Source organism: Ostrea edulis, chromosome 7 (genome assembly GCF_947568905.1).
Source record: "Ostrea edulis chromosome 7, xbOstEdul1.1, whole genome shotgun sequence".
NCBI lineage: Eukaryota > Metazoa > Mollusca > Bivalvia > Ostreida > Ostreidae > Ostrea > Ostrea edulis.
Window position 1 is genome coordinate 84,391,735 of NC_079170.1, and position 119,298 is coordinate 84,511,032.

At 35.2% G+C, this 119,298-nt stretch overlaps 4 protein-coding genes and 1 long non-coding RNA gene across 7 annotated transcripts; 1 reads left to right on the top strand and 4 right to left on the bottom strand.

The window, feature by feature from the left end:
* Positions 1-30,047: 30,047 nt before the first annotated feature.
* On the bottom strand, positions 30,048-37,976 carry LOC125656180 (uncharacterized). The gene is made up of 3 exons (XR_008796410.1): positions 35,389-37,976; positions 34,791-35,184; positions 30,048-32,485 (listed from the first exon to the last, which is right to left on the bottom strand). It is a non-coding gene; the product is annotated as an uncharacterized LOC125656180 (long non-coding RNA).
* A 6,678-nt stretch (positions 37,977-44,654) lies between these two features.
* On the top strand, positions 44,655-58,359 carry LOC125656206 (golgin subfamily A member 6-like protein 7). Of its 2 annotated transcripts, none has more exons than XM_048886803.2 (4): positions 44,655-44,842; positions 50,890-50,963; positions 51,078-51,153; positions 56,795-58,359. In XM_048886803.2, exons 2-4 carry the CDS (start codon positions 50,894-50,896, stop codon positions 57,396-57,398), a joined length of 750 nt encoding a protein of 249 aa, XP_048742760.1. In that variant the 5' UTR covers positions 44,655-44,842; positions 50,890-50,893; the 3' UTR covers positions 57,399-58,359. The 2 variants fall into 2 exon arrangements, with proteins under 2 accessions (XP_048742760.1, XP_048742761.1); XM_048886804.2 differs by having other exon boundaries at positions 56,813-58,359.
* Positions 58,360-58,365: 6 nt separating this feature from the next.
* Positions 58,366-61,210, bottom strand: LOC125656207 (cystatin-A-like). Its single transcript, XM_048886805.2, has 3 exons — positions 61,125-61,210; positions 59,517-59,636; positions 58,366-58,702 (listed from the first exon to the last, which is right to left on the bottom strand). Exons 1-3 carry the CDS (start codon positions 61,134-61,136, stop codon positions 58,583-58,585), a joined length of 252 nt encoding a protein of 83 aa, XP_048742762.1. The 5' UTR covers positions 61,137-61,210; the 3' UTR covers positions 58,366-58,582.
* Positions 61,211-76,786: 15,576 nt separating this feature from the next.
* LOC125654880 (steroid 17-alpha-hydroxylase/17,20 lyase-like) lies at positions 76,787-91,385 on the bottom strand. Of its 2 annotated transcripts, none has more exons than XM_048884983.2 (11): positions 91,283-91,385; positions 86,938-87,110; positions 85,044-85,121; positions 81,534-81,632; positions 81,331-81,424; positions 80,842-80,997; positions 80,336-80,547; positions 80,046-80,174; positions 78,110-78,214; positions 77,875-78,006; positions 76,787-77,550 (listed from the first exon to the last, which is right to left on the bottom strand). In XM_048884983.2, the coding sequence occupies exons 2-11, from the start codon at positions 87,074-87,076 to the stop codon at positions 77,192-77,194; spliced, it is 1,503 nt and encodes a 500-aa protein (XP_048740940.2). In that variant the 5' UTR covers positions 87,077-87,110; positions 91,283-91,385; the 3' UTR covers positions 76,787-77,191. The 2 variants fall into 2 exon arrangements, with proteins under 2 accessions (XP_048740940.2, XP_048740941.2); XM_048884984.2 differs by lacking the exon at positions 91,283-91,385 and adding an exon at positions 90,638-90,770.
* Positions 91,386-98,646: 7,261 nt separating this feature from the next.
* Positions 98,647-107,205, bottom strand: LOC130047519 (steroid 17-alpha-hydroxylase/17,20 lyase-like). Its single transcript, XM_056142792.1, has 10 exons — positions 107,033-107,205; positions 106,011-106,088; positions 103,731-103,829; positions 103,523-103,616; positions 103,010-103,165; positions 102,235-102,404; positions 101,922-102,050; positions 99,912-100,016; positions 99,671-99,802; positions 98,647-99,389 (listed from the first exon to the last, which is right to left on the bottom strand). Exons 1-10 carry the CDS (start codon positions 107,169-107,171, stop codon positions 99,031-99,033), a joined length of 1,461 nt encoding a protein of 486 aa, XP_055998767.1. The 5' UTR covers positions 107,172-107,205; the 3' UTR covers positions 98,647-99,030.
* Positions 107,206-119,298: the final 12,093 nt, after the last annotated feature.

The following is a 119,298-nucleotide window of genomic DNA, read 5'->3' on the forward strand; positions in this document are numbered from 1 at the left end:
GTTTCATTGATTGCAAACAACGTTAAAAATGTACCCATGAACTCACTTTCAAGAAAATTAAATATTCAGATTTAAACTCAAAAATGTTTTAAAACAAATATTAAACTCATCTTTATGAGTGCGCTGTTAGGTTTTGAATGTATATAACATTTGTTATAACTGTACTCTTTGTTATACCCGCATTTTATGGAAAGAAAGTTCTGGTACATTGCTTTTGTCCCGGTCCGTCCGTCCGTGCCGGTTGTTGTCACTAAAATTGTGTTCACATCTATAGCGCTATGAAAATGATGATTTAGGAGCTACATGTATAATGTAATATCCTGTAGATGAGCAATAAGGTTTCGAAAATTTCATATTAGACCCGGGGTGAAATAGGGACCAACATCTACGTCAGTTAACATAAAGCTTGTCACTTGAACTCTTGAACTACGTTGGCAGGAATAGTAGTAGTCAGATAGTACTCTGCTTCTCCATCGTCAACTTCCCATATTTATGTAGTAATATTCCATTATCACCTGAATATGGTGTATATATATCTCAACTGATTCGATATGCAAGAGCTTGTTCTGGGTATAGTCAGTTTTTAAATCGAGGTAAGCTACTGACAAACAAGTTGATGGTACAGGGATTTCAACAGTCTCAATTGAAGTCAGCATTTCGCAAATTCTATGGTCGTTATAACGATCTAGTTCGTCAATACAACCTCGCATTGGGTCAAATGCTGTCTGACGTGTTTCATACCGATTGTTAAGCCGTTCTTGGCACACTGATTTTGACTGCGGATAACTCCGTTTACCTGATCAGGATATGGGTCTCACGGCGGGTGTGACCGGTCAACAGGGGATGCTTACTCCTCCTAGGCACCTGATCCCACCTCTGGTGTGTCTAGGGGTCCGTGTTTGCCCAACTATCTATTTTGTACTGCTTGTAGGAGTTATGAGATTGATCACTGTTCGTTATCTTCACCTTGCATGTATAATTTTATGTGACACTTAAAAACAACAACCAGGGTTCCCTGCCTTTTCGAAAATAATTGTAGATTTGCAATAAATTTTCAGAAATTTGATTTTCACCCTAGAGGCAACATGGGGGTCGAAAATGATGTTTTCCTATAAAAATCTGGTGGTTCCTTTGCTACGTACGGAAATGCGATGGAGAGTGTATTTAAAGGTCATATGACAGCATCTAGTTTAAAACGCTTTCTACACATTTTATTCATTTACATATATATCTGCATACTGTCAATGTAGTTATGTTTCACATTCTATTTCCAGAACATGTAAGGGACTGTGGAACACTGTGTGCGTTCAAGAAGTCAATTAAAACACTTTTTTTTCATCACGTTTTCCAGGAATAGTTTCCATCATTTCAGTCATTCGTGTTTGCTGTTTCAGTGCATTAAGATTATCTTATCTGTTTTGACTGTGTGTCTTAGTTTTCGAGTACCATTTTGTGATGTTTTATATAAAAAAATCTATGTTTTAATGTATAGTAACTGAGACATTATATGCTGTGTGTGCGTGTGTGTATTTCATTATTATTATTATTATTATTGTAATACGCCCTGAAACTGATGTTGTTTTCTTATTTAGCATATTTATGATATCTTGTGTTTTCATGTTTTATAATTATGTACAATCAGGATAGGTACAGCTACAGACTGTTTACATGTGATAACGCCTTTTATATCATTGCTTTTTAATGTTTCATTATTTTTCTATGTATTATGTGTATACCATTCCGTTGTAAGGTATATATGTATTGTAAAGCACCTTTTAGCGTACATACATGTAGTGTATGAAAAGAGTGCTATATAAATATGGTATTATCATTTATTATTGTACCCCATATCATGTTTTATTTAAGAAATAAGATATGATTTTTGAATGTTATTGGGATATGACATAAAGTTGGTCACGTGGTCAAATCCTATAACCTCGGGAGGGTGTTATAGTAGATTTGATCACGTACCAAATCATGTCATATCCCAATAACACTCCAAAATTATATTTTATTTCTTATATCTATATTTTCCATGTAGCAGATGACCGAAATAACGATCGTGACTTAACATACCCGCGTTCACAATGCAAACATCCGACATTTGTTTACGACACTGGACTCAGTGGTGTTTACGACACTGGACTCAGTGGTGTATTGCCTCGCTTTTATGTTCATGTTTCATTTCATGATGCCCCTACAAATACACAAAATTTCTTTAGTAGTGACCGGTATTTGTCTTTTGCTACATTGTCTTATGCTATGGTCAGTTTTGTTTCGTTGTTGATGTCGTCGATTATACCACTCATCACATTTAGAATAGTCTAAACGTAATGATACAATTAGAAACTGTGTTAAAAAGAAACCTACAGTTCAGCAGGAAATCAGTTTGACAGAAACAAATACCCACAATCCACGCAAACAAGATTGTACGCTCTGACTATACTGTCCAATTTTTACCAATAGTACATTTAATAATTATGTAATACACAAGTTAATGGAAATAGCTATCTCGATCAGGTAAACGGAGTAATCTGTAATTAAAATTAGAACAAACTAACATAATATTGGATGGTCGGGATATCTTACTTTCACGGTGACAGATGACGGTGATGCTCACAATTCAAATAATGCAAAATAAACACAATTTAACTCATTTAATGTTTTTAAAGTGCTTTTACACCCATTATTAAGGCTGTAAATTCATTCTAGATGTACATTCTCCTCAAACCCTCGAAGTCAAAACGCAGTGTTCAAAGCGTGGTGATTGTCCACTTTAACGAAATATATTGAAAAAGAATCCAAAGATATTGATTACCGATTTTATTGTTTTATTCAGGGGATATGAAAACATATTTCCAATAGTTGTAAAATATCAGAATTATTAAAACGATGCGCTTAAAGAAATTAAACAGCTGCATAATAGATAATGTTTCAGGATGTGAATGTCTATAAATGTGACATGTAATCCCAACGTTCGTATGGTTTTCAGACGATTTAAAGATATGTTTCAAATAGCTCCAAAACGACAATTTTAAATGCCTCCCAATCCCAATGCCCCATTTCTTAAGATCAAAAACCCATGCATTGTAAATCAACTTGAATTACCAACTGCTATTTTTGTACACTTATTTTTGGTTTAAGAAACAAATTCTCTTCCTGGTTTCGGATAACCTAATACATGAGACTTAGAAACCAAGTAAATTTTTTCACGGTAGATTATTCATATTTCAAATATCGATGATAGGGGAGAGTCTTTAAACCTTTATAGGTCCATAGAGTCGTCTCTCGTAATTATCTTTAATGAATTATAATTTCTTTTTATTTGGGAAGGAGAGTATTTTTGTGTGTATTCCTTTAACACAGGTACACAATACTATACACTGCTATTAGTTTCATTTATTGTGAACGACGTTAAACCTCTGCTAAGGAACCCACTTTTAATCCATATTACGGAATCAAAGCTACAGGTTGAAGTTCAATACGGTTTCAATACATATATTATACTCATGTTTATGACTGCATTTTCAGGTTTTGAATGTATGTGACATTTAAAAAAAAACAACTCTTTGTTATGCCCACATTTTCTAACGAAAGATAAGGTATATTACTGTTATACCGATCGTACCGTATATCCCGGTTGTTGTCACAAAAACTATGTCAAGATTTATAGGGTTATGCAATTGATATATTAGGAGCTAAAATGTAATCTAATGTAGATGAGCAATAAGGTTTCGGAATCATATTAGAAAGGAGTGTGAAATAAGGACAAAAAATTAAGTCATTTACGATAACGTTTTGAAATATTATCAATGTAATGATACATTTCCAAACTGTTTTGAAATATACAGTTTAGCAGGAACTCAATTCTACAGAAAGGAAAAATACCCACAATGTCCGCAAGCTCTAAGGAATGTACTCTACGTCTTTGTTGTCTACTTTTTACCAATATTACATTTCATAAATACATAATACATAAATTCATAAAGACCCGATCAACAAGGACTACGAAAATATTGTCAATGGGGAACTCCAGCATATTTCTACTGTCAACTTCAGAGTACTTGTGCGTGGAATCAGAGTGGTGTTTAACAAAGTAATTTTTTGAATGACTGATCACTAGATAGGGATATTTCCGTTTTCCATTTTTGTTGAAAAACCAACTGTCTATAATATCAAAAAGTTGTAGTCTTTCATTTATTGTGAGGAATGATCGTGTAAAGTGTTGAAAGGTCATAAGATTTGATGTTGTTGATTTGAGAAAAGCTTTGCGAGTTCAAGTGCACTGAACGTTCTTTAGACCTTTTTAGAATCCACATTTGATTAACACCACTTCTGGTATATGTAGTGGCACAGCATGTTTCTTTAGTAATGGACAGTCTTATGCTACATTAACTATGATCATATTTGTTTCATTGTTGAAGCTGTCGAATTATGCCACTTGTGTTGAAGTATTGTAATTATAATGATACATTTGCCCAACTATGTATTTTGTATTGCTTATAGGAGTTATGAGATTGATCACTGTTCGTTATCTTCACCTTGCATTTAGAAAATGGTTTACAAAGAAGGTAAAATCTTGTACATAAAAAATACCCACAATCCACGCAAGCTCTAATAACTTACACTCCGTTTATGCTGTCCAATTTCTACCAATAGTGTATTTCATAAATACATAATAAATAAGTTAAAGAAAATAGCTATCTCGATAAGGTAAACGGAATAATTTATAATTAAATTCAGAACGCCTTAACATAATCTTGGCGGGATGGGACATTGTACATACACGATGACGGATGAACAGTGATTCTTACAATTCAAATAATGCAACAATAAACACGGAATAACTCATTTACTGTGTTTTAAGTGCTTGTACACCCATCATTGACATTGAAAATGCATTCTAGATGAACACTCTGATTAGACCCTCGAAGTCAAAACGCAATGTTTAAAGTGTGGTGATTGTCCACGTGAACAAACAATAACAAAGATGCAAATAATAAAACAATAATGAATTCATCTTTCCATTGTTTTATTCAGAGGATATGCAAATATATTTCAAATAGTTGCAAAATTTTAGAAATGTTATAATGATGTACAATATTGTACTTAAAGTAATAAAACAGCTGCACATAAAAAAAATGTTTGTCTGTCCGAATAAATCGTGAATATCTATAAATGTGACATGTAATTCCAACGTTCGTTTGTATTTCAGAAGATTTAAATATGTGTGTCAAATAGCTTTAAATGACAGTTTTAAATGCCTCCCTATCACAATGCCACATGTCGGAAGACCAAACACGAATACGTTTTAAATCAACTTGAATTACCAACTGATATTTATTTGCATAGTTATTAATCTTGTTAGAAAAATTGTCTTCCTGGTTTCAAATAACCTAGAGCATGACAATTAGAAACCAAGGAAATTTCTTCACGAACGAATATTCATTTCAAACATAAATGATAGGGGAGGGGCTTTAAAACTTGATAAATCTATGAAGTCTTTTCTCCTAGTTCTCTCCATAAATGATGATTTCTTTTTATTTGGGAATCTTTTTGTGTGGATCCCTGCAATACATGTATACAATGATATACACTGCTATTAGTTTCATTTATTGTGAACGACGTTAAACCTCTGCTAAGGAACGTACTTTTAATCCATATTATGGAAATGAAAGATACAGTTTGGACTTGAAAAATGTTTCAATACATATATTATACCCCTGTTCATGACTGCATTTTCAGGTTTTGAATGTATGTGACATTTTTTAAAAAGTTACTCTTTGTTATGCCCGCATTTTCTAACGAAAGATAATGTATATTGCTGTTATACCGATCGTACCGTATATCCCGGTTGTTGTCACAAAAACTATGTCAAGATTTATAGGGTTATGCAATTGATATAATAGGAGCTAAAATATAATCTAATGTAGATGAGCAGTAAGGTTTCGGAATTTTCATATTAGAAAGGAGTGTGAAATAAGGACAAAAAATGACGTCAGTTATGATAAAGCTTATGACTTGAACTCCGTCTACATTTTGAGGAATGGTCACATAATATTATTTGTGTCGAAAAACAATGTCACCTATATGCACAATAAGACCGCAGCCTTTTCGTATTAATCGCAGGAGTCAAATAGGGACCGAGGAATGAAGTTTTCTATCACAAACACTGCTACTTGAATTCCATGCATATTTCCCGTGACATTTCTTTAAAATCAATCCTGATTCTCGGTAACTCTCTTTGAATTGATATAATAGCCAAATAGTCTTTTTGAAAATGATTGTTGGTGTCCTGTAGATGTGCAATAAGGTTTAAGAATTGTCATTTTCATCAAGCGGCAAAATTGGCTTAAAATGACGCTTTCTTTGGACAGAACAACCCAAGTTTAGAACTTCTCTAACATTTTACACAGCAGCCAAATCATCTTTTTGAAGATGATTAGTAGTGTAGGGTTGATGTGTAGAAAGGTTTCGTTATTTTCATTTTTACCCTGCGGGGCAAAGGGTGTCTGAAAGGACGTTTTCCTATAAAAACCTGGTTCCCATTACTCGTCTTACATTTTACGAATTAGTCAAATCATATTGTGTTACCTTTGTTAATAATTTGTTGAAAGGTCTTAAGAGAGCATCTGGTTGACTTGTTGTGGAATGTTATAAATGTAATGATACATTTAGAAAATATATTGAAAAGAAAGGTACAGTTTAGCAGGAAAGCAATTCTTCAGAAAGGAAACAAAATACCCACAATCTGCACAAGCTCCGAGGAATGTACTCTACGTCTATGCTGTCCACTTTTTACCAATATTACATTTCATAAATACATAATACATAATTTAATGAAATTAGCTGTATCGATAAGGTAAATGGAGTAATCTTTAGTTAATGTTAGAACAACCTAACATAATCTCGGAAGGTCGGAATGTTATACATACACGCTAAAACAGATTAACAGTGATTCTTAAATATCAAATAGCACAAATAAACACGAGGTAACTCGTTTACTGAGTTTTAAGTGCTTGTACACTTATCATTGACACTGAAAATTCATTTCATGTACATTCTCCTTAGACCCCAGAAGTCAAAACACAATTGTTCAAAGCGTGGTGATTTTCCAGGAGAACAATGAAGGTAATAGCACCTGTGTTGCTGAACTTTTTTCAATTTACTTGAATACTGATTAGTGAGGTTAAACTCTAGCCGTTATAATATCAATATTTCACTCATTTCGTTGTTTTATTCAGAGAATGTCAAAACATATCTGAAATATTTGCAAAATTTTAGAACTATGAAAATGCTGTCCATAAAGAAATCAAACAGTGTGATATAGAAAATGCATCAAGGCGTTTGTCTTTGTCGGAATGATAAGTGAATGTCTATAAATTTGACATGCAATTCAAAAGCTCGTATGCTTTTCAGGAGATTTAAAGATATGTTTCAAATAGCTAGAAAATGATATTCATTGTAAATTAAATTGAATTATCAACTAACTTTTATTGTGAAAGGATTAATGGTTTTAAAAACCAAAACTCTTCTTGATTTCGAATAACCTAAAGAATGAAATTGAGAAACCAAGTAAAATTCTTCACGTCAGAATATTCATATTTCAAACATTGATACTTGGTAGGGGTCGTTAACATATATATACATACAAAGATTTGTATCTCCTTTTTCTCTCCATGAATTATATTATTTCTTATTTGGTAGAGTGTCTTTTTATGTATAATTGTTTAATGCCTGATTTTAATAATATTCACTGCTATTAGTTTCATTAATTATGAACGACCTTAACGCTGTACTCAGGAATTCACATTCATACTAGGAAATCAAACATTCAATTTGAAACTCAAAACTGTTTTGAATCAAATATCAAACTCATTTTTATGATTGCATTTCAGTTTTTGAATGTATCTGGTATTTGTTTTAATTTCATTCTTTGTTATACCGACACTTTCTAAAGAAACTTCGGATACATTGTTGTTATTCCGGTCCGTCAGTCGGTGCCGGCTGTTGTCACTAAAACTGTTTCAACATTTTCAGTGCTATGCAAATGATATTCATTCTAGGGGGTAAAAGATAATGTAATGTGAAATAAGTTTTCGGAATTTTTATATTCGTCCCGAAATAGGGACCGAAAAATTATGTCATTTATGATAAAGGTTGTCACTTGAACTTCGCCTACATTTACAGGAATAGTCACATGGTATTCTTTGAGGTAAAAATAAATGTGATCTAGATGCAGAATAAGGCTTCGGGATTTTCGTATTAATCACGGGAGTCAAATAAGGACCGACGAATGACGTTTCCTACAATAAAGCTTGTAACCCGAATTCCTTGTATAATTTCACGTGACACTTAAAAAAGAATACTGGTTCCCAGAACCTATTTTAGAATTGATGCAGTAACCAAATGGTCAGTTTGCAAATAATTGATAGTGTCTTATAGATGTGGAATAAATTTTCATTTTCACCTTGGTGCAACCTATAAAAACCTGCTTCCTAAAATTTATCTTACATTTTAACCAAATTATATGGTGGATCCTTTGCTAGTTATACATATACGACAGGAAGTATATTTAAAGGTCATATAACATCTCGTTTAAAACACTTGTTTTACTCATTTTGATCCTTAACATACGTGTATATCAATTTATTTGTGTAGTGACAATGTAGTAATGTTTCTCATTCTATTCTAGCTATGTCATATCTTGTTTGCATTTTACTAGGTGGATATTTATGTCTGCCATTCTATGCTCCTTAGCGCCTTGGAGCAAAGTGTTAGCTTTGACGTTATACTTATCTCTGTATTGTATTATAATTCAAACTAAAGATAACATCATTGTATTGCAATTTCTGTAAAAACAATCATCATTGTAGTTCGTGGAAAGGAAGAAGTATAATGTCAGGAGAGTGTTGATATTGCTTTCTTATTCCATAATCAGAACATCACAAAACCAGGGCATACACAATGGAAACATTACAATGAACTAAATTGTGTTATGCATCAATTTAAAACTCATATTTCATTTCATGAAAGGTGAAGAAACGATCAGTGATCAATCTCAAACTAAAATAAGCAATACAAAATAGGGAATTGTGCAAACACAGACCCCTGGATATAACAGAGGTGAGATCAGATGTCTAGGGGGAGTAAGCATCCCCTGTCGATCGGTCAAAACCACCGTTAGCCCTATATCTTGATCAAGTAAACGGAGTTATCAACAGTAAAAATTAGTGTGCCAAGAACGACTTAACAATCGGTATCAAATACGTCAGACAGCATTTGACCCAGTGATAGGTTGTCTTGGCAAACTAGATTGTTACAACGACAATAGAATTTGCGAAATGCTGACTATAAACGAAACGTTTGAAAACCATCAACTCGTTTGTCAGTGGCTTGCCTCGATTTAAAAACTGATCATACGCAGAACAAGCTCTTGCATATCGAATCAATTAAGAGGCGCTAAACAGCATAAAATCAATTGAGAGATATAAACACCATATGCAGGTGATAATGGAATATTGGTACATACATATGGGAAGTTGACGACAGAGAAGCTGAAAATGATCCGTTTATCATAACATTCATTCGTTAGTTTGCCATTGATATATATTCTTAATAAAGTATCTAAACATTAAGCAGACGTGGATGATTCTGTTGTGTCTTTTATTCGAGTTCACAGGGATATATCGAATCGACATATGAATGAAAATTAGCATTGTTAATAGATAAAGCGTCTTCGATATATTTAAATGTCGAATTGAAGGCCACAGTAAGATATTTGTTTCTTCTCATGTCGATGTTTTTGAAGAATTCTGCTTCATAGGAATATAAAAGCAGGTCAGCTAACAAAGTAGCAAGATTCTTGCCCATAGGAATTCCAACAGACTGTTGGAAGACCTGATCACCAAGAACTAAGAAGATACTGTCAATGAGGAACTCCTGCATATGTTTAATGTCAACTTCAGAGTGCGTGGACTCAGAGTAGTGTTTAGGAACATAATTTGTTGGATGTCTAATCTCTAGATATGAAGATTTCCGTTTTCTATTTTTGATGAAGAAGTAACTGTCTATAATATCAAAAAGTTGTAGTCTTCGTGGGGAATGGTCATGTAAAGTGTGGAAACATTACATGTTTTGATGTTGTTGGTTTGAGAAAAGCTTTGCAATTTCAAGTTTACTAAAAGTTCTTAAATTTTGTTTTAGAATCCACACTTGATTTACACCATTAATGGAATATGTAGTGGCACAGAACGTTTGAAGTTTCTCCTTCAGAGTTGTTAACATTTTCAAGTAGAGAAAAGATAGAAGTTTTAAAGATGAAAACCCTAGAAATACATCACGTCTCTTTAGCTGAACAGTATTTGTCTTATGCTACATTAACTATGATCATATTTGTTTCATTGTTGAAACTTTCGAATTATGCCATTTGTGTTGAAGTATTGTAGATATAATGATACATCCAGAAACTGGTTTAAAAAAAATAAAGTTTAGCAGGTAAAACAAGAAATACCCATACTCCACTCAAACTTATTGGATCGGCACAAAAATTATCAAAGTATCGAAAATTAAATTTAGTGATAAATAACCATGTCATAGAATGTGTTCAGGAGTCAAAATTACTTGGTATTATTATTGATGAAACTTTGTCCTGGAAAAGTCATATAGAATCACTTATGAACAAGATTTCCAAGAGAATTGGCATTTTAAGAAGAATAAGATATTTTATGTCAAACGATGCGCTGCTGAAGATTTTTAATAGTATGATTTTTCCACATTTTACATATTGTTGTACTATATGGAGCAATCCAAGAAATGCTGAAAATGTGAATAAGCTTTTTATATTGCAAAAACGAGCTGCAAGGGTAATTCTTAACATCAGAAATTTTGAAACACCATCTAATGTCATGTTTACAGAACTTAACTGGTTGCCTCTATCAGATTACTTTGTCTATAGAAAAGTCATTCTAGTGTATAAAGTTTTACATGGTTTAATGCCAGATCATTTAAATGTTTTTAAATATGTATCAGAAGTCAGTCAGAGGCAAACTAGAAATTCTTATTCAAATATATTGTATATACCCAGGGCAAAAACAGAATATTATAGAAGATCTTTCAGCATTTCAGGGAGCACAGTGTGGAATGCCTTGAGTCAAAATATAAGAAACTCAACGAGTGTTGCGTGTTTTAAGAGAAATTATCTTAGAGATTATCACCATACTTTTTAAGTTTCATTTTGTATTCTATTTATCTTACATTCATAATTATTTCTTAAGTTTATATGTATTCTATTTCTTTTAATCTGTGTTTATTTTACTAATATCTGTCTGTATGTATGTTATATGCAGGACCATATTGAAAACTAGCGTTATCGCTAAATATGTAATCCTGGATAAATAAAGGCTTTATTATTATTATTATTATACTCCAATGAATTACGCTCCGTCTATCGTTTCCAATATTTTTTTACAATAGCACATTTCATAAATGCATAATAGATAAGTTTAAAAAAAATATACATATATCGATAAGGTAAACAGAGGATTCTGAAATTGAAGTCAGAACGACTTAACATAATTTTGGAGGGTCGGGATATTTTACATACACGGTGACAGATGAACAGTGATTGTTACAATTCAAATAATGCAAAATAAACACGGAATGACTCATTTACTGTGTTTTTTAAAAGTGCTTATACACCCATCATTGACACTGAAAATTCATTCCAAAGATGTACAATCTCCTTATACCCTCGAAGTCAAAACTCAATGTTTAAAGCGTGATGATTGTCCACGTGAACAAAAAAAATATCAATTTACCTATTTTATTCTTTTATTCGGAGAATATGAAAATCTGCTTCAAATAGTTGCAAAATTTTAGAGATATTAAAACTACACACTATCAAACAGCTGCATAATAAAAATATTTCTGTAAGTTTGTCAATGTCCAAATAAAACAGTGAATATTTATAAATGTGACACGTAATTCCAACGTTCGTGTGTTTTTCAGACGATATAAAGATATGTTTCAAATAGTTTTTAAAATGATAGTTTTAAATGCCTTCCTATAACAATACCGAATTCCAGAAGGCCAAACAACGTATCCATTGCATTTCTGCATGAATTACCAACTGCTATGTTTTGTATAATCATTCAAGGGGTCAGAAAATTTTCCTTCCTGGTTTCGAATAACCTAGAGCATGGCAATTAGAAACCAAGTAATTTTTTATTCACGGTAGAATAGTCTCATTTCAAACATCTATGATAGGGGAGGGGATTTAAAACTTGATAGGTCGTCTCTCTTATTTCTGTCCATGAATTATGATTTATCTTTATTTTAGAGTCTTTTTGTGTATATCCCTGTGATACATTTATTCAATAACAAACACTGCTATTAGTTTCATTGATTTTGGACGACGTTAAAACGGTGCCCAGGAACTCACTTTTAATCAATATTAAGGAAATCAAAGATACAGTATGAAGCTCAAAACTGTTTCAAATCATATATCATACTCCTTTATTTGACTGCGCGTTTAGGGGTTTCAAGAGTCTATGTAACAATTTTTAAAAAGTTACTCTTTGTTATACCCGCACTTTCTAGCAGTAATTATCGCCGCGGTGTGCAAGAGGTTAGAGTGTTCGCCCCGTATGCGTTATCAAGCAACATAACTTAATTACTATTAGATTGAAAATATGGATGTATATTTAATTGCTGTTGTAAAATTTAGAAATTCATTTCAAAATTAAGGATTATCTCCCTCATGCATAGCTCTTATCCTTGGACTAATTTGGCTCCACTTTTTTGGCACGCTGTTTTGGCTATATTTAGCTCTAAAACTTCATAGTTAAACATTCAAACTTTCAAACATTTCGGTTGAGCATCACTGAAGAGACATTATTTGTCGAAATGCGCATCTGGTGCATCAAAATTGGTACCGTATAAGTTTTACACTATATACTAGCGGAAAAAGTCTGTATGCTTAAAAGTTGAATAAAAACATAAATAGTACCCTGTGATTGCTCTTTATTCTTATAGGCATATTTTGATATACTAAACTAAATTTAATATATATTGCGTTCGATTCGCCTTGATGATCACATCATGCTATCTGGAGTTTTGAGCCTAAGCGACTCGTGGTTAGCAATCGATTATATTTTATTGTATTCATCGGCAGTATTCAATGTATTGAAACCAATAGAAAGAAAACAATTGTTTTAGGAATATAATTTTGATTGAGATATGTCACGCATGATTGAAAATAATCGTTTGCGTGCTATTGGGATGCTGGAAGCTGGGAAATCTTAAAGCAATGTGACAAGGCAGTTTGGAATTAGCATTAAAACCTATGACTTAACACTCTAAATGTTTTAAAGGGACGATATTAACATAATGGAATTGTTTGGGAGCATCCACGATCAAGACGACTGTATGTGATGTCACATCGGCAAGATAATTATACGGATATCACATTTGCGTAATCGATTAACGTTGCAATCGGTTCCTTTGACTGAAAGAAACTTCCCCGAGCATCGACATATACGTTCTCGTACCGTAAGGTACGCATTATGAGAAACCAACATCTGACCAGGACGACCTATTATGCGTCTTGTTCTGCTTTTGAGTAACAGTGTTATGAGGTAATCGTGGTGTAGGAAGCATCGTCGTTTTAATCACAGAGATTGGGCTGAAGTTCTGTTTACGGACGAGCGAGTCGAGATTTCATCTCGATAACAGTGACGGTTGTTTTCGGGTTTACTGTCGCGCTGGAAAACATTACATTGACGCTTGCGTTATTCAGCGCCGCCAATATGGCAGAGAGAACGTTATGGTATAGGGTGGAATTATAACACATGGAAATACCCGTTTGGTGATAATGGAGGGCATTGTCACCGGTGTACGCTACCGTAACGAGACTGTACGTCAGCACGTCATTCCATTCATTCACAACAACCAGCGGAACGTCATTATTTAGCAAGACAACGTACGGCCGTACACCACACGTGTTGGTAGTAATTATCTACAGTAGAAAACGTGAATATGCGATGTCACTGGATTTATCGCTTATAGAATACGTTTGGGATGAAGTGAAACGATGTCTACGTCAAGAGCCAAACGTTCCGCTGCTACGTTATTCGCTTTGCGTTGTTCTTAAATTTACAGAACATTCCTCGGACATTTTTGCATAGCCTGATTAGTTCAAAGCGTCGTAGGTATGAAGAATGCATCGGCAAATGGTAGTCATGCATGCTATTAAACGTTTTGCAACCCCAACTTTCAGTGTCTGTTCGTATCGATCATAACGGACATAATCTGTTATTTGATGTTTGACTTGAAATGCGATGCATTATTAGAATTGATAATGATATAACTGCTGTCAAATGCTCCCTGACGTGTTTCATACCGATTGTTAGACCGTTCTTGGTACACTGATTTTGACTACTGTCACTTTTCGTTATGTTCACCTTTCACTACTGATAACTCCCTTTACCTGATTAAGATAAAAGACTCTGTAAATCGAGGCAAGCTACTGACAAACAAGTTGATGGTACAGTAAAGTCAGCATTTCCCAAATTCTATGGTCATTATAAGGATCTAGTTCGTCAATACAACCTATCATTGGGTCAAATGCTGTCTGACGTGTTTTATACCGATTGTTAGACCGTTCTTGGCACACTGCTTTTGATTACGGATAACTCCGTTTACCTGATCAAGATATAGGGCCCACGGCGGGTGTGACCGGTCGACAGGGGATGCTTATTCCTCCTTGGCTCCTGATTCCACCTCTGATATATCCAGAGGTTCGTGTTTGCCCAAATCTACTGTTATTGCTGATAGGAATTGTGAGATTGATGAATGTTTGTTATCTTCACCTTTCTTCACGGCGTTTTATTTATTGAAAAGGTTTGTACATGATATTTGGAGTAATGTAAACATTTTTGAGAAGTGTATTTGTTATTTCTATATTGAAGGAGAATTTGGAAATTAAAAAGAAAATCTGAGGCCATAGTGCTTTTTAATGAGCTTCAATGTTCTAAACATAACCTTTTTGCACTTAAAATTGACTCAAGATTTATTGAATTAAAATTTATTTGTTATAGGTGTCAACACAACATACACAACGTAGATCAATCATTACATAAAATAGATACATAATAATGTTTTCTAAGAATACATATCAAAAAGTTTAATACTAGTAATGGAAATGAATAATGACCTTTTTGCATTTAATATACGAAAAAAAATCATGATATTAAACTTAACAGTTTGAAAAGACATACCAGGAGGTGAAGATTACGATCAGTGATCAATCTCATAATGCCAATAAGCAATATAAAATAGATAGTCGGGTAAACTCTTGCGTATCTAATGAGTTCAGATATACATGTATAAACACCATATGCAGGTGGTAATGAATCATTGCTATATAATTATGGGAAGTTGACAATGGAGAAACTGAAATCATCCCGTTTGTCATACAGTTGTTAGATTGCCGTCAATATCTACTTTTAACAAGATATCTAAGTATAGAACAGAAGTGGATGATTATGTTGTGTCTCTTATTTCAAGCTCACAGTGATATATCGAATCGACATATGAATGAAAATTAACGTCGTCGATATATATAAATCGCCACAGCAAGATATTTTTTCTTCTCACATAGTAGTTAAATAAATTCTGCTTCATATGAATAATGAATAGGTAAGCTAAAAGAAGTACACAATTCGTGCCCTTGGGAATTCCAACAGACTGTTGGAAGACCTGATCACCAAGGCCATGAATATATTGTCAATGAGGAACTCTTGCATATTTTGTATTTCAACTTTAGAGTACTTGTGCGTGGAATCAGAGTGGTGTTTAACAAAGTAAGTTTTTGGATGACTGATCACTAGATATGAATATTTCGATTTTCCATTTTTCTTGACGCAGCAACTATTAATTATGTCAAAAAGTCTAGTCTTTAATTTATCGCGAGGAATGGTCGTGTAAAGTTTTGAAAAGTCATACTTTTTGATGTTGTTGATTTGAGAAGTTTTGCGATTTCAAGTTTACTAAAATTTCATTAGAATTGTTTAGAATCCACATTTGATTAACACCACTTCTGGCATATGTAGTCGCACAGTAAGTTTGAAGTTTCTCCTTCACAGTTGTTAATGTTTTTGTGAGGAGCAAAGATAGGGGCTTGGTAGAGCAGTTACTGGATCAAGTAATACATCTTTGTAAAAGTTTTATGTAATTTATGAATCCATAATGGGTACGTTAACATCTCAATTTCTATACTTTGACATGATTTTGAAGTCCTTGTCTTGAAATTTACAATGTGATTGAAAGAATTGGGGGGGGGGGTTACAGTTCAAATTAATTTAAATTGATAGCGAAAATACTAAACTTTATACAATATTTCGAGAAATTCATTTAACGTTTTTTTTTAAGAATTGGTGTTCTGTTGGAAAAATATATCACCAAGTCAATAAATTACAGCATCTGAAATAGTTTCAAGTCTCGACTACTTGTATGATAAAGTATAAAATTCAAATCCAGGTAAAGTAATATAAAAATAAAAGATAAATTGTATGAAACAGAAACTGTAAACTCATGAGGATTCAGAACGTTTGTATTAAACAATCTTTCCAAATATAGTCCCTACCAAATCCTTTATAAATTTGAATTGACACAAAATGTTTCCATTGGATAGGGCTCAGTAATAGATTTGTAATATTTTTGCTCCGTTGAGACCAGAATTGAACTAATATAGAAGTTATATCATCCTACGCAGTTGTGATCAAAAAGTCAGGAGCTAACTTCCTTAGCAATGATAATTTTCATTCATATATCGATTCGATATATCCGAGCTCACGGCGGGTGTGACCGGTCAACAGGGGATGCTTACTCCTCCTAGGCACCTGATCCCACCTCTGGTGTGTCCAGGGGTCCGTGTTTGCCCAACTATTTTGTATTGCTTGTAGGAGTTATGAGATTGATCACTGTTCGTTATCTTCACCTTGCATCCGTGTGAACTCGAAATAAAAAAAAAACACCGCAGAGGCATCCACTTCTGCTTCATACTTGGATATTTTATTGCAAATAGGTATTAACCCTAAACTAACAACTCAAATTTCTGACAGACGGGGTAATTTCAGCTTCTCCTTCGTCAACTACACCTATTCATGTACCAATATTCCATTATCATCTGCATATGGTTTGTATATATCTTAAATGATTCGATATGCTAGAGCTTACTCTGCGGATGTTCATTTAAAAAAATCGAAACAGGCTACAAACAGACAAGTTGATGACACAGGGGTTTCAACAATTTCGTTTACAGTCAGCATTTTGCAAATTATGTGATGGTTAAAACGATTCAGTTTGTCTATACAATATAATTTGGTCAAATGCTGTCTGACGTGTTTCATACTGATTTTTCGGCCGTTCTTGGCACACTGATTTTGACAACGGAGAACTCTGTTTACCTGATCTTGATATAAGGCTCATAGCTGGTTAGACCGGTCGATAGGGGTTGCTTAATCCTCTTAGGAACCAGGACCCTTATTCATAAAATGTCTTACGACTAAGCTGAGAAAAATAATTTTATCTGATAATCAAATAGCAATCACAATGTCATTAGTAAAACCATGGATGTACTTTACACATTAGTTATAAAGTCCACAAGAAATGAAATATAAGGAAATTACATTGTTAATAAAGTTTGATCTTAGTTATAAAATATTTTGTGAATAGGTGCCCAGATCCCACCTCTGCCGTGTCCAAGGGTCCTCGTTACCCAACACTCTATTTTGTATTGCTTATTGGAGTTATGCGATTTGTCACTGTTCGTTATCGTCACCTTTCATATATTATACAACATGCTGTTGTGCAAATGAATCTATAAATAGAAATACTAGACTGCACAATTTCGTTTTTTCTGCTAGGATATAAAGAAAACCTGACAAATAAACCTATTTTCTATTTTAAGGTTCGTAAAACTGTATGTATTGATCGGCCTTAATTCCCCTTTCTTCCAATTTAGAATATGCATAATTTTGATTAAATTAAACTTTTATTTAGCCAAGGGAGTTTTCTCTTTCCCGAAATGTCTATGTATGTATAAACAGTACCGTGAGTGTCCGAAATGCAGAATTTGAAATCGAGGCAAAACCGTACGTTCCCATCTTGGTCCAGAGTGTTCCATTCTCGATGAGAACCGTTAGTTCCCTATCTCAAAGCGTTCCGTTCTCTATAAGAATTGTTCTGTTCTCCTTGAGAACTGTTCACGTCAAATCGTTATGTGTTCCTTTCCCAAACAACGCTACAAGGTTTTTAGTACTTCTTCCCAAGCGGCATAGGTTGATGGATTGATTGTTAGGTGTTTAATGTCGTAGGGTAACATTTCAACCATTTACGGTGGTTAACTGAATAAAATATGAAGAGTTTGGAGCATTATACGAATTCATTAGAATGTATATATATTATACATAACATTAGTGTCTTTGTAACATTTTGTATCATTCTTTACCTCTTTTCAGTACTTTGATATATCCACTCACAAACATAGTAAAATTGTTTTTGTTTGAAGTTCTATTTAAAACATTTAAATCTTTTGAAGGGGTCTCAAATGACTTAACACAACATGAATTCAGAAAAAAACTAATTTGTAATGCTCTTTCGTATACATAGAAATACACTTTACACTGTTTTTTTTAAATTTTAATCAAACCGGACAAGTCATTGCTTTATGAGTTCGTTGAATCTAACCATCATCGTTGTTCGTGGAAGGGAAGAATCCTGATTCTAGTCAGGTGCTTATTTAGCTTCCTTGTTGTTCGAAACTGGAAATGTGGGTCAGACATTAATACAACACCTGTCATGTGAACGTTACACCGAATTCCTCTGTGTAGTATAACACCCGTCATGTAAACGTAATACCGAATTCTCCTATGTAATATAGCATCGTTATGTGAACGTTATACCGAATTATTCTGTATAATATAACACCAGTCACCTGAACTTTACACCGAATTTTTCTGTATAATACATCACCAGTCATGGAATCGTTGCACCGAATTGCTCTGTAACATCTTTTAATTACGTTTATTTGATTTCATGGGGTATCTGGTAATGCATTGTTTGTCTAGTACTAAATCATTCTTGAACATTTTCAATGCAATTGTTCATATTGATCTCTGACCATACAAAGTTTTGCAATTTTCATGAGGTTTACGATTTACTAAGAACGTTACTTAACCAGAAAAGGATATTTTTATTTAGTCTATAAAATACACAGTAAATTTCCTCAACCATGCAAACTCCTTTCACCTTTAAGTGCATATGTGATATACACCCCCTTAAGTCCAATGGTGTCTGATGTGCTTTATTTGAATTGTGGAAACAACTGTTTCTTTTACTAAATGATTTTGATGACAGATTACTCCGTTTACATAATCAAGTTGTATGTCTCATGGCGTATTTGACCGGTCAGCAGGGAGCGCTTACACCTCTTAGTCACCTGATTCCACCTTTGATGCTTGTATGTTTCTGTGTTTCCCACAATTCTATTTTTTGTAGTATCTATAAGATTAATCACTTTCCGTTATCACTCCTCCTTCATTGATCAATGTTTCATGTATGCAAGGTGAAGATAACGAACAGTGATCAATCTCATAACTCCTACAAGTATGTATCCTGTCCCATTTGCACTACGTAACATTCACTATACCAAAATAAAACTAGTATACAGCTGTGAAATTGTTTGATATTGATTAAATTCTACAAACAAGCTTACTAAAGTACCAAGTACTGAATCACCATAAGGAATAATTATGTTATTTCAAACAGAAATGTAACAATTTCCCCCTTTCCCGTGCATTTTAAAATTCAGTCTTACAAAGACAATATCGTTACAAGGTTTATCATTTGAAAACAATACACATTCTTCATGAAACATATATAATTCTTTCATTGCTTCCTGTTTACTAAACACAGAATAATAGGTGGTGTGCAATTTTGTTTAATGTGTATAATACTAATAATATTTCTAATATTTCTCTTGCACTTATTATCGAGTTCTTCCTGTGCCCATTTGCCCATTGTTTGATATAATATCCAACAGGATTCATTATAGATATGTTGGTTATATATTATTTACCGTTTGTTTGTTTGGAATTATATTGATATGACCGGCTATGTTTTGTTTTGGGGGGTGCGGGTTTGAATTGGTACATTTGTATATTGAAGTAAATGCAAGTTAGAATGCCCTTGAAATGAGTGACTGCTTGTATATTGTTTAACGTCCCTCTCCATCATTTTTCACTCATGTGGATAAGTTACCATTGCCGATGAAGGCTATCTCACACGCAAAAGCAGTGAAAAGGCTAGATTTATGAACATAATTAGTCTTTTGAACAAAAGATGCAGTTATTTTTGTGACGATAAAAGTTAAATCCTTTGATCCGCTCACTAAGCTTGGAACATCGAAAAAAAAGAAGACTTTATACCATTTGGTTTAAATAGAAACTGTGTTGTTTTCCCTAACGATTAAGAATACTAAGATATAGGCATGACATCTTTTTTTTCAATATATAGACGTATCATACAGCCTTTGACCAAAGAATACAATGTTAAAAACGTTTTGCTTACTCGGATAGCTATCGTTTCTTTTAGTGTTTTCTCACAACGCATATCAAATCTTTAAAAAGTATGGTGTTTACATTCTGGTCGGACCTGGAGATTACGCTTTACTGTGTTTTACGGGAACTACTATCCTCGCCTGTTGGAGCCCCCTGTCAGCCATTGGAATCGAACTGTCCGTTCTGTTTGTTTGTACTGCTGGAGCCCCCTGTCAGCCATTGGAATCGAACTGTCCGTTCTGTTTGTTTGTACTGCTGGAGCCCCCTGTCAGCCATTGGAATCGAACTGTCCGTTCTGTTTGTTTGTACTGTTGGAGCCCCCTGTCAGCCATTGGAATCGAACTGTCCGTTCTGTTTGTTTGTACTGTTGGAGCCCCCTGTCAGCCATTGGAATCGAACTGTCCGTTCTGTTTGTTTGTACTGCTGGAGCCCCCTGTTAGCCATTGGAATCGAACTGTCCGTTCTGTTTGTTTGTACTGTCAGATATGTGTTTACTTTCATCACACAACAGCACATTAATTACATTCTGTCAGAGTAAAATGAAGAACCTATTGTGTATATGGTATACAGCTCACTGCTGGGTATACGGTTTGTTTGAGGTTATGTATGAAGCCACGAAGGTCGTACGATTCCAACTAGGACAGATTATGACAACAGCATTTACTGTATAATGGAATATTATGAAAGTCAATTTGACACACAGTTTGAAGGAGTTTCGAACTGGGTATGTCTGAAATATCTAATCATTTTTGGTAGGTGATACCATCTTTTCATGCTTAATAAGTTTCAAATATTATCTGCATTTGCGTTTGTTTCCAAAAAGGTATACCGCCTATTGAATTCCAATATAATATAATGCATTCATTTGAATATTTGATGTTGATGAAAAAGTAAAGACAACAAACAATGGTGAATTTGATAAATCAGATAAAGTATACAACTTGAGAGCAAGAAAACACGCACCCCCTGAAAGACCAAAGGTGTAGGAACAATCCCCTATTCACTGGTCACATCCGCCGTGAGCAATAAATATAAAACAGTACGTCATACATTTAGCTTCCGAGAGGATGTATAATGCTGCCATCTCTTTTCAATCTTTGTCAAAGATCCGATGTTGGGACATATACAAACAACTATGATTTAGATGCTGAACTCAGGACAATGATTAAACATATTTATAGGAAATTTGTTCCAATACATTAACAATCAAAAGTGGTTGTACTACAGAGGAATCCAGGCAATAGAATTGTGGATTACTGATTGATTTAATTGGAATAACGATATCATACCGTTGCTCCTATAAAAATACAAATTACAGAGTGGAACAATCAAACACGGACCCATGAACATGCCAGATAAACTGTATGTGTATGCCTAGGAGAAATAAGCATCTCCTGTCGACCATTCACATCTGCTATGAGTTGCATACCTCAATCGAGTAGTCTTTAATTAAAATCAGTGCCATAGATGGGTATAAAAGTAAGCTATTTTCCCTCTATCGGGAGAGTTTATGTACCCGTGCAACAGATGAAAATTCCTGAGAACATCTATTCGTGATTTAGGTGATAAAGAAGAAAAGGGGCTAAGATGTCCAATACTTCTGCAAATATATAAACCCAAACAAATCACTCACGACATGCATTGGAGTGTAGCCTGGATTTCTTGTACACAGCAACGTTGATATAAACTTTCTGTATTGTGTTATCAAGTCTATAAAGGTAATTAGTGCCATGTTGAGTATATGCCACACTTATTCAGCATTGCACAACATTATTTTCAATCAAAGCAATGAAACCCTTGTACATATGTATATGGTAAATTTTATTTTTTTCCCTAAAGAGGGATAAGTGCGTTTTACCGACGATATCTCTCTGTAGGGGAAGTATTTCCAACCTGTCCCGCACTGTATTAAACCTTAACAGGAGTAAATTCAACCACTATATAAGGAAATTGTAACTGAGTAACAAATCAACAGACATACATTAGCATCAACACGGATTCTAAAATACAGCACAGAAAATCAGTTAATGTAGGATGGAAGGTATTGTATCCTTCTCATCATTACAGGAACTTATCAATAGTCGTATGTTTATACACTGTTCATGGTGATATACCCGTCCAAAGCGAGATAATACGATGTCATTCATAAGTATATATGAACATTGGTCACCGCCTTCTTTTGGTAAATGTGAGATAGTTATATGTAGTGTGGTTATTTGTATAACTGAATATTTGGTGATTGTTGAATGTTGTAAGTGAAAGTGGTATTCTCGTGGACTGGTTTCCAGCAAACAAAATGCAGCTAACCCGGAAAAAATTTAAGCACTCTCTCTAGATAGAAAGACACACGATAAAACAAAACTTGAAGTAGATAATAAAAATCTTGCCTGTGAGGAGGAATGTAAAACTTTGGTCCCTTGTGACCCCTACCTACAGAATATACCCCCGGAAATCATGATTTGAAGTTCAATGACAATGGCTCTGCTATTTTTAAGGGAGTTTTAATTTTTTTTATACATATTACTTCAATTCCCTATTGTGGCCACCTTACCCCCGGGGACCACAATTTGAACAAATTTGAATCTGTCTTTCCTAGAGATGCTTGCTTATTAATGCAAAGTGAAGATAACGAACAGTGATCAATCTCATAACTCCTACAAGCAATACAAAATAGATAGTTGGGCAAACACGAACCACTGGACACACCAGAGGTGGGATCAGTTGCCTAGGAGCAGTAAGCATCCACTGTTGACCGGTCACACCCGCCGTGAGCCCCATATCCTGATCAGGTAAACGGAGTTATCCACAGTCAAATCAGTCTGCCAAGAACGGCTTAACAATCGGTATGAAACGCGTCAGACAGCATTTGACCCAATGCGAGGTTGTATTGACGAACTAGATCGTTATAACGACCATAGAATTTGCGAAATGCTGACTTCAATCGAGACTGTTGAAATCCCTGTACCATCAACTTGTTTGTCAGTATCTTACCTCGATTTAAAAACTGACTATACCCAGAACAAGCTCTTGCATATCGAATCAGTTGAGATATATAAACACCATATGCAGGTGATAATGGAATATTGCTACATAAATGTGGGAAGTTGACGATGGAGAAGCTGAAATCATCCCGTTTGTCATACAGTTGAGTTGTCAATTTGCCGTTAATGTCTACTTTCAATAAAATATCTAAGTATGAAGCAGAAGTGGACGACTCTGTGGTGTCCTTTATTTCGAGCTCACAGGGATATATCAAATCGACATATGAATGAAAGCTATCATTGTTAATAGACAAAACGTCATCAATATATCTAAAAGTCGAATTGAAGGTCACAGCGAGAGATTTTTTCTTCTCACGTAGAAGTTGTTGAATAAATTCTGCTTCATATGAATATAAAAACAGGTCAGCTAACAAAGGAGCACACTTCGTGCCCATGGGAATTCCAACAGACTGTTGGAAGACCTGATCACCAAAGACCACGAAGATATTGTCAATGAGGAACTCTAGCATATTTTTTATTTCAACTTCAGAGTACTTGTGCGTGGAATCAGAGTGGTGTTTAACAAAGTAAGTTTTTGAATGACTGATCACTAGATATGAATATTTCCGTTTTCCGTTTTTTGTTGAAGAAGCAACTGTCTATGATGTCAAAAAGTCTAGTCTTTAATTGATCGTGAGGAACTGTCGTGTATAGTGTTGAAAAGTCATAGGTTTTAATGCTATTGATTTGGGAAAAATTCTGTGATTTCAAGTTTACTAAAAGTTCTTTAGAATTTTTGAGAATCCACATTTGATTAACACCACTTCTGGCATATGTAGTCGCACAGTAAGTTTGAAGTTTCTCCTTCACAGCTGTTAACATTTTCGTGAGCAGCAAAGATAGGGACTTGATAGAGCACTTACTAGATCCAGCAATGCATCTTTGTTTGTAAGGGTTTTTATGTAGTTTAGGAATCCAGTATAGGTACGGTAACTCATATTCATTCGACCCATTGACTGGAATATTAAATGTGTCTAAAACTGAATCATGGTTTTGAAGAATTTCGTCTTTTGAAAGGGCAGTTGGAGTATAAGTATGATTACCAAAAGTGGAATTAATGCCAGGTTCGTTTAAAATACAGTTGTAATAATGAGCCTTACAAACAAAGACAATGTTGTTACTAGCTTTGTCAGCTGGAACCAAAACATATTTCTCATGTAACCTATCTAATTCTTTTATCACTTCTGGTTTACTAAACACAGAAGGATAGATGGTACGTACTTTTGTTTTCATGTGTCTAATGCGGGATTTTAATATCCCTCTTATGCTTTTAACCCATTCTGACAGTGTATCAAGTTCTTCTTTTTCATATTTAGCCCATCGTCTGGCATAATCTTCGACATAACTCATAATAGAGATGAAGTTCTGTCGCCAGTTAAAAGACCGAGGTTCTCTGTATTTAGGACCTTTAAGAATAATTGATTTGAGGTCCTCATTTTCAACTATATCAACATCACCAGTAATGACATGTCCAGCTGGACTGTAGTTGAAAGAAGATGAAGAACAAGAACATGTTGGTGGATTACGTATGAGATGGTCTATATCTAAGCACTGAAAAGTTTGTTTATAATTGAAAAGTTTGGATGCGATAGTAGAAGTATAGCTGTAGGAAATACAGGGTGTAGACTTGAACTTGAAATAAGTAGGAATACACGACTGAACCCTTTTATGACGAAGAATGTTGCTTATGTTGACGGCATCTATTCCTTTGTTTGTAAATTTGAGCTTAAGGAACTGACGGCATGATTTGGAAGGAATATCATCCATGGTCCGTGCTGGTTTATAGAGCCTGTGGTAGGCAACATCCATAATCATAGAGTTCAGTCTATATTCGGGTGTTGAAAAATCCAAGTATAGACTAGCCATAGCTTCTTCAAATAACTTATGTAAAACCCTCAATGGAATAGAGTAAAGTTTTGTACGAATATGATGTGGACACAATTGTCTGTTGACGTGAGGCAAAAGTGAATCAAACGTGACATCATTTATACTTGGTCTTTTATATGAACGATGTCCGTGACTGCGTTTTCGTCTTTGGGTATTGGGAAAGAGTCCCATCACATTAACGTTATTTCCTTGTGGACTAGTCAAATTTCCCACATCATATACATTATCATTGCATCCATATGAAATGCAGTGCCTAGGGTCCTGATCCAGTGATCTTCTCGTTGTCTACGAAAGGGGGTGCTTAATGTAGGATTGTTTGTGTGATGGTAAATTTTTTCTAAAATCCTTACCCTCATGGACAAGATGGAGTGGTCCGGTGCATTAAAATGCTTGTAAAGAAGTTGGTTACCACCATTATTAATTTGAAATCTGTGTCCCGATATTCTTTTATTAAGTGAACCCTTGGTTTCTCCCACATAAATTAAGCCACACAGGTTACACTCAATGGCGTAGGCAACGTTAGAAGATTTACAAGTCAGATTATCAAACGTTTTGGTACAGAAACTACGTCCAGTTAAATTACTACTAAATGAATTTTTAGTGATCAGTATATCACAAGTTTCGCAATTTTTTGCAGAACATTTTGAGGTTGAACACATGAGGTCTGAAAAGGAATTATCAAATCTATCTCTTAAAGGAACATAACAGTCTTTAATTTGGGTATAAGAATTTTGGTTTCTGTACCAAAGCTGACAATCTGACGATTGTACATACGACAAATCTTTGATATCTCGAAGGATAATCCGAGGGACACCAACCGATCTGTAGGAGCCTGTGTCCCTTATAGACTCCACAGAGTGACACCTTTTTATACTGGGCGACGTGTCAGCCAGTATTGTTTCGTTATTGTGTATATTCATGAAGGAACATATATCGAGCGACAAGTATCCTCGGGGACAGACTGTCCACCAGCAGAGATACAAACTCGATGGTTAAATGCAAAGTGAAGATAACGAACAGTGATCAATCTCATAACTCCTACAAGCAATACAAAATAGATAGTTGGGCAAACACGGACCCCTGGACACACCAGAGGTGGGATCAGGTGCTTAGGAGGAGTAAGCATCCCCTGTTGGCTCATCAAGACACCCAGGAGATTATTCGTATATTATACCCATGTAAATCTTTGATCCCCCTATTGTGCCCCGTCCTATCCCCGGGGGTCATTATTCAAATAAACTTGAATATACACTATATAAAAATACTTTCATGTAATTTTGGCCCATTTGCTCTTGATAATATCAATAAATGCCCTTTCCCTATTTTTGCCTTCTCTTGATTATCTCCCAGTTGGAGGGGTTATTCCCCTTCATTTGAACAAACGTGAATCCCCTTTACCTAAGAATGCGTTCTGAAAGTTTTGGTTGAAATTGGCCCAGTGGTTGTAGAGAAGTCGATGGAAATTCAAAGTTTACACATGACTCACAAAACAGATCACAGTAGGTCACGTGAGTGACTCAGTTGACCTAAAGGATATTACCTCCTCACTCATACCACCAACTGATATTGTGTACTAGCATGAATGAAAGAGTGACATAAAATACGTAAAACAGATAGCTACGGATATTTAATTGAAAATAAAACCAAAACCGCACTGTGATCCCTTTCTCCTATATGACCTTGAAAACTATACAATTATCAAGATTAACACTAGTCTGGGTAATTATACTTTATTACTATAAAATAGCATTGCATACATGTACCCGTGCGGGAAAAGCTACACTGGCTTTGTGCTTTGCTACCCCACCCTCAACCACCAAACACAGGCGGAAAAATTACTTTGACACATTTTCTGGAGAGGGGCGGGGCATTATGCTACAGTACCGGAGTTCCATTGGTTATAATTATAATCATTGACTTAGACAATAAATGTCACAATGAATGCTTTGAAGTTCTAATATTAAATCATATATTTTCTTCAGTATATTTTCAGAAAGCTCCGAATATTTCCAGAATATGTGTATGTTAAACACTCTCTTATTGTACACAAACAAATGGACACTTAACGACAGAGATGTGTAGTAGGAACATTTGTATTTGGAATTGCTTTTGATAAATACAACTGTAACTTAAATCCAACATTTCCTGAATTTATAAGTAGCAATATCATGAATGTTGGAAGAATCCATTCATTTCTTGCACAAACATGTCATTCAGCCTTTGTAAAGGGCTCCATACCAATTGTAAGACGGTTCTTTGCACACAAATACTGACTACGTATTACTCCATTTACCAGTTCAAAATATAGGGCTCATGGCGGATGTGAACGGCCGATAGGGGATTCTTACCCCTACAAGGCACCCGATCCCTTCTCTGGTATATATTCAGGTGATTCGTGTTTGCCCCACTCTTAATTCGTTATTCTTTTTGGGAGTTATCATATTGATTACTGTTTATTACTTTCACCCTTTTATTCTACCGATTTTAGCCATTTCTATACAACCAATTTCTTGATTCATGCTATGTTTGATGCATTGAAGCTGCACTTCTAGTTGTGAAGTTATTTGTATATGCCCATATGCAGTATTGTTTTCATCAATAGACAGGTTGATATTAAATGGAAAAAAAAAAGAATTGCATATATTTTCTTCCACTAGATGGTTTTCCCTTTTTCGTTGGAATGGCTGTATATTTTCTGCTGATTGTTAATGTATTGGTTTGTCATTGGAATCTGAGTCTCTTGAGCTCATGACATCTCGCGATATTAAGCATGGTGGGGGAAGATATAAAATTTTGCACGTTGTACATGAAAGGTGAAGATAACGAACAGCGATCAATCTAGATACTTCAATTGAATGATTTCTATTCTTTTTCATGTTTAATGATATTTAATGAAGAATATTTTATTAGACTTAATTTTGAGCAAAATTTGTAATCTTGTTAGTGTATACAACATTACATAAAAATACACAGAACTTAATATAGGTTATTCATAAAATCACATAACATTATTACGATGATCCTATGAAATTTTAGACCTCTCCCAAAACGCAAGAATCAAAATAAAAATCCGAAATAGTTTCATCATTGTAGTTAAGTAACTCGCATACATACTCACCCACACACGAGCGCTCACTTACTAGTATCTTCTCTCACAATAATTTGCAGAGGGATAACAAGTCTAGGGAAGGTATAACAAGTCTAGCAAAGAGATAACAAATCTAGCAAAGGGATAACAAGTCTAGCAAAGGGATAACAAATCTAGCTTCTATGCAAATGTTGGTTCTATTGACACAGTCTTAGGACTGAACATGACAAAAGCTCTGTCTTAAAATTATCAATTGCGACTTGATGATTTAAGATCAAATAAATTCAAAGTTATATTCGCCCCCATTACTTTCAGTGCAGAAAATAAATATACAAGTATTTGAAGGACGAGCTGAATTCCTGATAGGAGTTTTTAGATTATGAGTTATGAGATTTATCACTGTTTGTTATCCCCACCTTTCATTCATATTTAGTGATATAGTGATCAGACATATAGAAAAATAATTTGTTGAACTCCGCTCTGATTCCATCATAAGTAACCTAAAGTTGAAATAGAATATATGTTGGAGTTCCTCATTGATAATATCTTCGTGGTCGTTGGTGATCAGGTGTTCTAGCAGTCTGTTGGAAATCCTGCAGGCCCGAATGTTTGTTAACTGACCTGTTTTTATAGTCTGATGAAGCAGAATTTATTCCAAATTTGTACATAAGGAGAACAATTACCTATGAATAGACATTTAGATAGAACCACAACGTTTTATTTATCAATAATAATCATTTTCATTTATATGTCGATTCGGTATATTTCTTTGAACTCGAAATAAAACATACCAAAGGGTCCTCCATATCTTTGTACTTAGATATTTCGTAGCTAACAGATACCAACAGCAAACCAACGATTCAACTTTATGTCAAACTGGGTGATTTCAGCTTCTCCACCGTAAAATTCCATTATTTATGTACCAATATTCTATTTTACCTGTATATGGTATTTATATCCCTCAACTGATTCGATGTGCAATGGTTTGTTCTGGGTATGATAAGTTCTTAAAAGGAGATAGGTTACTGACAAACTGATGTGACAGGGGTTTCAGCAATCTCGTTTAAAGTCAGCATTCGCACATTCTGTGGTCGTTATAATGATTTAGCATGCCAGTGCAACCTATCAATGGAACAGTTGCTGTCCGACGTATTTCAAACAGATTGTTAGGCCGTTCTTGGTACACTGAATATGACAACGGATTACTCTGTTTACCTAATCACGAAATAGGGCTCACAGTGGGTGTGGCAGGTCGATAGGGGATGTTTATTCCTCTTAGGTACCCTATACCACTTGTTATATCATGGGTCCACCGACATAAATTTCTATTTTTTATTCCTTACAGGAGTTGTGAAATTGATTACTGTTCGTTATCTTCACATTTCTTTGATAGAAAAATTAAAGAAAGTCTTTGAAATTATAAATATATTTATTCGCTATGGCCATTTTGGCCTCAACCTGGCACAACAATCCCAGCCCGGAATTCGGGTAATGACAATTACAATTTACAAAAAGATCTATCTGTTCTCTCTTCAATTATTCCTTTAATTTCAATTTCAAGCTTGTTTAGTATCAATAGTAAAAATGATGTTATCTAAAGTTACACATAAACATTACAGGTACATGTATATGCCAAGTTTAATAAAAATGATAAATATACACGATCTCATTACGAGGCAACGAGTAGGTCGTCCGTCCGATTTCTGACGAGATGAGATCTTGACTGGGATAATTCAATTAGTGAAGAACTACAACGCATGAAAAGAATAAACACCTAAATTCTTGAAAATAGAGCGATACACATGTAAGATATGATTGATCAATTATAAAGAACGTCCAGTTTTGTTTTATTTACTCCCGGTATCTTTGAAGTCCATAAAACGACTAAAAATTTCACTTTAATCGTTCAGGAACCACTACTAAAACTTTCGAAGAAAATACTGAATTTTCGGACAACTTCTGGTTTCGAACACCAAACTTTAGTGGAAATGGTAAGACTTATCACACTCTATTATATAATGTTTTGATCATTAGAATTGAAAAAAAAAACAAACATTTTAAGCTACTTCTGGTGGACGACAGAAGTGGCGACAGCAATATTGAAACACGTATGACACTTCTACAAATCACCATTTAACATTCCTGAAAGTTTCAAGACTCAATCGTCGACAATTTACGAGAAAACTCCCGGAGAAATATCTTCAAAAAGACGGAAATCGTACATATCTCACGAACGGAAGTGATTTTTGAAAATAAAAGAAGTTGACGGTACTCTAATGATGGATAGAGTCAATAATATATGTGAAAATCATATCAAATAATTGATTTATAAGCGAGATATATGAGGATAAAGAAAGAACAATTTTTCGAAGTTTTTCTCAATAACCTGGAAGTTCCTGTTTTAACTTCCGGTAAGTATGACATTTTCTGAAACTACAAAACAGACATTGTTTTTCTCTGCCAATTTCGTTTCAAGTGCATGGTTTGAAATTTGATGTTTTTTCTGTTCACTTCCGGTGACGACCGGAAATGACAGCGGAAAAATGATATGATTATGTCACATCTACAAGTCGAGAACCAAATACGTGTTTACTCATTTTTCCAGATTCTAAAGTTGTGGAAATACCTTGTTTGTTACGTCAATCCAGGCATATTTGAATTGTAAACTTTGAGTGAAACGAAAGCCGGTATTTACACGTTTTGGGTTACTTTTTATGATGTTTAATTTTTTTGATACAAGTATAATTAAAATATATATTATATACAAATTGAATGAATATAACTTGTATTATGATGTTTATGTGTGTGTGTGGAAGAGAGAGAGAATGAAGTACAGTCACTTATTCAAATGATGAGTTCCAGTTCCTCCAGAACGTATCGACATTTTTATAAATTATATATTTTTGGTTCTCATAAAAAAGGTTTAATGTGGGCTACCGCGTATCTTGCAGTTCGGTATTTTTAGAACACCTCATTGTATAAATGTAATATTTAACCCCGTGAAGACGATTATTCTGGACTGCTTTATTTTTGCCAAAAAATCCAAAAATTGAACTACGTTTTGTTATGGGTATATGGAGATTTATTTTATTCTGAACGTAACGCTCAAACTCTGATGAGAATTCCTGTACACAGTCACACTCCCATAAAATGTTCATCATTGTCTCTTCTTCTGTATTACAAAAGTTACAATATTTAGATTTTTTAAAACTTTTAAATAAAAACGAGTATATTGTCAATATCCTATTTATAATCATAAAATTGGAACCACTGTAATTTAAGTTGCTTGCAATTTTAAAAGTTTTATCAGATCATTATTAATCAGCATTTACAGATGTTTTAAGAATCAAAACACAGAGGTTTGCGAAGTGACGTGGATGTAGGGTAGCCCTGTTGACATCTCGAAATAGAATAAATCAAACGGATATTTCGTTGATTGTTTATCAATGACAATTTGTCTTTCCTTCAGAAAGGGGATTATGTTATCACAAGACTCCTCTAACAATCCGGGCATACCCAGTGGATTTTGACGTGACACACTCCATACGCATTAGAATTTTTTCCTTGGATGTCGTCGTTGAATGCCATGTACAAAGTGTTGTAGCGATCGTCAGGGTCCTGTCCATTGAGAGCAAAGCCGCATCTGTGGCATTCTTCCACATCAAATCCCTGGTCATTTTGGATCCTGAAGTAATTGTTGGCGACAAACACCGTGAGTTGTTAAACGTCGGGTGCCAGAAGGGTGTTCATCCACTCCGTTGTCTCTGTTTTGCAATGATCTGATTTCGAGCTCACTATATTGGGATAATATCCCAATATATAAGCATTATATTTTGGGCGTTCTGTACCTAAATGACACAAGTGAAACATTGAAGGCAAATATAAGATATCAAATGCAGGTACATATAATCATGTGAGAGCGTGTTCTCTTCCATACCCACAGCTTTTTTGACAAAGTTTATTTGTAGTAATTTCCATATGTAAAAATATATTCAGTGACTGCCTCTCCCAACCCCATTGATCAATGCATGGTCTATGGTCGTTATAACGATCTAGTTCGTCAATACAACCTCGCATTGGGTCAAATGCTGTCTGACGTGTTTCATACCGATTGTTAAGCCGTTCTTGGCACACTGATTTTGACTGCAGATAACTCCGTTTACCTGATCAGGATATGGGGCTCACGGCGGGTGTGACCGGTCAACAGGGGATGCTTACTCCTCCTAGGCACCTGATCTCACCTCTGGTGTGTCCAGGGGTCCGTGTTTGCCCAACTATCTATTTTGTATTGCTTGTAGGAGTTATGAGATTGATCACTGTTCGTTATCTTCACCTTGCATGAACGAAAATAGAGAATGCAAAGAATGTAAGCTTGATTTTCTGAAAATGGATTCAAAATTGATTCCTTGTAATGAGGTAGATTTACCACCTTCCCCATCGTTGATTTAGTATTATGAAGCTTTGTGAAAACAACGTGTTTTGTATGTGCCTGATGAGAATTTTAGACAAGATGTTTCCTCTTCCCACCCACCCACCCTCTTCACGATACTACGTGCCTGCAATATGTATTGAAAAGTAATAGCAAAACAAATATATATGAGAGTACATAGTTCAGATTTTGAACAGGGCCGCATAATTTGCAATTATTATGTAAGCACCTATTCAATACATATTTTATTGAATCAAATATATCACATATCTGTTATTTAAAGATCATATGAAATTATTTCTAACGGAGGTATCTTACATTATAAACATAAATATTGGTATGAAGGAAAGTTAAAGTGAGTAGAATAATTTCTGAAAGATGAAATAACGATCAACGATTAAATTGATCAATCTCATAATTTCTATAAGCAATACAAAATATAACATTGAGAAAACCAGGACCTATGGACATGTGAAAGGTGGGATAAGGTGTCTAGGAGGAGTAAACAATGATCTGTAGCTCGATCAAACCCACCGTAGGTAAAAGGGATAATCCGTATTCAAAATGAGTATGCCAAGAACAACCTAACAATCGGTATGAAGCACGTCAGACAGAACACGACCCAATGCTAGACTGCATTGGCAAACTAGATCGTTATAACGACCATAGAAATTGCATAATGCGGATTTTAAATGAGAGTTTTGAAATCCTTGTAACATGGACTTTGCTGTCAGTAGCCCTCCTCGATTTTAATTGTGGTTAGAATACCAAGTTTGACAAAATTGGAGGTAATACTATGTATGGTACAAGTGTCAATGAAAGGTCAAAAAGTACTGTAAACGTATTATATTTGGCGTATACGATATTTGGCGGAAATCGTTTTTTCAACAAGTTAGCGTAGATTTGATTTAGCGCATTCCTGAATTACTTTAAACATCTAGATTTACGGATGGCATTTAGCGATGTACTTGATTTAACGGAAGCTGTGTTCCGCCAAAGGCGCTAAATAGAATACAGAGCCAAATGTAATACATTTACAGTATTATTACTGATTTTCAACACATTGATTGTTGCGGATATTTAAAGCTCACTATTATTATTACATGTATTACACAGGATTATTGTAATCATAAAAAAAACGTACGATCTATCAATGAATGTAAGCTTTGATCAGAGCTACAGAGGGTTATGTTTTATTTCCATGACCGCAGTTTTATGCCCCATCTTAGAGTTTGAGACAAAAAATTACAGTTTACGTACATTTCGTAAACTGACAATACCTGAAGGCTGCCTGTTTTAGCCTAAATTTCTACGCTGAGGTTAGTTTTACATCTCCATATAAGTGAAAAATTCTCGAGCGGGACGTTTCACATGATACAATGGTATATCCAGGGTTCTGTGTTTATCCAACTCTCTGTTTTGTATTGCTTATAAGAGTTATGAGATTGATCACTGTTCAGTATATTCGCCTTTCATACAATCAATCGATCAATCAACCAAGCTTGTTTTAAACTTAATATTGTTTAAAGAGATTAATGTATATCAATTAAATGTAATGATTGATTGATGTCACTCATACTCTATTAGATTGGGATGTAAAGAAGTCAAGTTAAACACACTGAAGGAATCTTAAAAGCACATTGATTATATGATCATAATAAATCAATGTAAAAATCAAAAATATACTTCCAAAATAAATAATTTATATTTCAACCTGTAGTTACCCAAATCATCATTGCCTAGGCTATCTCCCACGTGGAACATGCATCCACTCCGTTGTTTCCCCAGAAACATGTCGACTCGCAGCATGCGCTGTCCACACGTGGGGGACGAAATACACTGGTCCTGTTTCCAAAAAGACATAGAGTTGGAAAAGTTGTCGAAGTCCATCGTAAGATGGGCCGGTGTGCCACACTCCATGTTCGTTGATGGCGAAGATCCGAATGTGGGCTGAATTGTACCCAGTATGTTCCCTTTGAAAACTCCCTCGGTAAGATCAATGGACATGTTGTTACGTATTGGGCAACATACATCCTCTGTTAATATTTGGCCGAGAAAATCTAACACAAACGCCAAGATCAGCGATGGAATATGCATCTTAAATGTTCCCCTTGAAGTCTGAAACAGAGAGGACAGTGGGGAACAATACCATACAGAGATGGACAGATACAGAGGTAGTCAGTATTCAATGGATTTGATATTATACATGTATGTAGGAAGGTCGATATATTATTTTATGATGATATGATTTTGTGATTATAAAAGAAAAATGAAAGGATTATCTAAATATCCTAAAACGCATTCTACTATCATCACACTCACCTTAAAAGATTATATGTTTTACTTTGTATTACTCCTTTGTGTTCTTTACAATGATGTCCTGGATTATATACTTTTAGTATATAGATAGTTTAATCACTGGGTATGATTTAACAGGATGCCCCCACAACGTTTACACTTAGAATAGAAGATATAATTTTTATTTTATTTTTTATATCGGACCCACGTCAATACGTCTTGCGTGACATAGCATAACTTACGTGCAGTCGAATTCATCATTTTTGGACACGGGGTCCATTCAAGGTAACCTAACAAAAGAAAAAAGCCATTTTTCTAAATCAGATACGGACATATATGTTTTTTTTTTCCTTTTGTTATCCAGAATTTATTATCCCATATGCTCTCTCACCCCTAAATAAACATATTTTTGAGCGATTGAAAACCCTTTTCAAATATTTTCCTTACATTCAACCTTTTTGTTATAGAAATATGGAAATTTGTTTTGTTCAAACTCTCATAACTATTCCTGCACAGAGTCCCACTTTTGAGGTGAACTGTTGGCTCTTCTCCCCTATTATAAAAGTACAGTATATATATCGTGTTTTTCAGATTTGTTAAATAAAAAGGGTTTGTTCCCAAGATACTATTTAGAATGATAAGTTGGAAGCACTGTAAATTGGGATTTTTGCGATTTTAAAAGTTTTATCAGATGATTATTAATCTGTATTTACAGGTTTTCTAGAATTAAAACACAAAGGTCTGCGAAGAGAAGTGGATGTAGGCTATGACTGTTGACATTCCTCGAGAGAATGAATTAAACAGACATTTCGCTGATTGTCTATCATTGACAATTTGTCTTTGATTTGTAGAGGGGATTATGACATCACACTTTTTTCCATGGCTGTTCGGTTAATTGTTCCTTACCCAAAGAATTAGACAGGAAATTTAAGATAAAAACAAATAATGGACACATTGAAAATGTTTAAAAAAATGTAACAAGTTCTAATTGTAACGGGGACCGTTACGATATATTCCCCTATTTAAAAGTGTTGTTGTTGACCTTCTGCGCAACTAATGTTATTACATTCTCAGTTGTTTTAGTATGAACCTACTTTCTTGAAAACATTCCATTTTTCTCATTCCAAAAGGTATAGATCAATACCTGATTTAAAAAGTTAATAATTACAATGCACGTGCATGTTCGCGCATTCAAATTTAATTTAGTATCTATTTTTCACAAAATTCATTAAGCATACCTATTACAAAGCTACATCAAAAATCATTTTACTGTAGCCTTTTATTATATAGGCGTGAGCATTTCTGTACCAAACAATGAACTAAAGCAATACACGTGCATCCACACGCTCCTGAGTATGACGGTACACTGTTGTTGAGGTTATTCAACAGACCTTTGTATAGTATACTTACAGTATAAAGTTCATAATGTTCCCATCAAAAAAAGGAAGTTATAGTGATTTTAAAATCGCTCAATCAGAATTCAGCACACGTGCATGCGCGTGCTGAGCCGTATTTGTAACCACAACAATTTGTAAGGAGTACCAAGAGAAAATTAAAACCTCAACATCAAATGTATTTGATGAAAAACAAAAACGTTATCGTAAAAATTCAATGCACGTGCATGGACATCACTGCATGTGCACATAAAATGAGTATACGTCTGCATATCTACAAATGATATACTACCATCGTATAAAGGTTTCATATCTATTCCTTCTGTATTATGATTTCGAATATTTGTACCCTAAATACAATTTACATCCATGCGCATGCATGCATGTGCAGACAAAATGACTATCGTTCTGCACATTTACAAATGCTATGCAATCATTTTAGAAAGTTTCATATCGATCGCTTTTGTAGAACACTCCCGGACAAAAAGTACCAGACAAAAGGCACGATTTCGGTGTGTGCAATTAGTAGGTCTTCCGACCAATTTCTGATGAGATAAGATAAGATCTTGACTGAATAATTCGATTGACAAAGAAGAACTACAAATTGAAGGAATAAACAACCCTATTGAGATGCGATTTATTAATTTTATACAACGTCTGGTACTTTTTAATCACTTCCGGTACCTAGCAAGTCCTTAAAAAACTTAAGATAATTCCCCACACTACATCTTAATATTTGAAAACCCTACAGATTTCTATCCAAATTTGCATGCATTTTGTCGAGGATATGCATTGACAAAATTCCCGAAGAATATGTTTTGCGGCCTTTCCCAGAGTACAACCACTTCTAGATTGATTGATTGATTGATGTTTTCCGCCACACTCAACAATTTTTCAGTTATATGGTGCCGCCCAGTTTTTATTGGTGGAAGAGAAAACCCAGATACAATGTAGTTCGGAAGAGACCAACGACCTTCCAAAAGTAAACTGGAAAACTTTCTCACTTACCGGCGGGAGCGGGAGTCGAACCCGCGCCGACAGAGGTGAGAGGCCGTGTGATTGTGACCGCGATGCTCTAACCACTAGGCCACGGAGGCCCCTCAACCGCTTCTATAAATAGAACACACCACTTTAAAACAAGCAGTGTTAATATAGATACATTTTGAGGGACTGTCTTTATCTAAACGATAAAAATATGTTTCTTTCATATGAATTGAAGAAAATTTATTGCATTTGACTGAATCATCTACTGAACATAGCCTACCATATCTGGAATATTGTGTTTTCAAAAACCTACATATTTTTAAAACATTTCAGTATGCTTTACCTTTACCTTTACACTCCAACAATCATTTGACATTAGGAGTACATAGGGTATCGGATAATTTGAGAGCCCAATGACCCCCTCTATGTTAAAAACCTTGAAAAAACGCATATTCGAAAATGGTGTCTAAAATTCTTATCTCTGCAAATATGTTTCAGTCATCATTTACATAACTAAGTTACCATTTCAGGAAATATTACAGGGTGGTGTTTGAGAAAGAGTTTAAAATATCAAAGCTTCAAATAACTAAGATTGCCGTAAGCTTTAGCGATGGGGCTTGAAGTTAGAAAAATGCTAACTTTACTATGGCGCTTACTAAATCAATAACCTACGTCACTAAAACTGACATGACGTCACAACAGATGAAAAAATAAAATCATGTCGTCAGATCTAATTGGAACAAAGTGATGTGGATTAAAATGATGTTTACATTTTTAACGCTCATACAGCGAATGCTAACCTATGCTCAAGTTACAAATTTTGGGAAATTCGAATATTTTAAAACATCGGAATTCTGCATTCCTTGCCCCCTTGGTAATTTTTAGTTCCTGGTAGTTTTTAACAATATGATACAGCCATACGATGTGAGTGTTAACGACATGTAAAGTACTGTGTACATTCCGAGATGTTTTAATCAAAACATCAGTGAAGGTCATGTCTGGCCAGAAAAGTGTTTTAGATAAAAGAAAATTACATTACAACACCCATGATCCATACTGTACGTACAATAATACAAACGTACGACACTTAGGCCTAGAGATAGGGCCTAAATATATGACAAATCTGTCAGCGTATGATATAAATTGAACACCCTGAAATCATTAGACACAACAGAGATATGCACATACATATACAGGCATATGCACATTTATTATGGATTCGGAGGGCGTCGAAAGCGATTTTTATGTAAATAAATATAACGATTTTGCAAGGGGGGGTTACAATGTCAAATAGATTATGCATGTAGGCCTGCATGTATTTTATTTAGATCATGACAACATCGACCGTATTCTCTCATGTTTAAATAAATTATTAGGGAAACGTAAAAATATCTGACTGTCAGTACATGTAGCACAAATAAAATTGCCTTTTGCTGTATAGGAGATTCGATTTTTCTACCCGTCATTATGATCAGAAAGCACACAAAAGAAATGGTCTGGAATAGATACATTGAATCTTGACAACACGATCTAACATCATAATCTGTAATATTTGCAGAAATATCACGGGAATTACTAAACGACTGTGTGTCATAATGTGTATGGAGAGTTTACGACTTCGCGATGTATATAACTTTTAGCATTTTCTCTCCCTAGGGTTGTTTTGTATAGATAAGGCTTGTTTGTATTATTGCGATTCGTATATTGTTGTATTTTAATTCTAAATTTTTGTTGTTTGCTTTCAAACAATCAGTCCTAATACGGTCTAAAAATTTCACCAAAATGTCATCGGGTTTGTTGAATGTGTGATAACGTTCATGACTCGTGAATAACGTTTTTAACATTATTTGACGTGGTATCATAAAGTACATTAAAATCCACAATTAGTTTGCAGGAGTCGTCCCTGAAAGTTTCGGTGAAAATGCTCAACTTTGGACGACTTCTAATTTGGAAGAACTAACTTTCAATGGAAATGGAATGGCTTAATACGTTCTGTTAGGTTCTATTACGAACATTTACGAATGAAAAAATACATACCTTAAAACCACATCCGGGTGAACGACGGTAATGACAGCAACAACATTACAAACATTTAAAGGAAGTGAACACGAAAAAAAAGTTGCATAATAAACTTAAAAGACCTCCTGAAACTGAATAGTGTGGCCTAAATCTAATTTGCTTGTTTCTATTACGAGATTTGATCAATTAAACACCAAAGGTAAACGTTGATGGAGGTCATCCATTATTTCCCAGTATGCACCTGTGCTCTGACGTAGATGCGACACATTACTGTTGACTTGGTGACTGTTATATATGTTTATGTATTCATATTAGAATTGATGGATAAGGTTTTGGAGCAAATATAATTAAAATCAAATCTAATTACAATGTATTAAGAAAAAGAAGAAAACACTCCCTCAAAATATTTCCAGCTCCTTCAACTTCTGAACTTATTCAGAAGCACAGTATATTTCAAGATTCCAATTGAATTAATTTTATTAGATTTTTAAATATTTGGGCATAATTAAGGTACATGACTGTGCCATAAAAGTACTGCAATATGGGCATGTAAGTTATATATTTTATGATTTACAATTATATTTTTTATTTACATTAAACAAATGCTTATTTGGAATTTGTATCAGAGTCTGAGGTTTTCAGAAATCCTTTATAATTGCAGTACTCGTTAGGATATGCTCCCTTAATTTATGTCACAACAAAAGAGGGTAAAAGTACTCTGGTTTCCCCCAAAGAGGCTGACCTCGTCAGACCTAGTTGAATAACTGTCTGTGGACCATAAATCTTGATAACATGTCTACAACAGAATTGTTACTTTATTCTATCAAGTGTGTGTCTAATTGGAAATGTTTACACACAAATGCCATGTTGTGTTTAGATTTGAATACATCTGAATACAGAAGGTATTTTTCTTTTTCATGTTTTCCTTACTTGTTTAACATCCTTCGAGACCCTTCGTCTCTGAATACATAAATCCTTGGCTAAATGTAAGCTGTATCAATTATAACAGGACTTCGATACACCGTTTTGAAATATGAGTGTAGAGAACTGCACTTTATGTGTATATCTGGTGTGTCCAGGGGACCGTGTTTACCTAACTATCTACTTTGTATTGCTTATTCCCCGAGGATCTCTACAGCCCAGTAGCTAAGTACTTCGTTACTAGCTTGAAAATACGGATGTATATTTAATTGCTATTATAAAATTTAGAAATTCATTTCAAAATTAAGGATTATCTCCCTCATGCATAGCTCTTATCCTTGGACGAATTTGGCTCCTCCTTTTTTGGCACGCTGTTTTTTGGCTATATTTAGCTCTAAAGCTTCATAGTTATTTCGGATTTCAAACATTTCGGTTGAGCATCACTGAAAAGACATTATTTGTCGAATTGTATCGCTTTGTCATTCCATTATACAGAATGCGACACACTTCACCCGTGCCAAACAAGGTGTCTTCAAATCAAGGAAGATATCAGAGTCGAAAAAAATTCCTGCTTGTCTCGTCAGGGGTTTTGCCGTTTATAGAAATCCGGAATCTAACCATGCACGTATATATACACTGAACATCTGGTTGAATATATTGCGTGCACAATTAAAAATTTATCGATGATCATATATACAAGCTTGGATATTTAAATAAAGGAATAATGATCGGAAATATACATCTGTGTGAAAATACGGGTATTACATTTGCAATCCATAATAAACAGTTGATTACACAAAGACACATATAAATGGAAATATATAAATGAAAATATAGTTTTATTGTCTCTTTGGGAACCACATAATTATTACGGTATTTGCATGTCCATATTCATTGATTGAACAGGAGAGAGAGAGAGAGAGAGAGAGAGAGAGAGAGAGAGAGAGAGAGAGCGTCCTACTTTGATGTACAACAATATATAATTTCACAGAAGGAAAGAAAATTGATCACTGATATAAACGTGAGCTTACAACTACAAGCATTAAAAAATTCCAGCTATTTCAAAATTTGTGAAATATAGGAGTTGATGCTTATTATTGTATTCATTACAGATTAAAAAAAAAATAGTTTGAACTGTGCATGGAGAAAATACTGACTTTGCATTATAGAATAACGGAAAAATGTAAATTGTCAAAAATAAAATGGGGAGAGCAGAACAGCCTCCCTGCCAACCCCCCCCCCCCCCCCCCTACCATCATGATGTATTTTGAAGGCTGAAATTTCTTTCTTTTAAAGTATCTTACAAGATGAGGGCGGAGAATTATTGTAATAATACATATAATATGAGTACAATTGTATATTAATGGCTGCAGTGGGTAGTCTGGTGCTTTTGTACACGTAACTATGTAAATACATCAGTCACTCTGAATAGACCATAGCACAGTAGTAGTCGTACTATATCTATCAGATTCATATTCACATTGTTCATATTCATGAGGAAATGGCTATCATTTCAATTAGTAAAGATACCGACGGCAAAAACACAATGAAAATGAAAATTTTGATTGATGTAAGAACCTGTCATTGTGTCGGGCAGATATTAACCAAAACTTAAATGTGCTTATGTTTCCTTCCGCACGTATTATTTTTGTGTATGTAGTTTCTATAAGATCTAAAACCATGCTTCAAGCCACTTCATTTGATAATCTCTATGAGAGAGAGAAAAAAGAGAGAGATATAGAAAGAGAGATAGAGCAATATTATGTTTGATACCTTACTGATAACTTAGGTTTATTACATGTAATATCGATATGAAGATCATTTTACTATTTAAAAGTAAATCACAATTCATATATATATATATATATATATATATATATATATATATATATATATATATATATATATATATAATTGTAACAAGAAAGATAACTCTTTTAAAGAAAATGATCAATTCGCAACTTGTTACACCAGGGATATAGAACCATTGGGGAGGGGTGTGCCCCCAGCGTTTTTTTTTTATAGTCTTCATTTCCCATCATAAAACATGCATGCTTGAATAAGATGAACTGGCTGATCCCCAAACCACCAACGCTAAAATGTACCTCTTGAATTGATAAATGTTGTGTAAGTACACGTGGTAATCCTCTTCACCCCCACGCGATTTTAAATGTTGTGTAAGTACACGTGGTAATCCTCTTCACCTCCACGCGATTTTCAGTGTTTTCTCTCTGTTTTTTTATGATTGGTAAAATTTTAAGACAATTTTAAATTAATATCTCTGACCCCCCCCACCCCCCCTAAAAACTATGCTACATGTATAGCATACATACCTCTCTTTATTACAATAATCTTAATGATGAAAAAAAAATAATTCAAAAAATCAGAAAGGAAAACGTGGGAAAACGTTAGCTGATTGATAATCAACTTGCACGTGATTGCGGTGTGCAGTTCTCCCATTAAGTAATGTTTTCAACATTCTCAGTTCTATTTCGTTCAGTTATACATCACCAACCATGAAACTAATTACCAATATTTGAGATAATTTATACCCACTCACCCAATTATCCATCTCAGAACCGTCATTCTGACAGTACCGATGAAAATTAAAAAAAAAAAAAAAAAAAAAAAAAATGAAAACCTAGCTTACTTTTATAAGGAGTAAATCCTGCCAAGCGCTAGAATAACAACTTTTATAATTTTTGATTGCTATTTCTTTAACACTAGGTCCTCTGTGTTCTTGTTGATATTATACAGTAAATTTTGTTATTGACTATTATTTCCTATATGTCATTACAACATTCCACGGTCAAAGAGAGAAAAAAAAAAATGGTGTGGTTTCATCAAAGTTCGTTTTACCTCCCCATAGTTCCTACGATGACCTCAGTTTTAGTATTATTGTATGCCTTTTCCTACGTATTTTAATATTGTTCTTTGTTTAAGTTTGTTTTTATTGTTTTATATTTAAAAGCGCTTTAGGGTAATTGGCTTTAATAGATAAAGTGATATATAGATGTACAATGATAATGGTGGTACCAATTCATGTGGATTCGATGAAGTTGATCCACGAAAATAGATATTCATCAAAGCGTATTGCCACCATTACGATATATACATGTACTAAGATATCATTTGAGACTCTGTCTTTCACTACAACCACGACAACTGTTCAAATCCCTCAGATATTGATAAAAACCACAATATTAGTCTATCAAAACAAATTGAAACGCTTTGTCTCCCAGCCTTCAGGGAGAAATGATGAAAAGAAACGATAAATTTTCACATAAATACAAGTATAAAGATTTCGATCACACGATACACAATTTTTATATTTTGAAGGCATAATTTTAACAGGTATCCCATGCGTAAAATCAAAGTACATTTACAGAAACCCAGAGATCTTAATTTACATACAACTCTTTCCTTCAAGAACCCCCCCCCCCTCAAGAGAGAGAGAGAGAGAGAGAGAGAGAGAGAGAGAGAGAGAGAGAGAGAGAGAGAGAGAGAGAGAGAGAGAGAACAAAAACAAACATATTTTGTAAATTGAAATACCTGCGAAAAATTATTTTGTTCAATACCAAATAATTCAATAGTCATATCACAATGACAGTTCGGATGAAATATACACGGCCAATATTCCCCTCCCCCAATAAAATCCTAATGACAGTTCGGGTGAAATATACACGGCCAATATTCCCCTCCCCCAATAAAATCCTAATGACAGTTCGGGTGAAATATACACGGCCAATATTCCCCTCCCCCAATAAAATCCTAATGACAGTTCGGGTGAAATATACACGGCCAATATTCCCCTCCCCCAATAAAATCCCCAACAACCCCTCTTACAATCTTCTTTATTCTCTTTCAATGGCACTACACGTAACGATTAAGGTACCTCAAGTCCCAACACTCCCCTCTGGAGTGAAATCTAAGTTGAGCGATAAATGACTACATTATCAAAATCCAAATAGCAGGTGATCATTGGCGCCGAGATTAACACGAGGAAAACAAGCGAGCGAGTAAATACTCCCTATTGTGCGCCTTCGATCGTTTTTGGTTCTGACTGATAAAAAACAGAGTGGTTTAACATTTCTTCGATGAATTCCAAATCAAACACAAAAATCGAAAGTCCCTTCCTTACAAGGCAGGATTAATATGAGGTAAGTGAAATGATGAAGTCAGGAAACTTATTTTGCATTTTAGCTAATGATTCAAAATCATAAATTTGACAAGAAAAAATAACTGTGTTCAATTAAAACTTTATTGTGGGTTTACTCTGTGGTACATGTATGCTTTCGAAATTTAATTTGGAACAACAAGTTTTTTTCTCATAAATGTATCATGAACATTGATCAGAAGTTGATAAGAATTTAACAAATAAAAATTACTTCTTTTTAAATATACTTTTATTTCATGTGTATGACTGGACACCAATGACTTTCCCCTGACAGCATAATATGTATTAGGAACACTCCGTTCGTATTTTAGTAAGAACTGAACATGTCGTGGATATCGAGTCATACAGTAGTTGGTACACGGATTTCATCTAATGTTCATTATACCGATTCCTCATAGTTAAAGCTGACATGAATTCTTGAATATAGTTACTTGTAGAATTCTCGCTATCCGCCATATTTCTCTGCTTATTCGCCATTCTGTAGTAGTTACCCCATATGATATCGTTGGTTATATGCAGATACCCGATGGGTGTGGTCATAATGACACGAGGGAGTGTAGTTCCCGAGTGTCATTATGACCACGCCCATCGGGTGTCTGCACATAATCAACAATATTATATGGGGTAAGTGACTTGTACCATAGTTTACTATTATTCATTATATTTTATTATAGCTTTCGGAAGCGCGGTCGCCTGTTTACAATATAATGCCAATTGTTATGTCTTTACATTACACTTTGTACACCATATATTTCTATCATAATGACTTTCTATCACCGAAAAATGTATGTTCATTAATTGTTTTTAAAAGGCCGTTTTTAAAGTGCATATAAATGTTTGGACTGTTGTTTTTGATATTTTTATTTAACATTTACGCATTCTTCGACTTTTAGTACCGATATTGGCTTTAAAGAATTGAAATTTAAAAATTGAAATAAAATTATAAGAACCCATATTCGTGCATTTTTCTGTTTAAAAAATTAGCAATATATTCAACTGATGATGGTGGTTACTCTTTAAAAAATCCAATTTGATATCCTTCATTCTAATACATATTTTGACTAAATTGGCTGGAAAAACATTTACATGTATATACAATAGATTTAAAAAATGGTGAAACATAAGGGAGAAAAAAAAGAAAAGAATTGTAAGATGCGAAACCATAAAAGAAACACAAGTCTGATTCACTCTGTCCGCTAAATAAGTTTATCTCTCAAACGAGTTCTTATCACGTGACTGGGTCTTTTATAAAACTCTTTATAAATGATACCCGCATTTCTACGTTCACGTGTTTCTCGACTTGAGAAGAATATGGAAATAGAAAGTCTTTGTGACGAGACCATTGAGGATATTATCTTGTATCAAGGTTTAAGTGAGATTCAGTACGAATATCTATAATGTATTTGGAGAACTCAGTCTGAGTCAATTATCTGTGTTTGATATGTGCAATTTTGATCTGGAGGAACTTCATACAGTAGCAACCACCACCCATTTTTTAAAAATTACCCAAATCAATAAAATTCAGGTGTAATTACCAATTTTGAGTATGCTGATTTCAAATCTGGATTCCTTTTACTCCAATTTCTTATAGAAAATGAGATATAGTGTCTCAAACACCCCTACCGTCAGGTTGCCAAAAACGGAAAATGTTTCATTTCGCATCAAAAAGTGACCCAACTTTATTTCTTGAAACACCATTACCCAAAACAATAAAAAGCAGGTGTAATTACCAATTTTGAGTATGCTGAATCCAATTCTGGATTCCTTTTACTCCACTTCCTTACAGAAAATGAGGTATAGGGCCTTAAACACCCCTACCGTCAGGTTGTCAAAAATTGAAAATGTTCCATTTCACATTAAAAAGTGACCTGAAAGTTATTTCTTGAAATAAGGCATACAACAGAAAAGGAAAACAATTAATACTAAATTGTTCCATGAACATTCTTAGTTGTTTTGGAATATATCCCACCTCTGGACTTCACAGATACAGGAAAGGAAGAGGAATACGGAGCGGATCAACGATCTTAAATTTAATCAGATTGGGCTATAGCCTAATGAACTGATGAACAGGAGCAAAAGTACAATTAATAGGAAAACTGATTTATTAAACAACAGCAACTCTTTTCCGAGAACTTCTGGTAGAGCTGTCGGGGGGGGGGGGGGGGGGGCTGAGTTGCATCATTATCAGAATTTACCGAAACAGTGGACTCTCTGGCCAGTCTGGGGGCTGAGCTAGTTGCATCAGAACTGACAGAAGCAGAACTATCTGGCCAGTCGGGGGGCTGAGTGGTATCAGAATGTATTATTTATTTATTTTTATTTTTTCAAAATTCAGAAATTTAAAAACTGCATGATCAGATTTTTTTGTAACACTAATAATTAATGACCCTTTATTGCGATGACTCTACAAGTACAAACCATGATATTAAAAAAAAAAATGAAATGAAATGATAGATAAATAAATAAATAAAATATTTTTAAGTTACTTTATTTATCTGTAAGTAAGTCACTTATTAAGTGTAACTTGTGGCAGTGCAACTTGCAAGTGAAAATTGCATCATCTGTAGCTTATGACCCCTTTTGCCTTACCTTGTAATTAATATTGTTGAAAATTTGGCAAATACCATTTTTAAACCCCCAGTCCATACCCCACTTTTCTTTAAACGTTAAAAATCCAGCTAATTCAGTGAGGAAGAAATGTCACTACCATATTTCGAATTTCCTCTAGACTATATCAAATTAAATACCGCACTGCTATCAGTCACAGATTGACACTGGTAGGGGAATGGGGACCTGGTCTGCGAGTATGATGGAAAAGATTCTGATGAAAATAAAGATTCACTCATCATTCAGAAATGTATAAACATTGTATTAATGTATAACACCGGTACGTTGTGAGTACGTTAATAATGGGAGTTATCTTTCCTTGGATATCTAAATCAATCAAATACTATATGAACACGGGCAATTATCGTCCATGTTTGACCTCAGTATAATTTATTCATGCATAAAATGTATTAATATGTCACTCTTTGTTGCGTATTTCACCGTTAAGTAAATGTTTACATATACTCGCTCTGCTTAATCGCTTCAATCTCAAAGGGATTTTCTGGAATATGCCTAATCACGTGAGATACGCTAAATATAGCTATTTTAGATCCGAACGATCAACTTCGCATCATTCGTAGGCTCTAGGTTTATCCATACTAGCCCGTAAAAAATAGGGTGGAACCTCGTCCCACTTTTCCTGTAGAAATAAAAATGGAACATGACGCGCCACCTAGCGAGCGTGGTTGTTGCTACATACAGTGGACAGTGGTGTTGTGTTTTTTTGTTGTTGTCGAGAATGTGGGCGGGGTTTGAAGAAAAGTGTGGGTTATGTACAGATAACCCACACTTTTAACAAAAGAAAACACGTCAAGCTATGATACAAATTATATATCAGGGTTTGGATATTATATACATTAGGGGAATACGTTTGGCTACGCCTCACTTCGCATCAGTGTTTCCGATTTACCTGCGCGGATAGCCTCGAAAGGTAACGCGTACATCTCCGATAGTAATGTATAGGGCATTAAAAAGAAATGGAATAACTTTTGGGAGTGTCATGCAGTGCCTAAAATCATAATCAAAATACCATACATTATTAAAGCATTCAAAGAGGTTTGGATAAATTAATATAGAATGAAAAGTTTTTCTTTACATGCACGTACATGAGTATGTCAAGTTTATACAACAAACGCTGAAAAAATATTTTATCTGTCATTTATTCCGGGTAGCGTAGTATTAAACGCACTTTTCACAGCTGCGATCCAAGTTCGATGCCCGTGATCGACAGTGGATGTATGTGAGAGGGTATAGAGGTCGCACGGTCGGACGTTTGGGTTTCCTCCGCGGGTACTGCAGTTTCCTTTTCTAAAATGACCCCCTCGCGCCAAAATCCGTGCAAGTCGATATACTAGCTAGTATGTAATGTTTATTGTTGATTACGTATGTCCGAATGAATACAAAGTTTCACAGTCAAGAATATGCCACTTAAATACTACAGTTCTGTAAATGCTAACTTATGCTCGTCATGAGAACGTATTGAATGCAGACGACTATTTACATGTACCTGGCTCTGCTCGTAATATCTGTAAAGGACCACAGATATACGTGTACATTAGTCGAAAATACTTTTTTTAAAGTAGTAATAAAATTCCCTTTATTTTCATGATCTACTGTATGAAAGAAAATGATAAAATTCATTTGTGTTCAAACATGTTGTCACTTCGTTTTACAGACCGCGATACATGCACACTTAGCCTGTGCCTATCTGTTGTCTTCAGTTAGGGGGGGGGGGTGTCAGAGTATAACACTTAGCCTGTGCCGATCTGTTGTCTTCAGTTAGGGGGGGGGGGGGGTGTCAGAGTATAACACTTACCCTGTGTTGTGTATTAATCCGAATACCGTATGGTTTACTGGTAAGAATATTGCAGATTTGTAAAATAGGGAAATAATTTATGTATATAAACTGCACATGCATATTTACATGTAATATACATATAACCACGAGTGTATGAGATTGATACATTGTACATGAGAGAGAGAGAGAGAGAGAGAGAGAGAGAGAGAGAGAGAGAGAGAGAGAGAGAGAGGGGGGGAAAAAGAAATTTTAAACAATGCTTTTATTGGCTGATATTATGCTATTTTTTCTCAGTTACTTTACAATAGATACTTTTTTGGTCTCTTATTTATGAGTAAGAGGTCTTCTCTGAACATGGCTACTGCGATGTATACGTAGAATATGGAAAATAATTCAAAATAATGGTCTCCCAGGATAAATAAACTAGTCCAGCTTACCTAATTCACACTCTATAAAAAAAGTCATTTCATAAGAAGGGCATGTAACAATGCAAATGTACTAACGAAGCAGAATGCAATATACCCAATTATCATATTTTGCGTTACTACATTTTGCGTTGATCTCAACACAAAATGTGATAACGCAAAATTTGATAAACGTAATTCATTTCTACCTATTTATCATTTTGAAAGTGAATACTATGTACGCCTTAAGGTTCCAACGATATATAAGATAGACACCAAATGCAATGATATTGCGCTCATATATTAAGACAATGGTATCATTCATTAACTCAGTAAAAGAGAACAGTAACTCAAAATTGCTTTCATTGATTGATAACGCATATTTATTTGAATCATCAATAACATGCAATAATTCTGAACGAAAGATATCATGGACTAATGATATCTTCCATCACTTGAGTTTATGTTAATTTGGTGCTCAATAGATCTTACATGTACAGGATATGTCTATGACATTTTGCATTATTACATGTACATATATCGCGGACTATCTCCCCTGACTGGAGACATCCTGGTTCGTACGAATGAAGTGTGTCGCAGTCTGTAAAATGGACAGTTCCGTCGAGATATGAATAAAGTTGATTATTTTGGTTCGTGGATTTATCAGAATAAAGGCAGTATAACATTTTCGGTAAGTGCATATCTCCGGTCCCGGATACGTAGCTGTCCGCATTCGATGCGTTTTCTTGGCGAGTATGTCATTTGCATTACATATGCATTTGTATTTTGCACGAATTGAATGTGAATAACATGTTTTATGCTTATTTCATTCTATCAGTATGTAATTGGCAAATGATCTCCGCGTTTATTTCATGATACATTGTTGTACTGACATGAAAATAAGGTTGGTTTTTTTTTTTTTTGCATTTTCGTCTATATTATCTGAACTTTCATACTGATTTACTAATATACGATATCTATGTTGTAATTTTGAGCAATGCAAACGGTATTAAGACGTAGTTTCATTTGTTTCTTGTTCCCTATACATCACTACCGAATATGTGCATTGGAAAATTACTCAAGTGGGAAAATCACATTTGGGTTATACAGCTGTGTATGAGTAGAGTAAAATGGCCTATCAGCAAGATATATGGCGGACAGGATTCGAAATGTGCACATATGATTTCAGAATTCACGACTAAGTACATGTTTCTGTTGAAGCTGAATGGCGTCCTATAAATACCATGGATACCGCGACAATGACGCCCCCAGTGTCTCTAGGAATGGGACGCCACGTGAGTAATTTTACGAAGCGAATAAAAATTCCTTTGAAAAATAATCACTTTTACATCATGGTTATCGTTCTTTAAAGCAGGAATAGAGTCCTACGTTATTTTGTTCTTCTACAGATCGAGTGTCCCACGCCATCCACGACTTGTCTCAGGAGGAGGGGCAGGAATTCCAGGAGTTCAGGAGAAGCATGGGGTACGTAATCTGCAGTCTCTATATACCTCCTGTAATATTAACTTGCGTATGTAATCTACAATCTCTATATACCTCCTGTAACATCAACTTACGTATGTAATCTACAGTGTCTATATAACTCCTGTAACATCAACTTACGTATGTAATCTACAGTGTCTGTATAACTCCTGTAACATCAACTTACGTATGTAATCTACAGTGTCTGTATAACTCCTGTAACATCAACTTACGTGTGTAATCTACAGTCTCTGTATAACTCCTGTAACATCAACTTACGTATGTAATCTACAGTTTCTATATACCTCCTGTAGCATCAACTTACGTATGTAATCTAGAGTCTCTATATACCTCCTGTAACATCAACTTACGTATGTAATCTACAGGGTCTATATAACTCCTGTAACATCAACTTACATATATAATCTACAGCGTCTATATACCTCCTGTAACATCAACTTACGTACGTAATCTACAGTCTCTATATACCTCCTGTAACATCAACTTACGTATGTAATCTACAGTCTCTGTATAACTCCTGTAGCATTGAATTACGTATGTAATCTACAGTGTCTGTTTAACTCCTGTAACATCAACTTACGTATGTAATCTAGAGTCTCTATATACCTCCTGTAACATCAACTTACGTATGTAATCTACAGATTCTATATACCTCCTGTAACATCAACTTACGTATGTAACATACAGTCTCTATATAACTCCTGTAACATCAACTTACGTACGTAATCTACAGTGTCTGTATAACTCCTGTAACATCAACTTACGTATGTAATCTACAGTGTCTATATAACTCCTGTAACATCAACTTACGTACGTAATCTACAGTCTCTATATAACTCCTGTAACATCAACTTACGTACGTAATCTACAGTCTCTATGTAAATCCGGTAGCATCAACTTACATATATAATCTACAGCGTCTATATACCTCCTGTAACATCAACTTACGTATGTAACATACAGTCTCTATATAACTCCTGTAACATCAACTTACGTACGTAATCTATAGTCTCTGTATAACTCCTGTAACATCAACTTACTTACGTAATCTACAGTCTCTGTATAACTCCTGTAACATCAACTTACGTATTTAATCTACAGTCTCTGTATAACTCCTGTAACATCAACTTACGTATGTAATCTAAAGTCCCTATATACCTCCTGTAACATCAACTTACGTACGTAATCTACAGTCTCTGTATAACTCCTGTAACATCAACTTACGTATGTAATCTACAGTGTCTATATAACTCCTGTACCATCAACTTACGTATGTAATCTACAGTCTCTGTATAACTCCTGTACCATCAACTTACGTATTTAATCTACAGTCACTATATACCTCCTGTAACATCAACTTACGTATTTAATCTATAGTCTCTGTATAACTCCTGTAACATCAACTTACGTATGTAATCTACAGTGTCTATATACCTCCTGTAACATCAACTTACGTATTTAATCTATAGTCTCTGTATAACTCCTGTAACATCAACTTACGTACGTAATCTAAAGTCCCTATATACCTCCTGTAACATCAACTTACGTACGTAATCTACAGTCTCTGTATAACTCCTGTAACATCAACTTACGTATGTAATCTACAGTGTCTATATAACTCCTGTACCATCAACGTACGTATGTAATCTACAGTCTCTGTATAACTCCTGTAACATCAAGTTACTTATGTAATCTACAGTCTATATATACCTCCTGTAACATCAAGCTATGTATGTAATCTACAGTGTCTATATAACTCCTGTACCATTAACTTACGTACGTAATCTACAGTATCTATATAACTCCTGTACCATCAACTTACGTACGTAATCTACAGTCTCTGTATACCTCCTGTAACATCAACTTACGTATTTAATCTACAGTGTCTATATAACTCCTGTAACATCAACTTACGTATTTAATCTACAGTGTCTATATAACTCCTGTTACATCAACGTACGTATGTAATCTACAGTCTCTGTATACCTCCTGTAACATCAACTTACGTATGTAATCTACAGTCACTATATACCTCCTGTAACATCAACTTACGTACGTAATCTACAGTCTCTGTATAACTCCTGTAACATCAACTTACGTATGTAATCTACAGTGTCTATATAACTCCTGTAACATCAACTTACGTATGAAATCTATAGTGTCTATATAACTCCTGTAACATCAACTTACTTACGTAATCTAAATCTCCCTATATACCTCCTGTACCATCAACTTACGTAAGTAATCTACAGTCTCTGTATAACTCATGTAACATCAACTTACGTACGTAATCTACAGTGTCTGTATACCTCCTGTAACATGAACTTACGTATTTAATCTACAGTCTCTGTATAACTCCTGTAACATCAACTTACGTACGTAATCTAAAGTCCCTATATACCTCCTGTAACATCAACTTACGTACGTAATCTACAGTGTCTGTATACCTCCTGTAACATCAACTTACGTATTTAATCTACAGTCTCTGTATAACTCCTGTAACATGAACTTACGTATTTAATCTACAGTCTCTGTATAACTCCTGTAACATCAACTTACGTATGTAATCTACAGTCTCTGTATAACTCCTGTAACATCAACTTACGTATGTAATCTACAGTCTCTGTATAACTCCTGTACCATCAACTTACGTATTTAATCTACAGTGTCTATATACCTCCGGTAACATCAACTTACGTATGTAATCTACAGTCTCTGTATAACTCCTGTAACATCAACTTACGTATGTAATCTACAGTGTCTATATAACTCCTGTAACATCAACTTACGTATGAAATCTATAGTGTCTATATAACTCCTGTAACATCAACTTACTTACGTAATCTAAATCTCCCTATATACCTCCTGTACCATCAACTTACGTAAGTAATCTACAGTCTCTGTATAACTCATGTAACATCAACTTACGTACGTAATCTACAGTGTCTGTATACCTCCTGTAACATGAACTTACGTATTTAATCTACAGTCTCTGTATAACTCCTGTAACATCAACTTACGTACGTAATCTAAAGTCTCTGTATAACTCCTGTAACATCAACTTACGTATGTAATCTACAGTCTCTGTATAACTCCTGTACCATCAACCTACGTATTTAATCTACAGTGTCTATATACCTCCTGTAACATCAACTTACGTATGTAATCTACAGTCTCTGTATAACTCCTGTGACATCAAGTTAGGTATGTAATCTACAGTCTATATATACCTCCTGTAACATCAAGCTATGTATGTAATCTACAGTGTCTATATAACTCCTGTAACATTAACTTACGTATGTAATCTACAGTCTCTGTATACCTCCTGTAACATCAACTTACGTATGTAATCTACAGTCTCTATATACCTCCTGTAACATCAACTTACGTACGTAATCTACAGTCTCTGTATAACTCCTGTAACATCAACTTACGTATGTAATCTACAGTGTCTATATAACTCCTGTAACATCAACTTACGTATGAAATCTATAGTGTCTATATAACTCCTGTAACATCAACTTACGTACGTAATCTACAGTCTCTATATACCTCCTGTAACATCAACTTATTTGTCAGTAGCTTGTTTTGGTTGAAGAATTGATAATATTCAGAACATGTTTCCTTGTATCGAATAAGTTAAATTGTGATGTAAAATCTGCTATGTATCGTCGAGAGAACTTGGAAATACAGCGGTTAGGACGCTCGCTTTGCCCTGGTATAGCGTCAAACCTTCAACGTTTATCCTAGACAGTGACTGCGAAATTAGATGTATAGATCTCTGGAATATGCCATAAAATGGAGGTCCCTTCTCACGTTATTGCATTGACACGATAAAGAGCCATCAATGCTAGGGCCCTGAGCACCAATCATGGGTCTAAATTTGTAAAGCAGAGGATATTTCTACATGTATATGAGCAAACAATTCTCAAATGATGCAAACAAACGAACACACAAACAAACAAACATACTAATTGATTGTTGTATAGTGTTTAACGTCCTTCCCGAGGGAGGGCTGCAAAACTGAGGTCTATGCTCGGTGCTTACAGCCATTGAGCAGGGAGGGATCTTTATCGTGCCACACTTGCTGTGACACGGGGCCTCGGTTTTTAAAGTCTCTTCCGAAGGATCGCCCCATTTAGTCAAGCAAGGGATACCGAGGATCTATTCTAACCCGGATTCCTACGGGATACAAACATATTGAGTAGGAGCAAAAATCAAAGACACATTCTCTCATCATTTAATGCAATGGCGAAGATAGTTTTGCGTTTCGTCGTTGATAAATCGTTCAGTCATCAGACTATTGTTTTATCTAAGATGTCCAATAAATGTTTATGGTGCAGTGGTTTCAACAGTCTCGTTTAAAGTCAGCATTTCGCAAATTCTATGGTCATTCTAACGATCTAGTTTGCCAGTACAACCTATTAATGGGTCAAATGCTAGCTGTCTGACGTGTTTCATACCAATATTTCGGCCGTTCTTGTCACACTGATTTTGACTGTGGATTGCATCATTTGTGTGATCGGTATATAACTCCCAAGGTTGGTGTGACTGGTCGACAGGGGATGCTTACTTTTACTAGACACCTTATCCCACCTCTGGTGTGTCCAGACGTCCGTGTTTGCCCAACTCTCTATTTTGTATTACTTACAAGAGTTTTAACATTGATCACTGTTCGTTATCTTCACCTCTCATAAAGATGAAAAAGAGTATCAAAAGAACTTTCTGATAGACTGGTGTTGAGAAACTAGCACAAATTGAACGTTATATCCACCCCCACGTGCCTTCAAGTCGAGTATAACATCTCATTTTTTTCCAACAGCAGGCAAAAATAAATTGAATTTTTCTCTTTTGATACGATTCTTTTATTGATACAACTTATTATGATATTTTGATCGTTCAATAAAAATTTATGTCTCTATTACCTTTCGACCTGGTCTTGCACACTAGCTGTAAACAATGAGGACCAGGTATCGCTTGGTAAGTTTTCGTTGCCGGTTTCAATATTTTCAGCTAGTAATTCATATTATCAACAAAACCCGCCTCGATAGTCACATTTGACTAAGTATTTCACTGTAGTTTTAAGAAAAGATGACCGATCAGGTTTCGTTTCGTAACTCTGGAAGCCGGTTTTCATGTTATGAAATTATCTATTCATGTAATAAAACAGTTACTGAAGACGTTTCGGTCAATAAGATGCTCTAGCTGCTCTAAAAGTACAATGTTCACCTCGCCGTCCACCCGAGGTCGATACATTCCGACCTACACAGGCAGCTAAAGCATAGTACTGACGAAGAAAATGTCAATAAATGTTCCGTTTTAGGTTGACTAATTCATAAGGAAGTGTATACACGGTGAAGATAACGAACAGTGATCAATCTCATGACTCCTATAAGCAATACAAAATTGATAGTTGGGCAAACATGGACCCCTGGACACACCAGAAATGGGATCAGGTGCCTAGGAGGAGTAAGCATCCCCTGTTGTATATTGATGTGAGGAGGAGTAAGCATCCCCTGTTGTATATTGATGTGAGGAGGAGTAAGCATCCCCTGTATCTAACTAATTGTTGTTTGTAACTTTGCATCTGTATTCAGCCTTATTGAGGTTTGATATGTTCCAGTTCTGGTTTTACTGACAGGATCGTCGGGAGCTTCACAAAGCAGATGGTAAAGCTAGCTGTTGAACAACTGAAACCAGAGTTTGAAAGGATGGCCCTAGAGGCTGCTGGCAAGGCGCTCGAAAACAAGATGGTTACCATCAAAGAGATGCAGAATGAGCTAAACCGTAAAGAGCAAGAGCTGAAGAGGCTACAACTGGAGAAGAAACTTCTGCAGGCTAAGTTTGAAAAGGAGAAAATTAATCGTGATTTGGCTGCAATTGTCGATAACAAGGAAAAGGAAATTAGGAAACTAGAGGCCGATATTGGAGGTTTGCGAGGTAGGCTAAGGAAGAAAGCTGAGGAATTGAAAAAAGAGAAAGACCGCGCAACGGAAGAGGAATCAAGGCGCGTAGAGATAGAAACCAAATTCCAGACGGAAATTGAAAAGCTGAAAAAAGAACTGGACCGAGTAAAAGGTCAACTGGGACAAATACGGTCCGCCAAAAATGTCGGGGACGAGGAAACCCGGAAGCTGCGCGATCGGGAGCGCGAATTGTTGCAGGAACTGGAGGATATAAAGAAACAACAGTCTCTGCGTTTTCTCCGGAAAAAAATGGGAAATTAACAAATTTTGTTTTGTAAAATGGACTAAAGAATCTAAGTTTGTTTTACCTGTGAGTAAATCACGCGGACCAATGTTGGAATTCCGTGAAATGTTATGTTTTCGGAAGTCGGCTTGTTATGACGATGCTAAACACCTACATTCCCTTTCCGGCTAAATAGACATTGCAACTAAAACGGTGTGTTGTATTGTTAGCGTGTAATGACTTTGCTTATACCATTGTCAAATCTATCTATATTGTATGTCCACTTGTCAACATATACAGCATATTATCAGGTACATTGTAAATACTACGACCAAAAGGAAATGTATGATTACTCCTTCCCAACAGAAATGCGGAGAGATAAATAATTCAGAAATAGATTTTAAAAATCCACGCACGTTATTGTAGAATAATAATATGGCAAGGTGATTAAGATAAATTTAATCATAACAGTAAGGATTAGAAGATCATAAAACATTTCATTCTACAATAAATTCACCATATACATGTATATAATTTCAATCTAATTAACATACTCAGTAATAAAGCTTTCTGATTGGTTTATAAGCTAGCTGCTCAAAGGTTTACACTTTGATAAACTTTGCTTACATCTGTCTCTGGTGGGATCTACGACTAAACACCAACAAAACAACAACCAGAGTCGTCAAATTAAGCAAACGTCAACTAATGTGACGATAATGGAAGTTAGTTCAGAATTTTACTTTCAATTTAATTAAAATTACAAAATCGCACAAGTTTTGCCTATTTGGAATTTTTGATCTTACCAACAAGCATCATGCTATTTTAATACAGATCTTCAGATAATGTCCAATGTAGCTATTTTTCCCTCTATTTCGGTCAAATATCAAGTTCATGCCATGTGTTTACTGTTTATATGACGTAAATGTTGTTTATTACATAAATTATATATTATAATATGCTTATGTTAATGTTTGCTTATTAAATTTCACAAACGTTTCAGCAATTTTTGTTGGTTTTTTTCCCCAGAGGATATGTTCCAACACAATTTTTCTAAAGTGTTATGTTTAAAAATAAAGACGCCCCAGATTGAAAAAAAAATCTGTAGTATTCTAATAGCACTTTCAGGATTGTTGTTTCACTTGATGCCATTTTGAAAGTACATGCACAAAAGTTGCTGAAATTGTTCACGTTGTAAACTTTATTCGGAAACAATTTCAAACATTCAAAACGCCGCTATGGGATCCGCCAATGTTTTACCGATCTGTACATCCATCACCTTGGCAACGTGATTGCGGTTTCTGTGGATTTTGACATGAATGTATCTGTCTGAACCAGCACTAACCTAAACAACAGAAAAATAGTTCACTGAAAATACTTAAAACAACAAAGAAAACAACAATGTTAACAACATTGCAATCAGCAACAACAACAGCAATAAAAGCAACATCGGTAGCATAAAAACAACATCATGAACAAAAACAATAACCCTGATAAAAACTTCCAGTAACATCAAGCAATATCAGAGACACCACGAATTCATGTAAAACACCAATAACGTAAACAACAACAACAACAACATTATCGATAAAACATCAACAACAATAACAGTAGCGTCAATAACAATAGCTCATTATAACAACAATAACCGTAAACATGAATTAAACAACACCATTAACATAATCAACAAAAGTGTTAACAACTATAACAATTACAAAAACAACAGCATCCAACGATAACAACATTAGAACAAAAATATTTACAAAACAGCAACAAGATAAGAAGAACAGAAAACACGGACAACAACATAACAGCAACAACAACAATGGTAATAATGTTAATAACAAAAAAACAACAAAAAACAAAAGTAGCACTAACAACAACAGTAACACCAACAACACGAGTAACATCAGCAACAACAAAAACAGTGATATTTTGCAATAACAACAATAACATCACCACCAACAGCAGCAGTAACATCGTCAACAACCACGATAACAATTACGCTAACAACAGTGACAACGATATACAATTATAGACTGTTTAGCAGTTGTCACCCTGCGCGTGAGGAAAACATCACGAATTGTCTTCCTCCACGTGACCAGCCCTCGACCAATGAAATTGACCGTATTATTCTGAATGATAATAACATCTGTTACCTTTATATAGTAGTTTATTCCAGAGACCGCCTGCTCACGGAATGAGATAGCCTCGAACTGAGATAGTGGTTTTCCTTTTACGTATCCGTTTGGGAGTTTTCTTATGATGTCACCTCGAAGCTAAAGTTATGAAAAATGGTGATAGTAAGATCCGATTAACAATAATCGACAAAAATACTATTTTATCGCAGGATAATTTTGAAGTTCTGACCGGTCATTGTGGTATAGTTTAAGATCGAGTGTCCCAGCTCCGCTTATATATTGACTGCTTCAAATCCAAGATGTTGAATTTAAAATTAAGGAAGAATGTTACACCAGAGAAATTTGATGTAGACGAACAGAAGAGTACATGTATAACAATATATTGAAATTGATAAGTTTCAAATGTACTTTATTTTGTAAAAAAAAAAATCACTTTTAGCAGAAAGTAATCTGAATTTTTTTTTAAAAAAACCCTGCTAAACTCGAACTCGTGACCTATATTTCAGCAGATAGTATGCTAACCTACTAAGCTACTCAGCTAGTTATTTGAATTCAAAAGGAATAGACTAATATTGCTGATATTGCTTTTTTTCATTCGTGTTTGAAAAGGAAGTCAGCCATTATGACGATGTGGAGTACCTCCTTAAGACTCGCGGATCCTTCCCATGATACTGGTTCCCTGTCACGGTAAGCATTGACACGATAAAGAACCCTCACTGTTACGACCCTGAACGCTGAGCATATGTTTAAATTTGTGATACTTCATCTATATCTAAATATGAATGACAAATTCTCAAAGGGACGTAAAACAAACACTATAATGTGGGATGCAGCTGACGTATGTGATTGGTTTCTAGGCTAGTCTGATCATCGAAACGTCTAAGCCTGATGTATTTCTGTAGATAGTAGCATATATGTACCTAACGTTACATGGTTTAACGTACACAGCATGTCCAAACGAAATCCAAACACTTTCCCAACGGTACTGGCAATGTCTACGTCACGGCTATAGGGAAGGTACCGCAATAAAAAAAAAACACCTTCTCGATCAATACATTAACCAAATAGTGTTCCCCTTACGAAGCAATGGTTTTATGCTACAGAAGACATTTGTCTCATTGCAAAGAAATGGACATAACTAATTAAATGACTCAAATTGAATGAATAATGTCAAAGTTCCCAAAATATAACAGGTTTTAATCGACCGATTGAGAGCAGAATAAGTAATTTCTCTAATAATCATTGAGTGGATTGAAAGAAAACACCAATTGAAAGTAGGTATTTTCAAAGTTGATTTCATGTATTTTCATTTAAACCAAAGTCCATATTTGCGTTGAAAGAGGAATAATGTATTTCAAGCATTGTCCGTGTCTTAGAACACGCTAGAAAATATTTTGTCTTACGGAAATTGCAGTTAAAGACAATGATTCTGAACTACATAATTCGAAACATCACATGATATCCCGATTAAGACACTAATCCGACAGAAACATGCAACATCACACTATTTCCAAAATCGTACATGAGAGGAATCCTTAATGTGTCCCTAATGCAGAAATAAAGATTATGGTTATTTGATTAATAATTTATTTATTACTAGAGAATGAAAACGTGATTTTGTCTTACCACATTCACCATGCTTTTCACCGGTTTTGTGGCGGGCCGAATCTTTCCTAGCAAAGCACCGTGTACGCCATTGTGACTACAGACAAACATGCAAACTAGGAACGCCAGAGCGGAACCGGTGTGTACCTTCATAACGCCAAATGAAACGTACCCCCAAACCCAGCAACGGTAACACGTGTCCAGTAATCTCTTGAACACGAAATAACTGCATACATTCTTCAAATTTAGATACGTGAGAGATGCTAGCAAATAATCTAATTTATAATCCTCTCAAATATCTGAAATGCTCTTGAAAAAGCGGGGGATGGTTTTGCTTCCTCTTTGATCATTGTTTGCGGAGAAAACCCCGTAGAAATGTTGTTAGTTTTACAGCCACGTGATGAAACACCTGAGAACCTTCTGATTGGTTGGTTTTGATTTTCAGATTTCCGAACTTTTCTGTTGTATATTTCATTTCGACAGATCATCGAGAACACTTGTATACGCCGTACAGCTATTGTACGAAAACGAGTTGACATCAGGTGAAGTAATTTATACGTTTATGAAAACACAAAATGCGATGTGAGTTTATAATTGGAACGTACACATACATGTATGTAGGTCAAAATACATGTACTGGCTTTTCTCTCGCAAACTCTCGTTCCTTAATTTAAAAAAAGAAATGACCCCCCCCCCCCCAATTAGATTTTGGATCGCAGTTCGCAGTTCACTATCCGCAATTCAATAGTGAACTGCATTCCAGAACGCAGTTCGCAATTCAAATTTCTATATGCATAAAACAACACCACACTGGAATTATAAGGATGGGGTGTCAGTTACCAACCCCAAACACTGTGAAGAAATGGTGATGGTAATCTCTCTAGTTACGGAGATCCGCCCCTCCAATTTTTATGCATAACGTATTACACTTATTGAATAAACATCGGGTTCGGAATCATCGAAGACCCCTACCCAGGGGACTGCAATTTTTATGGTAGGGTGTTAGTGGTCCTCTCCCACCACTGTGAAGAAATGGTGATGTTACTCTATTTAGTTATGGAGATCCGCTCCTCAGACATTTTTAAATAACGCATTGCACTTAGTGAATAAACATCGGGTTCGGAATCATCGAAGACCCCTACCCCGGGGACTGAAATTTTTGTAGTAGGGTATTAGTGGTCCTCTCCCACCACTGTGAAGAAATGGTGATGTTACTCTCTCTAGTTACGGAGATCCGCCCATCCAATTTTTATGCATAATGCATTACACTTAGTGAATAAACATCGGGTTTGGAATCATCGAAGACCCCTACCCCGGGGACTGAAATTTTTGTAGTAGAGTATTAGTGGTCCTCTCCCACCACTGTGAAGAAATGGCGAGGTTACTCTCTCTAGTTACGGAGATCCGCCCCTCCAATGTTTATGCATAATGCATTACACTTAGTGAATAAACATCGGGTTCTGAATCATCGAAGACCCCTACCCCAGGGACTGAAAATTTTGTAGTAGGGTATTAGTGGTCCTCTCCCACCACTGTGAAGAAATGGTGATGTTACTCTCTCTAGTTAGGGAGATGCGCCCCTCCAATGTTTATGCATAATGCATAACACTTAGTGAATAGACATCGGGTTTGGAATCATCGAAGACCCCTACCCCGGGGACTGAAATTTTGGCGGTAGGGTATTAGTTGTCCTCTCCCATGACTGTGAAGAAATTGTGATGTTATTCTCTCTAGTTAAGGAGATCCGCCCCTCCAATGTTTATGCACAATGCATTACACTTAGTGAATAAACATCGGGTTCGGAATCATCGAAGACCCCTACCCCGGGGACTGAAATTTTTGTAGTAGGGTATTAGTGGTCCTCTCCCACCACTGTGAAGAAATGGTGATGTTACTCTCTCTAGTTACGGAGATCCGCCCCTCTAGGTTTTATGCATAACGCATTACACCTAGTTAATAAACATCGGGTTTGGAATCATTGAAGACCCCTACCCCGTGTATTGAAATTATGGTGGTAAGGTATTAGTGGTCGTCTTCCACCACTGTGAAGAAATGGTTGTGTTAATCTCTCTAGTTACGGAGATCCGCCCCTCCAATGTTTATGCATAATGCATTGCACTTAGTGAATGATCATCGGGTTCGGAATCATCGAAGACCTCTACCCCGGGGATTGAAATTTTTGTAGTAGGGTATTAGTGGTCCTCTCCCACCACTGTGAAGAAATGGTGATGTTACTCTCTCTAGTTACGGAGATACGCCACTCCAAGTTTTATGCATAACGCATTACACTTAGTGAATAAACATCGGGTTCGGAATCATCGAAGACCCCTACCCCGGGAACTGAAATTTTTGTGGTAGGGTATTAGTGGTCCTCTCCAACCACTCTACCACTGTGAAGAAATGGTGATGTTACTCTCTTTATTTATTGAGATCCGCTCTTCCAACTTTCTTTTATAACGTATTGCACTTAGCGAATAAACATTGGGTTCGGAATCATCGAAGATCCCCTAACCCAGGGACTAAAATTTAAGTATGGTGTTTTATTTTTAACTAGTAGATATATTGAACAGCGTAAAAACAAATATACAATTCTAGAAAACCATGATGTCTTATAGTAGTACTGTGGACATTGTAACATCAATTCTTTGTTATATTGCATTTCTGTTTCCATTTGACCCCGTATTAAGTTTGATCGATCCTCTTCTGATATCATAGGTTTTTGCAAAATCTTTATCTATTTAAATTTTGCACATGATTGAAATATATCTTTCAGAGGAACTTTATTCACTGAATAAAATAAAAAAAATTGGTAAACTTTTGATACTGAAAAAGTTTTAAATTTCCATAGATAATCAATTATCTATAATTTTAAAAATGTTGTCAAGGGCAATAACTCCTATGCTGGAATTTCCTCTACTGCATGTCTATGACACAATGCTTTCCCTAATATCCACAATTAATTTTTATTAGAGGGCGAAACCCTCTCATGGCCCGAAGGGCCGTGAGAGCGGAGCCCTCCTTATAGGTAACACGTATATACATGTTTAAAAGGAAAATATATGAAAATAATGAAAAATTAAACCATACATATTGAACTTGAAAAGTTTGGTAGCAATGGCGTCAATTCGAATATTAGTAGGTGGACATGTATTCCTCCATTTTGAATCTCGTCTACCCTGGTTCAAACGTTATGTTTGTAAATTTGCTAAATAGCGACGCTGAATATGACGTCACAATGTACTGTTTACATCAATTGCGTTATATTTCCAGCGTTCAATATATAGGCGGATCAAATATCCAAAATTAGGATGCTTTGATGAAGCTCTGTCCTCGTGCTAACTTTGAGTTGATTTTTGTCTTGTTTAGGATATAGATACTAATGCCAATACTTTTTGCTTCGCCCTCAAGCACGGTCACGCCGTAAGACATATTATATCTATGAATCAGATTTCTTAAACTGTTGACATTTAAAATTTGTCATTTCAACAAGTTTTTATTATTTTTCATCATTCTGTTCAACGAAAATGTGCAATTTTTTATGTTGATATATACTTCTGTTTTTGTATGTCTGACATCTTTAAAAGGGTGGCAACATACACATTTTCTTTGGTTATTGATTAGATTAAACTATATTGAGTGGAAATTAATACAGTTTTTCCACTTTTAACCATTAATATTAATAAGTCACATGAGGATCGACCCACCTTAAGCTGTACCCCTTACTCTATAAGGAATGAGAGTACCAAACCCCCGTATGCGTAACCCGGACGCAGTTTACCCCAAGATTGAGCGGAGGTATAAATGTCTAGGTGTTGCGTGATTGGCTAATATCAAGAGTGAAATTATTTGGAATTGAAAGAAATATTATAGAGGTTCAAATTAATTGTCAGGATGAAAAATTACCGCACAAAAACGAGAAATGACTGAGGAAATTACCATGGTAGGGGTGTGCTTAAAATGAAGTGTGTAATTTACTGCAGATTGCTATGTGTTGTAAAAAAGTACAAATATGGCCTATAAAAGGCACGGGACCCTATATATTTTTTGTCATTTTTTATCAACACTTGGAATGAACTTTGAAATGTTTGCGGTCATTTGTTTAAAATCGATATAGTTAATTAGTGAGAGGGCCAAAGGTTAACATTGAGGTCTATGGGAAATGAATTGGTACTCTTTTCCCATAAGTGTTGATGAGAAGAAAAAAAACTCACTTTCTGAGAAGGAAGACAAGAAACACATGCATGTATGGATCGATATTCTTGTACATGTACATGGGTTATGGGTAAGATTAAGAAGGTGTATTTTACTCTATTTCAGTTCATACCCCGAAATGAGCAGTGCGATAAATTTGTTCGTACGGACATCAAAAGTGAAAGGAAGTGGGGATTAATTGGGGTTTTGGTAAAACGCGGAACAGAAAATGGAATGGAATGGAAACGGAAATATTGTTTTGTAAAATCATTGAACATTTTAATTGGGGTTTTGGTAAAACGCGGAACAGAAAATGGAATGGAAACGGAAATATTGTTTTGTAAAATCATTGAACATTTTATGGTTATATCTTGACTAGTTACGGGGATATAATGAACATGATACATTATGATAATTTATAACACTTGAAACCCAATGATGCACATAATTTGAAGTCGATGCTGAACAATTTATTGACCAAGATTTACCATTCAAAACATTTTCATTAAAATGACTGTCAAGGAACCATTGCTATCATAACTTTAAATAAAAAGAAAAACAGCGTCAACTTTCTTAGTTGCAAAATTGTTTACAGATTTAACAAAAAACTACTAATCATATATATTGTAACACAGCAAAAATTTTCACCCCAATAGATAGTAATTATCAATATCCATGCAGTCAATAGAAAAAAACCCATATGATACACTGTATATCATATCAGCCCGAGTGACCCCATATCAGCCCGTAGGTCAAAGGCCCGAGGGTTGATATGGGGCTCGAGAGTTTATACATGCATGTCATATGAAATGGATTTTGGCACATAGTATTATATTTATCATATACTGTACTTTTTCATGCTTACAGATAAGATAAGATAAGTTTTATTCCAATTTTGGACCCAGAGGGCATAACAGCAAGACAATTTATAAAGAAGGAAATTTCAAAAAAAAGAAAGAAAGTTTACAACATTACATGTAGCTACAGGTTACATGGACTGCAAACTACATGTGGATGTAGCATGTTGGGGAAACGAGTACATACATATATGAATTGCTAAACATGTGTATACACAAGTAAATGGACAATATCAGTATTATACAAACATATGGATAATAAACTATAATGATTTTTGCTGTTTTAAAGCATCACTTCTTTTTCTGAAAGTTTGAACTAATATTCACTCAATTTAACAATTACTGGTTTGTCTTCATTAATAATCAACCAAGTAAATTTGTCCTTATTTGTTAAATAGATAAACTTTTTGTTGAGCTTGTATATACCATTAAAAAACATATTTTTCTCTTCAACATGGAATGGAGGAAATGAAATTCATGTTTTACACAATTAAGGTTACATAATTAACATATTCTTTTGTTTCTTTCTAAAAAAATCTTCTGGCCAGAATTGGTTTTTATAAATTCAAATCTTCCTCTTTCAATTCGAAGGTTATGTGCACTAATTTGAAATCTACATAGAGTTTTTCTTAATTCTAGTGATTCTAAAAATATATAACTTTCCATAGTAAAGTTTTTTTTATACGAAAAATATGTTGTGAGTTTTCCTGATTTCTGACTCTCTTCTTTTTTGACCAGTAAAGTAGAAATTGTTTCGGTACCTGATTCTTCGTTTGTTTTTTGAAAAATGAGAATTTGAGGTTTTTACAATTGGGTACCAAGATGCCCATTCCCCCCCCCCCCCCCCCGAAAATAACTAACTGCTTATGTTTTGCAGATGTACGATACAATATATGATTAAAAACAATAACCCATTTATCATATACCGTACATTATCATGCTTAGATATTGATTTGATCCAGCGTAGGGCTGATCAGTTCAAATCAGTCTTGACGCTCGACGTCGTCGTTTGAGCGCAAATACCCGCATCGATATTCGAAATATCGCATGACAGTGATTGATCAAATGTCAACAGACGTAAGTCTTTCTGCTTTGTTGTTTTTCTAACATTCAGTATAATAAAACAAATATTGCATGTAGTTGATGGTAACATTGAAAATTTTCACCCCTCGAGAAACCATTATCAACCGCGGCTACGCCTAGGTTGACAATGGTTTTCTGAGGGTGAAAACGCCCCCAACCCCCTAAAAATTTCCAAGTTTAGGTTATAAATCAGTGCGTACTATAAAAAAGAGGGAAAATGAATAACTGTATAGAGATTCCGAGCTGATTAAATTTTTTCAGTAGAAATACTAGTATGCGTTTCTTGAGAATTGTTTATACATACCTTGGTTTAATTTTTTGCAGTCACTCCTTATCTCCCTCCCCGAAGTCATGCATTGATTTTTTATTGTCTATTATAATTATTTTAATCTACTTTCTTATTTAAAAAACGAGAAACATCTGTTGAGGCAAGAGGTGCAACATGTGATGGAATGGTGCAAGGGCGGGTCCAGAGGGGGGGGGGGGGGGGAGGGGGGGGGGGGTCCAGAGGGTCCGGGACCCCCCCCCCCCCCCCTCTGTTAAGCAAAAACATTAAGTTGTTCAATTTTAACGAGATTTTGCGTCGAAAGGATATGAAAGGTGGATACTTACATGTAATAGCATCATTCAAATTTATCAACACCAGTACATCATTTAATTCCAAGATGAATAAGACGAGACGCTGATGTATATTTACGATATTTTCGTCAGATACAAGTATCACTTAAAATTGTTAAAAATTATATGTAACATAAAAGTTTTGTTTAAGAAATAGACAATTTAAAAGTAAAAAAGAAGTGCCAGGAAATGCTCAGAATACAGGATTTTGCACCATTTACCGCAGGCCCCTGGCCTATAGGGAATAACTTTTAAATCAGCTTTTTTAAAGATAAATCAGATCTGAGTATAGGAATAAAAATTACTAGAACGTGAGAAACAATTTGCAGGTATAAACTGTCTCTAGGTCTCCCTAAAATGTTAGGAGCACAAGCAAAGTACATGTAGATGGAAATGGGTGGGGTTGGAGATAGCTGCAATAATGTAGCCCTATCCAAATTTTTTTTTATTCTGACGTTTTCGGGATAGGGCTACAATTCCATAGGATCTCCGTAATGGTGCAAAATAATTTTATGAATAACCGATAATAAACTCTGTGTATTAGTCCCAAATGTTGTTTACACCAAAAGGAGTACCAACTTTGTGCTCGGGCATGTCTAAAAAAAGGTGTTTTTCATTAAATATAATGTACAGCATGCAAAATTCTTCGTCTGCTCCGCCATGTTTGTTATCGCGAGATCTCGTAGGTAGATCTAATGAAAGCCTAAACATTCACAATCAGCGCGAAAATGTAGTTACTCGAGCCACCTCGACAAAGAAAGGAAAATCATATTCTTGAAGAAAGAATTTACACTCTGTTTTCGGTTTTTAACTTGATATTTAATTCAAACCTTTTCAATACCGACGAAATAGCTTTCGCCTCCATACTTGTCCATTGATGTAAATACTACCTTATATGGCATATGTAAATGACTTGACAATCGGAAGTTGAAACTTAAACATGGCGCACAAACATGAATCGAGGAATTGGAATTTATCGAAATTGTTGAAAACGGTAGAATAGAGCCTCACAAATCTAAAGTTGCAGGTTGTAAATTTATATATTGACAAAGAAACATAGAATATCATTTTATTTACGTAAAGAAAGTCAGGAAATGTTTAGAATGAGCGCAAATGTTGCGGGAGTGAATCACTCCCGCATTTGCACCATTACGGAGATCCTAAGGAGTTGTAGCCCTCTCCCTAAAAAGAAAAAATCTGAGAGGGCTACATTATTGCAGCTAAGTTGGAGATTGTGAAAAGTGGCTGACTGATCGATCAAGTGAAAGACCCCCCCCCCCCCCCATCACAAATCCTGGATCCGCCTATGAGGTGTATGTAAGAGGGATTCAAATCCAAGAAATACAAGTAGATGGACTCAAATCACAGCTCAATGACGATGAAATAAGTTTGACTAGAAAGAAATTTACTGATGATAACTTTTGCCTCATTTGAGTAGTGTTGATAAAGGTGTGTTTCTGTTTGTAAGAGGAGATGTAACTTCGCCTATGAAGGCTAATTATATGGTTAAATTTTACTCTTAAAATTCATGAGCTTTTGGGGGGCTTCGCTCCCTGGGCCCCCACCAGGGCTTTTTCCTAGACCCACTGGAGGCCTTAGAGTGGCCCCCAGACCCCCTGCCTCTGGCAAAATACCACGCCACGCCCCCTAACCAGAATGCTTGGATCCGCCCTGCAAATGTGCGTTAATGATGTTTTGCCAACGGGGGAAGGGGGCATTTAAAGTATGTGTGTTCTTTGCATTCGCTACCCATAGGTTTCGCTGCTCGCCAACACATCTGTCAATGCCGATATTTCAAAATTCTTGTATTTAATTCCCAAAAGTTTGATTTTAGTCATAATGAAGTATTTTCTTCCGATTTTTTGGTGTTATCTTGGCTACATTAATCATTCGGTTTCGTTTTCCGTTCCGTTCCATTTTCCTCTCCCCCTTTTAGCAACCCCCAAAGTGTTTCAATTGGTCAATATGCCCCCTAATTCGAGATGTAAAAATGATGTATAAATCATTCAATTCTTGTAATGGGTGTTTAATGATAGATTGGTGTTTTCGGTACGTATCCGTATGCAGACTTCGCTGCAGACGTTCACACCTTTCATTTATGAAACGCCTCAATTCTCGACATCCAGTGTACAAACATATGGAGCGCCAAATTAACATAAACTCAAATAATTGAAGATATCTTCAATTATTTGAAGATATCATCAATTCATTTGATGCGCGCAACAATTGAATTAAAGATCTCTTCAAATAATTAATGATATCTTCAATTTTGAATTATTGCGCGCATTAATTGAATTGATGATAGCATTAATTCTTCAGCTGAATTGATGCGCGCTTTAATTGAATTAATGATCTCTTCAAATGAATTAATGATATCAACAATTGAATTGATGCGCGCTACAATTTAATTGAAGAGAGCAATAATTGATATAATGGGCGCATTAAATCAATTGCTGAGAGCAATATTTGAATTGATGCGCGCATTAATTCATTTGATGAGAGCAATAATTGATTTAATGCGCGCATTAATTCAATTAGTGCTCTCTTCAATTTAATTAATGATATCTTTAATTCATTTGAAGAGAGCATAATTCTTTTAGAGAGAGCAACTATATAATTAAAGATATCTTCAATTCAACATATCCACAATTGAAGTAATGATCTTTTTAATGAAATTGCTGCTCTCTTTAAAAGAATAGATGCGCGCATTAATTCCTTATACAAAAGCATTGTAAATGATTTAAAGATATCTTCAATTGAATTAAAGAGATCATCAAATTATTTATACCGAGCTCTAAATTAATTATTTCTAGCAATATTTCTACTAAATTGATGCTCTCATCAAATGAATTGAAGAGAGCAATAATTGAATTAATGCGCGCATCAAATCTATTATTGCTCTCATTAATTGCATTAATGCGCACATCAATTGAATTGAAGAGAGCAATAATTGAATTAATGCGCGCATTAAATCAATTATTGCTCTCATTAATTCAATTGATGCGCGCATTAATTCAATTGATGAGAGCAATAATTGAATTGAAGCGCGCATTAGTTCATTTGATGAGAGCAATAATTGATTTAATGCGCGCATTAATTCAATTAAAGAGAGCAATAATTGAATTGATGATTTCTTCAAAGAATTGAAGATATCTTCAATTATTTAAGTTTATGTTGATTTGCCGCTCCATACAAACACCTTTATTATTCTCGGGTGTTGCTAAACGCGGAACGGGAGACGGAACGGAATCGAATTTAAGAAATTAGAATGATTAATGTATGTACAATGTAGATAAGATAACGACAAAAATTCGTGGGGAAATGATTCATTTTGATTAAAATCAACAATATGGATACTGTTTACAAGCGAAAAAACAACTCTTAAAATTTTGCATCATAAATTGATTAAGCAAGATAAGTTAAACGTTTGTATAAGAATTTACAAAGATTTTTACAGGAATTTTGAAATTTCGCCATTGACAGAGGTTTTAGCGGGCAGTTCTCTACCCATAGGTGTCACTGCTCGCTAACACCTCTGTCAATGGGGAAATGGAAAAGAACACACGTGTTTTATAACACCCCCCCCTACCGTGGCTGAACGTCATTAACGCACATGTACATGAATTTACACATAAACCGTGTATGTGTCTATACAGGGAGTGTGATATGTATAAAACAACGAGTAAATTCATGATCTTATTAAGTCAACAAGTTAAACATCTTGTGTTTGATTTATTATTTTGTAACTAACAGAGAATTAATTACCACAACACTCCAATCCGAAATAGGCAGTTCATTTCTAAACTAAATACTTGTATAGCTTAACATTTAGATCAAAATGAAATGACTTTGAATTCCATTCAAGCATACATTCTGTGTTAGCCTTTTAGCTATTTAATATATTATGAAATAAATATGTTAATTACTCATACTACATTGCATGGATCGTAAATTTCACCTTAGTTTTCATTGGTTCTGTTTAAATCTTTCTTTCCCGCTGAATCTCATCAGTTTCAACACTAATCCGCAGGATATCGGTAAATGTACGAACTTCACATAGATTCGTCCCAAATGAAATGTTATAAAGTTGACAACGATTGAAATAAAATTGCAGACGTTTTCTCGTTTAATCAGTGACTCATAATATTGTCCGTCTTCTGAAACAAACGTACTAATTTGTGGCCAGTTACAACATCCGACACCGGTAATAAACTTCATCTTTACTAGCCATAGGTTTTGGGTCAACTGTGCCTTTGTGGACGGATATTCTTGGCTAGCGAACAGAATAATTATAGAGTAAATCAAATGAAGTTATAGTATAGGTTTTGAACTTATTATACCCCCCGAAAGAAGTTCAGGGGGGTATATAGGAATCACTCTGTCTGTCTGTCTGTCTGTCCGTCAGTCCGTCTGTCTGTGCAGATTTGTGTCCGGGCCGTAACTTTTTTGTTCTTTCACTTAGGCATACCATATTTGGCACACAGGTGGATCACCATGAAACGATGTGTCGAGTACCTTCATGACCTCTATATGACCTTGACCTCAAGGTCAAAATTAAAGGTTTTTACAACGGATTCGTGTCCGGGCCATAACTTCTTTGTTCTTTGATATAGGCATACCATATTTGACACATGAGTGTATCATCATGAGACGATATGTCGTGTACCTTCATGACCTCCACATGACCTTGAGCTTTGACCTCAAAGTCAAAAGTGATTATAGGGTTTTGACATAGTCATACCATAAGGCATGGGTGTATCACCATGAGACTATGTGTCATGTACATTCATAACCTCTTTATGACCTTGACCTTTGATCTCAAGGTCAAAATTATAGGTTTATACCATGGATTTGTGTTCGGACCATATCTTCCTTTTTCTTCTACAAAGGCATACCATATTTTTACACTCAGGAAAGAGGTAATTTATACCTATTCACAACACCCTTTGGGAGATTGAGGTAAGCGGGGGGTATTCTTAATGACAATTCCTCACAGTACCTCTTGTTTTATTTTTCATTGAGAGGGAGATCGATAGCTACATGTACATGTAGGCTAGACACGTAATATCGTTTTAGAAGGGGGTGGGGGCAGTCCTAACCTTGATCGGACGAAAATTCAACATGTAAATAAAGAAAAATTGGGAAATAAAATATATCAAAATGAAAGGGAATGGGTAAATAATCAGAAAGAAATACAAATAACAACAATACCATGGTATTGTTAATAAATCTGTCTACATGATCAGGAATATAAATAGAAGTAAGTAAAATGCAAATCGTCAAATTATTTTTATCTATAGCGGATCTCCGTAACTAGAGAGTAACATCACCATTTCTTCACAGAGGTGGGAGAGGATTACCAATATCCTACCACCAAAATTTCAGTCCCCGGGGTAGGGGTCTTCGATGATTCCGAACCCGATGTTTATTCAAGAAGTGTTATGCATTATGCATAAACATTGGAGGGGCGGATCTCCGTAACTAGAGAGAGAAACATCACCATTTCTTCACAGTGGTGGGAGAGGACCACTAATACCCTACCAACAAAATTTCAGTCTCCGGGTTAGGGGTTTTCGATAATTGCGAACCCGATGTTTATTCACTAAGTGTTATGCATTATACATAAACATTGGAGGGGCGGATCTCCGTAACTAGATAGAATAACATCACCATTTCTTCAAAGTGGTGGGTGAGGACCACTAATACCCTACCTTCAAAATTTCAGTCGCCGGGGTAGAGGTCTTCGATGATTCCAAACCCGATGTCTATTCACTAAGTGTTATGCATTATGCATAAACATTTGAGGGGCGGATCTCCGTAACTAGAGAGAGTAACATCACCATTTCTTCACAGTGGTGGGAGAGGACCACTAATACCCTACCTTCAAAATTTCAGTCGCCGGGGTAGGGGTCTTCGATGATTCCGAACCCGATGTCTATTCACTAAGTGTAATGCGTTATTTAAAAATGTCTGAGGAGCGGATCTCCATTACAAAAGAGAGTAACATCACCATTTCTTCACAGTGGTGGGAAAGGACCACTAACACCCTACCATAAAAAATTCAGTTCCCTGGGTAGGGTTCTTCGATGATTCCGAACCCGATGTTTATTCAATAAGTGTAATGCGTTATGCATAAAAATTGGAGAGGCGGATCTCCGTAACTAGAGAGATTACCATCACCATTTCTTTACAGTGTTTGGGGTTGGTAACTTGCACTCCATCCTTATAATTCCAGTGTGGTGTTGTTTTATGCATATAGAAATTTGAATTGCGAACTGCGTTCTGGAATGCAATTCACTATTGAATTGCAAATAGTGAACTGCGAACTGCGTTCCAAAATCTGAAAGCCGAATAATGTATGTCCTCGCATTTTGCACTGGTCCCAACTCCCCACTAAATATTGACCGATCCGTAATGATTCTTGTTGACCTACAAGTCTTTTGAACAAAGAATCAGATTTACAGCCAAGTACTGCTGCTACTCAATTTTGAACTGTTATATATTTTTTTTATATCCGACTCGTACTTTGTATATCTAAAGACATTCTTTAGCGAAAACAATTTGAACTTTAATATGGTGTCTCCTGTCTTTAAAGGTTGTCAACATTTGCATGCAAGGTGAAGATAACGAACAGTGATCAATCTCAAAACTCCTATAAGCAATACAAAATAGATAGTTAGGCAAACACGAACCCCTGGACACACCAGAGGTGGGATCAGGTGCCTAGGAGGAGTAAGCATCCCCTGTTGACCGGTCACACCCGCCGTGAGCCCTATATCCTGATCAGGTAAACGGAGTTATCCACAGTCAAAATAAGTGTGCCAAAAAGGGCTTAACAATCGGTATGAAACACGTCAGACAGCATTTGACCCAATGATAGGTTGTATTGACGAACTAGATCTTTCAATCGAGACTGTTGAAACCCCTGTACCACCAACTTATTTGTCAGTAGCTTACCTAGATTTAAAGAATGACTATACGCAGAACAAGCTCTTGCATATTGAATCAGTTGAGATATATAAACACCATATGCAGGTGATAATGAAATATCTCTACATAAATATGGGAAGTTGACGATGGAGAAGCTGGAATCATCCCGTTTGTCATACAGTTGAGTTGTCAGTTTACCGTTAATGTCTACTTTCAATAAAATATCTAAGTATGAAGCAGAAGTGGACGACTCTGTAGTGTCCTTTATTTTGAGCTCACAGGGATATATCAAATCGACATATGAATGAAAGTTATTATTGTTAATAGACAAAACGTCATTGATATATCGAAATCTCGAATTGAAGGCCACAACGAGAGATTTTTTTCTTCTCATGTAGACGTTTTTGAATAAATTCTGCTTCATATGAATATAGAAACAGGTCAGCTAACAACGGAGCACAATTTGTGCCCATGGGAATTCCAAAAGACTGTTGGAAGACCTGATCATTAAAGACAACGAAGATATTGTCAATGAGGAACTCTAGCATATTTTTTATTTCAACTTCAGAGTACTATAATAATAATAATAATATCCTTTATTTATACAGGATTGCACAATTAGTTGTGTAAACTAGTTTACATTGTAGTCCTGTCTATAACATATATACATACAGTACTTGTTCGTGGAATCAGAGTGGTGTTTAACAAAGTAAGTTTTTGAATGACTAATCACTAGACATATTTCCGTTTTCCATTCTTGTTGAAGAAGCAACTGTCTATGATATCAAAAAGTATAGTCTTTAATTTATCGTGAGGAATGGTCGTGTATTGTGTTGAAAAGTTATAGGTTTTAATGCTATTGATTTGGGGAAAATTCTGCGATTTCAAGTTTACTAAAAGTTCTTTAGAATTTTTTAGAATCCACATTTGATTAACACCACTTCTGGCATATGTAGTAGCACAGTAAGTTTGAAGTTTCTCCTTCACAGCTGTTATGTTTATGTTAATTTAATCTAGTCATGAATGGTTAAAAAATATTTTTATTTTTATCTATTCATTATAATTTCTATTTTTATTGATTGAAATTTCAATAAAATGTGGTCATCAAATTATCTCTAGTGTTTGTGTAGATGATGATGGCGATTGAGAGTAAATGTTGAATAACCAAGTTTCTATTTATGTAATTGAATCGATAATAACCTAATCAAATGGCTAAAATCGAAATCGAATCACATCTATACCTACAAATCTAAAAAGTATTACAATTAAACTATGACACTGCATGTAAAATGTTTGGTTACAAACGAAAAGAGATGCAATGCAAACAACTTTAGAGAGGAAACATATTTACCTTTGTTTATGATAAGGACAAACGCATAATTCCCACAATACAATATAAAGTTGCATAAACACGGACCTTTGGACATACCAGAGGCGGGATCAGGTGCCTAGGAGGAGTAAGCATCCCTTGTTGACCGATACTCTTAGAGCAAGCATATTTTATTGATATTAGAAAAAAATTTGGTCATGATTGCCCTATATAGTTAAAATATTTTTATCATGTAATCCTTTCTTATTAGGTGGGATCAGATGCCTAGTAGGATTTGAATTTCACTGGATTCAGAAGCACGTTCCGAAATTGTCTTGTCTACTCTTTATAAGTATTCTTCTAATTCAATGAAAATGCTCTCCCCGCGAGAGAAAGGCATATTGATATGGCTCAGTACTATAAAGTGAATGAAAATCAAAAAAGAATTCTGCACCACAAGGTATCCTTATAACTTACATGACACTGTACAAAAGAAACATACCTCTGCAAAAGCCTGGGTATGTTGTCATACTATCTACAAATAGTTTTATTCATAATTATCATCGTTAATGGGTTTGCATGAACCTGTCCGTTCTTTGAACCAAAGACGTTGAACCTTGATCAGTTCTTTCTCTCACTGAATGGACAGTTTTGGTTGATATCCTTCACATAAAAATTGAAGACAAAACTAAGTATTGCAGAAGAACATCACTTTAATTGAATAGAAAATTATTTTAAGAATAAGATATAGCCTATATATCTAAATCGCTATGAGAAATACTATAATACTATTTAGACGCGTGATAACTTTGTACTAAATGTATCAAATATACTCATGTCTATGGCTGATAACACATGTATTATGCTTTAATTAGTGGAAAATTATATAATAGAATCATACTTGAGGTCCATGGCATTCAAAAACACAGCTATATCATTAAATTCAATAGTTCTACCCAACCTCAAAATCAATTCCTGTCTTGAAAAATAGTGATACATTGATATTCTAACACCTTGGTGTCCGATGTTACTATGTATAGAACATAAACGCTTGACTTTTAATAATGTTGTATTCAATGACGGGTACTATTCCCGTTGGTTCAGTTCTTCACTCTCTCCGTTACGACGATCTTGTACTCAGACGGAAGTTCTACACCAAATCCGATCATTCTGTATTCGGGGTTTGCTTCGATGCCATCCGGAAGACGAATTTCAAATCGCTTCAGAAGATTTGCACACATTAACAGCAATTCCGGTTTGGCGACGGTTTCGCCCAAACAAACTCGACGACCTGCTGAGAAGGGAAGCCAGCTGTCTGGTCTTGTTGGTTTCATTTTGCCATTTTCATCAAGGTATCGATACGGATCGAAACTCTCGTGATCTTTCCAATACTTGGGGTCGTGATGAAGTGCCCAGTGGTTGATCATAACGGTAGTCCCTTTAGGAATGTCGTATCCACCTATTTTAGATACAATCAGAATAATGAATATCGATTAACAAGTTACTTCATTCTAATTACACTATCTTTAAAGAGATGATTAAGGTTCTCATATTTGCAACCATTCTATTTACATATACTACATTACATTCGAGTGAAGTTAATTTCAGCGTTTTTCGTTTCTTTGTCTATAGAAGAGCTCCTGAATCATTTTTTTACTTAGTAAAACATTGAAGCACTCGCTCAAATTATCTTCCACCAAAAATTGCGGACAAGATAAAATCGCGGAAATAGAAATTGTATATAATATACAGAACATTCATCAACTTTATAAAAAGCACATACCAACTTCAGAATCACAGATAGTCTTGTGCGGGACACCTAGTCCCGCGACATTCCCCATTCTCATAGTCTCGAACAGACATGCCTCTATAAGATCAAAATCGTTCCTGTTCTTCATCGACGGCATACCTGAACCTAATAAAGATTCGTGTACAAATGTATATCAGTGTTTTAATGACCAAATTTATGCAGTACATCAAAAACACAATAACCTATCTAAAATTTCTTTCATTCTTACCAACAACTCTGTCAATTTCCTCCTGGCATTTAGACTGGATTTCCGGATGCTTGGTCATGAAGTATACAAACCAGTCCATGGTCATTCTGGTGGAGTCCACTCCAGCTACACATAGAATATTCGTACAATATACATAATGTTGTAAATCAAGTCGAAAAGAAAAACACCAAATAAGTGAAATAACCCATTTAATCTTAAAGGAAAGGTGAAGACAACGAACAGTGATCAATCTCATAGCTCCTATAAGCAATAAAAAAAATAGAGAGTTGGGGAAACACGGACCCCTGGATATACCAGAGATGGGATCATGTGCCTAGGAGTAAGCAACCCCTCTTCTTTATAACTAACGGAAACCAAATACAGAACTTTTCAAAACAACTTCAGTTCATCATTTTTATCTCGAGTTTAGCTATACACCATAGCAATAATATTTATTTCCATATGAAATAGATTTCTTTAACGAGAAATACTTGAATTAAAATCGGGTGCAGGATATTGGTGTCAATGTACATAAGTATAAAAGTTAATCGCATCGGGATCGGCCTCCTTCCAGATGCTGTCTTCAACCAGAGCAGTCGAAGCAATAATTTGAGAAGTGTCTTTTCTGATGGCCACTGCATTATGCCGTCTGTCCAAATTCCCACCAACGCATCTCAAATCAAACAAGCACATAATTTAAAGTTCGGATAGTGGCTGCTGTGTTTGTGGGTTTTTCAATACTAGTGCCCCGCCTTCTTAGTATACGAGATGGTACGCTGTTTCCGGCTATTTTTGTTGTGGCATATTATTTGTAAAGCGGACGTTCGTACACGCCCAGTAAACTGATTTCATGTGTTTTGTAGTATTGCCAATGAATGTGTACGGTGCATTTGAACTGTGACTGTTGATTTTGTGAAACTATGACTGCTGTCAAAATGATCGCTATTTACAACGTAACTCCCAACTGACTCAACATTTCTTAATTAACTCTAACTGATTCCATATGCATTGTGTTGTCAGTGAATTTGAAACTGTTCTGTGCAATTGAACTGTATTTTGGTGAAACTGTTGTCAAAATGAATGCACATTTCTAGATGAATGCACATCTCTAGAATGACCTTCCAGATGACACAAAGAAGTCAACATCTCTTGAAATTTCCAACAAAGCGTTTTAAAACTCCTTTCTATGAATAAGCTTTTTAGATTCTAACGTGTATACACTGTGAATGTTTAGCTATTGCTCTTGCTTATAGTGTTTTATTTCTTATAATTTTACAGATATAAGATCTTATCTCATACTGTCAGTTAATGATATTTTACTGTTGCATTCCTCTTCTTATTCTTGTAAAGTGCCTTAGAGTAATTTGTTTTATAAGGCGCTATACGAAAGGTGAAGATAACGAACAGGGATCAATCACATAAATCCCATAAGCAATACAAAATAGAGAGTTGGGCAAACACGGACCCCTGCATATACGAGAGGTGGGATCAGGTGTCTAGGAGGAGTAAACAATCCCTGTCGACCTGTCACACCCGCCATGAGCCCCATATCTTGATCAGATAAACGGAGTTATCCGTAGTCAAAATCAGTGTGTATAAATTTTATTATTATTATCATCGTTATCATCATTACTCATTCCATAATCAAACTGAATATTGAATTAATTTAAGATGCTCTAGGTAAGTAACCATCCGCGGTTAACAAGGGGTGGTCAAGTTTAACCTTGTTAAAACTGTAAATGTAAATGTAAATTTTGCAAGAAAACAATGCCTAATTTCCTGATTTAACATCTGACAATTAGTGTCCTGTAATCCAGACACACATCTTGGTGTTTGATTTCATTCACATGTAACTTGAAGTACGCATATTCAATTTTAATTTTTACATCACGTGCAACTGGTTTCTATGATAAAGAATACTTCAGAATTAAAATCTTAAAAAACGACTGTCTCATACCGAAAAATATGTCCGATATGGTCTGAACTAAGTGTGTATCGTCCAATTTCTCCAGGGCCGCTTCATCCCCCTCATTTTCTGCTTCCTGTCTGGCGATCAGTAAACTGTCGATGAAGTCTCTATTTACACCTATAAGACACGATGAACACCAAATACAAAAGGTTTTCTTTCTAAACGATACATCTGCCTACCCCTTGATGACTAGGACTTCATGATATTTTCATCTTTTACAAACGTTCCTCATCAAAGAAATCCTTAAAAATGACTTCAAATCTTTGAAAGGCTCTAACCTGGTTCAAAAGTGTCCAAGTGTTCTTTGAATTTCGCACGAAGTATAGCCAAAACTTCGCCAATTTTATCCACCAGTTTCGTCCATTTTGCTGTTGGGTATATATCCTTGAAGTATGGAAACAAATCCTCTAGCACTCCGGTTCCAAATTCGTTGAGCAAGTCTTCATCTAATTTTAGAAATCCTTTCACTTCTGGGTCATCCACTGTTCGCCTAGAAAGGGATAAATCCTTGATATACAATTGATTTAAAAGCGAGAATATTTGTGAAGATTAGATAAATGATTCATAAAAATAATAGATGATTTCATAAGTACAATACTGTTTAATTCCGTATGTTATATTCTTCGATAATAAATGAATGCAGTGCAACAAGTGATGGCCCGTGACGTCGAACAACACTTTGCAATACAATGTATTACAATAACTTTTTATCAATTGCTGTGTGACAATTCTTTCATTGTTTACCATATCGTGAATAAGAAACTACAAAGAAAACCATACTTACTTCTCACCAAAACAAATGGTGTAGAGTTGATGGAAAACCATCAGATTGATATAATCTCTTGCACAGAACGGATCTTTCTCCTGTGCCATTTTATTCAGAAATTTGTTCATGTTGTCTTGTATCATGTTTTCAAGTAGATCTCCTTGTAAGTAATGCCTAAAACATCAGTAAAAGTACTGAACATATGCTTGTCCAAAATGTTTCACTTTTCCCACAATTTATTTCTTTACAATTTTGTCTATTTTCCGTCTGAGATACTGTAGTAGATAAGATACTAGCAAAAATTCATTTGATATTTAAATTACTATTTCAAACAATTGACATGAAAGTAAAGTTCTTTTTCTTTCATCAGTAAAAAGTCAGAATTCTGTCTATGCCTTTTATTCCCATTCGTTTAATGTGGTTTTATGGAGCACATAAATTTTTTTAGTAGATTGTTTTTTAAAGTTTTCTTCATAACATTCTACTAAAATTGTTATTTTACAGTACCTTAGTGCTTTGCCTGCTATTTTCCTGTGCAATTTCCAAGTTGGTGAGTAAGTACTAAGTACAATGTCTTTTCCTCCCTCCGTAAATAAATCACCTGCATTATCAATCAAAATGTGTCACAGTTAAAAAAACAACAACACTTTTTCGCATACATTGAAATAATTATCAGTACCTAACAAAAGAAATACAATTCATTTATTTACCAGATGTGAATTTTGGTCTTCCAGCAAAATCTGCCTTCCTTTTCACCATTGCCTCCAGCACCACATCGATATTGTTTAAAATGATCAATCTTTTGGGACCTATATTTTTGTGTTAAAAAAGATTTACTGGTGAAAGTAATACAACATCTTAACGTCTCTCTCTATATATATACATCTCTATGTAAAACTTATACGGTACCAATTTTGATGCACCAGATGCGCATTTCGACAAATAATGTCTCTTCAGTGATGCTCAACCGAAATGTTTGAAATCCGAAATAACTATGAAGTTTTAGATCTAAATATAGCCAAAAAACAGCGTGCCAAACAAGTTGAGCCAAAACTCTATATATCTTTCTCTCTGTATGTCTGTGTGTGTGTGTGTGTGGGGGGGGGGGTGTCATCATTTCCAATCCTCAATTAAAAAAATAACAACAAAAGTTAGATAAACTCTAAAATAACACAAGTTGGCTACACCAATTAATGATGTTTATAGTTGTCAGCCTTTAATTTGCAAACTGTATAAAGTATTAACACCCATATTTAAAACAAAACGTACACAAAGAATTACCAGTGATGAAAAACATTCATATTATACCATTTACATATTTTGAGATATAATTACTAATGCAATATACTAGCTTGTTTTAAAGCATTTAGTCATCGATAATACATTATATATTTTGCTAAATGTTTACTATATCGAATTCCATGTTTCTAGTTACTTATGTTGCACTTGCAAATAAACAACTATAGTAGTGAAACGATACATGGCGATGTAGTCGATTCGAAATACAAATTCTCGATCTTCGAGAAAAAAAATTCTCTCGATTCAATTAGAATATTAGTATACAATATAATACCTTATTCAACAGGTTTTATGAATGGCTAACTAATAGTGCCAACATATAAATTGGATCATGATGCATAGCTTATAACGTGTCAAACGTTGCAACATTTGATCTCTTTCATTTGTATAGTATAATCTTTCATCTGTATTGTATAAGTTTTCATTTGAGTTGTAAATAACAATCGTTTATATTGCACATTTTCTATTTGTATTGCATAATTATGAATATAAAATTATATACAATACAAAGGAAAATTGTATGTTACAAATGAAAAAAGGTTCACAATACAAATAGAAAAAATGGAATGAAATCCAAAATTATACAGTAGAAATTTAGAATATACATGTGACCTACTTACATTATACATGAAAGATGAAAATAACGAACACTGATTAATCTCATAACTGATCAATCTCATAACTCCTACAAGCAATACAAAATAGATAGTTGGACAAACACGGACCCCTGGACACATCAGAGGTGGGATCAGGTGACAAGGAGGAGTAAACATCCCCTGTTGACCGGTCATACCCGTCGTGAGCCCTTTATCCTGATCAGGTAAATGGAGGTATCCGCAGTCAAAATCAGTGTACCAAGAACGGCCTAACAAAACACGTCAGACAGCATTTGACCTAATAATAGGTTGTATTGACGAACTAGATCGTTGTAATAACCATAGGTGTATATTGTGTAATATAACGTGGCATTATATTTATAGGTTATAGACTTTGTTTTTTGGCGCGTAGACGGACCGAGCTTGCGAGGTCCGTTCCCGACAAAAAACGAGGTCGTCATATTTCCCATACAAAGTATATAACCTTTTTATTATATACTTTCAATTTCATTTAGAAACTAACAATAATTTTATTTTTAACAATAACTTTATCGGTTCAACTGAGTAAAAGATGAAAAACACGAAAAATTTGAAAATTAACTGAGTAGAAATTTGATTTGTGACGTAATGTTTGCGGGCCGGAATGTTTCCGGGCATATATCGTGTGATATATGCCCGCAAACCTTTAAAGAAAAGAGATGAAATTGAAAGTATATAATAAGTGTATAAATGTAAATTCTAGACACACATACTGACTGTATATCAAGCATACAATTTCCCAGTGCAACGGACCCTTGGTTCATTGGTGTATTAGTTTGTTTTGTACCCATGAATTTTCCCTCCAAGAGTTCATTATTTGTGGTCAGTCTTTGTTCAGTTCAGTTTTTGAAGGAGAAAGTTTCGGTAGAGCAAAACTGCCTTTGACTATCAAACATAGACTAACATTTTTCCTCTGGAAGGTTAAAGCAATAATTTATTGCTAATACTAAATCTATAATCCCTCTATAAATCCTGTACTAAATGTTAAATCTCAAATTCTGAAATATATGAAAGTGAGGGCAGACTTACATGATGTAAATATCTATAATAGTAATGTATATAATTGTCTCCGTGATTTATATTTTAAAGCAAAAGTATATTTTATAACTTACAAGAGATTATAGATACCATAATTAATCTATATAGATCAGGCCGGTTTGTATCACCTGAATTGTTTTCAGTACAACCTATTCCCATAGAATGGTAAACTCACCATGGATTTATTTATTTCAACAATTGATAATGTTAATACATATTATAATTATTATAAAGTTTTATGATGATGTAAAACGTCTACATGACTTGGGAGAGTTATCATGTGATATATACATCTATACAGAGTTATTTTCCTTGATATAGATCACCCATGTTAAGTATACATGTAATCGCATATTGATTGTACATCAGCATTCATATTCATGTTTTATTTTGCATACATGATAACCATTGTTAAACATTTTTATTATAGGGTTTCAATGGACAATTTATTGGTATCGATCGTCTTTGTCGAGAACCAAAACAGGTGTTCCTGTTGTTCATTGAGAGACAATCTATCACATGCAAATGAAAAGCTGTGCAATAAAAATGTTAATTATATAATACAAATAAAAAGTATGAAATAGAAATGGAAAAGATCAAATCCCATAACGTTTGATATGTCATAGACACTTTCACAGATAAATAATAAAATGTCAAATGAAATCATCAAAACAATAGATGAGTTTATCAGATTCATTGGAAAACTTAGTTTTATTGACATTTTCAACTTACTGAAATGTTCACTTTCAGTGCATTATCCCCGGTGTTTAATTTCCGAGCAATATTCAGATTAGATAAGAAGCACAAACTATCTTAATTGTGCGTCTTGCTCTTCTATCGACTTAAGAACAATAAAACAACGACTCCTGTATAGTTGTTCTCTTCGAAAGTACCGTCAGTGTCGCTCCATCTTTATACAATATCGCATACACGTGAAAGGTGAAGAAAACGAACAGTGATCAATCTTATAAATCATATAAGCAATACAAAATAGAGAGTTGGGCAAACACGGACCCCTGGACACATCAGAGGTGGGACCAAGTGGCTAGGAGGAGTGAGCCGTGAGCCCTCTATCTTGATCAAGTAAACAGAGTTATCCGTAGTCAAAATCAGTGTGCCACGTACATCTAAATCGAATCATATCAACTGACAGCTTGAGCAAATATCGTCGAACTAATCGACTAGATCAACACAACATTCTCAATTTCTTTAACAAAATCATATTTCAGGAAATAAACCCAAACTAACCAAAAGACAGACTTAATACTGGACCATACTTCTTGGAGAGTTCCATTGCTTTCTTATGGACTTCAACCGAGGTATACACTGAAAAAAAACCAAAAGGGGAATAATTTCATACAATTTTCTTAAATACATTTTATTTGATCTAAAGGTTAAATACTCACATTGTTATTGCACAAATAATGGGGTGAATATAGTAGAATGTAAATGAAAGGTGAATATAACGAACAGTGATCAACTATATAAATATGCAAGTGTTGGTATACATGTATAGTAAGCTTTTTGAGGTGAACAAAATTTCACTACAGTGTCATTAAAGGCCAGCAATTGGGTATAAAAGCAGCCAATCGGTGAAAATGGTGGAATATATGAATTTTCTGGTCACATTCAGATTGCAGCACTTATTTTGCAAAAATAAAGATTAAGCTGTTGTACTGAAATTTTAATATGGGTATGGTTGTTCCCCTCATAACTGTGCATATATTGACCATATCTATTTTAGATATACATTCTCATGAAGTTTTAATTCTGGCCTCAAAAATCTGAAGCAGGGCTAGATTTGTATTTCAAACTAGAGATTGGCAGTTTGTGGGTGTGATTATCTTTTGTTATTGTTTACACCGGATGTTGACTCACATATTGCACGAGCATGCTTGTCTAGTTCTAGATAAGGGGGATTGCACCAAAGGAAACATGTAATCAAATCACTGTATAACGTGGAAAAAAAGTACTTACTCATATATCATTGGTAAATCCAGATTTTATTTTTTAATTATATATAATCACATTCCTTTAAAAAAATTGTTAACTTTATAAAAATAACTCATAAGGACTGTTCAGTCTGATCCGCTGTTTCCGAGTTTTGCAGGATTGCTGGTACCTTTTCTCGAATAATGTCAAGCATGATGATTGTCTGATTAAGCAACAATCTCCTAGGTCAGTTGTGTAACTCCCATTGTCTCTCACCAATGATGACAAATGTCCAATTGATCAACCATCACTCTAAAATTACTCTCAATCTGGACTCTAACGTGTGAACATTACAATGCCAAAAGAGACAATCACAGATAGCAGGTCTCCAAATATCAAAATGGACAAAGTGTTTCTTAATAATCCTTCAATGCATATGTCCTCCATTGCACAGCTACAATTTCCCCCCAAATTCTTCTCATAATTGAAAGGTACCAAGAGGAAAATCATAAGTATTAGAATATCATATATACCAATATCATTATATGTGTGTATATTATCAAAAAACTACATGTTTTAAAAGACATGGATAAAACAGTGATGAATTCATTTTGTAGTTCCTAGGGTGAAAATTTGTTAAAGTAAAAACATGTCCTTTCAGTGCCTCACCGATCGAGCAAAGTGGTAGAAAAATGCGGGAAAACTTTAGTTTATTTTGATAAATCATGCCAGTCTCCCTGTTCAAAATATCGTCTGCTACAGAGCACGTGTAGAGTCAAGCATTAGACTGCTGCTTATTCTGATAACACTGCTAAGCCCTGCCCTCTTGCCATATATGCTTAATTGCTGTAGGGGTGTAAATTTTTCTAGGTTACTCCCGGCCTTTAAGAAAATGCAAGTCATAATTTCATCGACTTTCAACAAAACCCAAACACATTCATTTTTTCCGCATTTTGTAATTGTACTACGTTTCTTACAAGACATTTCTCATTTCCTACGAAAAAAATATTTTTATTTCAGGGTTTTTATCTTGCAAAAGATTTTGTTTTCTATCTTATCATACAACACATTCCTCTGATAAGAATATTTCTCCACAAAATCCTCAATAAGGTAACAGCTTTGTTTTCATAAGATGAAAAAGGAATGCCCAATTTCAGATTATGCGGGTCTAAGTTTTCTCAGAATTTTTTACAAATATTTTGAAAGTGACCTGAATAATTCCCGACTAGTGGTATGGACCATGGTCCTGGTGGCAGACGATATCGCATTCGTTTGATGGCATAAAACACCACGAGACCTATACTAACTCCCGCCAAAACGGTCTGTGTGTTTATAGATACGTCGATCATGGTTGTTTCACGTTTTCCCTAACTGTATCTCTTTCTGAAATAAAGAAAATGATCAATTTTATGAAATAGAGTACCTCAAAACAAATCAAAATAAAAACGAACAAAACATGACATTCATAGAAATATAGATTAAGAATATGTACAATTAAAACGTTGCTATGACGTCATGTTGTGTTTGTGCAATGCTGTTATGCAGTTGGACATTTACGCATCCAAAAGAAACGAAATCTGAAGCAATCATATTGCATGCATGAATTTTATTAAGGTAGGCAGTCTGTTTAATTACAAAACATCACATACATTACAAACCTTCATCGGGAGTGTTTTCAAACACGTCCTTAGATTCTCATTTCCGTCATTGAAAATGGAAGTTTTGATTGAAGTTGACATACTTTTGAATAAAAGGCCGTATAATAAACCATAAAATATCGAACCCTACATCGAGATCTTTGCATGTTTACAAACTAATATTCTGCAAAGATAACTGTATCGAATTGAGACAGAACACTGTATCAGTTTCAAAGTTTCCGAATGAATTTTATTATGAAAGGTGAAAATAACGAACAGTGATATATCTCATAACCCCTATAAGCAATTCAAAATTTAGCTTAGGGCAAAAATAGACCCCTGGATATACCAGATGTGGTATGAGGTGCATAAGAGAAGTAAGAATCCCCTCTTGATCAGGTAAACAGAGTATACCATTTTCAAAATCAGTGTGTAAAGAACGCCCTCAATTGATATCGACCACGCCAGACAGTATTGGACCCAATGATATGATGAATTGGCAAACCAAATCGCTATAATAGCTACAAAGATTGTGAATTGCTTACTTTCAACGGGACTGTTTAAAGCCTTGTAACATAAACTTGTTTCTCAGTAGCTTGCCTTGATTCAAAAACTTATCATACGCAGAACAACTCGTTAAGAGACACCAATACCATCTGCAGGTGATGATGGAATATTGCTACATAAATATGGGAATTTGTCGATGAAGAAGCTAAAGTCATAAAGTTGAGTTGTTAGTTTGCTGTTAACATATATGTTCAATAAAATATCGAAATCGGAAGCAGAGGTGGAATACTCTAATCGGATATGTCGAATCAACATATGAATAAAAATTATAAATTTTAATAAATGAAAGTTCGTCGATATAGGTATTGTCGAGTTGATGACCACAAGAGAGATTTTCTTCTGCCTCAGAATACCAAAGCAGGTCAGCTAACAAAGGGGAACAATTCATGCCCTTTTTAAGATTTCAACTATGAAAAGGTGAAGAAAATGAACAGTGACCAAAGCACACTCGGACGGACTTAAGGTGGTTTGCAACCCCTCCCCCTAATATTTTCAACGTTTAATGCAATTGGGTAATTCTTTATCAAAAAACAATTCAATTTACATGTTTATGGAGTACATGTAAATGCATAATGTATTAAAGAATTTAATCGAAATCATGTTATTTTATCAAATCGAAATTATTAATTTCACCATTTACATGCCGGTTTAGGTTTCAGTTACTAAAACCTGTACTTCAATGCAGCTAAGAGCAAGCATTAATACTGATGAAAGATGAAGATGTTTTATACAGGTCCCTTTTCCGACTCCCCGAGGTTCCTACATGACTTATAGAAAATGTCTCAGGACTAGTCTGTCTGTTTAGTGAAAATTTTTGAATCAATAATTTGCTTGGATCTTAATTTGTATTTGTGTTTGTATTTGTTAATCATTACAAAGCTTTCAGAGCATAAAAAGGTGAAGCCAATGAACCGTTATCAATTGTATACCTCCTAAAAAGAATACAAAATTAAGAGTAGGGCACACACGGGCCCCTGAGGATACCAGATGTGTGATCAGATGCCTAAATGAGTAACCATCCCCTGTTGACCGGTCACAGCCATCGTGGACACTAACTCTCGATCGGATAAATAGTGTAATACATAGTCAAAATCAGTGATTAAAGAATGGCCTCAATTGGTATGAAACAGGTCAATGATAGGTAAATCAGATCATTACAACGACCATCAGAGTTGCTGTTAAAGATTGTTGAAACCCCTGTAACATCAACGTATTTGCCAGTAGCTTGTCTTGTCAATTTAAAAAAATTACCATGCGCAAAACAAGCTTATGCATGTGAATTGGTTGAGAGAAAAACCACTATATGAAAGTGATAATACAATCTTACTACATACATCCAAGTTTGGGAAGTTGGCGATAGAGAATCTGAAATCATCTCGTTTATCATAAAGATGAGTTGTTAGTTTACTGTTAAAACGTCATCGATATATCTATATGTCGAGTTGAAGGCCAAAGATACAATACAGTGAGTGTTCCTTGTGACAAGACCTTTCCGTTGTCACAAGGAATACTCATGTGAAATATCAAAGCTCTATCACTTACTGTTCAAAAGGTATAAGCAAGGTTAAAATTTTCAAAAAGTAGGTCAAACTCCAAGATCACTGGGTCAAAAATGTCGGTACCCACGGAAAGGTCGTGTCATAAGGAATACTCGTGTGAAATATCAAAGCTCTATCACTTACTGTTTAAAAGTTATTAGCAAGGTTAAAGTTTCAGACAAGATTACAGAATGACAGACAGGACAAAAACAATATGCCCCCGATCTTCGATCTCGGGGACATAAAAACAGTAGGAAATGTAAATACAAATATATTTGAAGATATATGTTTCGATCGCGTCGATACAACCAAAGAATAAACGTATCAATTAAGAAAATATGCATATTCAAGGAGTGCGTGGATGCTCTTTATATTTTCTATCTCATGTAATATGATTATTCTGTGTTCTCTTGTGCATTATATATGTAACGTGTCTTGTGAAAAATTTCACACAATTTGATTCTATGAATGAATGTTAAAGATTTACTCAAGTGAATGTATTGAAGTCACAGCATGCATTTCTGCTTGAGGTTCGTGTGTACATTATGCATCAATGTTCGTAGTTACAACCCTCTCATGTTTAGAAAACTTGAACATTTCCCGTATATTGCATCAGTTCATCATTAAATTTATGTATACGGATATGTCACGAAAAGGATTCCGTACATTTGGTCTCGTGTTGGTTGTAAAAGTCAGCCATTGGTTGTAAAAGCTCGCCATTGGTTGTAAAAGTTCGCCGTTGGTTGTAAAAGTTCGCCGTTGGTTGTAAAAGTTCGCCGTTGGTTGTAAAAGTCAGCCGTTGGTTGTAAAAGTTCGCCGTTGGTTGTAAAAGTCAGCCATTGGTTGTAAAAGTCAGCCGTTGGTTGTAAAAGTTCGCCGTTGGTTGTAAAAGTCAGCCGTTGGTTGTAAAAGTCCGCCGTTGGTTGTAAAAGTCAGCCCTTAAGTCTACTACTCACTTTTCAACATAGTGTTTTTCCATTATTATTGTTATTATTATTTAAGCCTACTTGTGTTTTTATATCAATCAACTCTGAGAACAGATTAAATCAATATCTAAGATGAGAAAACAGCAATTGCTATACGATTTGAAAATCGCTATGTTGGTTAGGTGGAATAAAAGAAACTTCACAATGTCAGCTATATGCTAATCAATCAATAAAAGTTATACCCCAGGTTGACCATCTCTGTTTATAAGTCCTTTCTACTAGTCAACACATTACATCCGCCTCACTTGTCGGAACGAAAACACCTGGCGTGATCATGTAGTTCACCTATCGGACTCAAAATCAAAACACGATAGAAAATGTACATGATACAATACACGTATCAACACTTCGCCGCGAGTAACGTCCCTTTGAGGCGTCAGCCAAAGGTCAATCGGTGAAAAACCAAGTTTTCCTTCTTTACCTTACCAAATGTAAGATGTTAATTATTACTTTGAATTTTAGCCAATTACCAACTTTTCATACAAGTTAATGGGTTAACCCAATCTGAGGCATATTGTAGTTAACTGCAATTGATGGAAAAATAACAGATGTCAAAGCTACAGATAGGAAAATTACAAAGGCCAACATAGGGAAATACGATTTTTATCCGGGAGATGGCGGACAAGGGACGTAACTTTCGCGAAGCGTTGATACGTGTATTTCTGCTAAATGACAACACAATATTTATATGGGGCATACTGAATACTGTTGCGTAGTTTTTGACAAGTGCCACAGAGGGTGTTTTAATCTACTTGCTCCGCTATATATCAAACATGTATAGGAATGAGATACTAAATGTTAACTTGTATACACATGTATGTGCTTACCTGTCGTTAAAACGATGCTCTTGTATTTCACATTATACGTGCATGAACATGGACCTTGTCTTTCTTCCATTTAGTGTAAACAAATTAAGTAGCACATCATACATGACTAATGTGAAAATGTAGTACTCTGACCCCCGCGGTGAAGTGTTGATACGTGTATTGTATCCTGTACATTTTCTATCGTGTTTTGATTTTGAGTCCGATAGGTGAACTACAGTACAAAGAAACTGATATAACACTTCATGCGTCTGATGTTAGTTCAAAATCCAGTACGCTGTCTGTGTTGACGTATGCAGTAATTCACTTATCAATAACATTGAAGATATATAGACGAGAGATACGTCAGCATAGAAAGCGTACTGGATTTTTAATATATTCGATCAGTGCATACTATCTATTCAAGATATTTAATATATTCGATCAGTGCATACTATCTATTCAAGATATATTACTGGATTCAGGTACTCTTCACACAATAACTTTTTGCTCTGAAAAAATATAGTTCCATTCATGATCAGCAGATACAGGATTACAACAAATGTATAGAATATCGATGTGTATGTAATACGTGGGAGAAAACAAAATTAAAGTCAAATGTTTTTAAGAAAAATCACTTTTCCCCCAGAAATGTATATAAGAAGTGTTCATATTCCTACGCTAGCTGCCTCCGTCTTTTCACGAAATATAGGTCATTCTTCGATTGAAAATTTTTTCACGATTGATTATACTATTGCAAACAATTATATTACTTTGATGAATATTGTTCGTTAATTATCATACAATTTCTTCTGAGAGAGAATGTTAATCATTAATTTATGTGGGGTTTTCCCGTTGTTTAATGACGGAATGCGTATACAACACTCAACACCTGGATTCGGACCACAATTAAAAGGTGAAGGTCACCAGTCTGAAGATATTTGCAATGTATTCAGTGTGACATATACATGTCTATTTATTTTTTAAGGGTTTCTTTGCTGTTAAGGTTATACCATACACAAAATTTGGAGAAAGTGTAGATTACATCAATCCTTCTTGTTTTTGCCATTCTAAAGTTCACATTAATTTGTTACATGGTAAAAATTAGAGTACCATTGTATTTATTCCGAGAGATTTGAATTTTTTCATGTCTTTGCTTTGAATTTCCATACAAATATAAAAGGAAAAATTTGGGAAGAATGATAAAATTAGACTGGTTTGATAGGGAAATTTTGTGATAAAAATGATCATTTTTAGCAAAAATTAAGCCTGCACAAAGTATGTGCCCCAATAAGTTGTATTAATAGGTATACGCATTCTCATGTATTTTTAAAGCTATACTTTTCTGCTGTATTTTAATAAATTTGCTAATCCCCAACTTCCTTGATTTCCTTCTTTATCATTCGACAAAAAAGCATAAATATCTTTGTACCGTATTTGTGCCATCTATCCATTTTTTCATGTCTTGCAAGCACCGGTGTGTGCACTGTTTGCTAGTGACAAAAGACTGGTGACGGTATTTGCTACGGACATGAAGGACTATACACCAGTTTCATAACAAGTGCAGTCTTTTCTTAGAGATCAGCTGAGCATAGTAAAAATTCAAGTAAATTAAAAGTCGAATATCTTGGATATGGGGTAACCTATATCTATTCTTGTTCATATTGATTTTCAATATTTCTATACGATTAAAATTAAAATCGCAAGTAATCAGAAATTGAAACGAGACAAAAAATATGATTTTATGAAGAATAAATTATGTTAACTTTGTGAAAACCTGCATGTAACTATTATAAATATGTATTTTGATTAAAATCAAAACTTTAGATATGTACATGAATATATTTATAAAGTGAAAAAATTATGTTCAATGTTTTGAGTTTTAACATATATACGCGTGTGTGCGCGAAATATTGCGTGCGTGCACTGAATTTATCGACGCAACCCGTGTCTTTATCAAGAGACGTATATTACATAAACAAATGCATATGTATGCAATCTACATACTGATAATCTACGGCGTTAACAAAAATACATCAATAGACTATCTTAAAATCCCTAATTGTAAATTTGTTGATTTATCTTAATTGTTTATTCCTTAATTTTCATATTGCAAAGATATGTTTTATGTTACAGAGGTAGGTTTTATATTACACAGGTAAGTTTCATATTACACATGAATGTTTTATATCTTACAGGTAGGTTTTAAATGTCGCAGGTAGGTTTTATATTATACAGGTAGGTTTTATATTATACAGGTAGGTTTTGTATTTTACAGGTAGGTTTTATATTACACAGGTAGGTTTTATATTTCACAGGGAGGTTTTATGCTACTCTGATAAGTTTTATATTTCACAGGTGGGTTTTACATTACTTAGGAAGGTTTTATATTACACAGGAAGGATTTATATTACATCGAAAGGTTTTATATTACACATTAGGTTTTTCTACTTATATTACATATCTAGGGTTACATCGTATGACGAGTATTTTATGCAATTCAAAAATTTTGCCTTTCGATCCGTACTCAATTTTGTCTGCGTTTTTGATTTCTGCAGTTACATTATACCTCTATGTACCTGTATGTACGTATGTAAGATTTTCGACGCAACCCGCGTCTTTATCAAGAGACATATATTACATAAAAAAGTATCACACACCACGAAAAAACGACAAGAATCAATAATCTGTTAACAAGAATGATACACTTTTGTGCTAAATGAGAATATATATACATGTATATATATATATAATCCAAATAGAAAGAGTTGATATCACACAGTCAAAATAATTCAATAAAAAAATCAGGAAAATATACAGTTCCAAAATATATTGAAATCATTAGCGCTTTCTGGATTTTAACATCCATCCTCAGGTGAATACAAATTTTAAATAAATTTAAAATATGATTTTTTTTATTGAATTATATATATATATATATATATATATATATATATATATATATATATATATAAATATATATTAAAAGAAATAGAATAAACAGTACACAAAGTTAAAAATTTAACGCAAGCGCTTTCATTTTATAATCCTCAGGCGTTACATTTTAAAATAGTTTTGAAATGGTTTGACGTCATAAAAGCGTTCTAACATTTCACGTACATAACGACGTCATAAACGAATGAAGGGAAAAGGATTTTACGTTAAGCATATTATGACGTCATAGATAGTAACAGTAAACATATTTTACAGTAAGCTATTGAGAGCCGGTTTTAAAGTCTTAATAAAGTGTCTTTCTTTTTCTCGTCGGGAAATAGTATTTTCTGTATACAGTTTATAAAACGGAAATACACTGAATTGTCCGTGACCACACACATCTATATGTTCACTAACTTTAATTTTTCTGTATTCGGGTGCTGAAATGTGTTGTTTATGAACTCGTATACGAGTTCGCAGAGTAGTTCCAGTTTCACCGATATAATGTTTTCCACAGCCAGCACATGTTATAACATAAATTAAAATTTTGGTGGAGCACGTCATATCTGAATTTACCGTAAATTCCTTGTTGTTAAATTTGAACGAACTTCCTTCCCTTAAGTATGGGCACGTTCCGCATCGCCGATCGTCACATTTGGTAACGGTGAAATATTTGTTGTTGGACTTTTCCTGAAAATTAGATCTACATAACAGTCTCCTAAGATTTTTCGGTTGTCTCTTGCTGTTGATAAAAGTATATTTCTTCATAATTTTCTCCATTTTTTCATCTGTTTTTAGTAGGTCGATGAGTTGCCGAACGATAGGTGTAACATTAGAGTTCCTTGGGTTGTATGTTGTAACAAACGGTAAAATGTGTGAATTTGTTGTGGGATTGATTTTGGATTTATTGATAGGATTTTCTCTATTGAGTTCTCTGGCTTTCTTGATTCCGTCGTTTATAAGTTTGATTGGATAATTCTGTTTTTGTAAATAACTATTTAATTCCCCTAAACGTTGTTCTCTGGTAGGTTCTTCGCTAACGATGGTACATATTCTTCTGGCGAGGTTGTAAGGTATGGCACGTTTTGTGACGGAATCAAGAAAGCCAGAGAACGATCGGCGATGCGGAACGTGCCCATACTTAAGGGAAGGAAGTTCGTTCAAATTTAACAACAAGGAATTTACGGTAAATTCAGATATGACGTGCTCCACCAAAATTTTAATTTATGTTATAACATGTGCTGGCTGTGGAAAACATTATATCGGTGAAACTGGAACTACTCTGCGAACTCGTATACGAGTTCATAAACAACACATTTCAGCACCCGAATACAGAAAAATTAAAGTTAGTGAACATATAGATGTGTGTGGTCACGGACAATTCAGTGTATTTCCGTTTTATAAACTGTATACAGAAAATACTATTTCCCGACGAGAAAAAGAAAGACACTTTATTAAGACTTTAAAACCGGCTCTCAATAGCTTACTGTAAAATATGTTTACTGTTATTATCTATGACGTCATAATATGCTTAACGTAAAATCCTTTTCCCTTCATTCGTTTATGACGTCGTTATGTACGTGAAATGTTAGGACGCCTTTATGACGTCAAACCATTTCAAAACTATTTTAAAATGTAACGCCCGAGGATTATAAAATGAAAGCGCTTGCGTTAAATTTTTAACTTTGTGTACTGTTTATTCTATTTCTTTTAATATTTTATACCGGACACTGTGATTTTTTTAAAAACACAATTTGGATATATATATATATATATATATATATATATATATAGCATAGTATAGGCATGGAGCTTTATTGAATGTATGCATAAATCTTTCCACTGAAGTGTAGTTGGAAAATATTGGAAATATTAAAGAATTCTTTTATCAAAATTTTGAGACGAATGCAAGATAATAAATAAGACATCAGAGCCATATATATATATATATATATATAAAATCAATGGTTTTTATCATGTGGAATTGTACCTCTCTTGTCTATTCGATTTTTCTCCACAAGTTACAGTTCTGCATCTAATACACTAATGGGCGTTAAAACCTCAATAATAGATCATTTTCTGTATTATTCATCAGTTCACTACAGTAAATAAACACATCATATATTACATAGGCATTAGGGGTCCGTGTTTTCCCAAATCTTTATTTTGTATTCCTTATAGTAGTTTTCAGATTGATCACTGTTCGCTATCTTCACCTTTCGTGATTTATATCTCTCGTTTATGCAATAAATTGTTTATTATACCGAAACAAAGCAAGACTACAGGAAAAATCTACTACAAAGTAAAGATAAGATAAACAGCAAATTTTTCCGTAAAACATGAATGAAAGGTGAAGATAACGAACAGTGATCAATCTCATAACTCTTATAAAGAATCACAGGTGAATCCGGGACTAGGAGGAGTAAGCATTTTTAAAGCATCCCCTGTCGACCGATCACATCCATCGCAAATCCCATATCTTGATCAGGTAAACGGAGTAATCTGTAGTCAAACTTAATGTGCCATGAACAGCCTAACAATCGGTATCAAACACGTCAGGTTGTATTGGCAAAATATAACGTTATAACAATCAACTTTAATTCAGACTGTTAAACTGCCATAACATCAATTTATTTGTCAGTAGCATGCCTCGATTTAAAGTGATCATACACAGAACAAGCTCTTGCGCATCTAATCAGTTGAGAGATATAAACACTAAATGGTGGTGGTAATGGAATATCGCTACATAAATATGGGAAGTTGACGATGGAGAAGCTGCAATCTGTTTGTCATAAAGTTGAGGTGTTAGTTTGCCGCTAATAAATCTTGTATTAAGAATACACAACTTTCCTTTTGGACAGATCCATTTCTTTACCGTTTGAGAATAATTCACGCCATTTCTTCGCCCATCTGTGCTTTCGTTTGTTCTCGAGAACTTCTCCACCAATCAATTGCCCCTCCGATGTAAATACTACTTCTTCAGTTTCTTATCATATTCTACCTTCTTTTCTTCTCTGACAGTGTTGGAACGACCGCTGTCCCTTCTGTTCTCTTCGCTCTCCCGGTAATTTTATCAATGAAGTGAGAAAAATGATACACGGCATCAAGTTTACTAGTGAGTATTGCGAGTGAAACAACGGGCTGGTAACGCGTTTTCCAGATTTCCTCTAATTTGCTATCTAACCAACTCCTCGGTTTATGTCAGTTAATTCCTAACATTTACCAGAGGTGGGTTCAGCTGCCTAATAGCAGTAAGCATCCGTTGTTGACCTGTCATACACACTGTGAGCCTTATATCCTGATTAGAAAAACAGAGTAATCAGTAGTCAAAATTGATAAGTAAAAATGGCCTAACGCTTGCTATTAAACACGCCAGACAGCAATCGACCCATTGACAGGTTGTATTTACAAAGTAGATCATTATAGCAACTAAATGATTGTGAAAGAGTGACTTTAAACGGGATTATTCAAACCCATGTAACATCAACTCCTATGTCGGAAGCTTGTATCGATTTATGAATTATCACACGCAGAACCAGTCTGATTAAAACCAGACCCTCAATCTTGCTCTCTTTTTTTCTATGTCCGCTGGTTGATTTATATAGAGATCTCTTCATTTGATTGGATCTTTAAAATAGAAGTTAATGTATACTAAGTAACATTTGACGTGACCTACAGGCCGGTGTTGCCAGACCTTCAACAAGCGGACAAGGAGAAAAAAAGAGGGAAGCGAGATTGAAGGTCTGGTTATAATCAGACACAGAACATGCTCCCCCGTAATAAATCAATTGGTAGCTCTAATTCATGGTTGCGCAAAAGATTGATTACATAAAATTGTGCATCAGTTCCAGTTTCTCATAATTTTAACTACGTAAATATCAGTATAGATTGTTTTAACGGCATTCCTTTGTGCGTTTGATTTAAGATTTAACTTTGATCATCTGATATTAGTGAGCGGTGTGATATTGACTGTAAAATCAAATTCTCTCAGTACTGATATCCAAAAGCGGACTATCTCAGATAAATCAACAAAGAAAATTTAAAGGGCAATGTTTTAGGTACGTCGTATCCCTCACAGGGTTCTGTATGAAAGAAAAATATCAGACATTCTTCGGGCCTCAAATTGTCTGATATTATTTTCAATGATTGATTGTCTATTGTTTAACGTCCCACTCGAGAATTTTCCTCTCATATAGAGACGTTACAATTCCTGGTGAAGGGTTGCATAATTTAGACCTATGCTCGGTGCTTACGACCTTTGAGCTGGGAGGGATCTTTATCGTGTAACACCTGCGGTGACACGTACCTCAGTTTTTACGGAATCATCCGAAGGACCGCCCCCTTTAGTCGCCTCTTACGATACGCAAGAGGTACTGAGGACCTATTGTAACCCGGAACCCAATAGGATATGTGTGTGTGCGCGTGCGTGTGTGCGTTTAAGACAAAACTAAACATTCCAGGTGAACATCCTTTTAATCCAATTGAAAATTATTCTACAAAATGTTTATCCTGTTATACTTAAAGACTCCATTATCTATGAGAAATACTGTATAGCCTTTATATGCGTGATAACTTTGTACTAAATGTATCAGATATACTCGTGACTATGGTTAATAATACCTGTACTGAGCCTTAGTGTCAATAATAATTGAATGTATTACAAACACTTAACTATAGCATTAAATACAATGTTTCTACCCAACCTCAAAATCAATCCACGTTTCGATTAGAAATGATCCCATGATATTTGAACAGCTTGATGTCCGTTGTTACTATGTATAGAACACAACTGACTTTTAATCCTACTATATTCAATGACGGATGCTATTATCGTCCTATCAGTTCTTCGCTCTCTCTTTTACAATAACCTTGTACTCAGACGGAAGCTCTAAACCAAATCCCATCATCTTGTACTCGGGGTTTGCTTTGACGCCATCCGGAAGTCGGATTTCAAATCGCTGCAAAATATTTGCACACATCAACAACAATTCCGGTTTGGCGACAGTTTCGCCCAAACAAACTCGGCGGCCTGCTGAAAAGGGAAGCCAGCTATCAGGTCTTGTTGGTTTCATTTTGCCATTTTCATCAAGGTATCGATAGGGATCGAAAGTCTCATGATCTTTCCAATACTTGGGGTCGTGATGAAGTGCCCAGTGGTTTATCATAACGGTAGTGCCTTTAGGAATGTCGTATCCACCTATTTAAGATACAATCAGAATAATGAATATCGATGAACAAGTTACTTAATCTTGATTACACCATCTTTAAAAGATAAATAATCTATACATATATAATACGTTATATTTCATTGAAATTTATTTGTACGTTTTTGTTTGGTTGCCTATAAAAGTGATCCTGAATCATTTCCTTTCTCTAAATGTTTAAAAAAAATCGGACAAGGAAAGATACATATACAGCACATCCATCAAAACACTTTATAACAGAGGTTTCGAGACGTTTTACTAAAATACCACTCACCAACTTGAGAATCACAGATAGTCATGTGCGGGACACCTAGTCCCGCGACATTCCCCATTCGCATAGTCTCGAATAGACACGCCTCTGTAAGATCGAAATCGTTCCTGTTCTTCATCGACGGAATACCAGAACCTAATAAAGATTCGTGTACAAATGTATAGCTGAATGCGTTAGTGACCAAGATTCACGCAGTACATCAAAACACAACACGCTATCTAAAAGTAAACATTTTCATTCTCACCAACAACTCTGTCAATTTCTTCCTGGTATTTGGACTGGATTTCCGGATGCTTGGTCATGAAGTATATAAACCAGTCCATGGTCATTCTGGTGGTGTCCACTCCAGCTACACATATGATATTCGTACAATATACATAATGTTGTAAATCAAGTCGAAAAGAAAAACACCAAATAATCCATTCGATTTGAAGAGGCTTCTTTATAAATAACGGACACCAAATACCGAACTTTTGAAAACAACCTCAGTTCATCATTTTTATCTTGATTCTGGCTATACAGCATAGTCATTTTACTTTAAAAATTATCTACCATATCTACTTAACTATTTATAATAATTACATGACTTTAACTATACATTTTAATTACTTGAATTACTCTAATTTACCTATGCATCATGATTTCTTGAATTTTTACAGTTAGTAATTTATATACAATACATGGAATGTAACTCATTCTTATGAAAACCAAAATTCGATAATTCGGCTGTAATAATTAAAATGGAGACATAAAATTAGAGTAGGATCTTATATATCAAAAGCAGTGATCATTAGTCCTGATTATCTTAATTAAATAACACCCTGTTCTGTTCAAGGATATGGCTTAATGGATTTTCCAGTGTTGAAAAATATACACATCCTATTTCAACCGGAGGAATAAGATCTATGCAACTCAAAACAAACCCGAAAATAACGAAAATTTCAAACTGGCTAAGCATGGCCTAGAATACGAAAGTCCATATAGGACCTATCAAAAACATATTTCTAATTTGAAATAACGAATTCAGAATTCGTTATTTCAATTCTAATTCGTTATTTCAAACATTAAAATTCATCATATCGGATAAGATTCGTTTTAACGAATTTGTAAACTTCGTAATTTCAAAATTTGAAATAACGAATTCAATTTGGAATAAAGAATACCAAAATTCGTTATATCAAAATGCATAATTCGTTATAAGAATTATCACAAAACTTGTACTGATGAAAGGGTGAAGATAATGAACAGTGATCAATCTCATAACTCCTATAAAGAATACAAAATTAAGAGTTTGACAAACATGGACCCCTGAATATACCAAAGGTGGGATCAGGTGCCTGGTCGTGCGACATCCTCCTCCTACTACATTTTATTAACTCCTCGTTCTATCAAATTGTATTAATATGTTTTAATGAATCAAAATCCGATTTAATGACTTGAAAACTCTATAATTTCAAATTATCTAATATATTCTTATTAATTCTGCAATTCATTATCACGACTTTTTTTTTTTTTTTTTTTTTTTTTTTTTTTTACTAATTACTAATTTGATATCAACGATTTTATATAGTTTTTATAATTTGATATAACCATTTCTGTAATTCGTGTTTTCAAATTTAATTCGTTAATATAAATTTTGAATTTGTTATAACAAATTCAACAAATTTGTTATAAATTTTTTTTAATCCCTTATAACGAATTTAAAAGTTTGAAATAACAAATAAAACCTGTACTAACAAATTTTGGAATTCGTTATTTCAAATTCAAAAAAATATTTTGATAGGTCCTAAATGGACTTCCGTACTAGAGACAGGTGACTGTGGGTTCTTCTTTATCATTACATAGTGATAAAATTCATATTTCTATTTTTACAAGGAAAGTAGGGCAATAAGACGATTCTCATTCCCCCATTTCAAAGTCGGGGAGTATCTCCCTTTTACCTATGACACTACAAAGAAAGTAGGATACAAAGATATTTCTCATTCCCCCATTTTAAAGTTATGAAGTGTCTCACTCTTTAACTATGCCGCCCGGAAACATTTACTCATTTATCATCCATATCATTATATTCCTGCGCAAACACACCTTACACACCAGACGTTAGTAAAATGTCATGAAAAACTATTCCATCAGTGGTAGCTATCCAGCTGGATGATATCAATTTTAATTTTTTTTTTTACATGAAAGTGATTTCTATATGTATTTATGATAAAGAATACGTCGGAATTACCATGAAAAGAAACGAGTTTCATACCGAAAGATATGTCCGATATGGTCTGAACTAAGTGTGTGTAGTCCAATTTCTCCAGGGCCGCTTCATCCCCCTCATTTTCTACTTCCTGTCTAGCGATGAGTAAACTGTCGGTGAAGTCCCTGTTTATACCTACAAAATATGGATAACAGCTACAGTCCACTCCACTTATATTGAATAACAGCTAACATATAAAAGTTCTTTTAAACGAAACATCTGTCTATTTCCCCCCTAGATGACTATGACTAAATGTGACTTTCGTCTTCTAGAAATAATTTCTTTGAAAGATGACTTCAAATATTTGAAAAATGCTCACCTGGTTCGAAAGTGTCCATGTGTTCTTTGAATTTGGCTCGGAGTATTGCTGTTGGAAATATATCCTTGAAGTATGGAAACGCATCCTCTAGCACACCGCTTCCCAAATCGTTGAGCAAGTTTTCATCTAATTTCAGAAGTCCTTTCACTTCTGGGTCATCCACTGCTCGCCTAGAAAGGGATAAATCATTGATATACAATTCATTTAAAAGAGAATATATGTGAAATTTAAATTAATGAGTCATAAAAGATTATAGATGGTTTCAGAAGTACAATACTGTTGCATTAAGTGCAATGTATGTTATATTCTTCGATGATAGATAAATGCAGTGCAACACGTGATTTCTCATGTTGTCGAACGACACTATGCAGTACAATGCAAGTTGAAGATAACGAACAGTGATAAATCTCATAACTCCTATAAGCAATACAAAATATAGAGTTGGGCAGACACGGACCCCTGGACACACCAATACAATGTACTGTACATTCTTAAATATATGAGGAATTTATTATCGCGTAATTTCGCGAGAAACATCACTCGCGAAAAAATATTTCTTGTTTTTATTTTTTATTGCTAAAATACATGTAAAAACATTTGATCAACAGAGCACTCGCGAATTCATTATCTCGCGATTCGACGTCCATGAGCCATTTTGCGATAAGAAGTACTCCAGTAAAATAAGAAATCTACAGTATTAAAAGCACTTTTAATCATTTCTCTTTCAAAGCCTACCATATCATGAATAAGCAGCTAAAAAGAAATCTGCACTTACTTCTCACCAAAACAAATGGTGTAGAGTTGATGGAAAACCATCAGATTGATATAATCTTTTGCACAGAACGGCTCTTTCTCCTCCGCCATTTTATCCAGAAATTTGTTCATGTTGTCTTGTATCATGTTTTCAAGTAGATTCCCTTGTAAGTAATGCCTAAAACATCAGTAAAACTACTTAACATATGCTTGTCCAAAATGTTTCACGTTTCCCACACATCTATATAATTTTGTACATTTACCATCCAATATAATATGATATTAGTAGATACACATTTGATATTTATTTAGTATTTCAGACAATTGTCTTACAAGTACAGTTCGGTTGTTTTTCATCAGTAACATGTTAGAAGTACCTGAATTAAATAACAAATTCTATTTGTCTTTTCTTTCCTTACTTTTAACATAAATTACTTAATTTCGTACGATGTTCCACATCAAATGATTTCAGCAGATTGTTTGTAAAAGTGTTTCTTCTTCAGAACACCCCGTTACTATTGCTATGTTACAGTACCTTAGTGCTTTGCCTGCTATTTTCCTGTGCAATTTCCAAGTTGGTGAGTAAGTACTAAAGGCAATGTCCTTCCCGCCCTCCGTAAACATATCACCTGAATTATCAATTAATATGTGTCACAGTAAACGAAGCGGGTTGTTTTTATTCTCATACATTGAATTTTGTATAATTATTTTTTTTAAAAACACGATGTAACACATTCATTTACCAGATGCAAATTTCGGTCTTCCAGCAAAGTCCGCCTTCCTTTTCACCATTGCTTCCAGTACCACATCAATATTGTTTAAAATGATCCATGTTTGGGGACCTATATTTTGATTTTTAGAAATGTTAAAGGTTTAGGAGTGAAAGCAATCAAACATTAAAACGCCTCTCTCTATCTATCTATCTATATGTACGTGTCATCACTTCTTATCTCCTCTATTTCAAAATTACAAATAAAATTACTATATTTTGAAAAGTTAAAGATGTACTTGTGAAATTAATCTCTCTCTCTCTCTCTCTCTCTCTCTCTCTCAAACATCATTTCCTATCCTCAATTTCAAAATGTCAAATAAAGTTACACAAGAACTGAAATAACAGATTGACTACATCTATCAATGTTGAAAACAAGCTGGATATCTGCAATTGTCGGCATTGAATTTACAATCTGTATAAAGACATATCATGATGTTAGCACCCACAGTCAAAAAGGTACATCCAAGGAACACTTAGGTATTGATGATACTTAATATTTCTTTATCGAATGTTTTGTTCTATATTGAATTTCCTGTTTCTAGTTAACTTACATTACACTTGCAGGTTAACAAGTATAGTTGTGGGAAAAAATACATGACGATGTAGTCAATTCGAGATACAAACATTTGATTTTTTCCATTTGTATCGTAAAACTTTCCGCATGTAGTATAAATAAAAATCATAGGTATTCCACATTTTCTATTTGTATTGTATAATTATAAATATGGAAAAAAGATACAACACGAACGAAAAATATAATATTACAAATTTAAAAAATGGTTGCAAAATTTGATCTTTCCATTTCCATAGCATATTTTTTTCTATTGCAAATAAATATAATTTGTACTGTGCATTTTCTATTTGTATTACAGTGTACATAATTATAAGTATGAACAAAATGTATTAACAGGAAATTATACATTACAGATGAGAAGTTCTACAAAACAAATGGAAACTGTGCTACACAAATGACAAAATATACAATTCAAATGGAAAATGTACAATACAACTGACAAAACATACAATACAACTGGAACATATAGGATGCAAATGGAAAACTATACAATAAAATGTAAGAAAAAAATTAATAAATAAAAAAATACACAATATATATGTGAATCATACAATACAAATGAAAAATTATGAAATAGAAATGAATAAGATCGAATATAGTGACATGCCATAGATATGTTTATAGATTAAGTCCTATAATGTTATAGGAAATCATCAAATCAAATACAAGGTGAAGATAATGAACAGTGATCAATCTCAGTCAAAACAATTAAAGAAGGTGTCATTAATTTCACGCCAATGTCCTACATATTCTGCGATAGATGAGTGTGTTCGATTAATTAGAAACACTAGTTTTATTCACATTTTGAACTTACTTAAAAATGTTCTTTCAGTGTATTATCACCGATAACATTTGCTGTTTAATCTACGAGTGGTAATGAGCAATATTCAGATTAGAAAACAAACGCAGATTATTCTAACTGTTTTTCTTGTTCTTGTATCAAATTAGGAACAACAAGCATTGTAAGAATAAATGGTTCCTTACCGGAGGCAAACATTATTGGAACGCAACAATATTCGAAGTTCATTATGAGACTATGGTAAAAGGGAAAATTGGAAAACGAGGATACGAAAGGTTGGAAATCAATAACTATTAAGGTACAAAGACTAGACCGGGAAAATTTTAAAATCGATCTGTAACTGTAACTTGTTATGGCAAAGCAATCATCATGATGTACTGAATATCAAATGAATATCTGTAAGCATAACAACAAAAAGTTAGGAAAACTGACAATTCATACTATTTTTCAAAGTCCAAGGGCCATAACATAGTAAAAAAAATCAACGGACTGAGGCGAATTTCGAACTCGATGTGTAACTTGTTATGGAAAAGCAATGTACCAAATATCAAATGAATATCTGCGAGTACATCAAAAACAATTCCGGAAAACTGATTTGCAAAACTGACGGAGAGACAGACAGACAGACGGAGCACAAACCAAAGCCCCCTTAAAATTCGTCGGTAGGAGGCTAATAAAACCAGAGCTCCTGTATCGCACTTCCGTCGAATAGCGGATGTGTCGTCAGTGTAGCTTCACCTTGATGCAATTACATAAAATACAACTTAACTTGTCCACTGATGGCATCATGCAGCAAAGATCGTCAAACTGTTCGCTAAGATCAACAAAAATTCTCAATTTATTAAACAATGTACTTCAGGAAATAAACCCAAACTAACCAAAAGACAGACTTAATACTGGACCATACTTCTTGGAGAGTTCCACTGCTTTCTTATGGATTTCAAGCGTGGTATAAACTGAAAAGAAAACGAAGGTGATAATTTCATACAATTTTCTCAATTACATTTTATTTGATCTAAAGGTTTCTTACTGGGAAAAGTAAACTCCCATTATTATTGCATAAAAAATGTGGGGGAGGGGGGGGGGTAGTTGAATGTACATGTAAATATAAATCTACTAGTATACATGTAGGCTTTTAGAGGAGGACGAAATGTCATTCTTTCTATTTTATACATGCTGTTTATTTCCCCTCTAGAGTCTCTTCCCTCTACCTTCTTGTAAAAATGGCAGTTCTAACTCTCATACAACATTAATTCCACTCGAATTTAGGCACGTACAACAGTTGTATGCTAAAATATTTTATCACATTTTTTTCTGAAAATCGAAACGATTCATATTGTGGATTACAATCTTTAAATGCATTTTAGAGAGATTTCAAATTCTGGCTTAAAAGTTTCATTTGTATAAGTAACGGATTTTGTTTGAATTGTCTGTATAAAAATGATTGGTTTTTCTAAATAAAATTTGATAAAATTACAGGGTTAAACGTAGTGATGACAAACAATAAAACGCCATTGTCATGCTTTGCTAAAATTCATTCTGGACAAAGAGGAGTTCCTTTGTATTAATGAACACGTTTAATGATATCATCCAAATCCAAACTTGCAAATTCTTGGTAAAATTTACAGTGTTGCATCATAATTATGTGAAAAATTCATCCGACAAAAATCCTTTTCGAAAAAATACATTTTCTATCGGACTTTGGAATTCTGCAAATAGATTATACAAATTCCTAGAGAAAATACAGGTAATATTTCTTTGAATTTCAAAATATCCCATAGGAATTTCTCATTTCCTATAAAAAAAATTCTTCTAGGGCTTTTGTCACAGAAGATTTTTGTCAAGTCTAACAGATTACGAGAAGTTCTCTCACAGCTATCTACAAATATTTTTAAGTGACCTGAATAATTCCCGATTACAGGTATGCATCGTGGTCCTGGTGGCAGACGATATCGCATTCGTTTGATGACGTAATACACCACGAGACCTATATTAACCCCCGCCAAAACGGTCTGTGTGTTTATAGATACGTTGATCATGGTTGTTTCACGTTGTCCCTAAATTGTATCTCTTTCTGAAATGAAGAAAACGAATATTTTGATGTGCAATCAGATGACGTAAAGTACTTTAAAACAAATCAAAACATAAATAAGAGGCCCATGGACCACATCGCTCAACCGAGTCACCTTGGACGTTGTTCAGCAAGTCATTATTAAAAGGGTTTTGTTATCAATCTTGGTTTCCGAAAAAAATTTGACCCCATCTTGTGACCCCAACCTAGTCCCAAAGACTCCCTACATAACTGAAAATGAATGCACTGTAGGATATTCCTAAACGCACCAATATGACAGAAATGACCTTGCTGTTCTGGTAAAGACCAAGGTCACAAGGTTATAGTTCATGAAAGATCTTCCCATAAGAAATATATATACAAAATATGATAGCTCTACCTTAAATAGGTCAGGTTTTTGACAAGTAGGTCAGGGTCATCAAATCAAAGGCATTGTATCACAAGGATTTGACAAATAGAAGCTATATACAATAAATGAAAGCCCTATCTTAGATAGTTCTGATATTTAACAGGTAGCAGTTTTTTACAAGCATGCTAAACTATAAGGTCACAAGGTCAAAAGTTTTAGTATAAAATGAAAGGTCTTGCCAACAGAAATATATATACAAAATCTGAAAGATCTACCTTTAAAAGTTCAGGAGATGTTTTTGAATAGGTACGATTTTTAAAAAGTAGGTCCAATTCGAAAGTCAAGGTCACAAGGTCAAAGTTCACGGAACAACAAGGTTTTGCTATAAAGAATTTATTTACAAAATATGAAAACCCTAACTGAACTAGTTCAGGAGATATTGAATAGGTCAGGGTTTTTTAAAAGTAGGCCAAAATCAAAGGTCAAAAAATAAAACAGCATTGTGCTATAAAAATCTATATCGAACTAGTTCCAGACATTAGTATATTCAATAGATTATATTTTCATAAAATTAGGCCAAACTTCGAGTTGAAGTTCACAAAATCAACACCCAGGATGTGAAATGAAAGGCCTTGCCATGTGAAGCATATATACCATATATCTGTATGAAAGATCTACCTTAAATATTTCAGGAAACGTTGAATACGTCAAATTGTCAATGAAAGTAAGTCAAACTTCCAGGTCAAGATGACACACTATTGCATCACATAAAAAGTCTCGCAGTAAAGAATTTATATACAAAATATGAAACCTTATCTTACATACATGTAGTTCAAGAGATATTTTAAGAGTTTTCTTATATACCAGCATATAAAACTATTGTGGCCCCATCCTACCCAAAGGACCATGATTTGAACAAACTTCCATTTACTCTATGTTAGCAAGCTTTCGTGTAAATCTCAACTTCTCTGGGTCAGTGGTTCTTGAGAAGATACGAGGGCTGTTTGATCTGTAATGTGCATTGTATGCTATCTCAAAAGCATTCGACTCAAATAGTGAAATGAACATTACATCCCTTCAAAGTATATTCTCCACGGTTTGAAATACATACTTTCAATCTCTGAATCCATTTCTGAAATGCTTCGTGGTACTCTTATTTAGGTAGACCTCTGAGGCACTGACTGATGGCTGAGGCAAGGGCTTGTTGGGACTTGTAACGACGACCAGATAAGAACTTTTGAAGTTTTGGAAAAAAGAAAAAGTCGCATGGGGCTAGATCTGGAGGGTATGGTGGGTGTGGCAAGACAGTAACCTTCGACTTCAAAAATTGCCTCACAAGTACAGATGCATGTGATGGAGCATCATCATGAAGTAGACGAACATGCCTAAATCCTGACATAGGGTGTCGTTTAAGATCATATTTCTTGAACGCTTTAGTATAACATCTTGGTACACCTTTTCCCTTCGGCACCGGAATTTGTACGCCTATACCATCACATGAGAAGAATATGCAATAAAGATGTTTATGGTTCTTTTGGCAACTACAGGCCTTCTACCGTGTTTAGTTAGCCATATTTTGTTTCCAATTTTTCTTACTGATTCGAAATAGTGAACCCATGTTTCGTCACCCGTAACAATGTTTGCAAATTGTCTTTAATTGAATTTGGGAAACATTTTGAGCAATTGCTTAGCTGTTTGTACTCGTACCCTTTTTGGCCATCTGTCAATATCGCCAGTCATCTGGTATTGAGCCTGAATCCAAAGAGAGCTGGAATGTCTTCGCATGATCTTTGTTACATGTATGTAGTCTTTATATTCTTGAAGCATTCTTGCTTGTCACCATCCGGATCCGTGTCTTTAAGAGGGCGGGTGCTTTTTAGAAACTTCGAAACTCCGGCAGTGTTGACACAGATAGGGAACAGCCTTGACCCTCCGTTTTGCATTCTTGTTTTATCCTCCCTTGTGTATAGGTAATGAAACGATTGGTTCGGGATATCATTCTTTGATTCTGTGACATTGTGGAGGAGTCCATTAGACTTTCGAAGGGGAGAAACTCCTTGTTCGATCTGTCATTTGCTCTTAATTCTTGCTGTTATTTTGTAGTTCTCCTCACCCTCTCTCATTTAGATATTGATCGCGGGCCTTTATCATTTCCCACTGGGCTGTAACCTTAAGGCGATAGTATCTGAGTTGGTCCTTTCCACTGCTGGTATCGCGTGTCATGGGAAGAGCTTTCTCTCGTCTATGCAGTATACGTTTGAATTTTGTGGTTATCCAAAGATTTGGTAGTTAATATTTTGAAATCTTCCCAGATGCCTCTATGGTTTCATGGTACTTCTCCGTGATGTTTCCAATGTCTATACCCATGTGGCCATTACCAGCTATCATTTCGGCTTTGTGCCGCATTAAAATCTTACGAGAAGTAACCCGTTACTTGAAAGTATTGAGTGATAGGCATTACAACACTGAATCGTGATCACCTTTTCTAAGGGCTGTGAGATTTGCATTTGTCAACTATTGATGGATGGGATGTGAAGATGACGTCGTATCAAGTAAACCTAAAACTAATAGGGGTCATTTACTCCTTAAGATTTACCAGACAGCATACCAAGTTTGATGTCTGTCAAGCAAAAGGTTCTCAAGATATTGAGTGGACAATATATTCCTATGTACAGTTTTACCCTTGACCTTGGACCATGTGACCTCAAAATCAATAGGGATCATCCATTCCGTATGATGTACCAGTGTTCCAAGTTTTTTGTCTGTCGAGCAAAGGGTCATCAAGATATTGAATGAAGTATATTCTTCTGTCCAGAGTTGATTGGCCCTTGACCTTTTGACCTGAAAATCGCTAGGGGTCCTCTTCTACTCATAACCAACCAACATTTATGAAATATCATAACCATCAAGTGAATGGTTCCCAAGATACTGAGCGAACATTTGGTCAAACCAATCGACAAGTGCAAGTACCCCCCCCCCCCCTTCCTTCCTTTCTTCTTTGAAAGGGGGCATAAGTAATTGTTCAAAGAATCATAGATATAGTCACATGAATTTAGAAATATGACTGAAATTGGTTTCCGTACTTCGGAAAACGTAAATACTGACATTCTCTCACCAGAGGAAGCTTCATGTAGTGCGAGTAGGGCACGAAACTCTGGGTAGAGAAAGAAATGCTGACTGTTACAATGACAATAATGGGCTTCCCTACTTTTACCCTTAAACATACAATCGGAATAATGCATAGTCATATTTAATACACCTGTATTCAACTCATAATAATACGCATTTTTTTTTTGTGTGAGAAGGGGGTCTGGGGCGCATACTATATAACACCATACCTTTTTGACTCAGGTATGCTTACATTCTGTAAATAGTTATTACGAAACTCATCATCGTGGAATTTTTAAACTGTCGTGATATTATGATACCGTGACAAGCACACATGATTATGTCAGATGTTTCTGTGGCTTTCTGTAGACTGCGCGATTTTCACGAGTCTAGGAATATGTGATTGATTGCAGTAAACGACTGATATACTTTACCCATCTATATGTGGCAAAATTTCTGAGGCTTATGTTTGAATTCTTCATTAAGTACCGATCAAATTATTGGCTTTGATTATTATGATGTTTATAATTACCAATGAGGTCGTTATATTGCACCTTGGTACGTCATTTTTCGCAGCTTTGTGGTGTTCTGATTACGATGCATTGAACACTCGTTTGATTCTTATAACGTTGGCTATTGATTTAAAGTTTACATAAAGATATTATGGAGTCTGTTAAAACTTTATTGCTACAAAATCTCGTGCTTTGCTGAAATTAACATTTAATATATCAACGAACATATTCAGTGAAGATTGCCGCATTGTAGTATTTCTAGCAATTAATGTGCACTTAGGTGACATTGCTGTTGGCTATTAAACCAAATCTGTATAACTAATAATGCTGCATTACTTACCGTCTAAATATGTAAATTCCATAAAATAAACCATCATCAACTTTTCCGTTCAAATGATGACTTCCATGGAGCACTATTTTATCTCCCAAAATTGAAGAGTTCCTATAGTTTGTTTTTGAATTAGCGATATACAAGTAGGTATGTGGAGATACTATGTATCAGTAACTAGATAAACCAGATTATAGGAACTCTTCAGTTTCAGGAGATAAAATATTGTGCCATGGAAGTCTTAATTTGAACGGATTTGGTGACTATTTTCATTTTGGGATTTTCATACCTAGATGGTAAGCAATGCAAAATTGATAGTAATATAGATTTAGTTTACAGTTAAATCAATAATTTGAAGCAAACAGGAACAAATATATTGGGAAAATCTTTAAATATGAGCCAAGGTGACTCAGGTGAGCGATGTGGCCCTTAGACCTCTGGTTTGATACTATCATAGCAACCTCGATAATTATTTTTTTGTATAATTTCAGCTATTTTTGAAATGTATGAGTGGAGTATGAATGGTTGGTATGAGTGATTATATATCCATTGTACATCTTACCTTTAAAAGAATATATTATGATGCACTTAATTTCTATTTGTAAAATGGACAGTGCTAATTTTTAAAAAAAAAATGCCGCTAAGTTAGAATTATACACACTGTGATATTTCCTCAGTTTACAGGCCCCAAAATGGGATGCGTATTAAATATATTCGGCAAAATACGGTAAATGTGATTATTCATATGACTATTGAATGATTTGATTGGAATACAGAAATTGTCACATGATTTAGGCTTTTAGGGGTCATCCATAATACGCAACTTCCGAGATATCAGCTCTTCTGTGATGGAGGTACATTAAGTGTTCTGTTGAACGCTTGGGTGGGTACAAGATGTATACATATACTATAGACTAGCTATGTAAATACAGATAAAAGTAATGAAAGTGTAAATTTTGTTTATATCAGCCGTTGGTATACATTAAACTGACCATATCAAGAATAATATTTGTTTGAATTAAGCCATTAAATTAAATATGAAATTATGTTTTATTTCCTATTCTGCACGAGTGATATTTTAATCAAAGAAAAATGGTGCTTATCGATTTTTGTTTGAGCTAATTTATTACTAAATACTAATAAACTTACTAATATTGTATGTCCCTGCAGATTGGGTGGTTACATTATGTCTGATAATCGGCCGTAAGGCAATATATGACGGCAGCAATAAGCATTTGTACCCACCGCGTGTGAACAATAGTATGTTTTGCGTCTCACTGTGCGTAAGAGTTCTACAAAGGGAAAGAACTATTGGACAACTCGGAAATTGCGTATTGTCAACCATTTTCCAAAGCGTGCAAAAGGCATGATCGAGGGGATGGGGTAAAAAATCGACAATTTTACCGTACGTTCTTTTTTTTTCTCTTCCGGATTTATTTCATAAAAGTATTGAGCATGTTACAAAAGTGTAATGCCTATAAAAAAGACGACAAGATAAGACAGAGACATCTTTATTTTTTTTCTATAAAAATCTATTATGTACACAAGATTTGCACATTTATAAAACATATCATTCATATATAACAAGAAATAGGGGTACCAATATTAAAGAACTCATTGTTTGAACTGAATTGCTCATAAACTCGATTGTCGACCTTCTTGTTGGGAATTTAAAAATGGTTGCCGTACACTTTTTGAGGGGGTGGGGGGTGTCTCAAAAAGTGTGCTTTTTGCACACTTTGGAAAATGGTTGACAATTATGGATGACCCCTTACACACTTTCATGCAGTGAGGCCTCGACGGGGAGTAAAAATCGGCCGATACAGACCCATACCTTTTTCAACCTATGAACAGCTGCTGAAAGCGAGATATTTACTTTCTTTTCTATAAAATATTTAATTACACTATTTGTTTCCAACAAGTACCTGTGACAATTTGACCATGCGCTTTATCATAGTTGAGGGGACTCAACAATGTAACAATAAATTACATTGTTATAAAAATGTCAACACATGGTATATCTTCAAAACAATAAAGCTATTCAAAAAAAGGAAATCAAATTTTTGAAGATCTTTATGCGCGGAATGTATTTGCTTTCGGTGTAAGAATAAACAGAAAAGTTTGTAAGCCGCCAAAAGACGCTGCTGAATGCAAGGAGTATCTCGCTTCGCGAGCCGACTCAAAAACACCACGGGTAGCGTTGAAACCTGAACCCTTCAGTCAAAATAGTCTTATTTAAAGGGTTATTCCCACGTAGACATTGTGTGAGATGGGAAAACAGGCCATGCCTAGAAATAATTCCTAAGATTTGAAAATCCTTTAAGTGGAATAAAGAAACTTCACAATGTTAGTTAGATGTCAATAAACCGATAAACGTTAACACGACCTCAGGTCAACCATCTTTGTTTTGGCTTTCAGATTTTGGAACGCAGTTCGCAGTTCACTATTCGCAATTCAATAGTGAACTGCATTCCAGAACGCAGTTCGCAATTCAAATTTCTATATGCACAAAACAACACCACACTGGAATTATAAGGATGGAGTGCCAGTTACCAACCTCAAACACTGTGAAGAAATGGTGATGGTAATCTCTCTAGTTACGGAGATCCGCCTCTCCAATTTTTATGCATAACGCATTACACTTAGTGAATAAACATCGGTTTCGGAATTATCGAACACCCCTACCCAAGGGACTGAAAATTTTATGGTAGGGTGTTAGTGGTCCTCTCCCACCACTGTGAAGAAATGGTGATGTTACTCTCTTTAGTTATGGAGATCCGCTCCTCAGACATTTTTAAATAACGCATTAGACTTAGTGAATAAACATCGGGTTCAGAAGTATCGAAGACCCCTACCCCGGGGACTGAAATGTTTGTAGTAGGGTATTAGTGGTCCTCTCCCACCACTGTGAAGAAATGGTGATGTTACTCTCTCTAGTTACGGAGATCCGCCCTCCAATGTTTATGCATAACGCATTACATATAGTGAATAAACATCGGGTTCAGAATCATCAAAGACCCCTAACCTGGGAACTGAAACTATTGTGGTAGGGTATTAGTGGTCCTCTCCCACCACTGTGAAAAAATGGTGATGTATCTCTCCTTAGTTACGGAGATCCGCCCCTCCAATTTTTATGCATAACGCATTACACTTAGTGAATAAACATCGGGTCGGAATCATCGAAGACCCCTACCCAGGGGACTGAAATTTTTATGGTAGGGTATTAGTGGTACTCTCCCACCACTGTGAAAAAATGGTGATGTTACTCTCTTGAGTTATGGAGATCCGCTCCTCAGACCTTTTTAAATAACGCATTAGACTTAGTGAATAAACATCGGGTTCGGAAGTATCGAAGACCCCTAGCCTGGAGACTGAAATTTTTGTGGTAGGGTATTAGTGGTCCTATCCCACCACTATGAAGAAATGGTGATGTTACTCTCTCTAGTTACGGAGATACGCCCCTCCAAGTTTAATGCATAACGCATTACACTTAGTGAATAAATATCGGGTTCGGAATTGTCGAAGACCCCTACCCCGGGGACTGAAATGTTTGTAGTAGGGTATTAATGATCCTCTCCCACCACTGTGAAGAAATGGTGATGTTACTCTCTCTAGTTACGGAGATCCGCCCCTCCAATGTTTATGCATAATGCATAACACTTAGTGAATAAACATCGGGTTCGGAATTATCGAAGACCCTTACCCCAGGGACTGAAATTTTTGTGGTAGGGTATCAGTGGTCGTCTCCCACCACTGTGAAGAAATGGTGATGTTTCTCTCTTCAGTTACGGAGATCCGCCCCTCCAATTTTTATGCATAACGCATTACACTTAGTGAATAAACATCGGGTTCGGAATTATCGAAGACCCCTACCCAGGGGACTGAAATTTTTATGGTAGGGTATTAGTGGTCCTCTCCCACCACTGTGAAGAAATGGTGATGTTATTCTCTTTGGTTGTGGTGATCCACTCCTCAGACATTTTTAGGGGTCTTCGATACTTCCGAACCCGATGTTTATTCACTAAGTCTAATGCGTTATTTAAAAATGTCTGAGGAGCGGATCTCCATAACTAAAGAGAGTAACATATCCATTTCTTCACAGTGATGGAAGAGGACCACTAATACCCTACCACGAAAATTTCAGTCCCCGGGGTAGGGGTCTTCGATAATTCCGAATCCGATATTTATTCACTAGCTGTAATGCGTTATGCATAAAACTTGGAGGGGCGGATCTCCGTAACCAGAGAGAGTAACATACCCATTTCTTCACAGTGGTGGGAGAGGACCACTGATACCCTACCATAAAAATTTCAGTCCCCAGGATAGGGGTCTTCGATAATTTCGAACCCGATGTTTATTCACTAATTGTAATGTGTTATGCATAAAAAATTGGAGGAGCGGATCTCCGTAACTAGAGAGAGTAACATCACCATTTCTTCACAGTGGTGGGAGAGGACCACTAAAAACCTACCACAAAATTTCAGTCCCCAGGGTAGGGGTCTTCGATTATTCCGAACCCGATGTTTATTCACTAAGTGTAATGCGTTATGCATAAAAAATGTAGGGGCGGATCTTCGTAACTAAAGAGAGTAGCATCACCATTTCTTCACTGTGGTGGGAGAGGACCACTACTACTATAGTACAAACATATCAGTCCCCGGGGTAGCGGTCTTCGATGATTCCGAACCCGATGTTTATTCACTAAGTGTTATGGATTATGCATAAACATTGGAGGGGCGGATCTCCGTAACTAGAGAGAGTAACACCACCATTTCTTCAAAGTGGTGGAAGAGGACCAATAATACCCTACCACAAAAATTTCAGTCCCCGGGGTAGGGGTCTGCGATTATTCCTAACCCGATGTTTATTCACTAAGTCTAATGCGTTATTTAAAAATGTCTGAGGAGTGGATCACCATAACTAAAGAGAGTAACATTACCTTTTCTTCACAGTGGTGGGAGAGGACCACTAATACCCTACGATAAAAATTTCAGTCCCCTGGGTAGGGGTCTTCGATGATTCCGATACCGATGTTTATTCACTAATTGTAATGCGTTATGCATAAAAATTGGAGAGGCGAATCTCCGTAACTAGAGAGAGTAACACCACCATTTCTTCACAGTGGTGGGAGAGGACCATTAATACCCTACCACAGAAATTTCAGTCCCCGGGGTAGGGGTCTTCGATACTTCCAAACCCGATGTTTATTCACTTAGTCTAATGCGTTATTTAAAAATGTCTGAGGAGTGGATCACCATAACTAAAGAGAGTAACATCATCATTTCTTCACAGTGGTGGAAGAGGACCACTAACACCCTACCATAAAAATTTCAGTCCCCTGGGTAGGGGTCTTCGACAATTCCGAACCCGATGTTTATTCACTAATTGTAATGCGTTTTGCATAAAAATTGGAGAGGCGGATCTCCGTAACCAGAGAGAGTAACATCACCATTTCTTCACAGTGGTGGGAGAGGACCACTGATACCCTACCACAAAAATTTCAGTCCCCGGGGTAGGGGTCTTCGATACTTCCAAACCCGATGTTTATTCACTTAGTCTAATACGTTATTTAAAAATGTCTGAGGAGTGGATCACCATAACTAAAGAGAGTAACATCATCATTTCTTCACAGTGGTGGAAGAGGACCACTAACACCCTACCATAAAAATTTCAGTCCCCTGGGTAGGGGTCTTCGACAATTCCGAACCCGATGTTTATTCACTAATTGTAATGCGTTATGCATAAAAATTGGAGAGGCGGATCTCCGTAACTAGAGAGAGTAACATCACCATTTCTTCACAGTGGTGGGAGAGGACCACTGATACCCTACCACAAAAATTTCAGTCCCCGGGGTAGGGGTTTTCGATAATTCCGAACCTGATGTTTATTCACTAATTGTAATGCGTTATGCATAAAAATTGGAGGGGCGAATATCCGTAACCAGAGAGATTACCATCACCATTTCTTCACAGTGGTGGGAGAGGACCACTGATACACTACCACAAAAATTTCAGTCCCCGGGGTAGGGGTTTTCGATAATTTCGAACCTGATGTTTATTCACTAATTGTAATGCGTTATGCACAAAAATTGGAGGGGCGAATATCCGTAACTAGAGAGAGTGACACCACCATTTCTTCACAGTGGTGGAAGAGGACCACTAATACCCTACCACAGAAATTTCAGTCCCGGGGTAGGGGTCTTCGATACTTCCGAACCCGATGTTTATTCACTAAGTCTAATGCGTTATTTGAAAATGTCTGAGGAGTGGATCACCATAACTAAAGAGAGTAACATCATCATTTCTTCACAGTGGTGGAAGAGGACCACTAACACCCTACCATAAAAATTTCAGTCCCCTGGGTAGGGGTCTTCGACAATTTCGAACCCGATGTTTATTCACTAATTGTAATGCGTGATGCATAAAAATCGGAGAGGCGGATCTCCGTAACTAGAGAGAGTAACATCACCATTTCTTCACAGTGGTGGGAGAGGACCACTGATACCCTACCACAAAAATTTGAGACCCCGGGGTAGGGGTTTTCGATAATTCCGAACCTGATGTTTATTCACTAATTGTAATGCGTTATGCATAAAAATTGGAGGGGCGAATCTCCGTAACTAGAGAGAGTAACATCACCATTTCTTCACAGTGGTGGGAGAGGACCACTGATACCTTAACACAAAAATTTCAGTCCCTGGGGTAGGGGTCTTCGATTATTCTGAACCCGATGTTTATTCACTAAGCGTTATGCATTATGCATAAACATTGGAGGGGCGGATCTCCGTAACTAAAGAGCGTAACATCACCATTTCTTCACAGCGGTGGGAGAAGACCACTGATATCCTACCACGGAAATTTCGGTCCCCGGGGTAGGGGTCTTCGATGATTTCGAACCCGATGTTTATTCACTAAGTGTTATGCATTATGCATAAACATTGGAGGGGCGAATCTCCGTAACTAGAGAGAGTAACATCACCATTTCTTCACAGTGGTGGGAGAGGACCACTAATACCCTACGATAAAAATTTCAGTCCCCTGGGTAGGGGTCTTCGATGATTCCGATACCGATGTTTATTCACTAATTGTAATGCGTTATGCATAAAAATTGGAGAGGCGAATCTCCGTAACTAGAGAGAGTAACACCACCATTTCTTCACAGTGGTGGGAGAGGACCATTAATACCCTACCACAGAAATTTCAGTCCCCGGGGTAGGGGTCTTCGATACTTCCAAACCCGATGTTTATTCACTTAGTCTAATGCGTTATTTAAAAATGTCTGAGGAGTGGATCACCATAACTAAAGAGAGTAACATCATCATTTCTTCACAGTGGTGGAAGAGGACCACTAACACCCTACCATAAAAATTTCAGTCCCCTGGGTAGGGGTCTTCGACAATTCCGAACCCGATGTTTATTCACTAATTGTAATGCGTTTTGCATAAAAATTGGAGAGGCGGATCTCCGTAACCAGAGAGAGTAACATCACCATTTCTTCACAGTGGTGGGAGAGGACCACTGATACCCTACCACAAAAATTTCAGTCCCCGGGGTAGGGGTCTTCGATACTTCCAAACCCGATGTTTATTCACTTAGTCTAATACGTTATTTAAAAATGTCTGAGGAGTGGATCACCATAACTAAAGAGAGTAACATCATCATTTCTTCACAGTGGTGGAAGAGGACCACTAACACCCTACCATAAAAATTTCAGTCCCCTGGGTAGGGGTCTTCGACAATTCCGAACCCGATGTTTATTCACTAATTGTAATGCGTTATGCATAAAAATTGGAGAGGCG

Excerpts from the sequence above, each read along its gene's own strand:
- LOC125656206 (XM_048886803.2), top strand. The coding sequence starts at position 50,894 with ATGGCGTCCTATAAATACCATGGATACCGCGACAATGACGCCCCCAGT. Across the intron at positions 50,964-51,077 it reads CTCTAGGAATGGGACGCCAC|ATCGAGTGTCCCACGCCATC; the intron begins GTGAGTAATTTT and ends GTTCTTCTACAG. Across the intron at positions 51,154-56,794 it reads GAGTTCAGGAGAAGCATGGG|TTCTGGTTTTACTGACAGGA; the intron begins GTACGTAATCTG and ends GATATGTTCCAG.
- LOC125656207 (XM_048886805.2), bottom strand. Across the intron at positions 58,703-59,516 it reads GAATAAACTACTATATAAAG|GTTAGTGCTGGTTCAGACAG; the intron begins GTAACAGATGTT and ends TCTGTTGTTTAG.
- LOC125654880 (XM_048884983.2), bottom strand. The coding sequence starts at position 87,076 with ATGATCGACGTATCTATAAACACACAGACCGTTTTGGCGGGAGTTAGT. Across the intron at positions 81,633-85,043 it reads AGTATTAAGTCTGTCTTTTG|GTCCCAAAAGATTGATCATT; the intron begins GTTAGTTTGGGT and ends ACAAAAATATAG. Across the intron at positions 81,425-81,533 it reads AAGACCAAAATTCACATCTG|GTGATTTATTTACGGAGGGA; the intron begins GTAAATAAATGA and ends TTGATAATGCAG.
- LOC130047519 (XM_056142792.1), bottom strand. The coding sequence starts at position 107,171 with ATGATCAACGTATCTATAAACACACAGACCGTTTTGGCGGGGGTTAAT. Across the intron at positions 100,017-101,921 it reads CATATCGGACATATCTTTCG|CTGGAGTGGACACCACCAGA; the intron begins GTATGAAACTCG and ends TCATATGTGTAG. Across the intron at positions 99,390-99,670 it reads TATCTGTGATTCTCAAGTTG|GTGGATACGACATTCCTAAA; the intron begins GTGAGTGGTATT and ends TATCTTAAATAG.